Consider the following 124,428-nt stretch of genomic DNA (forward strand, 5'->3'; position numbering starts at 1 on the left):
TGTTGCAATTTCATTTAAAATTATACATTAATTAAAAAAAGAATTCCGGATTGATACAAGCAATGTGAGATCGTTATGGCAACTTTGTGTTTTCTACTTTTCGTGTATGTTTTATTCCTCTCAGTAACGAAAGGTTTTTATCTGCTTCGTAAATTTCGAAAAAAAATTGAGTTTGAATTATTAATACTAATGAATATGGCAGCTGTCTAATTAGCAGATTACGTTTCTTAACTAGATTAAATACTTGATATTCGCCAAAATTCCACTATATGTTGCTATTAAACTGTAACGGATAAAGTTTTCCGATACCCACTTTTGAACGAGAGACAAGAGAGTAGATAAATAAAAGCTATATGATTTCATTTTAAACATAGGTCGTTATAAAAGAATCACAAAAGTTGAAATGGTTTTTGTGTCTGATTTCATTTCATTCTGTTTGTCTATTCATTTGTACACTTTTGTTTAATATTTAGCCGTGTTAAATTCCCTCCGGATATATTACAGTTACCCAAATTATATTTACGCCTACATTCCCTGCATCTCTTTTTAAAATCAGTATTCCCTACAAAAAAAGGAATTCATAGATTCTCTTGTGCCTGAATCGTCGAAATGCGTGACTTGACATGCATTCTCGTAGAACTTAAAATACCCACACCAGTTTGACAAGGAATACATAATAAGTACCCTGTTGTTGAGGGGGAACCGCATCAGACCGCATAACCATTTAAAGTAAGCGATTCTTATTGTCTTCTCCTTGTGTTTAGTGTATCTACGTTGCTATATCAATTGACATATGCAAATATTGGTCGCGGTAGGTGTTCGCTTAAAATGGAAAGGTTAGCCAAAGACCACGAGACGTCAATGGCAATGACGATCCGAAAATGGGCCGGAACATGAGTTTTCAGTCATCCTTTTGTAACTAAATATCCTAACGGACATGGTTGCCCATTCCTAAGGCTACTTTTGCAAACGGTACTGCGAGTTAGAGTGAAGGTCATTTTTTTAACCTTTTCAAAAGATCACACTTATGTTTTGCTGATTTCCATCGATGCAAGATAACGTGATAATAAAGACAATATTTGAGTATAAAAACGCAAATAGAAGATTTATATTTTTTCCCTCGAAAATATTTCACATATTTTCTCCATTGAAAATATTTCGGTATATAAGTGAAGATCATATTAGTGAAAAATATACCAGTGAAACTTTTCTTCTCCTCACCGAGATGTTGCAACCAATAAACATAGCTGATTGCGTTTGTCGCATTCATTTCTACCACTAATTTTATTGGTGTGATACCTTTCAAATTCGTTGAGTAAAACGAAGAGTTTAATGTGATTACAAAAATGGTGGTCGCCCCAGTATATTTACATAAGCACGGCAGATAGAAAATTCGAAAACCCATTAGATTCCGAAGAAATGTGAACTTTGTTAATTTGAAAATTGATTTGGAATCAAAGCAAGACAAAACAAAATTTGAAAACAAAAACATCCGTAATTCAGGGATGGCGGAACGATGTGAAAGGCATGCAAAGGGAGAAGATTTTCCGATGAAAGGACAGTGGGGCATTTCTGTATTATACAGTAATTAGGATATTCTTGAAGCTCATTTGCGGTATTTCCAACGTTGTGCTAGCGCACTTTGTCATTAAATTGAAAAGGCATCTTTTACCCCTTGCCCCTCCTGGTTAAAGGCGAGAGCGGGTCTGAGCGGCAGCTGCCCCAGCTCCGCTTAGCTCGGGCGTTCCTGTATAATATCTGTAGTATCTGCAGAATTGAATTCGCTGTAAGAACCTGAATCTTTTTATACCATACACTCTGTGAAACAAAAAAGGATTAAAGGATTTCTGCAATTTTTGGATAGAAAATCGGAAAACACCTCTCTTGGACTCCTCTTAATGTACATCGTTCACACTTTGTTCAGTTAAGCTCAGAGTAAGCTCTGGCTCTATCAAACGAGCCTTGTTGTCTATTCTACACTTGTTCCAAAATCTCCTTATGGACTTTGCGCATTGCCTAATGTACTGTAATATTATAAAACCATTAAAACGTATTCGAGCAACAACTGACTCCAAAAAAATGTATGAACAGTTGGACACCTCGGAGTTCGGACCGTCACATATCGATTAGATTATTGATTAGTTATAGATATCTTAGATTAGTTATGGATATTCGGTGATTGGTTAAATTTCTTCCTCCACTCTTCGAAAATATTTCATTATTTTTCCTCTGCAAGATTGCAACAACATGGCGGCTGAAAGGAGTGAGTTGGAAATAGACGGCAGTTTATTAGAAGGAGTAAGTATTTTTGTTTGGAAAAATATTTTTTTGTTAGTTGTTTGTGGCATTGTGTTATTCATTATCGCAGGGTGGACAAATCCTACGAAATGCTGTGACATTTGCGTGTCTTTTAAACCGCTCAATACGTGTTTGTAAAATCCGAGCTGGTAGGAGCAATCCCGGATTAAGACCCCAACATACTACAGGTATAAAGTATAGATATCTTCTGCTAGAACTTGCAGTGTAAAGTATTAATGATTTCTCAATTTTATAAGGAATTTGTCCCTAGCTTGGTTGTAACCTAGCTTACACAGGTTTTTGATTGATGACTTGTGGCCTCAAGGCTCAAGCAGTGATTTTTTTTCAGGAGGCAAATTTTTGGAAGGTTTTTGAAAGGAAATCAGAATTTTTACTCTCAAATTAACTTTTTAAAATTAATTATAATGTCAATAATTCCTAATAATATTAATAAACCCTCCTTAATAATATTGAATTTGGACAGATCTCCTTCTCCCCCATTGTTGACACCACTGCTTATACAAGAAAAGGAAAGCAAAAGTAATATTTTGTAATATAACTCTTTAACTACATTTCGCATAGTTAAATCCTAGTTGACTCAGAAATACACAACTCTGATTGGCCAATTCTGTTCTTAACTACAGTTAAAAGTGGTCCTTTATACAAATAGCTGACCAACTTCAGTGATTATAGCCACTACTGTTATTAAATTGCTGGTGGATGCTGACTATTGTACAACAATGTTTTATGTTTTGATAGGTCTGCATCTTGTTCGTGATATTTGCAAAGGGAATTTAGAAGGAGCATCAGTTGGTTCAAATTCTATAAAATTTCATCCTGGCAATGTGCTTGCTGGGCATTATGTCGCTGACACTCATACAGCAGGAAGTATCAGTCTGCTTCTCCAAATTGCTTTACCATGCCTGATTTTTGCACCAGCTGAGTGCAATGTGGTACTTAAAGGTGGTACTAACTGTGAGATGGCACCACAAATTGATTTTATGACCCAGGTATAAAAGGCATATCATATTGCAACCCTCCATATCAAAACAATTACCAAGCAATCCAAGTGCATTATTTTACTTTACCAGTGCTTCTTTGCCATTTCAAACTATCCTTAGGCTTGAAAAATTAAATGTGTATTATAACATGTTGTGTAATTACTATTGTTTACCAAATGGGTCAAAAAGTTGAGAAATGTTTTTGTCTATTTTAGGCAGTCATTGTGCCACATTTAATGCAACTTTAAACAATACTTGACAAACAATGAATACCTTAGAGTGAAACAGCATTTATATTTTGGACACTTACAGGTATTCCAACCATTAGCAGAAAAATTTGGTCTCAATTTTCAGATCGACATTCCAATGAGGTGACAGTTTTTACAAAGTGTTTTTGCGAGTAGTTCCTGACAGGCAAATGTGTAAGGAAATATTTTGTATTATCAGAGGTTACTATCCCAAAGGTGGTGGTGAGGTTCAAGTCAAAATACAACCAGCATCACAACTAAAATCTGTCGTTATGGTGGACCCAGGGTCAATCAACCGAATATGGGGGCAAGCGTTCGTGGCTGGTGTTTTACCAATCCAGGTATAAATTGATTCACCGCACTAAGACGTATATACAAGCGAATTGCTTTTTCGAATAAAGAGGACGTAGTCTGTAGTGTACATTGTTCTAGTCTTTTAAATAAAACGGAATTTTGAACGATTTTATCTGTCTAAATCATTACAGGTGGCTCATCGTATGGCACAAGAGGCAACAAGGTTGTTAGGAAAATATTATCCTGATACACCTTTAAATATTGAGCCAATCAAAGAAAGTGAACATAAGGCTTTTGGTACTGGAACCGGAATTTGGTAATTCAACCTTTTTTATAACGAGTTTTACCGGCGCAGTGATTAGACCCTGATAAAAGTTTTAAAATGCGAGTTGACCGCGATATTTTCGAATTTTCAACACGTGTTTTTTATGAGTTGAGCTTCGTCACCTTTCCTAGCTACGCAGTTCGGAGTAAACATACGTCTATTGACACACAGACATTATCAGCAGATTAGAGCTGGTCATCTCAGCTGGATATTATCAAGCATGCCTGTCAAACGAGGAAAAAGCCTGATTCAATCATACATAAGAGCTGTCGAAAGATGCACGACGTTTCGATCATGTATTTCTGCACGACTTTTGGAAAATGCAGGTTTTACTGATTAAAACTATAGGGAAATTTGCGTTAACCCAGAGTTAGGCTAACGTGTTTCAACCGGCCTCAGGGTCTTGCATGGACCTTTCACATTTTTCATTATTGGTTTACCATTTAGTTTTCTTTCCCATTTTTTATAGAAATTTGCGTTAACCCAGAGTTAGGCTAACGTGTTTCAACCGGCGTCAGGGTCTTGCATGGACCTTTCACATTTTTCATTATTGGTTTACCATTTAGTTTTCTTTCCCATTTTTTATAGGATTGTGGCCGAGACTTCAACGGGATGTAGGTTGGCTGGATCATCTGTTGGAAGGAAAGGTAGTCCTAAATTATTCAGTTTACAAATCTTTCAGTTGCTCGAGTTATACTGAATTTAAAATTCTAAAAAGTTTTTCAAGACCGTTTAGAATTTATTAAAGTTTGTCGCATAAACTAGTAGACTAATGATGACAGGAGTCAGGAGTTGAAAGAAGATTGAAATCCCGATTAATCTTCATCAACAACTGATTATTTACCGAAAGCTTTCTGTAACGGCAAAAGTTTTTGTGGAAATTTCTTACCGTACTATTTCTCACCTCTGACCTCTACACGGTATAAATTAGGTGTTTCTGCCGAACAAGTCGCGACCAATGCAGTTGAAGAGTTAAAAGATGGCTTGGAAAACAACAGTTGTGTTGACCAACACCTTCAGGATCAGGTATAAGATTAATGTTTCCTAGTTTGGTTTGGAATTAAGAATTTCTCTTACGAATGAACTATGAAAGGAACAGACCAGTATAGTGTCTGAGTTTTGTGAGTTCGCAAAAGATTGCTAGAAATTAAGGAATTGTTGGAATTGTAGCTACTTTTTTTTCTATATGTTTGTCACTTCAGGTCATCATATTGATGGCATTAGCACAAGGAAAATCTTCATTTAAAACCGGACCTGTTACTCTTCACACGCGAACCGCCATCCATATTGCAGAGAAATTGACTAATGTACGTAAGGATACATTTTTCCATTGATGCAGTTACATTTACTACGTCATAAGGTATAAACTCAATATAGGGAACTTTTTTTATTAGGTGAAATTCAACATCAAGCCATTTCCTGAAGAGAAGTCGTCTAAAGAGACGTTCATTGTTGAGTGTGATGGAATTGGTTTCAAGAATAAGTACTTATAGCAAAGTCTTTTTCACGATTAATTTATTGACATTGACATTGTTGTGTATGTCGCAATCAGCTTTGCCGCAGAAAGCGTCGTCTTGGTGGATTTGAGAATGCAGCAACGTCTTGCAGATGTGTGTGATTTCCGGTTATTATCTAAACTGAAATTGTAAAAATGAAACAAAGGCTAATTTGTTTCAGTTCAAACATTTGATAACAAATTAGTCAACTCTCTTTGTCCAAGAGGGAAATAGAGAGAGTGACCAATAACTGTATTATCAGACCTTATCAAAGAACATGATCCTTCAGTCGTTTCTTAGAGTTAAATAGACAAGTTAGAGGGACCTGTTTTAACTACACTCCTTTGCTAGATAGTTTCAGACAATCCCACATCAACCTGCACTCTCAGTTAGTGAATTACGACAGTCTTAAACGGCCCTGGTCTACCGCAATTACTGGTGTTTGTAATTTCACGCAATAATTAATGATAATTTAATAATAAACTTAATAAATACCGCGAGATACAATCAGACCTAGTTTTTTCTACAGGGCTTTTACCTTTTCTGTTGTCTGTGTTATTGTGCATTACGGATTACGAATTTAGTTGACATTGCGAAAACTTTGTTGTTTTTTGCTTGTTGCTAGGACGCCATAATAGCGTCTTCTTCCCGAAGTGGAAGTCGAGCCTGTAGGGAGAATTTAAAAAGAATCAAAAACATAGGGATTTGTTACATCATTGTAATACCTAAACGGTATGTTTTTTTGTTGACGTCGTTTGATTTTGTATCGACTCGAGCAATTGCTGTGATTCTAAGATGAAAATCTGATATAATGTGCCAAAATATTGTTATTATACTTCGCCTTCATATATATATGACTAAATTCTCTTTACGTGTTCAGTTCTTAATCTAGTTGGTGTCCGAGATACGCATTCTTTTAATATGAAAATTGCTAATTAACAACGAATTTTCAAAGTGTGCTGTCCTGTATCGGAATTTGAGGGATTTTGAAGCAAAGAAGATCTATTTCAACTGAATGAACACCAATATGGTTTGAAAAGCTTCGTGGAGTAGAGATACGTCGTTTTTAATCCTCTCAGACATGAATTCCTGTGTTGTGTACATTTTTACAGTGATTTTTACTTCAGGCTTAATACTTCGCAGCGCAAATTCAAATGTTTGTACACCGGAATCATGCTCTCCATCGACAATAGATCTTACAGCGGTTCGCGATGCTGTAATTAGGGCGAATTCAACCTGTGGTGTAAACAAAACTGAGGATTTTTGTGTAAACCAAAATTGTGATTACAAATGCGACAATACAGACCCTTCAAACTATCACGGTGTAAACCTAACAATAGATAATGTGAACGATGATACCTACTGGAAATCTGAAAATTTAAAGGAAAATGTTGTTCTGGACTTAGATCTAGGACACCCTTATTTCTTTGTTGAGATTACGGCTACATTTGCGTTCAGTTATCCAGCGGCCATGTATTTTTCAACATCTGACGACCATGGGGCAAGCTGGCGAACTTTGGTATACTTTTCTTCTGATTGTGCGAAATATTTTAATATGACTGCTGTAGAAGATAATGATCGAGATGGGTTTATTGTGCAGTGTTTTAGACTTGATTCTGCCAACACTAAAGTGACTGAACTGAAGGTTTGTATAGATATTGTTAGTACTGACCCCCCTCTCCCCATTTCTCTCCCATTCATTTGCCACACGTTTTTATCCTTCATTATTTGCTAAAACTTTTTGGGCAGTGCTTTTCAGGAAGTTGTATCCTTTCCTTTTTTACCATTGCTAATGTTCCTCCTCCCTTTTTTCATGCTAGTTATAATTAGGCCTCAGGCACATGAGATAAGGTTCCCAATACTCCCAAAGATGGAATTTGAGTAGATTAGACCATTTTTGCTAGAATTATTTGGCCCTCCACCGAAGGTCTCTTGATTAGGCTGCAATAGTTTTATATTACAACCATTTTCATGTATATGTTACTGATTGGGCACACCCTATATGTATAGCTTGTACCTTATTTTTTCAGGCATCTTACCAGCCATGGAGAGATCAACAGTTTGCAGCAAACATACACCAAAATTACACGCTACAACAAGAATTTTTAGCTACCAACTTCAGAATGGTTTTAGTGAAATTTGAAGTCCCTCCAGGATTTGACCCTACTAAAGCAGATGAAAGAATATTCTATTTTGCTGTTCAGGATTGGTATATTCGGGGAAGATGTTACTGTCATGGGCAGTCTGGTGAATGTAATGCAGAGGTCAGTTGTATAATATGCTACCACTAATAAATAAGATTATTTAATAATCATTTGGCTGCATGTTCTAGCTAGTGCATACATGGCCTAATAGTAATTATGACAGTTATGGAAAAATGTATTGGTGGTGCCATCTTGTATTTAATTCATATCAAACTATTGATTTTAATAGGAAAGCTGGAAATGTAATTGCTTAAAAAATACAACTGGTGATCAGTGTGAAAAGTGTTCTCCATTGTTCAACAATCAAAAGTATGAATCAGGAAAAGCGTGTACTGGTAGGTCTTCCAAAATCAGTTATACATAGTACACACATCAAATTAGTTTCCTTGATTACCAGTGAAGTCCTAATTTCTATTGTGAATATACACACAGATCATATTCGGATATTTGATCATCAATCACTCTCATAATGCCTAATATGATTCACAACTATACCAATTAATATCCTATCTCTAATCAAGATCGAGTCATTTATATATTGTTGTAACTTATATATGCCACTACAGTATATTGTTTGACTTTTATGTCAATAGCATATCTCATTCTGTAATCATATTGACTTAATAGGATGTCAATGTAACAACCATTCATTAAGTTGCGAATATGACCCAGTCAAAGATCATGGTGTTTGCCAAAACTGTACTGGTTTCACCACTGGTGACACATGCAACCAATGTTTACCATATTATTATGAAGCACTGTTACCTGCTGAACATCCCGATCGATGTCAAGGTTAGTTATTGTAGTAGTTGCTTGCTGTACTTGTCCTTCTTTTGTTTACAATGTGATAGGAAGTGTAATGACTTATGATATAACAAGCAATAACTTAATTTGCAGCTTGTCAATGCAATGATGCTGGTATAACTGGAGAACCAGGAAGTGACCTGTGCGATGAAACGACAGGACTTTGTGAATGCAAGAGCAATGTTACTGGTAGAACTTGTGGAGAGTGCAAAAATGGTTACTGGAACTTGAGAAAAGATAACCCCTATGGATGTCAAAGTGAGTAATTTAGCCAATTTGAACGGATATAACTAGTTTCTGTAGGTGTGTTATATAGTTATTGACTATTATTATTCATTGACAAACTTTATTGGAATTGATGATATTGTTAATTATAATGGTCCTATCTTTGTGTTACACTGCACCTGTAGTTTGTTGATTTTTTAAAACTTTTTTCCTGCTTTATCTACTAGGGTGTATATGTGAGCCTGCTGGTACACTCAACGGTTCCACTGTTTGTGACAAAGAGACAGGACAGTGCAAATGTCGCGACCATTTGGTTGGCTTAGAATGTACGAGATGTGAGGTAATAACATGATAAATATATTACGTATTATACCTAATTAAAAGACTAGGAAATCACTTTCAACACTCCGGCGATATGAAGTAGTCCTGGTCGCTGTCTCGTAATGGACTATAATACGACTTTGCACCCTGCAGGTGGCTAGAGTGCGGGTCAATAAAGACTTTGGTAATGTCATACGCATTAAACCAGGGCCGTAGCTAGACCGCTTAATTGGGGGGGTGTATATTCATATATTCATGTTTATATACCATAGGAACAATAGCATACAAAAGAAATCATTCGGGAATATGACGAATATATGAATATGCACCCCCCCAATAAAGCTTCTAGCTACGGCCCTGCATTAAACGCGCATACGTTTGTGAAACTGTCGTTTCAAGCTTGGAAGGCAAATTTAGTGATCATAAAGGAGTCGAAAGGCGTTGAAAATTGTGAGACGAAAGCGCATATAATTATGAAAAATTGAATCGAATAATATGAGGCGTCACGAGAAACCTAGTTATCATGATTCATGTGCAATTTTTCTCTGATCAGATAGACAAAGTATAATACGAAATACAATCCAAAGATTAAAAAACATTGTTAAAGGACCTAAATCGAGAATTTTATTTTCGGCGTGTCGATTTAGTCTATGTGTTAGATGACGTCAAACAGTTTGGATTGTATTTCAACTACTATACTCTTTTCAAATTGTCGGCTGGTTAGGCCATCAGGTACAGTAAGTAAAAGTGATGGTCGTGGTAAAATCTGATTTACCAAGCTCCACGAGCATTTCCTGGTACATCGGTTTTTCGCCATAAGGCTAAAAGACCTTAAAAATTACTGAAAGCAATAAGCCGATGTAAGAAGTAAACATCCACTACTAGACATTGCAAGTCTAAAAATGCGAGTCTAACTGAACTACGTTTAGCTGCGTGGCTTCATGGTAAATTTTTTATGCAAATGTTTTGGCGTAAATCGTTACCGATGATCAGTGCAAGAAAGTTGCATAAGAATATTAAATATATTCACAGACATGCAATATAATCAGAACTCTGACGTGATGTGTGAATGTTTTGACAATTTCTCTGTTGTTAATAGGATCTCAACTATGACTATGTAGACCAGGATAAGTTTTGATTAATCAGATGGACATTATAATTATTGTATAATTTTCTTTCTCGTCTTATAGGATGGTTATTTTGGCTTGACGTACAAAAATCCCAGCCCCTGCGAAGATTGTTCATGTTCTCGTGTTGGGTCTGTCAATATCACTTGTGAACAAACCACTGGAAGCTGTTTTTGCCGGGAAAAGTTTACCGATAACAATTGTTCGACTTTGGAAACTGGATATTATGTTCCTGGAGTGCCAGAGATGACGTATGAAGCAGAGCAGGTAAAGTATACTGCAGTACATTGGCTTACATGAATTCGCTTCAATGCTGTATGATCCTGAAACCTTGATGAGTGGCTTTGTTTCGTGATTTATTGCCTCTGCTACAAAACGTATATCTCTCTGTTTGTTGTAAAGACTAAAGTCGGTGAACAACCGGTGGTAACAACGTAAATTAGGCAGTCCTGTAATCGGTGAACTGCAGAACTCTTGACTTGTTCAAAAACAATGAAATTGTTTTGTGTGATAAGCGCTCTCTTAACACTACCTGACTGTACTGCATTCTTATTACATAATTGTTTTTATTTTAGGCTGACCCTAGTGCTGAATATCATGATCTGGCATCCAACATTACAGGTGTACTGATTGATGGCACATCCGCTTCTCGTTCTGTTGTATTTAACGTGAACATCCCGAAAACGACAGTTTATGCGCTGGTTGTCAGATATCAGGTTGGTATATTTGCCCCTTTTGAGTGATAATGGTACATGTTCTCTCGCGCTAATGAACCAACTCTCTTCAAACTTTGAAAGACAGTGAAACCAAATATTAGGATTCTCGTGACATGGGCTGAGGAAAATTCCCCCTTCCCTTTGAATTTCACGAGAACAATGTTTGAACAAAAAGTGCCTTCGCTAGAAACGAAAAAATCTTCTGGTATATTTTTGAATGTATGGCCGAGATTCATAGGAAGTTCAATATACTCAAGGTAGCCTCATGTTTATATCAGAGGGTAAATCAATTACGATTGTGTGGCACTTCGCTCGATGTAGATTATTAAATTAAGGGTCTTAAAATTGAGTGGAATCATACACAACTCAATTCAAGCCAGGAACAGTGGAGAAAAATTAGTCGGCTATCGGTCCTCCAGCAGGAATCGAACCTACGCTTATGCGATGCTGGTGTAGTGCTCTTGCCAGTGAGCTACAACTGTTTCTGGCTTGAATTGAGTTGTGTCTGATTCCACTCGAATTTAAGACCCTTTAAAAACCTTTAAAATTTTCCTACATCGTGTAAAGTGCCACAAAATTATAATTGATTGACCCTAACCTATTCTCGGCATTGCCACCTTGAAATACATACTAACCACGCTTGCTCTTGTCAGCTACCTTTGGCAGTGGCAAGTGCACCGGGATCTCAAAAGCGTTTCACAGGTCCGATTCCTGGGGGAGGAGCGATAGTTGACTAATTTTTCTCAACTCAACTGTTCCTGGCTTGAATTGAGTTGCGTATAATTCCACTCCTGTTTATATTAGTCTACAATCTACATTGTTATGCGCCAGGTTTTCTCTCATAGATAACAATTGTTAACACACCTTTTGGTTGATTAAATTTTTTAAAATTATGTTCGCTTACAAAATCTTTCAGACTTTAGTTGAATGGAAAGATGTTTCTCTAAAAGTGGAATCGTTGTTAAATCCATTTTCACCGTTTTCCTGCAATGAAAATGCTCCAGTAACAAATCGATCTTTCGTTCTGACTGCGAATGTTCCGTCTTCCTCTACCGCAATCAACTTTGGAGATAGTTGCCTCGTCGAAGGACCTTACAGAATAACTCTGGATTTCCCGGCGCTGGCAACGAGTCGAAGCGGAGCGCCGAAATCCACTGAAGCACTTGTAGATTCTGTGAGTTCTTTAAGATATAAATTCATGAAAGTTTTAGCTGCAACGTAATGTATATATTCAAATCTAACTTCTTTTCTTTTCATTCAGTTGGTCATTTTACCAAGCGTGAAGAACATTAGCAACCCTAAAGCAGACAACGAAACTTTAACTTTTTACATGAAAGCGTTCTCCTTCGACAGTTGGTCACGAAATAAAGAAAACGTCCAAAAAGCTTTGGGGCCTTACTATTCTTATCTATACGATGGCGGAAAATCATGTTCTTGCAATGAAACTGGATCAGTTAATCGCAGTTCTTGCGATAGTGATGGTGGCCAATGTCACTGTAAACCAAACGTTCATGGACTCAACTGCGACCGTTGTAAACCGGGATTCTATAGCTTTTCCGACACTGGCTGCAAAGGTACGTTTGTTGGGAACGCAATGTAATTTCCACATCATGTAATATTTATAACCATACACGGAGCATAGTCGCAGCGTCTTGTAACAACTCCTCATCAAATATGGTATAACAACTGGCTATAAATGACAAAAACACTTCTGACGAAAACGACAAAAATGACCAAAGGTTCTTACAACCTCGTTCCCAGAGCAATTTCTCTATGTTATAGTAGGGGCTAGTGGAGTGCATGGAGGTAAAACGACACTGGGTACGAGGTTGAAGCTCTTACATCGAATCGTCGAAAAGCGTTTTTTCAATCTGCATAGTTGTTTTGATACGCATATTGCAATAGTGGGAATATTTAATGTTTTTCTTATATGGAAACACGCACATTACGAGAATATATGAACAGTGTCACGACGTATGAAACATTTATGCTTTGCTTTTTAATTTGGTACTGCACTCTACAATAATAAATATTTAATCGGTAATCAATGCTTAGTCTTTTCCATGTAGAAGTTTCCTTGTTCATTTTAGGCAGTCGATGAAACAACCAGGCTAATAAATTGTTCTTTGTCGTGAAATTGACCACAGAACACGTTCATTATGAATTAAGATTTGTTTATTTCATTAATTTGATTTCTCAATTCCAGAGTGTAACTGTGACCTCGTAGGATCGAAGGGGACACTATGTGATCAGCTGACAGGCAAGTGTCAGTGCAAGGAAGGTGTGATCGGACAACAATGCACTCAGTGTAGGGCAAATTATTATGGTTTCAACAATGGTACTGGCTGCTCACCTTGCCTTTGTGACCAACAATATTCGAGAAATCTTCAATGTGATGGAAATAGTGGGGTTTGTGATTGTTTGCCTGGGGTGAAATTACCAAAGTGTCACGTATGCAATGAAACTTCGTTTAATCTCACTTTACAAGGTAATTTATAAATAGTGTAAGGTTTTTTAAAAGAACTACTTAATACAACTATCTCTGTACGTGAAGACGTTTTTTAAAAACTCTGAATGCAAAATGTTGCTTTCAAACAGGATACAACATGTACTAAATGTATAATAGCATAAAGTTTTCCCTTATCTTAACGTCTTTACCACCAAGCCTGACTTAAATATCCTTTTTACAACAAAGTTTAGCTTGGTTATCAGGGGTCGGTTGTATGAAATCCTGATAGCGCTATCCACCGGATAGTGATTTTTTCAACCGTTGTAAAAATGCTTGAAAAGCAATAAAATTTCAGCTTTGAAACCAAAAATTATTGAAGAGGACTTTTTTAAAGCGATTGAAACAAAACACTATCTGGTCGATAGCGCGGTATCCGGCTTGCATACAACCAGCCCCAGGAGGACAGGATAATAGCATACAGGAAAACGTGCATACGTGATCTATTATTAACTATACCTTGATAAAAAATGTAGCTACCTTCACAAAAGTATAGCACCGACATTTCACTAATTGCTAGTTTTAATACTAATCAAATCAATTATTGTCATCTCCTCCTTAGGTTGTGACGATTGTAATTGTGACGAGGATGGTAGTGCATCGTTGAATTGCAACAAACAAACTGGGGAATGTCTTTGCAAAACTCTGGCTGTTGGAACAAAATGCAATTCGTGTCTGAAGGGATTTTACTACGGCCTTGATAAATCTCATCCCACCGGCTGTTTGAAGTGTCAATGTTCTGGTAAAACTGTCAACTGCAGTAGTAAGCCCAACATGTATGAATCCAGTGTTGCCACTGAACTCGATCCAGTGACGATTGACATCACTAAATTTAACTGGACGTCAACTATAGGAAATCTAACATCTGGCATTGGTGTCGTTAACGGTAGTTTCCTGTAAGTTTATAAGTCTATTAATATTGTACCATAATCTGCACTCGTAGAAACGCGCACAAGTTGTAGAAAATTTGGAGCAGACTTTAATGCTGGATGAAACCTTTGTTATCAGGATGCGCACTTAATGCCCTCTCCTTTGCTTTTTTCTAAAACACTTTTGTTCTAAAAGGTTATAGGTTTTGTTTTTGGCTATAGCAAAGCTGTGATAATTTGTGTCACGTTTTAAACAAACGGTTGGATATCCGTATAACTTTAAGATAAATTTCTCATCAGTCCTTAAAATGCGATATGATTGGATAGGAGTGCGGGAAATTTTGAAATTGTTTCATGAATATACAAACTTACGCCAGCTGATAATCTGGAAATATCTTTACTTTTTAGCGGTTTCATTGAATATACTTCAAATACAAATGAGGTGGCGTACTTCAAAGCTCCAGCAAAATACTTGGGAGACAAACGCACGGCATACCAACACAATTTCACATTCTTTCTAAGACAAGATCATGCAGATAATCCATTTGACACTATTAAAGGTGATGTTATCTTGAAAGGAAAGTGGTTCCCACAAAACCTGGTTTATAAATTTGACAAAAGTCCTGGTGATGATTTCTCCGAGTTTTCGGTAAGTGTATTAAGCTTTGCATTAATATATATGTATTTATACATATTAAGCTTTGTATTAACTCGCCAAATCAGCGGAGGTAACTAGCCAGCATTAGGACCAAGACGTGTAATGTTGGGAGGGGGGGGGCATATTCCTAGATTCGACTTCAAACTAATCTCTTTTATAATTTTCTATGTGAATGTATTAATATGCACCCCTCCCCCCCTCCACTGTGCTTAGAACTTCTTTTTTCGAAACTGTCAACTATAAGCCAGTTTTCCACTAGGTGGATTTTTTCGACCGACCGAAATTTTTCGCCCGATACTCTTCTCAATTGTGAGAATTCGACCGTAGAAGACCTCCTTCACCGGTCACAATTGAAAAGAAAATCGTGCTAAAAATTCTGCCTAGTGGAAAACCGGCTATAGCAAGGATGATTCCTTCAACACCCAAATCAAAAAATTATTTTATAGGTTTTCTTCGGTGAAGAATATTGGAAGGTTGGTAATACAACTGGTCGGAATGCAACTTCTTATGAAATGGTAATGGTACTCAGTGAACTGGAAGGACTTTGGATCAGAGCTAAATGGTCAAACGTAAGTGCAAGCAATTCTCTGTCATTTCTGAACTTTTCTACCTAAGCTGAAGGCAAAGAGAGGGGGACATTCGTGTTCCGTGAATACTCGTTAATAATATGCTTTAAGGTGGCTCGATACAGTTTCTCGAATTTTTTTTGGGCTCATTTTAAACAGGGATATTAAGCACCTAAATATTTCACTATAAGGCTAAAAGTTAATATACTTTGCAGGAAACATATATAGAGCGGGAATATTCTCAGAACTTTTGCCTGGCACCCGTTACCATGGAAACAGAGACGTTTCAAAATGGCCGCCAAACAAGGTTTTATCGTGTTTATATCACAAACGAGTTCGGTGACCCCCACTTTTTTTTGCATTAAACGTTTACGCTATAGATTATTTATCTATAAAAAAGTTTTAAAAAAATTCTAACATGGGGGAATTTTTTAATAAGCAAAAATAACGTTTTTGTAAATAGAAAAAATTCCCCATGTTAGAATTTTTTTAAAACTTTTTTGTAGATAAAGCATTTATGGCGTAAACGTTTAATGAAAAAAAAATTGGGGGTCACCGAACTCGTTTGCGATATAAACACGATTAAACCCTGTTTGGCGGCCATTTTGAAACGTCTCTGTTGCCATGGTAACGGGTGCCAGGCAAAAATTCTGAGAATATTTCCGCTCTAGATATGTCTCCTGCAAAGTATATTAACTTTTAGCCTTATAGTGAAATATTTAGGTGCTTAATATCCCTGTTTAAAATGTGCATCTAAAAATTTCGAAAAATTGTATCGAGCCACCTTAAGTGATTGAAATAACTTATGTATTTTCAGACAACGCCAGCAGATTCAGCGATCGCCAGAATCGCAATGGCGTTTAGTAAAGAATACAACAGTTCCGCAGTCTCATCTGATCTGCGAATGACGAAATCTGTCGAGTTATGTGAATGTCCACGAGAATTTACTGGAGATTCATGTGAACGATGTGCCGAGGGCTTCACTCGTATGGTGCCAAACTCCGGTCCCTATACGACATGTGTGCCCTGCAGTTGTAATGGTAACAGCGATCGATGTGACCCGGATATCGGCGTTTGTATAGGATGCAAACACAACACTACAGGTTAGAGTTGATATTTTCTGAGTTCCATTCTCCATTGGAAATGCCAACAGCCTAGTCCCTGGACCTCTTATTTACATCACGTAAATATAAAATACGCGCAAAGAGGCTTAGGAGCTGAGCTCGTGTCACGGACCCCAATCTAAAGTGGACACAAATGGTTCTGGCTTACCTAGGATTTATCTCTAGTTTAGGAGTCTGAAAATATTAATGGGGGTTATACTGTAGAAGAATTGATGCTTTGTTATTACCATACTTCATGAAATATATTCTTTTCTAGGTGACCATTGCGAAAGATGTTCAACCGGTTACTATGGCAATGCTACGCTAGGCTCTCAACATCCATGTAAAGCGTGCTTATGTTATGGTGGTCATAACTCATGTCACTTGACCAGTGATGGTTCGTTTAAATGTGAATGTAGTACTGGTTATGAGGGTGACCAGTGCGAGAACTGTACTGATGGTCACTATGGAATACCAACTGAGGTATATAGCGCAATCGTAGAGCATCATGGGGTGTAGGGAGGGGTGATGCAGTAGACCATGACTGGTGTACAGGGGAGATTTGTCTGATGATATTTTAATTTATTATAATATCATTCTTTTTGCCCTTGTAATATTAAAAAGGGGGGTTTCTGTTGATCTAAATTTTCTATATCGGCGGAACTATATTATCAAAATGACCTTAGTTCAGATTTCTCCCAACATCTGTAGACCGATAGAGCAATATCTCTCTTAATCTGCATTATAAATTAATATGCATGACAGTCAATTAGAACTGATAGAGCAATCTAGTATTTATGTAATTATGAATAAATAACATTACATGTAGTCTATCAAGTCAAGATATTTATTCTCTATTCTTGAACCGTTAATCTGTCTCTTGCATAGCCTAACGGGATCTGTCGTTCTTGTCATTGTCACTCAAATGCCCCAACATGCAATCGAACCACAGGAGATTGTTCGCCATATTGTGAAAAAAATACCGCTGGTTTCAACTGCCAGTTTTGCAAAGCTAAGTTCTTTGGCGATGCTACCAGTGACGTATTATGTCAAGGTAAATTATGTGTGACGTCTTGAATGCTAATACTTCCTGAGTCAAAAAATTCAACAATACACAACTGTTACTTTTATTCAAGATTTTATACTAATTCATAAAAGGAGTTGACATAATTCACTCAAAAACAGTCAGTTGATCAGTCAACTATAAATTTTGTAGGAATCAATTTTATTCTAAATAATTTGATCTCGTTATTTATCTTTTCAGCTTGTAACTGCTCATCTCAAGGAAGCGTGAACAATACTTGTGATCGACTTACCGGAGACTGCCATTGTTTCCAGAACGTTATAGGACGCACATGTTCTAAATGCAAACCAGAGGCCTGGGGCTACTACGATAATGAAACTGGTTGCAAAGATTGTGGCTGTTCTTCAGATGGTACACTCAAAGATGACTCTGGTAAACTTCAGTGCAACGCTGTAAGTCACAAAGTATTTGTTATAAAGCTAATCGTCGATGGCCTTAAAAAGAAATGCAAACTGTGATTACTAGGAGGCTTTTCTTGCCATACGGCCCATACCCCAAAACCTGATTGTTTAATTTGTTTTTTGGCATGGCAAAAAAAGCCTTCTAGAACCTTATAGTGTATATTTTCACTTTTACCGAGGTCGATGCCATAGAAAACGTTTTGCCAAATGAAATCATGCATCGCATGTTATGGCAGCTGTCATTTGTAACTCTCAATGTTCTTTTCCGACAAAAAGATTATAAAATGTATTCCATTATATAACAAATGTTGTTTCTGAAAAATTACAGACGACAGGAATTTGCCCATGTAAAGTGAACGTGACGGGTTCGCAGTGTGATAGATGTATTGATGGACTCTTTGGTGTCAGTCTTGGCTGTGTTGGTAGGTTTAGTTAAATATATTTACCATCCTCCATGGTTTTCATATTTTAGTTCTTGTTAGAATCCAAAATTAACAGCACATCCTCTACTCATACTGGGCGAATACTAGTCCCCTCAGTTGTCAAGGATCGATGCCTTTCAAAGATCGACGCTGTTGCGAAGTCAACTATCATGCCGCTGCTAATATGTAGAAGTTGTTGGATGATTGATTGATTGATTGAGTTTTTAGAGAAATTCAAAGTTATGTTCGGCACATAATGCATCATAGCCAGTTCCTGAAATGCCGCTCTAAGCAGGTTTCGAACCTAATCAATTGTGTCAACTTAATACAACTCTTAGGTTCGGCGTTTGACCCGGGTCTTCAGACCTTCTTAATTTATTTACACTGGGGTTGTGCAGGGGCGCAAACTCATGGAGAGGCGACCATCCATGAAGAGGGAGTTAAGGGGAGAAACTGGTGGTCAAGTCCATTGTTAGATTTGGTTGAGGCAAACAAAGTAAAATATAGTTACGTTTAGAGTTTCGAATCCTTTCTCAGTCAGCTTAAAATTTTCCTAGAATTCTTTGTACAAACTGCCCCAGCTGTGGATTCTATGACACACCCATGCTTAATAAGTATTTTCAACGAGGAATCTCACATCATAAATTGTGCGTGACTGACCACTGCACTACACAAAATAATAAATTCATAATTTTATCTTTCTCTACAGATTGCAACTGTAATATGACCTACTCGAATCATACCATATGTGATCCCCGGAACGGTCAGTGTCAGTGCAAACAAAGTTCTGCTGGAGGGTTCTATGGAGGGAGGCAGTGTACTGATTGTCGCTGGGATGCCGTAGGTGAGATTAAAAGACGAGGAAAAATGAAATGCATGTTTTCCAAGCGATGGAATAAAGCAAAACGGAATTTTGCTACTGCTAATTCCAGGCTTTTACGGTAAGATCAGTTAAGGAATGATATCCTTGTTATTTTCACCCCACAGGTTCATTCCCAACATGTGCTCAATGCAATGAAACGTGTTACGAGAATTGGTATCATCTCATCGCAGAGGAAAGGAACAAAGTTAACGAGCTGTCTCAAAACGTTACGAATGTTTTACAAATATTCGACGGTAATTCTGTCGAAGATATAAATAAAAAATTATCAGAACTGAACAAAAAGTTGGCTGACTCGGAAAAAATATTCAAAGGGTCGGAACTCAATTTAACATACAAAGACGCCGAGTATAATAAGGTGAGACTGGATGGGCTAATTTTTCTATATCATATGGCTTTATGTGAAGTCACTGGTAACAAAAGATGCTCACAATGCTCGACAACTCCGTTAAACTACAAAAAGTTATGAATGTTGTAAAGTTTTAAGTGCCTTAGTTTTATAAGTGTTCTGAATGGCAGTATACATTATTTCATGCTTCATATGTCCGATAAAGTGGTAATAATGGTAGTGTCCATTAGTAATCATTGTCTAGAATGCAAATCGTGGAATATAGGTGCATGCTTATTTTTTGCAGTAGTGTACAATAGATAGTATTATCCAGTAACTAACCACTATCTACCATCTATCACGTCTTTAAATTCAGACTCCCCTACCTCATAATGCCTCGCTACCTAAGAAAATCTATTTTTAAGAAAACCAACAAAAGAGATTGGATTCATTTTACAGCCAAATTAATACTCTGAATTGTATTTTTTAGACGAGGGAAAAATTGACCACCTTAACAAGTGACTTAGACAAGGCCAACGAGACCTTAACAGAAATTATGTCGTATCTAGACAGCGTAATTTCACCTTTTGATGGAACAGTTACTGTCAACTCAACAGTTCCACCTGTTCAAGCGAATTACACCACTATTCGAAACTGGGCTGAACAAATATTGCAAGAAGTTGAAAGAAATAACAGAACTGCCCACCAGAATTATGAAAATATCATGTCCCTCTATGATCAAGTAAGCCTACCTAAGTTTATAATAAAGTATCATGATTTGTCGCGTTGATGAGGATACCGTTTGGATTCGACAGGATACCGTGGTAACAATAGCGATAAAGGGGATAATGATAGTGCTCAGTGGTAATTGTGCTCATCTGCATGGTGATCGATGGATATGTCACATGTTTTGGTAGTGGTGAAGATTTAGTTAATTGTTCTAATTATAAAAAAGATTTAGTTAATTGTTCTAATTATAAGAATGTCTTATTCTTAGATCAAGCAACACAATTCAAGCGGTGCCGAGGCTGCTGAAGAAGTAAAGCAATCTGTGAAACGTCTGGACGATATCACGAACAAAATAAACGAAACAAAATCAATATTAAACCAAGACTTCTATGATAACGTCCGGGAAAATAACCGGAAACTTGAGAAGCTTAGTCAGGTAAGTTATTTAACTTTTTCATAGACTTCGTCATGACTGAATTTGAAGTTGGTGAAAACGTAATCAAAGCCTATATTAAAGGATTATCTAGCCGTTATGATTAGGAATTAATCTAAAGCCCTTTATTTATCATAACGAAATATAATATTTATCCAGGATTCCAAGGAGGTCAGTCGCCTGGTCAATGAGTCTTCGTTAATTTCTCACGCGGCCTCAGAAATGTTAGATCATGCTCAAGGAAATATCTCTGAAGCACAAGATAAAGCCAAGAACAACTTGAAAGAAAGTTATTCTGCCTACAACGATAGCGTAGAAGTTCAGAAGAGGTCGTACGAAGCAATGAACACCTCTCATGAGTTTAAGGTTGGTCTTGAAATCGGATGGGTTGAAATTTCTTCCATTTTCAGTGTGCGTATAGATATCGCTGATTTAAAGGCCCGTTTATACGATCCAACTTGTAGTTTGTTATTGGTAAAGCAGTACTGCATAGGCTTTAGTTGATTTGCTGCCCATATACTTGGCATGTCAACAGACTATAAAACATCCATCAAAAGTGAATTGGATCGTGTGAACAGACCTTAATAATGCACTGACCAGAATTATTGTTCAAAACATGCATGCTTTATTTTGACCGCATGGTAAACGTGGAAATGAGCTTTAAGACGAAAGCGAGGCTCCAATTTTGGTATTCGATGGGTTTTTTGTTCATAATATGCATGTGAAAAAGAAGCGCAATATATATTATAGTATTTATATCGGGTTTTCAATCGTTGTTTTTTCTCGCCAGACAAACTCCAGATTTCTCCCGCCCCGCATTACACGCCTGAAACCACCATGCCTGAATGGGGATAGGATAGGTTTGCCCCATGCAAACTAGATTGCTAGGTGGGACACTTCGTAACTAGCGGATCTCTCCAATATCAACCGTGACCTTTTTCCCTCTTTTTCATTTTGCAGGCAAACTCCAGCAAACTCTTGACTCAAGTCGAGACCGCTTTAACTGAAGTTAAGACTAGTATTGACGACATGTCGCGTGCTCGGAGCAATCTCGGCAACGCTACGGAGATTGCCGATGAAGTGCTCGCAATGACCATTCCTGTCAAAGAGCAAACGATCAATGACTTATCGCAACAGATCTTGAGCATAGAAATAGACCGGGCTTTGGTAAATGAGACCTTGAAGAACGCCACGAAAAGACTGGAGATTGCGAAAGAAGCTCAACAATTGGCTGAGAGAGCTGTGTAAGTGAAGTCACTGATCTGAAAATATACTGGATTTGCAATCATATTGTGTTAAACACTTGTTGGCGCCGTTAATATGAGATACTTGTTAATATCCTATTTTTTTAAAGAAAGGGGAAAATTAAATTTGATATAAAGATCTACTGTAGCTCCTCCCCCCATGTGAAATTTTTCCCGTTCAAATTATTGTCCCACTAAATAGGAAAATTCCAAGGACACCTTGATGTGCTATTGAAATACATAGCATTTTAAATCTATTTGTAATTTATAGTATTGCGCAATATTATTAATATTGTCTTTGTATTCGGCGTGGTATATTTTAGGAATATTTCAAACACAACACTTGAACAAGTAAGAGAAATTGAAATTAAGATTGTGGAAGCTCATCAGCGCCGCCAAGAGGCAAGGAAATTGCAAAACTCCACCGATCAGATGGTTACCGAAATTAATAGAATTACAGAACAGGTAATTATTGCTTTCACTTTGCTGGGGAACACAGGTGTAGTAACCACCATTGTATATGAGCGAGCGTACCTCCGCCCAGGGGCACCGAAGCAGTTTAGCCTGGGAGGGGTGAGGTAGACAGAGCCTTAGAAAAGGACATATATATTTTACCTGGCAACCAGATAACGAAAAAGGTTGAGGCTATAAGTACACACAGACTTATAGGTCCACAGGATAACGTATTTCTAATAACATTATCAGTTAGTTTTAATGCGATGAAAACGCTTCATAATTATATAACATTACCTTACATTGGAAATTAAAATTCTTTCTCCCTTTCGGTAAAACAGCCTATTGCGGACAAAATTATACACACTGGTATAGGGTCCAATCACTCAGGAATTCGACCAACAGGGAGTGACCCTTACTTGATCTTTATTAGAATTTTGGAGCAGTTAATAAAAAAGATGGCGCCATCTTCTTTGTTACGGCAAATTGTATTGGGTGGTTATTGATTTGTAACAGAAAGTAGTGAAACAACTGACAGTGACCTCTACAACTTCTACAAAGAACTTTCATGCATATGAGAATAATATAAATCTTTTCTCTAGGTTGAAGACGAATATTCAGAGGCGAAGACAGCTGGAGAAGCGACATTGATATTACTGAACAGAACCATTGAGGAGATTGACAAGAGTTTGGACTGTTTCAACGAGTCAAAACAACTTGTAATGGATGCGAGCAGAATGGCTAACCTTGCTTATAATCAAATCATTATTGCGTCAAACGTAAGAGAGTTATTAGTTTAATCGTTGATCTGAATGAAGCAAGGAAGTAACCGTAATTCAATCTTACTTTTTCTTAGATTCACAACGAAAGTGAAACAACGCTTCGCGATATAGAGACAAAATTAAACACCTCTTATACTATAGCCATGACATCGTATCGTAATATTACTGCCACTTACCAAGATGCCAGCAAACTTTATGACGAGGTCAAGGAAGCTGAAGGTATATGAATTGATTGCCATTAAATGCTATTAAACCGTCGTTTTGCGCTGTCACCTAATAGCGACACGATGTTGTAGACTCGAAGTCAATGAGTTTATAATATGTGTATTGTATTATGACAGTGTGTTAGGCTTTTTTTGTCTCTCACATGTGGGAAAAGGTTTTCATTTTCACTTTTTGAGACACATTATTTTAGGTTTAATAAGCTCTTCCATACTTAGGTTACGAAAGTGTGCCCGATATATAAAGTTATATCGGCTGTTTTTATTATGCTTTTATTTCAGTCCATTTTTCACTTTCTTTTAATTGAGGATACCGAGTACATAGCGGATGATATATCCGGTAAGAATTATAAATTAAATCCTGGCCCTTGTCCTTTTCTGTAGACCTTCTGAAACACTATATCGCACAGAGGGATGAAATGGACTCTCTTACAACTGAGGTAGACCAGTTAGAGACACAACTAGAAACATTGAATGATGACTTGGATAAAAAATTGCAAGAATACGAGTCGTGTAATGGTGATGGTTAACCAATGGTATCGCATCAGGCTTTTTTATTATGAAAATGAAAATATAGGAAAATGCATATAATACAGGAAGAATATTACGTTAGAAAAGGCCAAGGGCGTCAATCCATGGCAAAAAAAGGGGAGAGGGTGAACAAAGTTTAAATTATTTGGGGAGGTTCGAGATGACGAAAATGCTTAATTATAGTCCTTTTATCATTTTTCGCATACTATTTTGCCTGAAATGTATTGTTTTTTTTGCTTATATATCGCTTTTTGAATCGCAATGTAAAATGATTTATCAAACAAGGTAATACTTGGGGGGAAATTTTGATATTCGTCCCCGCCTGGGGTAGTCCGGTGGATTGACGTACTTGATGAAGGTATTAAGACAGAATGCAACCCTTCGGCTTCGTACACGCATTGCCTGATGAACGAGATTTAATCATGTTTTTTATTATTTATTTATCCATTTTTAGTGTAAATTTGAGCTGTATGATATTAAATATACTATTTTTGCAAACAACTCAGTACAAACTGTAACTGTAATTAAACAATTGATTCAAAACAATGAAAACATTACGCTTTACATTGCGTAAATTTCATAGAACTTAAGTAATTTATAATTTGTATAATAGATAAATTGTTGAGTTATAACTTTGCAATTACACAGAATTATAAGAATAATTGGTGGGTGTACATTTTTACCTAACTAAATGATAATGTATTTTACATTTCCTGGCACAGTTATCCTAATCCAATTTTTATTATCGAACCTCAATTCCACAGTTCAGGCACCGCTCTGGGTGATGAGCAGATCTATTGCTGGCAGGGTATAATATGACAATAGGATTTCCACGCCCCTGTCCGGAAGTCGATTATGCAAAAAAATGGTTCCGATTGGAAGTGATGTTCTGCTTGTTCTTCTATGCTACAGGTGATTCTGAGCGATGTTATTTATTTAGAGATATCGCCCGGTCGCCCCAGCTCTCTTCACTTCCGCTCTTCTCTCGATGGTTCTTTATGTAAAAAGTACTCAAGTCTGTCAACTTATAAACCTTTGATTTTTGTTGTTTTTTGTACAAACCTAGGCGAAATAATTCCTCTTTTCTACCTCTCAAAAGTTTTGAAACGTATATTTGTATTTTTCATAAGATTCTAGCCGTTTGGCGCGGTTTTACGACGCGAAATTTGAGGCGAGTTTATTTACATTTGGTGGAAAGGAGTACAAATATGAAGTCATAATGAAAAATTTGCAGTGTGTTTGTCGATTGTTTTGTGTTTAGCCGTCTCCTTTGGCACGATGGACCCCGATGGGGTCCTTTTGGTAAGTGTCGGCATTTTGACTAGATGCCGTTGAATTAAAATAATATAATTATTATCAATACTTGATCAAAGTTATTAATGCATTTTGGTATTTTTATACACCGTGCAGAATGACTATCAACGTAGAGGTAGTCAAAGTGCTCGATCGATTCCAAGAGATCCCTCCGATTCTAACATGAAATTCAACGATGTCGATGATTTAAAAACAGAAATACGACGGCAGCTTAAGATCAAAGAAGGAGCTGAAAATTTTAAGAAAGCGACAACAGATAAAAAGTCGTTGACACAATGCAATTCTATTTTGAAAGAGGCGAATACCAAATTACAGGAGCTACACTACCAACTACAAGATATGAATGCAGGAATTGTAGATAATCCTTTAGGTATGTAAGCACAGTTTTAGGTACATATATAAAAGCTTGAAAACCCCGTTCAGACGCACATTTTCGTGTTGAAATATGCTTACGGATGTCTGGAAGTTTCTCATCAAAATACTTGTTAATTTCATTACATTCATGAACACTAAATGGCCTCTAGATTTATCACGCCCGTGTTACATAAAGGGCCCGTATTTACACGTTGTTTTGGCATTTACAGATAAGCTATAAATGCAGACTCTATTTTATCCGTGTATAATTAATTTAGATCTTGATATTAGCCCGTGTTTGTTGTTTGAAGCTTCAAACTTTACTGTTTTAAAATATGCATTAAATATGTTTTGCTAGGGTTAAATTGATGTTGAAAATTTTGGGATATATAATAATTGTTTAGTTGATATCTATCTTGTATTAAGTAATGAATCCTTAAATTCCAAAAAAGGTTCAGAAAGGTTATTTTGGGGAGTGTAATATAGGCAATCGTACCTATATTATAGAACTTTTTGTTTTTGTTTTGATCGATATTACACTCTAACTAGTGATAATTCAATCGCGGCTTCGCTTAGTATGAAAGTTATTCCGAAAACTTCAATGCTTCCAGTGGTAGATGTGCGCTAAATTTGGCATATATTCTTCAAATTTTAAAATGTTTTACCGTAAACTTAATCATAATTTGTGATTTGTCCGTTTTGGAATTTGTGTCATTCAGATTTGTGTACAAACTTTGAATTCTTTAATCACTTAGGACAAATGATTAAGACATGCATATGAAGTTTTTGTGACCCCAGATTAGTGCGTATGTTACTAGATAATCTACTTTGTGTGTCATACAGCTAAAAAAAATAATGACTCATGTATGTACATGGTACAGATTTTCACTCTGACCACCCAACTCAATGCTGAGTGGGAGATATGCTATCAACCTGTTATGGCTTAGTCACTGTTATGTTAAGGAGTCTTGATACACACAAATTTATACACAAACCTGCAGTTGTGAATTAATTTTCAGGCTGGGCAATTGCTCTGCAAGTTAGTATATTTGTTACAAAATTATTCACAAACACACTAAGAGCACAGGAGTGAGTGGGAGGCATAATATTTGGTTGTCATGTAAAACAGAATTAAGCATTTGCCATTTGGGATTAATAACTACAACTAATTATGCCTGCTTTATTTAATTGTGTTTGCTTTTAAAAGATCATAGCTATGTTTTTTCGAGGAATTAAACTAAACAAAACTCTTATTTTTTGTGAATGTTTTACTCAGTATTTTGTTGGTTTATGCATTAGATATGCAAGCAGACCTCCTATGGGCCCTGTTGTTGTTTGAACAATTAACTAAATTATTCCATGGCTCCCTAGAGACTGTGAATAGTTGTTTTGTAATTACATGAGCTGATCAATTAATATAAAATTAATTTCTCAGCAGAACTTAGTTGGCAATGATATTAATATACAATATATGATCAAGATTAAATAAACTATACACCAGTAGGAGACCTTATCTAAGATTTTTAAAACTCAAAATAGATGTTGAAAAATGTAATGCTAAGTGTATATTATATAATACACAGTCTAGTATTTCTTAAGAAACTTGATATCATGTTTGAATATTACCTTACTTACGAGTGGCAATATCTAGAGACATAATGATGCAATGCTTTAATAATGAATGTAATGTCTGTTTCTAGTAATATCAATTCATGAAAATGAGACAAGACTCCTTGAAAGTGAGATATCAGGAATATTACCTAATACTCAAAAAATATCAATAAATGAGACAATGAGGCTATGTAAAATGTCATGCCTCATGGTCAATTGTCTATACAAATGTTGACATGTCATTTAATGCTTATGTTAACTTTCTATAGACCAAGATGAGCCCTTTTCACCTGTGAAAGTCCACCATGATCATGAGCAAGTAAACAAACATTTAAAAACACTAGAAAAACAGATGGCTATTGAGACAAAAGTCTATAAGGGTGCAGAGAATATGATTCACATGTATAGTGCCTCAAAGGATAAAAAAATGCTTGCTGAAGCACAGCAAATGTTGGATGATTCCAAAGTGAAAATAGACTTTTTGAAAATGGCAATACTACGAGAACACCAGCAGCACAATGCAATGGAATGTGATGATAATCATTCCAGCAAACCTCTTCCCCCTAAACTGTCCAGGCTTGAACAGAGAATTGAGGAAATACGACACCACATTGAAATTGAGTCACGAGTAACAGATGGTCTGAATAACATGAGGAAACTTCTGCAGGAGAAACAAGATAAGAAACAAATGCAGGAGGTAAATATGTTATCATTGCTATAATTGAATGCACTGGAGGCCTCAGAACCACAGTGGCACTCTTTCCCTTCCAGAGGCAAACAAGAGCAGCCTTTTGCCACCAGCTCACTATTTTCACCTGATTATTTTTTGACACATAGTATGCATTGATGCATGCTCTTAAAACGTACTAATTTTGCTGGATCTGGTGTTTCATTTCTTTGGGCCCTTGTATTTTTAGACTGAAAAGAAGATCTATGAATCAAGACAAAAACTAGACCTGCTACAATGTTCACTTGAGAAACGTATGGGTCAGATGTCGCCAAAGCAAGCTGCTGTTGGTATATATCAAGAAAGTTATGGTCACAAAGGCTCTACTGGTTCTTTTGGTGGTGACAGTACATATGGATCATTACCAAAACCTGCTCAACTTACTGGGAAACTAATTGTAAGCTGCTATTTCAGTGCGATTTTCCTATTTTGATAAATGTAAATGTGTGGCTATTTTTGAATGATCCTTTGTATAAATACTCGTGTTTGAGATTTACCTAAACCACTTGTTGGTATCTATCAAAAGAGGAAAATCCCATCTAAAATAGCATATGTAAATAAGGCTTTAAATGTAACTGTTAGGGTGAGTGTATTATGTTGTGTAGACCTCCTACGTATGTGTGCCATGATCAGGTCAAAACTATGCTGATAGTTACACTCATTGCTCTGTTGTTACACAATTTGACCATACCTATATACAGGTGTCACAATAAATTTTTATCTTTAGGTCAATTTGCAAGGTGCTGATAATTTACTAGAGCAGGTCCCAAACAGAGATCCAAGAAGAGGCTCAGCATATTCTGTTTTTAGTCCAGATAAATTTAGAATGAGTAAGAAGGCTGGTCCTACAGTTGTGGATAACCAATCAAGTATGTTGAGATATGTGTGTCGTAGTGACAGTGTTTTATTGTTGGGATTGTGATGGTAATGAATGATTGATGGTTGCACTGATACTGGTATTAATAGTGTTGGTAAATAATGGATGGTTTGATGGTCAATGATGGTAGTAATATCAGGAATGGCGATGAATGAAGGTTGCACTGATACTGGTATCAATGATGTTGGTAAATGATGGATGGTTTGATGGTCAATGATGGTAGTAATATCAGGAATGGTGATGATTGATGGTTGCACTGATACTGGTATTAATGGTGTTGGTAAATAATGGATGATTTGATGGTCAATGATAGTAGTAATATCAGAAATGGTGATGATTGATGGTTGCAGTGATATTGGTATTAATGGTGTTGGTATATAATGGATGATTTGATGGTCAATGATGGTAGTTTTATCAGAAATGATGATGGTAGTGATAATGACAGTGATTTCAGAAACTGATGATAGTTTTCTAATATTTTCTTTTTTAGATGAAATTTGTGCCGTATTAAAATTAGATAGTACTTATATGAATCAGACAAATTGGAAGCCATTCGCTAGAGATGCTTGGGAGCAGGAATTTAGAATAGAATTAGAAAGGGTAAGTTCACGCAACACGGCTCAAAATAACAGCTGATACATTTTAATTTCGGCCAAAGGTAATAGCACTTCGGTCAAATTCTGTTACTGAAATTCTCAAACGATCATACACGGTCCTGTTAATGAACGCCCGGAAATGCCCGGGAGTCGAGAAAGAATGCCCGGGAGTCGAGAAAGAATGCCTGGAGTAAAATTATGTACAAAATCACTGTATAATGTAAAGTTCCAATTCTATATTCGACCAAAAAATGCCCTTCTCACAATCATTTGCCACTCACATCATTTGAAAAACATGTTATTTACATGAATGCCCGGGGGTAGGGAAAAAATGCCCGGGGGAAAATTATGCTCATGCTTCATACCAATTTATACTCCGTCTCCGTGCAAAAGATATAAAAGTTTGGGTATAAAAAGTTCATTATTTGGAGTCCGAGACGCCAGGATTAAAATCTGCTCTTCTTATTTGTCGAATCATAAAAACAAAAGATAAAAATGAATTTTGTCCTACCCAACTGGTTAACAGTTGACTTAGTGTGTTTTGCGCATGAGAAAAGCAACGTTTGATCTTCTCAAACTGTAAGATTGCCCAAAAGCTCCTGTTAACAAGCCAGCATTCCACTTTCTTTTTTTAGTCACGAGAGCTTGAGATTGCCGTGTACTGGAGAGATTATCGAGCTATGTGTGGCGTCCTCTTCCTAAGATTGGAGGAATTCCTTGATAACAAAACTCGCAATATTGCTGTTCCTTTGGAACCTCAGGGAGAAATTGTCGGAACAGTAAGTAAAAATACTCCTTATAACTAACTAACATAAGTAAATTGATCTTCGCCTATGGCTTGTCTTCCTCGTAAGTATTGCTCGTGACACAAAAGGGACTGCATCGGAAGAAGACTAGCCAAAAAGGGTGAACATAGAAACCATACATCAAGGGTCTCACAGCTTCCGCGTGTTAACAAATAAACCCCTTAATTGGACAAACCACCAGGAACTTGTCAGGCATTGTTTGTTCCTGGTGCCATTGACATGCAGAATATATATGTTGGGTCTTGAAAACTACATTATTGCGTCATGACCATCAACAAAACTCTCTGTTCTTACGATGTCAATCAAAATGAAAAATGTCTTTACATAAATGTCAATGTCAATATATCCTTGTTCGATTAATCTGCCAGAAAGGTACCACAGGAAATTGTCGTTTACCACAGGAAAGGCGTTTAGCTTAAACGGTAGATAAGTTCAAATGGAAAACAAAGTTATCAGTATTTATTGAGCAACTGTGCTGAAATATTTGGATGTAAATAGTTTGATTTTCAATGGAAGAACATATTTAATGAATATATAAGATGTAGGTTCAGTCATTCACAAGATGTATGAGAGTGTTTTTACACTTTGACTTATCCACCGTTTAAGCTATAGATATATAATTTCTTTCACTATATCCTACCTGCAGACACTGCATGTGTGATTCGGCGTGTTCAGGATAATCTTAATCCCTTAAATCAAACGTACTCGCAGAAGTAAACAAAGCCGTTTATATGAGTGATAATAGTCTTGGGCGAATGGCAATCAAACTGCGTTTTAATTTATCACTTTGTCATGCAAATTGCTCTAACTCTAGAATCTTGATAACACGTTTGCTTAAAATAACTAAATAAATTAAGTTGTAAGCGTCACATTTAATCGCCGCGACAATAGCTATCTTAACAACTGTCAATTTAATTTTTGAAAAAATTTGTGCCGTGGCCTTGAACCTTAGTAGTTAAATATATGACACTATATGCAAATAGCTTCGGTCTTTACCTCGCTTGGGAGCTTCAGGAAGTCAGAGTCTTTATTAAATTTATATTATCGATTAAATCATCAATTCAACTTTATAGATACGATCTTGGTATCCTTATTATATTCCCTTATAGCAAACGTTATACGGTATTATTTAAGTATATACATCACTTTGACGTCGCACCTGCGCATTCAACATCGAATTATGCTTCGACATTGAAATTCGCGGCTTTTAAAAATCAATATATTATTTACACTTTCAAAGGGCTCTATATTAGTAACAATGAAATAAATCGCTGTAAACTCTGCTTGTGAAAGTACTACAAACTGTAGTCTTTGCGACCTACTAGAGATGATCATCATCAGTTCAACGCTAGCTCAATTTTCTTCCTCCTAGACATAGTTTTTCCCAAAACACGCGCCTACAGGTGGTACGATTATAAGATCATAAGACGCGACAGTTAATATGAATAATTTACACGAGTCTTCCTTTGAGTTTTTGTTTAGCGGCCTGCAAATCTGTTATATGTTTTGGCCTATCAAAATATCGCTACAAGCAAAGCTTTCGAGTACAGAAATCAGTGGACGTTATCAAGTTTATTACGAAAGAATTGTGTGGGCCTTCACCTTAGTTTATGAAGAAGTGAAATGAGTGTATGAGCGCGGTTTCTGTTGATTTGTATACAAACTGTTAGGATATTATGTTTGCAAATTCTACGAGTTGTGCTGTGTTGACTTCGTGTTATTCGTGTGAAAATTTTGATCATATTTCATTTGCTATGCTTGGGTTAGTTCGGCAATGTTAGAACGAATTTATGGTGAAAATTTATCGTCTTTTATCGTGTTGTTGGAATGGAAAAACGTGCGAAAAAAAGCTTGAGATCTTTGGATAATTTTTTGGTGAATGCCAAAACAAGTGAGGAAACTGACAGCGGGAAGGCGAACCAGGCCATTAGTTCTGGGGAAAATGCTAAAGAAAATGGAAAACAGACAAATCAGAAGCAGACACGAGATGATCTGACTGTTCAAAACAAACACAGTCGGTCAGGGAAAGAGATGCTTTCTACTGATAAATCAAGGACGATTAGAGGAAGGACTAAACCACCCCCGTTTCGAGCAGGGCGATATATCCCCTCAGATGGATATTTATACAGCTCATCGAGCATTACTGATGATACCTGTGATGGAAAGAGTAGGAATTTCGATCCGAAGGCGGAAAAGCATAAAGCTAAAAAAGAGTCCAAAGACACTCGAATTCAATCAGCCAGTTTTCATGGTCTTGAAAGTAAACGAACTCGTCCGAAGTTGAGGAACCGATGTCGCAGCACTGACTGCAGTAAAGCAACTGAATCAATCAGAATTGGCTCCGAGGTGTATAACAAAACTATTGATAGGACGGGCATTGACAACGGGAAGAAATCACGAATGAAGTGCCGCAGCGCTGACCTTAGTAAATTCTCTCATAAAGATGGCTGTGATTTGAGTTATATTCAAACTGCAATTCCAAGACATAAAGATATGGATATATCGGATATTCTGGAACGCCATTGCTCAAATGGAGGTAATTTAGCAAAAACAGACCCATGCGATTACTTTATTCTCAATAATAAACTTGCGTTAAACCAAACAATAACAAGGGATAATAAAGAGGACTTATCAATTTCCGGTAGTAATTATTCTTCCAGGTCCAGTTCTGAGGGCTCGGTTACTCTGGAACACAGTATTCCTATAAAAAGTAGAGCTTTAGATTACGAAACGCTGGATTCTGGTGGTAGCGTGTCTGCTAATACAGACACGGAAATTTTACAAGCTAGAAGGAAGAAAGTTATAGACAGTAAAAAAGAAAATACGGCAAGGTGTGCAAGTAATTCCACAATCAGGAAGAAACCCGATTTCAAAATTGAGATTCCATCAGGAAGAGATAAATTGGATAGATTGTCGTTACCTCAGAGAACTGTAAAAGAAAAAGAGGAGTTGTGTGCTGTTTCTGAAATAAGTCATTTGGAGAGAGATGGAGAAGTGGACAAAGTTAATCCAAGTGTGGATAGTCCTCCTGTGGAAGGAAACGATGCAGTAGAAAGCTCGCCAAAGAGAAATGTAAAATGTATTAAGGAATCTGGGCCTGATTCACTTCGGAGAACAAAACAAGGGGGGGAAATTGATGGAACGAATTCTTGTTTTAAAAAATCCATCGTCAATAATACCTCGAAAAGCTCGGGACAAGATAAATCTAATTCTGAAACTGCTCAGCGAAATGTTGAAAAGACTGCGACTGTTAGTCAGTTGAGTAACAGAATTAATGAAGGTTTTCAAAACATGTCCAGCAAACACCCTACTGGTAGTAAAAAACCACCTTCTTTACAAACAGTGGTGGAAAACAACATAGTGTGCAATGAAACATGTCAGGAAAAGGTGGGCTCTGGACCTGCAAGAGTATTCGACTCTACCCAAATTCCGGACACTGTAGTGAAACCATATAAAGATGAGAAAACTCGGGGCTGTGTAACTCAAGGCGAAGGGACTTCGAATGGGGATAAAGAAGAGAGTAACGGTAGGAAAAGTGAAGTGAAAGAGATACAATGTAGGGACATTGATAGGGATGCAAACACGAAAAGTACAGACAATGATGCAACTCCTATTACTCCTGCACTTGATGTCGTATCTAAAACCTGTGTTACTCCAAGCAATGGTAAGGATGAAAAGCGTGGAAATGTGAAGTTACAAAGAAACAACAAAACTAAAATGATAAAGAGATCAAACTACGGAAACAAGAATGAAGAAAAAAAGCAACGGTTATATAACGTAGATACAACAAACACCACCGGTCGATACAACATCGGAAAGAATTCCATGGAGAAGGACCAACGCACTAGCACGAATACAAACGCAGATGGGAAAAACGTTTCCCCAGCTCGACGACTGAGTGGAGGTATTACGAAATATCAACACGAGAAGAAACCTTTAGATTTTAAGATGAATGGACAAGAGAAATCAAGCAGAAAGCTAGCTTTCGACAGACGAGAGAGCTATTCCAAGCAACTACGGGAAAAGAACATGAGAAATGCTGAATTGAAAAAGAAAGTTGGTATTGTCAACAAGAGGAACGGTATGAGACTGCATGAAGACTCCGCTATTGTGGCAAAAATAAAACATGTGAAATCAAGGCGGTTACTCAAGAGGAATGTTGCGTACGTGAAGCGTGAACAAAAAGTTCATTTCTCCAAAGAACATGATCATGAGTTGTGGGTGTTATTTACAGTCACTTTGGGTTCTTCGATTGTTGATGGTATGCCTCAGGTAGATTTGGACATGCCTGATGGTAGAACTTCACCTGACTATTGCAAGTCTAGGAGAACTTTACTTAGTTGTGTGTTACCTGAAGCACAGAGGGAAAATACCATCCCCAAAGTAAAGAGTGTTTTAGTCAGAAGTTCAAGGTCCAATCTTAAGAGGCTTAAATTCCTACCTGTGAAGAATTTGCGCTGGTCGCTTTTCGATGGCATGGTAATGTAATTAGCAACCATTCTAAAGTTGAAGTGGGGGGTGGGGTGTTAACTAGCAACCATTCTAAAGTTGAAGGGGGGGGGTTGGTAAGGGCGAGACCGACAGTGCAATATGGGGCTGTTTCTAGGGCAATAAACCTTTTTCATAATGACGTCAAACACGGAAAGTCTAATGTTACACGAAGTTTGATTGGCTCGATAGTTTTGTGGAGCCAATTAAATTTCGTGTAACATCAGACTTTCCGCGTTTGACGTCATTATAAGAAAGGTTTATTGTCACTATTGTCAACCTCGCTGTCGTCAGTACTCCACTGCAACTCGGATATAACCATTTATTGATGTGAGTTTACAAGTCCTGTGAAGGCAATTACAAGTTCACGAGGCATCACATGCGCCCAGCGTATGTGTCCCTGTAGTGAGCTGTTGCCTTATATCTATATATAGTCGATAGGTGTCGGAATTCAGTTTATAAATATTTGATTTTTCGAATACCGAAAGCATCAAAAAATACCAAGAAAATATCGAAATACCGAAAAAAAATATCGAAAATCAAACTATATTCCCGATAGCTGGAAAACACGCTTGGGCAAGGGTTTATTACATAAGATGACAACAATAAGACCCATCTGAAAGCTAAGCACTTTTTGTGCACGCGAGATTGAACGGCAGCAAGAAAAAAATCTCTTAAAAAAGCGACCAAACGGCGAAATCGTCAAATAACGACCGAGCATCGTCGAAGTAAAAGAGAAAAGAGCGCCTCTTAATTCTGCCAAGTCTAAAGTTGTTATTACTCTTTTTAAATTATTCTATTTAACGTAGTTGTTTACCCCGGATTTCAGCGCCTATAAACCTTTTGAAATTCGTTTAGTTTTCCACAACTTCGTTTTTTTCTGCTGTTTGTAAGTGCGGTATATTGACTGAGGTACATTTTCGTAATTTCGCTAATTTGCCTATTTTCTCTTTTCGATTTGCCTATTTTCGAAATTTTCCAAACCGCAACAGCCTACGGCCTTGTAGTATAGCCGCTGCATGAAGCATTATTAATGATGTTGCATTGTCTTTAAATGTTGTTCAAATAAACTTATACCGAGAATAACATTGTCACGCAATCTCATAGAGTATTGCTTGTGTCTGAAAATAAAAAAATGGATTAAGTGCATATATGACAGGTACATGTGGTCTTATGAAATATTAATGCGAAAACAAGACGCGTTGTTCATTTTCTTCCATATATATATTTATATTGATGATATATTCATGAAGAACTTATATACTATAGATATTAGAAATATTTTTAATTCTATACATGCCAGGACTGTGTAAGGATGCCAGCGTCATCATGTTCTTGTTTCCTTTCCATTGCTTGGAACAGGTTGGATATGAATGTACAAAGAGTTTCTAAAGTATATGTGGCATATCAATAGAGTGACTATATTTCTTTGAGATTGTGTGCAACGTTGTTGTCCTCTAACTATGCTGAGATCAATTTCATCTTTATGTTGTTTTTCTACGTTCCAAGACTACTATATATAAAGTTAAATAGTGCAAACCTTAGGCAACAGTGGCGGTGTGAATTTGACAGATTGTTGTTGATGATAGACGTTTGAATTATAGAAGAGAGTTGCGCTCTTTTGAGAGACGTCATTCGTCAGGAGAGATGAGTAGGACATTCTGTTGGAAATATATTATAATTAGTTGAAGCCGTCGGAGCTGCTCGTCTTGGAGAGAATGAGAGGACATCATGAAGTATCTTGTCAAATTATTTTCTTCATTTCATTAGGTCACATTCGTCAACCCGATGGTCAGTAGAAAGCCAAAATTACAGCGACAGAGAAAGATCTTTAAAATCAATAGAGGTAAGTTAATGTTATGTGTGCTCGTTACATCATTATTGCAATAATTGCATTCACAGATGTAGAACAGATGTTATCTTGCATTTTGTTTACAAAATACTTGCGGAGTATATAGCATGTTTCAAATTACTCGTCAGTTTCATAATACCATATATACAACCTCTCCTTATACCCGTCTTTTCTGCAATGTTTAACTTCTCCCCCCCCCCCCTTTTCCCCCCTCCCTTTCCTTCTCGCCTCTGGGACTATTCTCTATCACCTATTATTGTCTATCGATAATTCTCCATTTTTTAATCTTTGCTTTCTCGACTTCCTTCCTATGTTTACCATCCGCTATCATTCACTTCATTCCCTACGGCATAATTGCCTTATCCGTATGCTATATCTTTATTTTCTAAATATTTATAAACAATATTGTCTATTTTTCTCCCAGGTAAAAACTTCCTGCGGGCAGGACAGATGAACACAAATGTCGCGACTTGGGCGAGATTATTAAAGAGAGCAACGCCACAGAACTGCCAGACCAACACAACGACCCTTAGTCCAGGCACAACAGGAACATATTCTGTCATATCCAAGTAAGTTGTATATAAAACCTTGAATTTCAAAAGAATCCCTGGGTGTTTGATGGACTAAGATATTGTGTTTGATTTCATTTTTGTTTTGTCTCCATCTTCTATTAACCGTGATCAGTTTAAAACATTATTTTAACATCATCCTATATAATAGGTTTTAATTCTCCGTAAATCCTTTTACTAAGGGATCGGGTTTAGGATAAAGATTATCGAATATTTTTGTCCTCAACATCGGCCTATATAACCCAACCTATAACCTATTCTCTCATTTCAGTGCACATCCAACAGGGATGACATCACCGCCTTATCCAAAATCTACAGACGATATATTGAACGAACGCCGTAAGTCGCCTTCACCCACGGATGAGTTCAAGGAAAGATCAAAAACTATGCCTCATAAAAAACATCCTATCCAAGCTCCCAAGATGAAAACAGCTGAACAGGTACGTGGCACAGAAAACAATCTCCCCTCTTAACTCCTGTCTCTGTGCTATATCTCAAAACGCGAAACAATCATGTTTTATATTAGCCTTAGTCTCTATTATATAGCCTTACTAATGCCTATAGACGTATAAATTACTTTTAATGGCTATTAATTGCGTTTATCAAGCTAATAGGATGTGCATGAATAAATTATGTTCCTTAGACATCCTTTTTGAAGGTCGAATATAAGACGCCATTTGCCATCTGAAGTCACTTTTCGATTAACTTTAGCGAGTATTTTTCAGTCAAAATGCAAGAACCTTTCCACTATTGGCTTTCTTTAACATGTTTGAGCTACTGCACGTAGTTTGTTAATTTTTCTTTATTTTGTTTTGATTTCTTTTCTTTTTATAATTTTGCAGCAAACATACGTTAGTGTTTAAAATTAGCGCAACTGCAATGTTTTCCTAAGGTTTTTGCATTTTAACAGGAAAATATTTGGTTCAGATCGATTCTTAATGCCGAAAATGATTTTTATCTTCCATCAGTTTCAAAAACTCAATTTTGAATTACACAGGACGCTCTCTCAGCGTTTGGTTTCCTGGATAACCAGTATCGGGGTACCCCAGAATCGCCATCATTAGTACCACGAAGGCCTGAAAGGTAGGTTAATTATCTTTGGGAAGAACTCGTTTCCCCCTGTAGGCTGTACCTTAGCTAACCTCGCAAGCCAGGCTTTTGTATCTCAGCCGGATCAAATTATTTGCATAATATGCGTCATTTCGATTTGTGATGCAACTAGTCTAGCTGTTGTTTCCGCAAATCTTTCAAAGATCTTTAAACATAGAAATGGGCGGAAATGCTAATTTGTCAAGTAGCGAACGTTCAGATGTCCGGCTGATTTTAATAAAGGACTCGCGTTTTTATGGACAGACAATAAATTCGCTGATTTAGGGTGGGGCAAGCCGCTCCCCATGCATTTGCGCTTCTGAGGGCAGGGCAATATATTGAACTGAGGGATTTTTCTAGAAATATGGTTTTGGTCAAGCGAGGTAAAATATATAGGGAAATACCATAGAGCATTAGAAATCGTTTGTATTTTTAGTGCGCAATTGAAGTCACTGAAATAAGCGCGGCAATATGAAATGACTGTTGTTTTACTAACCACGCAACTAACATACTGTAACTGTCCATAATTTGCAGTAATATTGGCAACGATAAGCCTGTCTCTTCAGAAATAATCACTAATGTCAATCCTCGAGTATTTCCTTCTGTCCCTGAAGAACGAAGGTAATCACAATTCCAGCCACAAGATAACTGTATAGCTAACTAACCTATAAGCTGAACTACATCTGTCCCGACTTTGAAAACAATTGTAGTAATTCTAAATATATATACTATAATCATATCACAAACGTCACACTAACGGACTTTTCTAACAGCGCCAATACAAATAATGAAGAAGTTTACAAAAGGTCGTTTTCATCGCCAGCTTCTAATAAGATAATCAGGTAGAATAACTTAATCTTTTAACTAATATTCTCATAACAATAATCTCCTAATTAATGTTTTCAAAACTGCTTCAAACGTGTGATATAATTATTACTCCGCAATAAGTTGTCAAGAGATTTGTATGAACCAGGTAGTATAATACAATAAGCTGCACGGCTTGATTTGTGTTTCCTTATATTCAGCTTATAATGCATGAGATTTTGGACGTGGTTGTGAGTGTATGTGAACATTAAAGGTGTTATTTTCAACTACAGTGACCTGTTCAGTTGACTGTACTTTCCTCTCACGCATCAAGTGAAAAAAACAAACTCATCTCATCAATAAAGTGAGAGTGGAAACTCTCATATGAACTTTCAACAGCTTCGATTCTTATTAGACAAAATTTTCATTCCTTAGACCTGTGAGAACAACATCTCCAGTATCATCCACCATGAACATGAAGAATTTCAGAACTATCAGCGTGCTTGGACGGGGACATTTTGGAAAGGTATATAAGCTACAATGATTTTTGATTTGCTTATAATTAAGATGGAATTGGGTTAATTTCTCACACAAGTATTTTTATTTTTTTTATTTTTTGCCGGGTAACTACAAAAAGAAAGTATAGTTATGATCAACAAGACACTGAACTATGTCGTATTTGATTGTCGTCTTTTTTTTTATCCAGGTCATCTTGGCAGAGTATAAAAACACTCGGGAATTATTCGCCATAAAAGCTTTGAAAAAGTCTGATATTATCTCAAGAGATGAAGTTGAGAGGTGGATTATAATATCTCCATTCGTCTTCGTTCTAAATTCAAACAATTAAAACCAAGCATACATGTAGTAACTCGTGTTATTTGCGTGTCTCGTAGTTTACAATCTGAGAAAAGAATATTTCTGGCCGCAAACAAAACGAGACATCCCTTCCTGGTCAACCTGTTTGCTTGTTTTCAAACTAAGGTACGGTGTTTATCGAACTTTATTATAATGAATGGATTAACTCCGAACAGTCAAGGCCTATGGGCTTTGTCACATTTCCCGCTATGACCTGCCTACCAGTGTTGTAAAGTAAACCAAATAGATTGAACCAGGTTAAACTGATACTTCTCATTTTCTAAAAAAATCGTCTTTCTTTAATTGCTTAGTTAAACCTGGCATACATCGATGCATGCAACTGTGGTGCTTAGAAATTAATGTGATTTTTATTATATTTAGGGCCATGTTTGTTTTGTAATGGAGTATGCTTCTGGCGGTGATCTCATGATGCATATACATAATGAAGTATTCTCTGAGCCCCGAGCAGTGTAAGATATTCAGTAATATAACCAGGGAGCAGCGTCTTCAAACAACTAAGCATCTAATGTGGTATAGCAACTGTCTAAATAGACCGACGTTTCGACCTTCGCTAGGAGAAGGGCTTTCCTCAGGAGAGTTAGTTTTAACCTTTTGTCGACAGGTCGAGACGTTTGTTTGTCTATTCAGGCAGTTGTGATAACAAATTTGACTCAAAAGGCCCGTTTACACTTGCAATTTTTGCTGCGATTTAATGTGCGATTTTCTTCGAATTAGTTACTGATGTTCAAATAAAAACTTTTATACATCAGAGCATTCGTAACTAATTACTCGTTCACATCTATGAAAAGAAGAAAATGGATCGCAGCATCGCAAGTGTAAACGTGCCTTAAGATATCAAGTTTCTTTTTGATGGCATCGTAATTAGATATCATCACTTACAAGATAATCGTTATGACGGTGATGATATCATCATTTGTTATCACTTAAATGATAATCATCATTACCAAAATTACAATCATCACTTGATATCATAATTTGAATGATAATCATTACTTTAGGTAATCATAACAATTTTTACATTCTTCTGTAGGTTTTACACATCTTGTGTTGTTCTTGGATTGCAGTATTTGCATGATCATGAAATTGTCTACAGGTTTGTTTGCGTTTTTTGCTTTGCGATTTTTAACTGAGAAAAACCACCGTTCGATAGGCCAAAACAGACAAAATTTAGCTCGCATTAAATCTTTAATGTGTGGTATGTTCTACCCTACAGAGATCTGAAATTGGATAATTTATTGCTGGATGCAGAGGGTTATGTAAAGATAGCAGACTTTGGGCTGTGTAAGGAAGGAATGGGTTATGGAGAGAGGACAGGCACTTTCTGTGGTACACCTGAGTTCTTAGCACCGGAGGTATGTCCTAGTCCACGTGCATTAGCGTGGTTTAGGCAAGATTAAAACTTTAAAAAGTTCCTGAAAACCTTTAAATCTTTTTGACAGGGTTTGAAGTCCTAGTAAAACCATCTTAGTATTATGGTCTGACAACTGAGTATATATAATGGTTTTGGATGGCTAGCCGATCACGTTGAGGCATTTTAGTATACAAAATATAGTTTAAAAAATTGATATAGAAGTCACGGTTGCCCTCATAAGAATGTGTGGTAGACTTTTACAGTAATATCCCCCCAATGACTCACCAATTTAGAAGTAATATCCTGCCGTCAAGCAACGGTCTTTACACTTGGCATGGGTCGTTTTATGCCGTAATGTATTTCTTTGTTTGACACAAAAGGAGGTCCACTGACGAGGTCTTGTACAACTGCCCTGTTATAATCAGACATTCTAACCCTTGTTCTCTTGTTAGGTTCTGACTGAAACATCCTACACCCGGTCTGTGGATTGGTGGGGATTGGGAGTCCTGATATTTGAAATGCTGGTGGGGGAGGTTAGTTTTTGACTCGTAATTGCCATTACTTTTATGATATACACGGCTCTGGTAAGCAAGAGCTTAATATTGATTCTTCATTACATTTTACTAGTCACCATTCCCCGGAGACGACGAGGAAGAGGTATTTGATTCCATTGTGAATGACGAAGTTCGTTATCCGAAGTTTTTATCAACAGAAGCTGTAACAATAATGAGGCGGGTAAGTGATCACACAAGGAAGATTGTAGCGAGGCAATTGTACTGTGTCCTCTCAGTTATTTAAAACTAACCTGGGATCAAATCCGGCACACGTTACTACAAGTGCAGTTGCGCTTATGCTCTTTAACAACTGGACGATGATTTTTCACCAGCAACTTCATGACTGACATATTTTGTCTGCGCTGACATATTTTTAGCCCCGTTTACACTACACTCGATTTATTGGCACGGCACGGCTAAAATGGGTACCCGTGCCCATTTCATCTGCGCCCGGCCTTTGTTTCGGTAGCCTGAACACTAGTGAAATATGGCACGGGTACCCATTTTAGCCGTGCCGTGCCGATAAATTGACTGTAGTGTAAACGGGGCTTTTATTGAGTGGTGTAAAATGATCATTCTGTATACACTTGGGACGCTGTGAAAATACTTTCTAAAGTCTGTCATATACTTTCAGTTGTTACGACGAAATCCCGATAGGAGACTGGGTGCGGGTGAGAATGACGCCGAAGACGTGAAGAAACATCCGTTCTTTAGGGTATGTTTAGTGCTAGTTTAGTTAATATTACATATTATTATATCCGTCTCAGTGAAGTTGGGTGTATAAGGGGCTTGATTATGCTGGAAAAACTGGAATATCTGCTGCATACGCGCAAGTGACTTTATATATTTATTTCAGTGAAGTCATACTTTTATTTATGTCAGCGGTAATGTCATTAAGATTTATGAAGTAATTTCAGTTTACTCAAAATCATTTAATTTACTACAAAACAGGAATAATACAGTTAAGATTAAGTGATTTTTAATCGGGCGTCGTAATTCTTTTGTTCAATCTTAGGATGTGAGGTGGAAAGATTTGTTATCTCGCAAAGTAAAACCGCCATTTGTACCAACTTTAGTAAGTACGCAGTATGCTAAAGTTATTTATATAAACATTTTTCGCATTCAATTTATGCATGTTGCTGTAATGATGTCATTTTATTGACATGGTGTTTAATTTTTCCTTTTTCCAGAAACATGCAGAAGATGTCAGTAATTTTGACGAAGAGTTCACGTCTGAAGATCCAGTTCTAACTCCACCTAAAGAACCCAGACCTCTAAATGTTGAGGACCAGGTACGAACATACACAGCTAAGGTTTTGTGAATATCACCAAAAATTTAGGAAAGAACCGCTAAAGGGCAGCTGAAAGAAAAGGAAGGACGTTACAAATGGAACAAGCTAGCGATGAATTGCATGAAAATGTTCCATGAAAATGTTCCATAAAAATCCTTTTATTTAATCCGTAATTTTTTCTCAAGAGCCTCAACCTGGATGTTGTTTCATTTTTTTAGGCAATGTTTGTAGACTTCGACTACATTGCAGATTGGTGTTGACACCTTCATATACTAGAAGACTCGTATGGAACCTCGTACGAGACCAATGAGACACAATGGACAAATTATCTGCCGCTCCTACGTTGACATATAGCACATCATCGTCTGACCTGTAAAAAATTGATTTGTACAGATGGTTTTCACTAATTATTATTGTGCAACAGATGATGGCCACTAAAAACTATACGAATGTAAATTTTTTTCATTATTGGGTTTCTACTCGGTGAAGTTTCATTGCCTTTAATGCAAGTCGTCCATGGCCCCCACCTGCTGCCCAGTAATGTTTACTGAGACTATCAATAATCTAGCGAATTATTAGAAATGAACATCTAGAGAGAGAGAGAGGCATATACCTCTAAATTAAACGCGCTTAGGCGTTCAATAATTGCGTGGTTTCGTCTGGCTGTTAGCCGTCGGAACCATGTCTTTGATATGTAGCAAATTAGATCAATACGTTGCTTTGCTTTGCCTTATGCAAATCAGTCGTTGATCTGTACAAATGCTAATACATCTACATCTTCCAGCCTGACATAGACACACATTAGATACGATCAGAGATTGAACCAAGCAAGTTTCGAAATCCTGAGCGATATTTCGCAAAGCAAGCGCCTGCAAACGAGGCTGGGTATACAAAATTTCGCTAATTACGTCAAAGATTAACTCATTATGAGAGCAAATGCCTATTTGGCAGTTCCAAGTCAAAAATGTATTCGTAGACAAGTTTATGGTTTCATTTGAAACCTGTTTGTTAACTTGCTTGTAATCGAGATACTTGGAAATTAAAAAAAGATATTTTGATCTTTTGTAAAAGTGAACTTGTCTTTTCTCTGCTAAGTGGGATCATGTAAAAGGCCCCTAAGCCGCGTTTAGATCTAAACACGCTCGTGACCAACCTGACAAGCCAAAGTCAAAAATCTGAAGGGGGCTTAGGGCTTTATATCAAACGAAAAATAAATAAGCCAGCATTCATTCTCGTGTATGAATACTCCCCGTTCACACTTTAACAAAAATCAAAGACCACTGATCACTTCACGGACCGGCATTTTATTATAGGGACTTTAAGGGCCTTTAAGGGACTTACATGGACCGAGTTATCCCGGCTAGGCGAGGTGAAAACTGCATATAATGGAGATGACAACTAATTTGATGTGGTGCGCTTTTTACCTCGCCCAGCCGGGATAACTCGCTCCATGTAAACAGACCCTAACAATGCAGGATTGGAACACGACGACGGCATTTATCAATACAATGAGTCATTGAAAATAAATTAATAATTAAAGATCTATGGGAGTTTTAGACGTCGTCCATGTTCTCTTTACAACGGCAAATCTCCAATTTCCAAGCCTTGCGCACAACATCTGCGTTTCAAAAGTGCTGCGCGAGCGCTACTTCGAATTACGCTACTCCCAACAATATGGTGGCAAAATCCTTGTAAACAAAATTTTTTAAATATGGATTTTGTGGACACCACTTTCCAACAATAGATAATTCCAACAATAGATTATTCCAACAATAGATAATGAAATGGCAATGAAGCTTAATGAGGTTTATCAGCTCATTATCTATTGTTTGAAATGCATTCGCTGCGACGAAAATGCGACGTTTAACCTAGGCCTAACTGTTAAGTGTCATGATGCATAAAGTGCATTGTCCGTTGGAATGTTTTTAAGGTAATAAAAGGTGGTTGAATTTGAGAAATAACTGAAAATTTGATACTCTCGAAGAACAGAGGCTCTCTCGAAGAAGTTCAGGAAAAGTTGGAAGAATCTTGCTCAGGTACATGCATGGCCATGGTTGGTTTTTAAGGAATCTGTGGGCTTGATCTTTGGTTTTGCAAATTAATTCATTGCCATGTAGATTTAAATATAACCAGAAGACATTAGCGAGTGGTGGCTTATTCCTGCCGACTTTTACTGCTATATCTTGTATATTTCAATTGAAAATGTGAAATGCAAGTGATCTGTTAACTTTATTTGGATTTTCCTTCCTTATTTCATTTTAGAACGAACTATATTGCGCCGAAAGGTAGAGAAGGCGAAACACAAACGCTTGCTCGCAGCGAATAATAGGTATTGTTCTCTTAATATTTGCATTTGTGACTTGAAATAACACGTTTGTACACGGTGGGCGAAACTAGAATATAGTTTAATCGAATCTTTTTTGGACTTCATCCTGAATTTTCCCAACAAATCGTTGAAACCCTCCTGGCAGGCGCAATTTTCGGAAACGGTTGTGTCGTAAATACTCGTCCGTCATGCATGCTTTGCACAGGGAAGACCGGCAATTCGGTATTATTGGTATATGTGCGTACTTTATGCTAGACTTGACATGATCAGCTATTTCAGCCTGTCTATTGTAGTTTTCTACTTCCAAAGTATCTTATCGTGCCGTAGTGGATTCCTTTGCTTTCCCTGGTCAATTAGTTTTACCACAAAAAAAAAAACTCGGAAAGCAAGTCACTTTTTCTGGGCTTCATATGACTGTGAATTGTTTTATTTTACCAAGATTTTCTTTTTTTAGAATGAAAGAATCGTCAGAGTTTAATAGGAGATGTCGGAGCTGCCTTGGGACATTTATGCACGCGAATATAAAACTCAATTTGATTTCAGTGAAAATATGCATGAGTAAAATTGCATGGATTTGGCTTTTGGTTGAGATATGCTGAGCACTCTTCTGTTTACCTCCTTGATTTTTGAAATTTTCGGCTTACGGCTTTTGCATGCATGTAGTTATGTAACCTGGTCGTGTCAAGCGCATGCGGAGGAGATACAAGTGATTCTGGGGCCCCATCGCTTGTATTTTTTCCAGTCTTGAACGACAACAGTCCGGCCAAAAAATATCGCTCACAGAGAGCCTAAAACATAAAAATGCATGAGAAATTGTATTTCTAGAAGGAGATAAAAGTCGAGTGCTCTCGTTTTCTCGGGACCATTAAAAAACGATGAATATTTCCTACAAAACGTGCATGACATTTTGTATTCGCGTGCGCAATGCGAAGGCCTTGGAGGAGTGGCGTAGGAGATGTTGAAGGTCTACAACCGGATTTTGAGTGATCATTTTATCTTGAGTGCTTTGTACATTTCTTGGAAATTAGTGTTATCAATTTTTGTATCTACGTTAAAGGATCAGATGTTGAAAGATCGCCGCAGGATCATGCAGATGTTGAAAGATCGTCGCAAGATCAGATGTTGAAAGATCGTCGCAGGATCAGATGTTGAAAGATCGCCGCAGGATCAGATGTTGAAAGATCGTCGCAGGATCAGATGTTGAAAGATCGCCGCAGGATCAGATGTTTGAAAGATCGTCGCAGGATCAGATGTTGAAGGATCGTCGAAGGATCAAATGATGCACGACGAAACGGGTGTTCAAGCGGAAGCTAGTTGAGGTACATACTATAGGTATACTGATTAGAGTAATGCATGGGGTAATGTAGTGCATGGTTTACTCTTGGATCGATTCGTTATGGTGGTCTAACCTAGTATATTCACACATCAAGTGACATTTCACCCTTTTCGACAATGCATGATAACAGGAAATTTCTCACAGCTCTTATGAGTGCGTTTTCGAAGTTTCTCGATGAAACATATTCCTAGTTGTCACTTGCGTGTGAATTCTAACGACTTGCGGTGGTCTTATACTGAGTTATACAAAAAGCTTTTTTCGTTTATTTTGAAAAATCTCCTGATGCTATAGTACTAGCGACGATTATCGTACTCGAGTCTTTTATGATTTTTCGTTTGCTGAAAAACGATATAGAATTTTTCCATATATTCATAACATTACAATAAAACATTCCTTGGGGTAAAACGGTAATAAACTATAGCAATTTGGTGAATTTTTTAAAGTAAAACTATAAAGCTCGATTGAAAAGTATTTCAGGAACGCTTTTCGCAAATTGTCGAAAAGTTACTGGATCTTTATATTTTTGTATAAGACCACCTTGGCTTAACAGCTGCGGCACAGCGGAAGATGGCTTTAAAACGTTAAAATGAAAGTAGCAAAATGCATATAGCATGGTGGACGCGCACGCAACGAAAAAAAATATTCTAGAATTCGTATTGGCCTAATTTTAGATCAATACGAAGGTAATCCAGTGTACTTATATAATTATATAAGTTCTCTGTTCAGCTTGCGACCGAAGGACCGTCTGTCAGTGGCATGCATGAAAAATTATACTTTGGTCTGCAGACATTTAAATTCGAATTATTGAAGTTTAAAATGACAAAAAAATACTATCTGATGTTTAGACACTATCACTCCTCTGTTTCCGTTGTTTGTATTAATTTTTCGGATTGCTGTTTAAGCTCTGAAAATCCGGTTAATCTTAAACACGAAGGAAATAAACGTAATCTAATCATTTTGGCCAACTCAGTGATGAAGTTGGCAGAGACGAAAAATATATATACCTTCTATATTACATGATAATACATTTCATGATAACTGGACTTGTATAATGGGGTTATCTGGGGGTATAGTCAGGAACTGTAGGTTTGTAGGTTAATGTTGTATAGTACCCCCTCTAAGCAAAAAGCTAACCCTTTAAAGAAAACTCTTTGCATTTGACACACTCACTATGTTTTTCAATTTCTTCCACTCCCCACCGTCGAGATGTTGTTGAAGAAGAACCCAAATGTTTGGAATGGAGCATGATGCAAGTAAAATTAAAGTGGTACACTGTTTACCAAAGGTAATTATACGGTGCCAAAGGTAAGGGACATTGATTATCCATATTGTGTATTGAGTTAGTTGCATGTTGAGCCCGATTACGTTTATTTCCTCCATTATCGGTCAACCGTAATCCAGAGAATAAAAAGGATATAAAAACGACATCAGGCGCATGTCTTCAGAAGCCGGGATAGTAGAAGAGTGTTGGTTGTCTATTTCTGTTTGAGATAAAAAACAACATGCAAGTTGTGAAGCATTTGGTTATAATAAAATGAACATTTGAATATTTGAAATGATTTTTGTTGCCATTGTCAGACAAAGCGCTGTTCAAATGTTTTGCAACCAGGGCGCTTATATAAGCGGACGATACGCGCGCTCGCACGTTAGACCACCAGCAGGATCGAATTGACCACATTGACGAAGCTCAAGAATTGCACGGCAATTCCTGGGACTCGGTGTGGATGAGCGGAACTGAAATGGTGAATTATAGATAAAAACGGACGGAAATGTCATTGCGGACGATTTCTAATAAAAAATACCAAATTCGAAACGACGGTCAGGTAACCTGAAATTCAGGTTACCTTGGAGGGTTTTTCTCCGGGCACTCCGGTTTCCCTCCTTTTCGTTTGGCTTTAAAAAACAGTGTCCGTGTCTGGGGCCAAACCAAAACGTGTTCGTTGGTAGTGATAAAAACGCGCGTGTGGCTTCTGGGTTCGATTCCCAGAACACTGTCGTAAAATAATTTTAACTGGTTGTGGAATCATTCATTAATCATTACGTAGCATTTCCGTTTCGGCAAATTCTTGCACGACGTAACGTACAATGGTGTAGCCAGCCTGACAATTTTGCCCCGCTATGGCTTATTGTTTTCACAGTCATTGAACACCAAAATATTAGCATAGCGGGACAAATCGTCATGCTGGGTACGCTACTGGTAATGTATCAAAACCTTTTTCAATTTTACGTAAAAAAACCCCAGGAGAGTTATTATAGCGGACTCAGAAATGTGCCTTATAGCAAATATAACATCTGGTCTCAGCAAACGCCAAAACGTCATGTGCGGGTAAATTTGAGTGGTAACTGGTAAACGAATGGTACACACTGATGGTACGAAATTAGCATGAAAAGAGCGCGCTGCGGGAACGGGGAGGGCCTCGGTCGAGTACAACAAAAGCACATTTTGATCCCGTCTTTTAACTATGTTTTGGAAAAGCGTGTAAAAATGTGTGGTCGTACAGCTTGGTGAGTGTTTTTTAATAAGATCTAGGGGCTGCCGTTTCATTGTTTACAAAAAGTAACGTTTTGTAACAGTGCAGTTTCTCTCAGTGCATTGAACATTTCAACTGATTTGTTCTTTTTCAAAGTACCCTAGACCCAGATGGTCTAACCAAGGCATGTCAGTACAAGGATAAGAATGGGAATAAAAGGCAACCAAAGTGGAAAAGCAACGATTCCCAGAAATATTATCCCTCGTATAATATAAGTCCACAATCCTACACGTAAGTCTGCAGTAAGCAAATCTGTGATGGTTAATACCAGCAGAAATGCTATCTCCTTTGCATCCTTTGCAGGCATTCGCCAGTTGCCAGCGGAGATTTGCAGTTTGCCAATCAGTTTCAAGCTTACCATCATCATGCAAGTCAGCTTTGCCATCATCGTGTGTTTTGAGGAGCTGAGCATGAAATTTAATAGGAAATTGACTGTGCATGGTTTGGGTGTGGTTAACCAAAAACTATTACAGTTTCTTACAAGAGTCACTAGAGGAACAATTTTAGTTGACAAAAAGATTTGGGAGGGATTGGGCTTCCCCTGAACTCCCAATCTCCACACCCCATTAATTATTATTTGTTATTTATCAAAATGTGGTTGATTTAGACCTGTTCTAGTATCCTGTAAAACTGGATCTCGAAGCATGAAGCAAGAATTCCCTGATGAGGAGAGAGAGCTTCAAGCTATGAAATGGGGTCTTGTTCCCTCGTGGCATAGAGGTGATCCCGCCTCATTTGGATACAAAATGAACAACGCTAGAATTGAGTCCATCACTGAGAAAAAATCTTTTAAAGGGGCTTTAGAAAAGGGAAGAAGATGTGTGGTGCTTGCTGAAGGGTTAGTAAAGATATCCCAAGATATGTTTTTGGCAGGAACTTTGAGGAACCTTCCCATCAAATGTACAAACTACAAAAAGTCTGACATTTCAACCTGAGGACATTTATTAGAAGAATTCTAGGATTAGGTTCTCCTACTTTTTATTTGTAGTTAAGTTTGATTCAACATTAGGTTGCCTCACCTCAGAATCAATTTTTGTTGCCTAGTTTCTATGAATGGCAGGAGGTAAAAAGTGGTGGTCCAAAGCAGCCATATTTCATTTACTTCAAAGATAATATGAAAAGTAAAGGGAGTGATGAAGCTAATAATGATGGGATAAAACCAGCAAGACCATTGTTGACTATGGCGGGAATATTTGATGTTTGGCAATCATCCTTGGTACATCAATCATTTTGTATATAAAATTCTGTATATTTAAGACCTGTCTACTTAACAATGTTTTACATACAGGGGTGATAAATCATTAAAGAATGAATGCATATTGTTTTAGTGTCAAAATCAGATACATTTTTGAAGAAGTACATTTTTTGTATCTATGCTCTAGGGAGAAGAGCCATTGTATAGTTATTCTGTGATAACTCTTGAAGCGAAGCCTCCGTTTAGAAGTATCCATCATAGAGTGCCAGTAAGTGCACAAGTTACTATATATGCATTTAAATAGTTTTTCAGATGCTTTGTTTTAGTGGTTAATATTCATAAAGTTTCAAACTTTGATTGAGGGATATTCTAATCTTTTCAGGCAATTTTGAAGGATGAAGATGCTGTTAGGCAGTGGCTGGATTGTAGTGAAATAAAGTATGAACAGGTTTGCACTATGTCCAAATAGTTTTTTTTTTAAATTATTGCCAGCTATTACTCCTTTAGTGAATTCTGTTGATAATATCCATGTGGGTGGTTTAGAGGTATGCCCACCTTAGTGTGTGTTCTGGCTATGAAATATGCTTTATCTTTTCTATGAATAAACCTTTACCTGGCTATTGGCTAAACCCACATAAAATTCACTTTTCAATGGCATATGCAGATAGACCTGAAAATTGGGGGGGGGGGTTATTTTAAGCACAAATTTTAAGAGCAAATGCTCAATCTTGGGGGTTGCAGCCTCTCCCTCCCCATAAGGCCCATACCAAGTACATATCATATCCCTGTTGTTGTAGGTTATTGAATAGGTATTAGAATCGTATCTTGGGATCCTAAATTCAGGTAGTGCATATTAATTGAGCCGTAATGACTAATATACATGTCAGCCAATTTGTGTACTCAACTACCTGTTTTTCCATATCGTAGTGAAACGTAGCGTAGATCACTATTTTCTGGAAACTCGGATTAAATTACTTTGAATCAGAGAAGAATGTTTTGCTAAATTAAGGGTTAAAGTGAAAACAAGCCTTATTAAAATATATCTGCACTTTCTTCTTCTCGGCAGAGTGTCCTGCAATTCCCTCGGATAAAAAATCCAAGCCCGTACACTTGAGCTAACAGTTGCCCCTTTTAGGCCCTGAAACTTCTTTCCACCGATGATTGTCTGGCCTGGCATCCTGTTTCGAAAGCTGTCAGCAACTCAAGATATAAAGAGGCAGACTGTATTAAAGAAATTGACTTGTAAGTTAATAAAATCATCAATTACGAGTTCGCACACACACAGACAGAATATCTGTCGGAATCATTTTAGAACACTCGAAGAGAAAAAGGCGCAAAAAAGTAAAATAACAAATTGGTTTAAAACATCACCAAAAAAGAGAGAATCCTCAGGCAGCATAGAAGAACCAGCATCAAAAAAGGAAAAGTTGGATAATTGATAAGATAGGTGAAAATGTATAGACTGTAGTTGAGTTTGCTTTGGACCCGTTTATTAATTATAAGCATCAAGACCATTTTCCACGGCAAGTTTTCGCCCGTAAGCGATAAGCGGTTACAGGAAAGAAACCGACCTCACTCATCAGGTTGTCCAAAGGCAAAACTCTGCGAAACTGACTGGTAATGTGGAAATTTCGATTTACAACGATAACCAAGGACCTGTTTACTAAGGCATTATTTCAAAATTCGAGACGGCGAAATTTCTAAAGGATGATACTCCTAACTATTGCATTGGACTAATAGACGAGAACTCTTCCTTGAGCGCTTAGGCGGCTTAGAGTTTAATTCTAGGACAACCTTATTTGAGCCACTTGGCAAAGAAAAATGCAATTGAAAAAGGCTTTGTAATAGACCAACATTCAAAATTTTGCCATTGACATTAAGGCCTGACGAGCCTGTCAGTGATCTCACGTAGTGAAAATGCGCGAGTAGAACCGAGTGAGTGCTATGAAGAAAAAACAATAGAACCCGAGCTTTGGAAAGGGTGATTGACGTAATAACTACAGCTGTGAAACTCGCAATCTGCTTGAGTCGACAGCCGTGTCAATGGGACACTTTCTTATGTAGAGAATTCCATGTCTGATGCCCTCACGTTTTTAACAAAGGTTTTAAACAATGTCTCACTGTAGTGATTCTATAAAACAATTATAACCAATGGTCCTTCTGCACCGTGGATGTTGCAAAATTGCTGAGAAACTATTTACTAAAAATACTATTGTATTTAGAGGAATTGGAGCATAGTTTAATAAAAGTCAAAAGTTCCGTTTATTTCTGTACTACAACATACAGCTTATAAAAATATTTACACACACACCCTATATAATATACTGTTTGTTCTAACTGCTTTGCCCTTCAATTTTTTCCATATTTTGTATTTCTACATATAAACATGAAGTTTTCTGTTCTGTTTTATATAAATTGTCTATGTAGGTCTGTCATATTATGTTTTAGCTGTTTCATAAACACCATGACCAAAGACTCCTTTCCTTGATGTGCTGTCAGATTTGTGATGTTTAAATGCTTGCGCTTTTGCTTCTGAAGTTCGGAAAGTTTCAAGTTTTGGTGAAATCTAAATAAGTCACAAAGACATATGTTATAATAGGAATTAAAATGATCAAGACAACACATTTTTTAGTACTGATCAACATCAAAATATACAACTTGACTGGCAGTTAATTTTGAACATATTTAAAATTGTATGAGATTACCTTTTCAAATTTCTTCATGTGCCATAATGGTGCACTATCAACTTGTGGTTGATGTTTTCTTAAGAGAGATGCTCTGGTTTCATATATGTCCCGTCCAACACGCTTCTGAAATAATTGAGAAGAAATTAAGAATACTGTAAAATAGCTGGTATGGCAGTTATCATAATGGAAAAATCTACAGGGTATTTTACCTTTTGGTCTTGTTTAGCTCTCAAAGCTTCTTCAGCTTTTTCTCTTTCCTCTAGCCATTTGTCCTGATATTTGTGTGCTAGGAGGTCAAAGACTGGTGTGGAAGGTCTGCAAGAAAAAATGAAGACTTTGTTAGAAAGTTCTTGTAGCTTGGAGACTCAGCACTAGTACAGGGGCCTTGTTACATATGTAGATAGAGGTCAGGTGATAGTAATTTGGGTGTGGTCAATGACCACTGAATGTGATAAATTCTTATTACAAAATGTATAATCACTTTACTGCCTACCTTGTGGGTACACCAAAGACCATAGAAGGTGGTATCTTCTTCAATTTATTCAATGATCTATCTTTTGATGCAGATGATACTTTCACATCATGAGTTGCTCTGAACTGATACTGTTCTGGTGCTGATGTTAACCCAGCTTGCACAGCCATCTTGTTCAATCTGACAAAATCACGTTCCTCTGGTTGAGTGGCAACTACCTTAGGTTTCACCACATTCCATGAACAAAGAGCTAGAAGGAATAATAAAACCATTTACTATATTGAGTAATTCTTTAATGAATACTTTGAAATTCACTCTATAAGAATGCCCATTTATGTGCATTAATTTTCTTGACATGCATACCATCTATTTACATAAAATAAATGTAAGATATCACCATGGATTGCAGTTCAGTGAATTAATAATACTTGATAAATACCTTCAGCAGCTCCATTCCCAGTGTAGAGATTAGGTCTCCCATATGTAAAACCATCAGGTGGTAGTGTAAAACAACGTTTTAAAGGTCTTCCTAATTCACTCTGAATAAAGAAAATTTATTTTAGAACCTTGAGCAATTAATAGCATATACTTTCTACAAGCCAATGAAATTTTCACATCACAACTAACAAATATGTAAATACCTTTTGAAGAAGTGGATTGTTTAGAAGAGATTCCCGTTGGATACCAAGGGTTGTCATGTTCTGTTTAATGTTCAAATTTGATATCTAAACAGTAAACACAAAGACAAAAGAGTGAAAAGACGCTTAATACTGTAACATGTTTCTTTTCAATTCGTATCTCAATATATTTACGCGATAATATTAAATCTAAAATATAGAGGCGTAAATTTCGAAAGCTTACACACTTTTTCTAGTAATACTAACTAAAAGTTATACCTTGAAGAAATGTAGCCAAAAATTCGATCGATGTCCCAAAGTATCAAATTACGAAATTCAAAGAATTTAAACGCAGTTTCTTCATAATCTTATTTGTAATTCTTTACGAACACACATTTTTTAAAACTCACCTTATATATGCTTTGCTCTGCCTTCCTCGAGTCAGGTTTACAGTGAAATAATCGAGGTTTTCAACAACAGCAGTATTTCACCGGCGCATAAACCTTGCTTTTCTGTTTATTTGGGCTCAATGTTGGCATGGCAACACCGAACGCTGCTGCAAATTGAAAACCGCAAAAAGCTGGGAACAAATCGTCATGAAATATCGTCATGGCCTAAGAAATATAAAATATATCTTCTATGTACTGTTTTTTTTTATAAATAATAATATAAAATAGTACATCAAACTGATCAAGTTGGTAAAAATTTGCGTATAGGTATATTGCAAAAGTGGGCTTCTACAAAATATATTTGAAAAAGCGGGAAAGGCAGAAAGCCCGCCAATCGTCGCCATTACTGTTGCCATGACAACAGACGCAGTGCCATCCTGAATGCAGGCTCGATGTAATGTTTGGTTGCTAACTTTGAAAATTTGTGGGAAGTTTACATTTTTGTTGGCAATGGATGAAACGAGGAAACCCCTGCTTATTCCACCGGAGTTTTCAAACTACGCAGAGAAAAATGAAGTATTTCAAACAATCGAGGTATGGTATAGGTTTTTATGTTTTGATTTTGTGAGTGCAAAGATGACTTGCTATTTGTCAACAAATAGTCAAATATATGTTATTCTCGTGTTTCAGATGTTTTACTGTTAGGTATAAGGGTAAAAATCTAGAATTCAGAATTATATTGATCGTTGACGAAATGACAGCCTAGACATGCTAGTATTACAAGTTGAATTCGATATATTTGGTTTGACAGATCTGTTTTGTTTACTTTTAGCATCTTATGAAGCAACTTGTTATCCATCAACCAGATGATCCTCTAGCATTTCTAGTTAATATTCTAGAACATGATGAAAAAGGTTAATACCTGTAGTGTGATGTAGTAAGTTAAAACTGGGAATGTGTCAAGTATGAAACTCAGGTACCTCAAAGCGAAAATTTATGAACATACTTCATGCATGCCTTTGAAATTCTGGTTTGTGAAAAAGTGTGATTCAACTTCTATCATTGGACCTGAGTTTCAATTTTTTGGGATGTTCCTGGTTGCTCCTATCTTCTTGTGAACTGCTATCGTCATTTAACTTAATGTGGTGTTTAATATTCCATATTCAATTCAGTTCCAGAGATAGTTGTTCAAGGACCTCCTGCATCTGGAAAAAGAACAATGGTGATTATTGAAAATAAAAGTCCTTCCCTAAAAGATGTGACATAAAACACTACATGCTAACCAGTCATTTTCTTTGGTAATTTCAGTCCAAGACAATAGCAAAGACACTTGGATGTGTTCATATAAATCTGGCAAATTTATTCATGGATCTAGACTCACCTGATGTGAAACAGGTTGAAATTTTTGTGAACAATAGCTATACACAGAAATACAAGAATGAATATAGTTCTTATTGTTCTGGTTCCATGCAGGCAGATATGGTTAAATTAGATTGAAATACAAAATTGGGCAGTCCTAGCTGACATTTGCATCAATTGCATGTTGACTAATAGTTTAATTGAACAATATATAATTATTTTAAACTACTTACTTTAAACTAGCTGCCACTGCAATGTATTAAATGAGTTATCACTGCAATCAGAAGTTGACATAGATTTTGCTAATGGCTTTAAAATCACTCTTGTTAGGCACAGATGTATTTCGAATCTAAAAAGGTACAAGTTCTTCATTTACAATTGATTAATATATACTAACTTTCCTGAATTCCAAATTTATATAAAATATATTACTATAATCTCTCCTTTAGGAAGTACCAACAGATTTGTGGATATCAATGATTCATGAAAGACTTAAGAAAACTGACTGTATTGCAAAAGTAAGTAATATTGCCTTGGCGTTTAGTGATGACGCTACTTATTGTTATTCACTGGTGCAGATCATTTATGTCGACATAAATGATGAACAATATGAATATAGCGATGGCATGACCATCACCACTATCCAACTGTGTTATGTTTTAAATAATATTTATTTTAATTATAGGGTTGGGTTCTCGAAGGATTTCCATCTAGCAGGTCACAGGTAGGAATTAATTAACTGTTTTTTTTAGGGGGAGATTATTTGGGAGATATTCAAAAAGAATTGAGCCTCGGAAAAGGAGTTGGCTCGTGCAACTTGAACCCTCAGCTGTCAGACAGTTGCATTTTTATGTCATAAAACAAGATTGGATGCTTTAGTTTAAATAGTATTTCTTGAGTGGGCCAAAAGAACACTTTTGTTAGTTTTGCCTTATGCTTTGTGGCTTGTGCCTCTGTCCATATGTCTCATGTCCAACGAGCACAAGGGGCTTAATATCATGTATACGTTATTCTTAGGCTTTGGCATTGCAAGTTGCTGGGATAATTCCAAAACATTTTGGTAGGTTTGCTGTAATTGTTATTTTAATTAAAATCCAAGGATTTCAGTAGAACATTTTTTCTTAAATTTTTCAGTTTTGCTGGATGCTCAAGACACAGTGCTGATAGAAAGAGCGGTTGGGAAACGAATTGACCCGCAAACTGGAGGTACTTAGTCTCACAGTGCAAAAACTGCCAAAATTAAGTTAATTTAAATTGCTCCATTTGCTGAAGAGAGGAAACGTTCGTCTTATCGTCTTCGTGGACACGAATCGGTTTTCAAAAAAAATAGCGCTTCATATTAAATATTTTGTTGATAAAAACACGTTTCTCCTGTTTACGGAAAATTACTAGATTTACAAAGGTAAGCTGGATAAATGTTGTCGAACGGTTTTCAAATGTTGCAAAAATGTTCGAAAAGTAATAAAACTGCAAAAATGGAGTCGATATTTTATAGAGAAGAGAAATTCTAATTAGGAATACTGCAAAATTAAATCTCAGTTAAACCAAATAACGTGTAATTTTAAAGCGATTAACAACGTAATCATTATCAGGTGGATAGCGCTAGTATACCTAGCTTCTGAACAACCACGAGACCTAGTCGACCAACTGTACAGCCCCGGTCCGCGAGGCAGTCTCTGTCTATTAGATCATATTAGATGTAGAAGATTTAATAGATGTCTGTTGTCATTGATCTGTTATCATCTCTTGTAATTTCAGATATTTATCATGCAACATTTGATCCAGCCACTGAGGTCGAAGTTGCAATGAGATTAGTACCAGATACAAACTCTGCTGAATCTATAATGATTCAAAGATTGAATCAATATCACAGGTGAGTCACACGGTATGCTCAATGGGTATATGCTATTGTGTCTTATGTTGAGTGCACAACAGGTAGCAATCTCAAAAGGGAGAAAGAAGAGTGAATTCAAAACTATAAGTTCTTGTCTTTTTGTGTTAACCCATTCTTCTTTATAGGAACATCGATGGTGTTTTATCTTGCTACAAGAAAATCATCAAGAAAATAAACGCAGATCAACCAAAAACAGACGTGTTCTCGCAAGGTAAGTTTAATTACTGCATGCGTTGAACTGCAGGTATATCTTTCTTGGGCACTTTGGCTTTAGCCCACAATATATGAGCCCACACCTGCCTATATACTGTACCTCCCTTAGTAAAGTACCTGCTTAAGAGGTAGTTCAATACAGAAAAATTAAAATAGTGCAGGCTATACAAGTATGCATCAAATGTGGTATAACAATTGCCTGAATAGACAAAACACTTCTCGACGTTTCGACCTGAGGGCCTTCGTCAGGAGTGTTAGTATGAGTATATCACACATTCTTACGACAATTTTAGTGAAGAAAAAAGTGGGAAAATTAACTCAAGTTCAGGATATCATAAACCAAGTCTCAAGATGCTTGGTTTCTATTTTTAGTTCATTCGTACTTGTGCAGTAATCAGTACACAGTAGCACCACACACTCCCAGGGTTCTGCTGTTGGGTGCCACTGGAAGTGGAAAAAGTGTCCAGGCCTCGCTTATTGCTCGGAAATACAATCTTGTCAGTGGTGAGTTTAAGTCAGTCATGTGATGAAACATCGCTTGTATCAATCCACAATAAACTGAATTTTTTTTTCAGTATACGTATTCAGCAATACTTATACATGTTATTATTTTTTGATTATTTCTAGTAAATTGCGATGTGCTTATCAAACAGTCTCTGGCTGAAGATTCCAAGCTTGGAGAAGCTATAAGATCTTACAAGGATAAAGGAATGGAAAGTAAGATATCGTTTATCTCTTTATCTTTCTAGTCGGAAAACAACAACAGTAACATTCTGTACCCTTCCTGGCCTTCCACTAAAACAGCATTATTCACTTTGATATTTTATGTATAGTACCAGATGATCTGATCTTACAACTGTTGCGAAACAGATTAAGTCAACTTGATTGTGTTACAAGGGGCTGGGTCTTACACGCCTTTCCAACGACACGAAGGCAGGCTGAGGCATTGTCCAGTCTGGGTTTTGAACCTAACAGGTACTATATATTATTTCCAACTACATAGATTGATGGTAATTATATTTGGTGCTTGATTGTAGTACAGGGGCCGGTTGTATCAAGCCCGTTTAGCTTAAACGGTGGATAAGTTCAAAATAGAAATCAAGTCTATCGTTTTATTCAACAAGCAAACTAAATGTCTTTAACCATAATGCAAAGATACTGTTTACAACTACATATTCAGTGCATAATATTCAAGGTGACTCATTCAAGAGAGATGTAAGAGTGTTATTTAATTTTGACTTATCCACCGTTTAAGCTAAACGGGCTTGATACAACCGGCCCCAGGCAGAAAGATTGAAATCAAACGATTTATTACAGGGGATTGAGGGAAACCTAAAGTACACTTAAACTTTAGTTTTAAACCTGACTGTGTTTGCTTCAAACCATCCCCTGGTTTGGTTTCTTCATTGTGATATCTAGATGTCCACCCCTTACTATTCTATCGTTATTCTATATTATACAGTTAATTAAATAACTTCAATAACAGGAATTCTTATACACCACGGACGTTTCCTCTTAGGGTTCTTCTTCTTGATGTTCCTAAAGATACTATTCTGGAGCGTTTAACATTGCGTAGTACAGATCCACAGACCGGTGAAAGGTAGGCCACACTTCGTATGAGAATCATTGGGATGCCGGATGTTTGTTACGTATGAGATACCTTAAGCGCCGCAAAGAAAATATCATCAAGTTTTATGTCTTACCTTCAAATTATGTCAATTTGCTTTTTTAACGAAATTCCGCTGCATGATTCCGCAACGAAAAGTCCCCCATCTTTCATAATTGTTGATTATTCGTGGAACATACATTATTAAATTACTGAATAAGGTTCATTGAAGATTCGACTGATGCACCTCTGATCAACTTTTGATTGTTTCCAGGTATCATCTTTTATACAATCCACCTCGTACCACCGAAGTCAAACAACGGTTACAAACGGTATGTTTGGATTTGAAAGTAAAACTGAATGATTTTAGGGGGGGAGAGATGAATACCAGTGCCATCGAGATGGCGAGATTCGAATTTGCCCTTCAGTTACAGGTTTTTTGTACTGTACACAGTTTGTAACAGAGGGTGAATTCAGCGTTGTTTGGTCCAGAGAGGGGGGGCGGGCTATCGCCTCAGAGTACGGTCCAGAGTGTTGATGAAATCAAATGCATAGTCAACAGGCAGTGGTCCGAAGCACGTGTGAAACGGGGGGGGGGGTGTTTGTGGTAAGAGTGATAGGATATTGCATTTGAAAAACGCATTTGGTAAAGAAATCCCGGGTAATCAGCTCATTTAGGAACGCACAGTTTGGAGTCTTGTACATATCAAATCAGTTAACATGATTGAAATTCTTCAACAAATTTAGCACCCCGAAGACCAGGAGGACCGTGTAACTGAACGTTTCTTGACGTATCAAGAACATATCGAAGATATCGCCGATTACTATGAACGGACCGTACAACATATTAATGCAGATCAAGATCCTCATACAGTATTTGAGTATATCGAGAGTATGATTGTTAATCCGCTACCAAGAAAAGAATGAAAGATGCGCAATGAACATTTTTATTTCATTTTTATTTTAACTATTTGAAGATATTTACTATGTTGTAATAGTTCTACTGCTGTAATTTTGTCATTTTATTTTAGGACATGTATAGGAAAGTGGTAGTACGTATATTCAAATTTATTCTAATACAAAATTTCTCAAAGGACTTCATGTACTTTGTAAATATAAAAAAATCATGCCAATATATTTTATGGGACTGGAGCCAGGAGGGATTGAAATTTGCGACTTGAGGTATGGCGGCATAAGCCAATATTTCCCCCCTTTAATTTCCGGCCCCCTAATTCAGTCTGCGAGCAGGCTAATACGAACGAAGAACTTTTTAAAATCAGATTCTTATCTATTTGACTTCCCTGTGCGCCCAGAAAAGATGATCCATTCTATTTATTAATCCACCGGGGCTTGCTGTCTTTTAACCACCGTTTTAACGAAATTGGGATTTGTTACAGAGAATGGACTATTTTAAGACTAGGGGTTTAATTTCTTTTACGTACCATTGAAACCAAAAGCCTGACGTTCGAGGTTGGGCTAATTTAAGAAGGTTTTTGCAAGGACCGAGCGCAATTTAAGTCTAGAACCCCATGCCTGCAGCGAGGATTGCAAATTCGGGGTTACTAAATTGAAGCAACTGACGAAATTGAGTCAGTGGTTTTGAGGCTATATTTGTGTATAAGGGGGTGAAAAGGAGGTATTAGAGAAAGGAAGATTCTAGAGAGAAGAACTCAAATAATTTGACAGAGGGATCATAGAATAGAGATTACGGCATTTTAACTTTTATTTCTATACCATTAGCAACGTGAAACATAAAACTCATCATGGAGCATCTTTCTTTTTCAATATATACTTTTGTTGCAAACATCTTGGAACTTTGGTTGTTCCAGAGTTTTATCCGCGTGTAAAGGGTCTGGTTCTAGTTTGTTTTTAAAAAGAACATGGCGTCTTTTGGTGATATTTCTTTGCCCTTCCAACATGACCCTCGTGTTTTAATGAAATACATAACAGCCCTCGTGAATCTTGGCTATGAAACCGTTGCTGTAAACAGAACTATTTCACCAGGAATTAAACAAAAGGGCGGACAAGATAAGATACCAGGGCCTCCAAACTTAACCAATTTGCAAGGCTTGAACGAATTAAAGAAAATTTTTCCAAAATTAAAACTACTTTCAAGAATAACAGTCGTTATTCAAGATCAACAACAAGTACGTTTTATTCCAGGGGAGACTGTACAAAGTTATGACATTGTTAGTGTACAACCAACAAATGAAAAACTATTTCAACAAATATGCCAAACTGTAGATTGTGACGTCATCAGCTTCGATATGACATCACGAATGCCCTTCTACATCAAACATCCTCAAATTAACGTAGCTATTGAACGTGGAATCAGTTTTGAGATACTCTATGCACCAGCCATTAGAGATGAAGGTCTACGCAAACATGTTATTACAAATGCATTGGAGTTAACCAGGGTTTGCAAAGGTCGAAATGTTGTTATATCCAGCGGCGCCGAACGAACAATTGAGTTAAGAGGTCCTTATGATCTTATAAATCTTGGGGTATTATTTGGATTAAAGCCTGACCAAAGCAAGGCAGCAGTTTCCAAAAATATTCGAAGCATCATTTATCATGCAGAAGCTCGAAATAAGACAGTGAAAGGTGTTGTTAGTTTGGAAAAGATGCCAATCTCATGTGGAGTAAAGAGAGCTTCTGAAAGCACTGAGTATAGTAAAGAGACTGATGTTACAGCAAAGAAATTGAAGGTATAAGATTATAAGGTCTCTTTTGTGTTATGGGTAATTGTGTATAAAATACAGTATTTTTTACAATATCTCAATCTGGGATTTGATGTTTTATGAACAGAAATATTTTCATTAATTACTGGTTGTTCTAAGTTCTAACCATAGTGCCATCAGCACGGTAGATCTATACCGGCCTCTGTAGATTTATATCTTTATTAATGCCACCATAAACTGACAAGTGATGTATATAATAGTGAGGATTTGGACCAACCAGAAATGCTACAAAATTGGTCTAACAAGTACTGTTACCTTTTGTGGCAGTTATTGTTTATTAACAGAGAGAGTTTGTTTGCTCATTTAGATACTTATTGTGTTATATATCTTTTACAGAATTACCTGCCAGGTGTAGGTACAAAATTCTAATAACTCAAAATGCATTTTAAGGACCAAGCCAGTAATTTTGATGTTGTGTATTGTAATATTTTTATCCTATGTCCTCTTAACAAACCATTTTCAAAGCACATAAAATTCGCTAGTTTAGGTTGAATGATGTTTTCAACCTGAAAAAAAACTAAACTTTTCACAAGATTTCTGACTGTGAAGCAAGGAAATAATCATTTTAATTCCATGTATAACTAATCAGTTTGTTCAAAAGACCCATCTTGTCATATCTCATAAACCTGATTTCTTTACTCTAATCATTACATTTACATTGTTATTGATCTTGAAATGCAGACATTAATTGCTAGGACCATTAAAAGTCCTATACTCGTGCCTTAGTGGATATGTTAATAAACAAATTCCAATGCACGTTATATATCCAGGGCGAATGTCACCAATGATCACAATTGCAGCCTTGTAATTTAAAACTGTGATCACAAAATATGTTTACCTCAAGCACTTATCAGAATGTTTGCTCAACCGTAGCAAAATTGACCACGGAAAACACGTTACTAAATATAGCTCATGATGCAGGGATTGCGACATCACACCTATTGTATGGGTGATCGGTTTTTGTGTCTGATAAATGTTGTTATTGTCAATGATCAGTTATGACACTTTGCGTCGTGTATGACTCATTCTGAATGGTATAACTGGATCGTGAATGTAATAAAGCGTGCTATTCAGAAAGAATAATTTGTAAATACCAAGGTCTTCCAAGGTGCGCTCTCTGAACGAACTCGGTCGTAAACAATTACCATGTTACCGACTCTACCAGGAATTCGAGAATTGTTAAAAGTTATGAGAAGCGATGTCTTTTTTTATAACATGCATTCAGATATTTTGACACAAAGCGGGATCCAGTATGACCATGAAAATGATTTGGTTAACCCTGGCACGTGTGAAACTGCTATCTCTACGTCGGACGGCTGCCGTGATTCACCTCAAGATTCACCACCAAAGCCTACCTATACCATGTTAACCTCAAAAACCAAGTTGGATTCAACGAAACTAGTTCCTCGCCAAGTTCCTAACACCGACACACACCGTGGTTCAAGTTTATCCACTATACCCGAGGTTCCAAAGACCATACCAAGACCTGCCAACAACGTATTACAGAATACTAATACCGTCGCACCTGCGATACCTAACATTCATCAAACTCTGAACACCGAGCCGAACGTGTTCCCCAAGTTGACCATAAACCCAAAATCGTGTAATCTTGACGCTGGTGCTAAATTTCAGAATATATTACCCAAGCCAGTGTACACAGTTATAATTTCAAATACAGCAAGACCTGAATCAAACACCGCATTTCCCACGTTATATCAGCTCTTGAAACCAAACATTTCAGTCGCGTGCAGTTCTATGACGTCGGTAAACCAAACACCGAAATCTCTCTACGTAGTTCCAGTGTTGAACCAGAATGTTAGTCCAGCGACAACCAAACTACAACCCACCAGTTATATTCAGTTATATCCAGTCTTGAATTCGAACAATGCTTCAGCTGCAACGAAAATATCATCGTCTCTCCCAGTCTTCGCAGTTTCAACACCAAGCACTAAAGTTTCGAAGAGAAATTGTGTGATCGAAGGGCAAGACTGCCCATCTCAACCAGAACTGAAATCTACTCATCCAATCTCGACATTGAAAAGTTCCTCAGGTGATACTATAATCCAACCGAGCTCATCTCAAAGTGTTTCTAGCCCGAAATCCGCAGGAATCAGTTCCTCTTCCAAGCCAGAGAAGACTCGCATCACTCGTAAGCCAAGGTCAAAACAAGTGAATATCTCCATTCCTCAAACGGGGCAGTGTGATGGCAATTTGAGCGATGTGAAAGTGGAATTGAGCAGAGAAGAACTATGGAAATTGTTTCATGAAGAAGGAAATGAAATGATCGTTTCAAAACAAGGAAGGTAAGCTTCACCAAATAGCGTTATTTTAGCAATTATTTTATTAGGTGTGTATGCCTATACATGGTGTGAACTTTGTTAAAATAGTTTGTATGTGTTATTTGCAATAGTGTATTGAATTTTATTTTAGTAAATGCATTTCTGAACTAAAGTTGATTTCAACCGATGTCAAACTTCAGTTAAAACATGCCAGGCTGATTATAGATCATTACAGTGGATCGTCTCAAATTAGTTTACTAATTTACGTATTGCTTGTATTTTATAGACCATTGTTTCCAACGCTGGACATGAAAGTTTCAGGCTTCTGTCCAGACAAGATGTACAGTGTTGCAGTGAAGTTCGTGTGTGTTGACAAGTATCGCTACTATTTCGACACGTCACGCGAGAGCTGGGATCAAACTAGGCAGATACAAACCGCAGATCATTCGAAGTGTTTTGAACACTCAGAGTCACCTGCGAGCGGAAAGGTTTGGAATAAAAAACAGTTGGAATTCGGTGAACTTCGACTCATTAATCGTTCAACCAACGTTAAAAATATGGTACGTATTATTGAACTAAATAACCTTACATAAAATTTGGTGTTACAGCTTCCATTAACTAGACAAAAAACATGTTAGGAGAGTTGATTTAATAACTTTATTTATGCTGGACAGAGTTTGTATCTTGGTTCTTTAAGAGAGTTTGTATATCAATGTTTCAACTCTATATGTAATTACTTAAAACACCTAATCTGAGCTGTGGTTTTATTCAACAGGAAAAATTAATTTCTTGTAAGATAAACCTCTTGCACTGTTAAAATATTTGATTTTGCAGTAACTCGTTAGGCTACGTCAGCGATGTTAAATACCATTGTCTTCTCTTTGTAGGTGTTTGCGCCAACCATGAGAAAGCATTGTGCCCAGGTGGTAGTTACCATGCTCCAGTGTTCGCGCTGCCATGCAAAACATACACGTCATATCAACATTCCTCTGACCGAGTTTATCGCTGTTTCAAGTTACTACAGTTTAAAAATCTCTCAACTAAAGATAGCCCACAATCCAATGGCTAAGATGAGGGCAGTGACTTATCCACGCAAGAGAAAGAATCGTCAGCGAAAGAGGTTTGAGACTTTTCGTATCTGCATAAAAAATAGCTAAAGCTGCTGTAGTGAGCATGTGACATAGTTGTTTCTGTTTTTCTTGAACCAATTGTAGTCCTGATTTTGAAAAAGTGAGTTGGTTAATCTGATCAGCCAACATTTGTTACATCTTTGTTAAATCATTAGGAATATGATGGATTTGACTCTTCGCTATGTGTTAACATTATTTGTATTTTTATCAAGTGCTGAGAATATCCCGACAAACCAAACAAAAAAGCAAAAGATTGATGCAGATCCTGCGAGTTCATTCGACAAAATTACACAGATCACTTTATCAGAATCAATCCGACTGACCATTCCTAACAACAAAACCTCATCTACCACCCCAAGTACCCAAGTATCCACTGTTTCCGATTTAGCCACGTCAAGTGTCCTACCGAGTGCATCGAGTTCCCAGCCTTCCGCTATATTAACACCCTATGTGTTCCATTCTACAACCCCGAGTACCTCAACTTCCCAGTTGCCCATCATGTCGGGTCTAGCCAATGTATGTACGCCGACCATCAAGCGAACAACAGTGATATCTTCAACGATTAAACTTCCAGAAAACCAAGATAGCCTTTCTCAAACGATGGCTCGCTCGGAATATTCTAATGTTTTGACATGTCCGACCACGAAACCAAAAGCACATATTCAAAGTGACGAGGACATTCTTGGATATATAGAGACCTATCTCTCGCCATTCCAGACATCGGAGAAAGACGAAGCATTCGATTCGTCCATTTTTGATGAACTAACCAAAATCAACTGTATTTCAGACAAACTAAATAGTTTTGATGACCTCGACTTTGTGCTGACAAATGTTGCTGAATGTTAAAGTATATGCGCGTGATAGCTCGTTATTCGCGTGGTTTATGATTAAAAGAGACAATTGTAATATTTTTTCTTTCATTATAGAAGTATTAAATTTTGTTATACCAATTATCAATCACTCAAAGTGACTTGTATTCTTTTTGTTGTTAGAGATTATGGTATCATTTTGGATTTGGTTAAAACATTTTATCGCGTTTTCCATTACAAAAAATGAATGCAGAATTCTGCGTCTTGTGAGTTTTGTGCCTTCTAGCTCAAACTGTCTCAAATCTTAAGTTTGCAAGATGATGTTACTTCAGTGTCTGGTAGGGCATTGTTTGCTAGTTTGCCCATATTCCATAATCCATATGTTTTCAGCATAAGATTATATTTGGACCAAGAATAATTACACAAAGTGCCTGTGGTCTTTTCCTAATGTTTGTTTAAATAAAACATAGCGAAAGAATTACATTAGAAACTAATTTTAATATGGTAAATTTTTGAATATGTTTAGGTTTATCGGGTGATATCATTTTAGACTGATATATAAGACCCGTTTACACTTGCGGTTTTTGTTCCGATTTTACGTGCGATTTTCATCTTTTGATAGATGTGAACAAGTGAATTAGTTACGGATGATCAAGTATGAGCACTTCTACAACAGAGCATTCCTAACTAGTCACTCGTTCACATCTACCAAAAGAAGAAAATCGCATCTAAAATTGCAAGTGTAAACGGGTTAATGGGCCTATAGATTGATATTATTTATCTATGATGTTTGACATTATAGACTTACGTCTTTATGATATGGTTTTTAGTGTAATTGACTGTAGGGCTTTACAGAAAAACATCTTTTGGTGCATGAAGTAATTAAACCATTCATTCAAAAGTTTTTCTGAAAAAGAAGGCTATACAAGCAAGACTTATATATATATATATAGATGCCGTTTAAAAATACATCGTATTGTATATAGTGAAAGTGTCACTATGTTAGTATATATTATTTGTGATTACGTGCCAGAGCATGCGGCAAATATGTTTTGTTGTATCCAATTGCTGGTTAGTTTCAACACAGGGCTTAATGTTGTTTACGAGTTCTGCCATTTGGCATTGTTACAACAATCATTGCATTTTTCCCGCATACCTTAATCTATTATGCGTTGCTCCGATGCATTGTTACGAATGTTTACGTATATTGTTTACCAGTATCATCTCGTTCCAGCAATTTAATTAGGCAACTGATCACGATAACAACATATTGTAATATTGTAATCCGTTTTCCGAAAGGCGACAAAATAATCTCTTAGGGGTGTACAAGTCAGAAAAAATGATGAAATATACATATAGTATTATAGGCATGGACGGCCCTGGGTTTTATAACATATATAGTCATAGATAGATAGATAACTGATAACACTATATGTTTGAGATATATAGCTATTAGTAGACCTTTTATAGTGCGGATAACTGATTGATTGAGCGAGCCTTCGTGTATAAACACCACGAAAATCTTTACCCTAACGAAATCTTTAAAAACGGGTTGTTTTTTTGGATATTGATAAAGTAATTGTTTGTCAAGTGATTGTTTTTACAGTTTTTACAGTTTCGTATTACATATGAATGATATCACAAGTCTGAGTATCACAGGCATGTACTACATTTAAACCTATAGTTTGGTTAAAAAGCTGGTAGCATATATCATGGAGTGGGATGTTTAATTTTTTAGACGTTTTTCATATCGGATAGTTCAGCCATAACTCAAGACTACCACCCTGCCAAATATGGTATGCGCTGCTAAAAATAGCTCATTACGTATGGCGGTACGCGTTCTCTATGCAAATCGCAATCTTTTTTTAGGACTAAGTTTTTGTCTTATTTTGATCAATTTGTTTTGACAAAAAAGCTTTCAAGTCAGGTATTACATTCACAGTCTCATTGTAATCGAAGTAAAAGCAGCTGCTGGAATATCAAGGTTAAACTTTGAAGAACCATCGTCAAAAAATGTCTGAAGGTTTTGTTTACGATACCATCACGTCACAATCGGTCAGGCCAACAAACAACAAACAAAGCATACTCTCAGCAAAAGATATCGCTCAGAAATCAACCCAAATGGCTTCAATCAAAGATGTATTTTTACCAAATAAGAATTCCTTGCCCTGCAAGATGAAGCATTTGGCTGATCTAAAGGCGGAACTCGGAAATGAAGCACTGTGGGAGATTTTTCACGCTGAGGGACACGAAATGAAAATCACCAACACGGGACGGTACGTGTATAGCGCTATTTTTTGTCAATCGCTCCAACATTGTCCGTTGTTCAGTATAACTTGATTAAACCTTAGTATTCTTAAATTATGGTTTCCCTTTTCATTATTGTTGGCTCCATATTTATACTTGCTGTTTTTTTAATCGTATTTACCGCGGTTAAAATAATCACTATCTGCATGCATGTTTGTTAGCGCTATTCAGCCTTCGTACAGCCGGCCACAGCCCACATGTGACATAATTATTGCTGCGACTCAAATTTCTGATCTTCGATCGGACACCGAGTCAAGTAGAAAGTGTTTTCCCACAAAAAGCGTGAGAATATATGATTTTCCTTTTATTTTTCTTCCTTCATTAAAATATACTCGGTGAAATGAAGTGTTTCAAGTGTGATAGTTATACAACTAAATATCGATAGTTGGCTCAGAGCCCTCAACCTGTTCCGTTATTGCCATTTATAAATGATAAAGACTTGAGGCAAATTTGTTGTGAGTTACATGATATGCATCTGTGGAATCCTCAATGATACTTAGAGCGCTTTCCATTAAGCGGCCAAAATGGTCAGACCGGTCATATTTTAAATTGAAATCGAATATTTCGTTAAGAATATAGCGGTGAAACTGCATTTCCCGTGCTCGTCAGATGTAAATAACGATATACCTGAATGCAGAGTTCTTGAAACACTCTAAAATACCAGTAATCTGTTTGTACCGAAATGCAACAGGACCGGTCTGGCCGTTTTTTCCGTATCAAGGAAAGCGCCCTAAATTAATTTCACTTTGTGTTATATGCAATTATTTAACAAAATTTTATGAGAGGCGTATAATCCTGGAGGGATATTTAGCTTCCTGCATGTTGTTAGTGTGACTGTGTGTCTTTGTCACTGCCTTTTTATAACTCATTTGTAGAAAGCATTGAGTTCAGTGATTATGAATCATGATTTAATGATTTTCTCAAGCCTGGGCAGTCATGCGCCTAAATCCCACTGAAAGTTGCACTGTGTCTGCTGTGAAATGAGAATCATAGGTGATTGATGCTCGGTTAAATCGTGAAATTTCTCTTTATTTCTAGGTCATTATTTCCAGTCTTAATGGTGAAACTTGCAGGGCTATCGCTTACCGAGAAATACAGCGTGTCGGTTAACTTTTCGAATGTTGACACGGCTAGGTATCGCTATCTTCCGACCAAGAACGAATGGCATCAATTTTTTCTGGCAGAGCGCGAGGTAACTACGAAAGGTGGCCGAAGATTATACGAGCACCCGAACTCCCCTGCATTCGGCGCGTTCTGGACGGCACAAGTGCTCACGTTTGATAAACTGCGTTTGATAAACAACTTAAATAAAACTGACAAACATATGGTAAGAACTGTTTTTATTAATAGCATGATAGCGTTCTTTTCGCTGACAATCCAGTGATGCATGCACTCCAATATATGAGTTTTTTTTGTCTGGTCTCACCGCTGATCACCGTAGTGTGTGGGAATACCGCAATGATTTATAACTACTTCAGTCACTGGACTGACCTATACTTCAGTTACTGGACTGACCTGGGCATATGAGAATGGTTTAAAATGTCTTAGTTTAAGTGATTGTGAGATGACTTGTAGTGTTAAGGTCGAGTTCTCTATTCATTTTAGATCCACGTGTCAAGTCTGCGTAAATACCGTATTCAAGTTATCGTAACCAAACTTACTTGTTCACACTGTCATCAACCTCACGTGCGCATGATCGAACTACCTCTGACCGAGTTCATTGCTGTGACTGGCTACCGAAATAGCAAAATCACACGATTGAAAATTGAGATGAATCCTTTGTCTGCTGCATTCCGGGAAAGCTACAAGACTCGTAGAGCTGCTCGTAAGAGGTAATTATTTATTGCAGTACTGAACTGGTTCAAATACAGTAAATGGATGTCTCTAACATAATCATTGGCAAAATCTCATTTCTCATCAAATGTTATATAACGAGCCTTCGTCAGGAGAGTGTGGCCACGTCGTACCCAGGGTCTTTGGATGCTCATAACCGCCATCGTTACTCTCATGATATAGGTCTCACTTGTGCTTTTTTCGTTTTTTAGAAATCTAGAAGCACTTCATGATCAGTGTGCTAACAAAAAGCTAAAACAAGATGACGACGTAACAAATGCTGATATGAACCGCAGTTGCTCATTGAAAGAAAGGGAAGAAAGGCCAAGGAGATCATGTTGCAAAACATCTCCGGACACCTTAACATCGCAGGATGCGCCATTCATCGATCTTACTGATCACGTGAAAACCTTTCTGCAGCACGACGCCGTACCTCCTCCCCCTCCAAATGACATCACAATTTACCCTCATTTCCATCAGCTTCTTAACCCTATCAATGGTTCAGAACAATTAATGATCGATAATATTCCACAGCTGTGTACACCGGAGATTGATTCTCAGTATCCGAGAATAGTACCACCAGGTTTCGAGTCACTGGAGCAATATGCCTATGATTGTGATTTTCAATCATACTGTCAAAAGTACGATGACTTTACGAGCCCATTTCAATACACTGAATGGGACACTCTGTATTACTGAGGAATTGATATCGGGATTGTTGGGAAACAGACGGTTTTCACCAGGAATGAACTAGTACAGTGCGGTTGGTCGTCAGGTTCTACGGTCACGGCGAGCCACGTTAGCCTTAGAATAAAACAACTTCTCGCCATTGGCTGTTATGACAATATGAGCTGATGGATTCTTTGTAATTGCCGATAGATTTTTACTTTTATATTATAGTGTATTTAATTAAACTCGTATTTATTTATTTAAAATTACAAAGTTTATGTCTATTCGGTGTGAAATAGCTTTATTCCTATACATTAACAATAAAATCTTAGTTGGCGACTTGGTGTAGACGTGTTTACTTTTAGTTTCAATATTCGAAGAGTTAATATTGATAGTTTGCCTGATTTGGCAGAAATTTGTAAACGCAGAAATTTTGGACACTAAAAACCCAGCAATGTACATTAAAGCAGCTATTAGCAACTTGGCCCAGGATTTGCTCTTCGTGCGGAATCTGCTTTTAATTTTATTTCATTCCCTTTTCCTTGTAACCTTGTTCTAACGTTTTTAAACTACTATATGGATTAATCTTGCATGCATGGTGTTTAAGACATTTCAACCCGAAAATCTACTGATAATCGCTGGTTCACAATTGTGCATTTCTGTACCGCTATCAAAGAGAAACCTTTTAAAAAAGTTCAATTTTTCTTCTGAATACGCATTCTGCAATCTTTTGACAGCTCATCATACACATCTGACAGCTGTGAAATGACCATTTTAAGGCTTAAAGTATACACAAGGTTATTAATTCAGACGATTCGTTTTTACCGTGTGCAAGCTTCAAATCTTTTGTGCAAGACATATTTTCTTGAATATAAATATATCTTTTTTCTCACCAAGTTGGAAGTCTAAGTATTGAGAATTTCGGCTAAGTCTATACCAATTTCCGCGGTGTCCATTGAATCAGTCTGAAGCCGCCACCGCGGAGCTGAACGAACTTAAAACCCTCGAAATTCCGCAAAAAAAAACACTCGAAAAAAGGCCAAAATCTTAACCTATTCGGTGACAACAGGCGAAAATGGACGCATTTCAGCCGGTCCCAAATTCGTTCGGCCCCGCGTAAACCGGTAGTCCGTAGTCGTATGTTAGTAACTTACATATTGTTGGCCTTTCTATTTGACACTTGGAAGAAACAAACTTCACTAGTATAGCACTATATAAAGCCTACGTTTACGAAATTCCAGGCAGCCCCACGTTGGAGATGTTACCACCAGGTATAGTATAGCCAGACAACATTTCGATTTTAAATGCGCATTTGACCTAATCTGGATTTAAAAATTGACCCCATGCAGAGTAGCTATATTCTATAATATTATGGACAATATTGCGCGCCAGCCATACATACATACTCTTTAGTTATATAAGCCTATATACCACATTCCTGATGCATTCCGTGACGTTTTTAGTTTGCAGAAGCAATTTGCACGAAATGTTTGCCATGGTGTTTTATATACATATATAATAATGTTGAAAAATAATTGCGAAATCTACAAAAATATATATAAACTTATAGTGTTTCTTTGCGCTGAGAAAGAACCGCGATTTATACAAACGCAATTTTGCGATTAGGTTTCTGTGTTTCAGACTTTAACCTGCATACTCTGCGCAATGTCACATACATTTATTGTCCATAATTTGACTTGTTTGGGCCTGAACGTGTGTTGAAAAGTGCATGTAATATGATACCAGTTTAGGTCGTCATCATATTAAAAGCGTCATAGGCTCATCATAGCTCGCTACCACAAGACTGCAATATACCAATGCCATATTCGTCATGTAAAACAAAATATTGATCAAAATTCTGCGCTTGAAGAAGATTTGGGGAATGTGTGAGTCAGAAACTATTATTATGTTTTGATGAGAGACAAATTGGCTGTGTATAAGAGGTTTGTACGAATACATTGATTTGAAATATGTTAATAAATGATGCGTTGTTGTCAAGGGTGGCTTATAGCCATTTATTTCAGCGCCGAAATGTGAAATATCTTGACGTTGCCTGTCTGTAAGCATGGAACAGCGAGATCGTATGTATATGCTTTAAGGGTTAGGGAGTTGGGATTTTATAAAGTGAAGACTGTATCACGTCGATTACGAGGTCACGGCATTAAGTTTGTGTAGACATGAAGGTTGTTTCTCCCCACTTTAGTCTTCGGAAAAATCAAAGACGGTTCCGTGGTGATTAGCATTATTGTACAGTATAGCATGCCGTCTGATGCGCTAATACTGGGTACAATTTAAATTTCGAAGATACGTGTGGTTATACCCTCAGCAACTCCGGCTGTAAAATATAAATGTGTGTTATATAGTTATCAAAATGATACCAGAGGCCGAGGCGATAAACACAACAATGACTCTGCATGCATGGTCATTCATGAATTTAGAATTTCTCACGACACGGCGCACAAGTTTGAGATTGAGGGTCCACAAGTACTTTTGAGTAGCATGCAACTCCTGATTTTTATCGATAATGAAGTGTTGTGTGTGTACTTAAGCTGGTTTATCAGAATGCGAACATTTCACAAGCGTATCAAAATTCAATCGCGTAGTGTTACGAAATATGTGTATTATCGCATTTACAGCTGTGACGCGGATAAACTATGTTTATAAGGCTCTTAAATGACCACGCAAGTTTGACCTATGTCAGCTATCGCGATATCGAAAAACCCTCGAAACACATGCGCGGGATTGCGCGATCATCAAACATCAGTGGAGAAACATCACATCATCATCAGTGCATCACCAGAAACATCAGTGCAGGAGGCAACACAGTCTACACAGACATGCAGATAAACTTGCCCCTGTGATATTGAACATTCGTACTTTGGCTCTTTGCACAGTAACTTCTGCTTTATATCCAAACAGATTGAGAATTTTTTTTGCTGAACATATACCTAAAAATGTATAGTCCCGCAGAAACGATTTTGCCGTTTTAAGGTTGAAGGGTTATCCGAATTTTAGTGGGATACATGCAGTCATGTACATGAAGGAAATCGTCATACTACTCCTCCCTGGTTCCACAACTGAGCCCACGTCTGTCGCCGTTTTCGTGTCGTGTCCATAACAACTGATCAAAAAAGAGCGCGAGAAAGTTCTTTGCGGCATAAAATTCGTGTGACTACTCACGTTTTCGCTGTATGCACACATGTTCCGCCTACGAGCGGTCTAAGCAAGAGTAAACAAACGTTAAAAGTGCATGATATATTTATGTTGTCATCATACGGTTTCACACGAGTGCTTCACATGTTTCCTTAAGTGCAGTTTACTACTCGTTATCAAGATCATCATCTTAGCCCCACAGTCTGTTGGTCAACCTTACGAATTTTAATTCAGTACACACTCGGTGTGCAGACATGATAAACTAGCCACGAATCTTTTTGTAACGGTACATAGTTTTCTGTGATGACTATGGCATCCTAGAACTTATAACTCAGTACATGTTTAAAAGAATATACGAGCACATCACTATCGCATACTCTTATCAAAGAATTTTCGAGTCTTCGACGTATCGACGTGGAGGACATCAGTCACATCACAACTTGCATCACGACACGAAGTCAAAACTACAAATTATTCAAAGAGTTTTTATGTAGTTTCTCTTCTTTCTATTTACATTTGTTTATTGATGATATATACCCACAGTCCTGATAAACAATTCTAGACAGATAAAACTAAAATTTCAGGTATGTTTTTGCCTATTTTGGTGCTTATCCATACTATCTAAACTGAAGTATAGTAAGTTACCTCCGGGGACGTTTTTGAGTTTCGAACGAGGCCGTGACGTGATATGCCTAAAAAACGTCGACATTTTGATAAATAATGCTTTCTGCATGTATATCTATTCCCATTCCACTCATCCAGGATTCACGCCAGAGCTGTGATGGGGTTTATCGACACGCTCGAACCGACTGCTATAAAAGCATTATGCGATTATACACCATTTAGCAGTTTATTCGCGACCATTGTCTCTGCTGATCAAGCATATTGATGAAATTTACGTCACACTACAATGAATGGTGGTTTCCATGGAGAAATCAATAACCGAAATCATGTACACCCTCAAAAATGTAATGAATACTGGCGATACGCAACTACGATTTATTTAATTGAGAGAGGTGAGAAATTTTGTCATGATGCCAAACTGTGTGCTCTTCCTTCAGCACTTCCGGAATACGCGGGATAGTTTGTGCCGAGGTTTGAGCGCGCTTTTCCATGAGCCGGAATTCCTCCATTCGATGATTTTTTGCGCTTGTTTTTTCTTTTCAAATGCGGTCAAGTTGACCCACTTTGCTTTCGATTAACTCCACACAAGCGAAGGTCGGTTTGAGAGGAGCGGAGGAGGAATGGTTAGGAGGGAACTAAAATTAATCTCCCAGGAAGTGTTTCGCTTCAAACTCCAATCTCGTAACAAGAGCTTGCGATCCCTCAAACTCCAACCTCTCACAACTGCTTACAGGATGTCTCTTATTCGTTTAAGAGACCTCATCGTAGTCAATTATCGAGTAATGCATAAGAGTCATCTCACATATTTTTTCTTTCCATTTTACACATATGCATGATATAAGGAAGAGTGTAGTTTCGCCAATAATCGTTTAATGTGTCAATAATAAAATGTCACGTTACTTAGTCTTAAAAGAGCTATAGTTCAACGGTGCTTGTAGCGCGTATATACCCTGGCACGTGTGACTTTTAAACTTCCTGGTTGGGGAACGCGGAAATTATTGAACATTTCTAGTTTCATAATTTACCTTCTTCAGTTGTTTTGGTTTGACCTGCTGATTTGCATCTCGAGTACCTGTTTCAATAGTATGACTGGAATATGGCACAACACTGTCTGTCGATATAACGGGTGTCTGCATGGGATTAATGCTACGGGATTATATGCATGAGACATGAATGTATTATGTAACACATGAATCAAGAAACGACGTTGCTCCAACTATTTGCATTTCACATGAAATTTATAAAGCACTGCCACTGGTTTTTCTGAGCGAACAGTTTATACACTGAAACAAGGGATATACATGATGAACTGTGTGTAACCAACAGAGTGAACGGAGGTTAAGAGATATAAGCTAAAATTTGTACTTTTGGAAGAAATTGAAGGACATCTTACAATGATTTATTATTTTCTGTAAGATTCATCACGTACGCTTCTTTCGGTTCATTATAAAACTAATCAAGGTGGCACAATTCGTGTAAGAGACAGCGTCAGAGTATATAAATATTTTGAAGGGAAAATATTGAACATATTGAAAAAAAATTTTATTATATTTATCGACGGCAGTTTCGTACACGATGTTATTTTGTTAATGTAAGGCTCGTACAAATATATAAAAAATATTTTCCCCCAAAACTTTTTGATTCGATTTGTTCCCAGTTTTTCATCAGTTGCTTGGTATACTAGGGATCCAACCTGCGACGCGGACGTTATTTTGGTGAAGATGCTAGTCGGTCGAGAATTCGATGAACTTTACATTGAGATTGTTTCAGATAGCCTAGCCCTAAGACAAGGCTCGAACTTTTGTTAACAACTACGGACGTCAGTATAGATTTCATGAATTTTAAGCTCGCTACTAGCGTGTCAAACTAACTAGAGAGGAGCCCTTAAAGTATAAAAGAATCTTTGGAGTAACCCAACCCGCAGTCTGACCACTCCAAAGCGTTTACCCGGAAATATTATATTCGTCTCTTGAATAAATATTCAATTTCATCCTTTTGGCTTTGGCAATACTCGTATATGATAATGCCTTCGTGTTTTTTCTGATGACCTACGAACCAATTTTGGATAACCCGTTTTTGTGTAACTTTAGTGTGATGCTTTAGCCTTCTCATTATCTCGCTATTATTATTTAATTTTATACTGAGAATGGGATTTTTTCTGCTAATGCATATCATTAATGATGCAAAACGGATATCCCTCACATTTCTCTCTGTGTTTCAATTTTGGTTTTCTTCGTAATATCATGTTCATGCCGGTAAGGTTTACATAGCCATATTTCAAAAGCACTTCTAATTGTTTTATGGTATTAAGACGTCAAACTATAATAGGTTTTCGGTATTTTGCTAAGTATTTTAATCGGTACGTCACTTATATCTATGACTATGTCATTTGTTGATCTCGTATGCATATGGCTAAAAGTTCCGGAAGATATATTGGTCTAATCTAATGGCACATCTGAAGAGTATCGTGCGACTATGTGCCTTATATTTTCGCTATTGAAATAAAAGTTTAACATTTGTTACTTGGGTTATCGTTGACATTCACAAACGCGAAGAATTTGATGTTATATTGGTTTTGCGCTTACTATAGAATTCCTGGTCGACAATATAAACCCTTGTCAAACTCGATGAAAGAATTATGGCCGTGTTAGACGCCGAAGAGATACAAGAATGAAAATGCCGTTTAACCGTTTCATCGGTAATCGCCATTCACTGAATTTGGAACAGTTGCGACGACAACAATGGCAAGAAAGTACCGAAAATATCACGGTAATTGAATTTGAATCCATAATATTTACTTCTATAAACACTTGTTACCCATACCAACCCTTCATTATCAACCATAATATGCACAATGGTATATTCTTGGGCAATAATTTATAAAATTATACAAGCCAAGGTTATGTTTAAAAGGTATGAGTTATTTGTATGGGAAAACCAAAATGCGGTTGGTCAAGGCAAATTACCTAAACCAGTGGCAGTGTTTGAATTTTGCTACTAGATAAATTGATTTTTGTAGGCACCTCTATATGGATGTTGTAGCCAAAACAGTCTCAATTTTGATCTACGGTCTACAGCTCTATTTTGAATGCTTGCTTTACTGAAATGAATAAGATATAAAAAATTCTCCCTACTTGCGATATAAATTTTAACTCCTATGCTATGGCTATGTCACAAACGGTCGTAGGTTTCACTGTTATATCGGGATCAATCATTTTTAGAAATTATTCATGATCGTATTTACGATGATTTTATACGGTTTATTTTAACTTATTACCCTTATGTAATCACTAGTGAAGAAAAAAGTTCAGGAAACACGTAAAAATTTTACTATCGCAGTTCCCTATAAATAAAATATACGTGACAAAATGACTAGATGTTGCATTGGAATATTAACATTCCGTAACATCGCGAAGTCATCACGAGCCGAGTTATCGACAGACATGCAAAAGAATACCCTGGGTTAAGCATTGTGGTTACTGTGATCGAGGGTATTATAGCCTTAGAACCCTGTCGTTTTTGCATCATTGTAAAACTCGAAAACAAGATAAGAACAACAACACATGTAGCGTTCGTTTAACGCTACGATATTTGATGTAATTTGGTAAAAATCAGACGTGATATTCTTATCTCTAGTTGAGTCAAATTGCACGGCCCTTGATCAATGGGGAAGCAGCCATGCTGACCACTCCAAGTCCAGAACAACAGGTAAATATTCTTAATGGATAATTATTGTGACAGATCTCCACGATTTCTCGTACATTTTGAAAGCGAAATCTTGTCAACGGTGTTAGGCCATAACATATTGGTTGCGAAATGCGAAGCATTGTTAGGTCTTGACTGATTTCACTAATTATGTCTAGCAGCACTGATTTAATTCTAGAAAAGTATTTGAGAATTTTTTTAGGCAAGCCGTTTGTTAAGGATTTGGGTATTAATAATACTATATCTTCGAAGTATTGCGAAAATCGCTTCCTCAGAAGGGGAAGGAAATTCGATGCCATTATATTTGATCCCACATTGTTTATGCAACGAAATTCTATAAGCATATATATTGAAGTGTTGTATTCCATGTGTTTACCATGTGTTCTGTACAAAAATGAAATCAAAGTTGATGTGAATTGAACTACATTTTGCAAAAAATCATGCCAAATTGCCTTCTCTCAAAATTCCAGCCAAATCTTTCAAGCGGAAAGTAGAGGATATAAATTTAGAATTTAGAGAATAATTGAACAGAAATTTGTATAACCTATTCCAGAGCAGTTGCATTTTATATAACAATAACATACTTGGCCACATTGCTCTCTTAAAAACTAAGCTGAAGATAAATATAACAGATGTACTATATGGACAAGATGACACCATTATACATTGCAAATAATCTATTTTCTCAATCTCTTTTTCACCTGTCTAACCCAAAACACAGAGATGCTGAGAGGAAAGTGTCTAGGCAAACATGGGTTAGCTTTCTAGAAATTACCACTGGTAAAGTCTCAATGCATGTTTGGGTATTTATATAACAATCTCTCATCATGTTCTTTTGAACAAGATGTGATGTGATGATGAGAAATAAAATATTAAGACAGGGGCTGATGGTTTCACACACATTGCAGGTTCTTAGTTTTAATTCATCATAATTTAGGATCTGTTCGACTGTAGCAATTCTCCCACAATTAGAATAACCTAGGAAAACATTATCCATTTGAAACAATATTAGTGTTGCCATCAATTTCTAGTTATCAGTACAAGTTTTGTGATAAGCACAAGAGGTTTGACCTGAAGGTCAAACACCTGGGAATTCTTTTGCCTGAAACATTTCAACCCCCCAGAAGTGTAGAAAGTAAAAAAGATGGTGAAAATACTATTATACTAATCTAGAGTAATGGCCAAAGTTTTTTTTTCCAAAGTTGTTAGAGCCAGCTGTTTTTCTACTATGCCAAAATCTAAGTTGAAGTAATCATGTGAGAACCTGATATACTTACTAATATCAAGTTTGCTAATCATGCACGATCTAAGCAGACACATCCTCGAAATTTTATATTCTTCTCATAAATGTGAATTGGGACTTGAACCCAATGACACCAAATGTCCCTCTCCAAAGGTCACATGAAAAATAGTGGCCTAAAACCTCGAAAGGTCCTCCTCAGGCCTGTTTGGTCGAAACAACCTAAATACTTTTTGCCAAAGACAGGAATTTTGCTCAAAATCTTGACAATTTGGTGTAGACTAGTCAAGCCTAGTCTGAGTCAGCCAATTCTGAAATGGATATCTGGTGTATATAAAGTGCTCATATAGTTGAACAAACTTCTCCTGGTTTACTATATTTTACAAATTGCCTAAATTGGTATAAAAGATTGTCCATCTTCGAGTAATTTACGCTTATATTACACTTATTTTCCTTGTGAGGGAACACAGTTCACTAGTTATTACAAGTATGAATTACTATATATACTGACAAAATTCAATCCACACCGAAATTCAAACCACACTGACGGGAAAAATACATAAGACATAGCTGTGAGCCTTTGCAATCGTAAAGCCGGATAAACAAAGTCTTCAGAGGTTTTTTTATCCCTGTCACTGATACCAATTTCAAAGCAAAGTTGGCCTCAACAGTTTTTTTCCGGGCGCGAATCGTCGTATTTCGGATCGAAATTGGAGTGTTAGACTTTCAAACTATCCCAGTGCTTTTTCGTTGTAGCTACTGACACAAACGACAGGAAAAACAAATTCCGAAATATCAAAATATATCATTTCACGATCAATTTCACTGTGAATATATCTCTTCCTTAGTGACTGCAATGCCTACAATAACCTAGAAGGTTTAGGTTTACTGTTTAGGTTTAATTTCAAGTTTAAGTTTAAGATTTATCGCTGATCCTAACCTGTTTTTTGCGCATCTTAAGTTGAACGTTTATACTGCAAACATTTCAGCCAAACAGGACGAAATTCACAGTGAAGATCAATGACCGAAAATATACCGTTATCATGCTTTTTTTCAAGTCACACAAACCTTTGGTTTAGGTATGGTGGACTTCTGCTTGGCGTTGAGCACTGGGATTGTTACGAGTCTTACACAAAAGCACAATTCATCAATTGTGAAATATAGAAGGCTGTGAATTATATATACTTTTCACAGTAACATGCATGTAGCTTGTTCATCATCAATTGCCGCGAAACGGGAGTAAACAAATGTCTATATATTTTACCGTCAGTTAGGTTCACCGTTATAGTCCAAAACCTCGAGAGTTCTTTCGTCATGTTAGAATGGAAATACATTCCGTAAAAACCACGATTCGCACAGCACGAGAAGTCTTCGAGGAACCGCCGTTTACAAACAACACGCTCACACATTCTGCATCGGAAGAAATTCGCCATATTGATACTATAAAAGAAATGAATATTTATACTACAACACATCACTACTGCTTCATATAGTGCAAAGTTCATAAAACCGCAAGGGGGCCCCAGTGAGACAAAAATACGTAGATTCAACTATATATTTACCGTTTGATAATGTGTTTTAAACGGCTTTCCAATGAAGACTTCACATCAGCTTCTTGAATAACGGAATACGTATCCAATGCGAATAGGTCATTCTTTCTCAACCATCTCTTCACGACAATCTCTTTCCTCAGGTCTAGACTAGGCTTTTATCTGCTGAAAGATTCTTCTGCTCCGAGTCTTGCTGTAGCTCTTATTTGCATCGCAGACGTCAATCTGAAAAAGATGTTAGTAACCTTACCTTGAGGCTAATCATCACCCCTGAAACGAGACAATAGTAATATGACATAGGGAGTTAGTAACCTAAAATAGAACGGTTAGTAAGACTATTAATTACTCTAGAAAAGAGACAAAAATAATATGAAATATGTTAGTACCCTAAATAAGAGAACGGGGCTGTTAGTATTCGCCTAAAAAATGGTGTTAGTATTCTAAAGAAGAAAATGGTGTTATTATTCTAAAGAAGAAAATGGTGTTAGTATTCTAAAAAAGAGAAAATGTTGTTAGTATTCTAAATAAGAGGAAATGGTGTTATTATTCTAAAAAAGGAAAGTTTGGTTAGTATTCTAAAAGTTTCAAGTCAACTATATATTTACCGTTTGATAATGTGTTTCAAACGCCTTTCCAATGAAGACTTCACATCAGCTTCTTGAATAATGGAATACGAATCCAATACGAATAGGTCATTCTTTCCCAACCATCTCTTCACGACAATCTCTTTCCTCAGGTCTAGACTAGGCTTTTATCTGTTGAAAGATTCTTCTGCTCCGAATCTTGCCGTGGCTCTTATTTGCATCACAGACGTCAATCTGAAAAAGATGTTAGTAACCTTACCTTGAGGCTAATCATCACCCCTGAAACGAGACAATAGTAATATGACATAGGGAGTTAGTAACCTAAAATAGAATGGTGGTTAGTAAGACTATTAATTACTCTAGAAAAGAGACAAAAATAGTATGAAATATGTTAGTACCCTAAATAAGAGAACGGGGCTGTTAGTATTCGCCTAAAAAATGGTGTTAGTGATTTCTAAAAAAGAGAAAATGGAGTTAGTATTCTAAATAAGAGGAAATGGTGTTAGTATTCTAAAAAAGGAAAATTTGGTTAGTATTCTAAAAGAGAAAATGGTGTTAGTATTCTAGAAAAGAGAAAATGTTGTTAGTATTCTAAAAAAAAATAGGGGTTAGTGTTCTAAAAAAAAATAGGGGTTAGTGTTCTAAAAAAGAAAATTGTGTTAGTGTTCTGAAAAGCGAGTGTTAGTTGAAGTTAGCCACGATCGACGTTTGTGCCATCCATCTTCATAGCTTCAGCATCCTTAAACTACGCTTGTTTTACTTTATATTGACAAGGTTTATGCATATGTCCAGTTGTCTGGATCGTTTGTCTAAATTTTGACTACCCTGAAAAAAAGGTGCATAACTAACCACCCTAAAATGGAAAGTCCTAGTTATTTCTAATTACATTTTTGTTTTAAGAAGCCATATTCTATAAAATTATAGATTATGCTTTCTTTTGTAACTACAGTATTTCTATTAACAGCAATTGTTCATTTACAAAGAGCTTTATCACTTACTTGCAACAAGTTCATTTAAGAACTCTGCTTTACTTACCATATAGCGTATTTTGCTATATTCATAAAAAAAATTTGGATTTTTTTTTGTTTTTAACATTTTTTTACTTTTTTTTCCTCCTTTGTCATAAAAGCTTTTGTATCCATCCTTTTCTCTTTTAAAAACGACGATCCCGTTACAAAAAAGCTAAATCAAGCTTGTATAGTTACTTTATATTTACAAGGTTCATGCAGCTTGCAATATTTTATAATTGTGCTTGTATTTACTTTATATTTACAAGATTCATGAAGCTAGCAATATTTTATAATTGTGCTTGTATTTACTTTATATTTACAAGGTTGATGAAGCTAGCAATATTATATAATTGTGCTTGTATTTACTTTATATTTACAATGCCCTTTATGCCTATATCATATAACCGCTTGTTGTACGTTTTGACCGAACTAATTCCGCGCGTTATGAAAATGCTCGCCAACACAGCAATACTGCAAGTTATATAGTAGGTATAAACAGTCCGGATAGTGCAAAGTATGTTAAAAACTCCTAAGGGGCCCCCAAATACAAATAAAACACAAACTTTGAAAGCCAGGTCATCTACTTCGTAGTCGCACTGTAATCGTCGGTTCTTTGCATCACGTCGTCGTGCGGTCGTTGTTCGGTAACCCTTTTTCGTCGGCAATATTTTAATCCTCATTCTTTGCATGGCGTAGCTGTTGGTCGTCGTCCTGCGGTCGTCGTTCGGTTATCGTTTTTCGTGGGTAAATATATTTAATCCGCATTCTTGGCATGACGTTGCTGTTGGTCGTCGTCATTCGGTGATCGTTTTTCATAGGAAAGTATTTAATCGTCATTCTTTGCATGGCGTTGCTGTTCGGTCGTCGTTTTGATATAGGATCCATCGTTACTTTGAATTGGACGTCGTCTCTTTTGCTCAGACGACGCTCTCAGTATACGAGTCGCTTCGGATCTCGTGTTTTAAAACTGTTCGCTTATCAAGTCAGTTCAATATCCTGCATCAAATTCGATTGTTACCCCAATTATTCTGAAGACAAATCGGTATCTTCTGTGCGTAATTGCATCCATATTGTTGAAATTGGTCTGGTTTAGCTAAGATGAATTCACTTCTAGAAGTTCACGTTTGTTGTGCAAACCTGCGAAAGAATAGTACATATATTTAGTACTCAATTTTAATTTTTCTTTCTAAATGATATACGACGTAAAAAGTCTCCACAGGCTAATCATTCTATTCCGTAGTATTCGCCTCAGACACTTGGTCTGCAAAGTCCCCCTAAAACTAACCATGCATTTTTAATCCTATTTTATTTCGGTACATTTTACAATCCATTTCAATCCGGTCTAAATTTTAAAGGTCTTCTAGTCCTTTCTTGTATATCGTATTTAGGTATTGCGAGTCTATGCTTTTAACGTTTTACGTCCTTATGCATGGCCTTATAGACGTGTAAAAACGCAACTACTTTAGGGAGTCAATTTCACAAGTAAGGGTCTTGCCGGCAAAATTGCCATACGTAGTCCTATTTCATGTTCCAATGGGTTTTGACTCGTGCTTGTTTCATTAATGCCTGAAAAAACTGACCTGAATCAGGTTCAAAGGGGAACATTAGGGAACGACATGTCTCAATTACACAGGCTCCTCAAGTTCGATAAAAATCATGCAACAACTTAAAGCATATACTTACTTTATTAAAATAGCGGAGAAGTCCTTTGTTGAGATTCCTGAAGGCGATCTCGAATCGGTGTTCAATTTTGAAGTACATCCTTATATATTCTGAAAGTTATCTTGACAAGCAGCTTAACTCTCTGATTTGAAACGAGCAATTGTCTGTTAAAAAAAGAAACGTAAATTGATATTAGGAGCAAATTCAATCGAAAAATAGGGTTGAATCAGGATCTAACTGCTATTCCTTAAGAGAACTAACGATGATAAAAATACTCACCAGTTTATTTGAAAAGGTTTTCCTGCATGGAGAAGATGAGATAGCTTTTCTCGAACGCTTCACAGCTCACACATCTTGTTCTTGCAACGTACTCTTTTCAAGTGGTTGACTTTGGGAATAAGATTTCAGAGTTTGCATGGGTCTGTAAATGCGTGCAATTCATTGGCTAAGCAGTATCGTCGGGTCAAATGAACGCAGGTGATTGGTTGGATATTTTAAATTGACCAATCGACGGAGTAAAGTCAACTCGAGGCTATCAATATTAGATATTCTTAAAATGAGTAAACAACAACTAAGAGATGCGCATATAAAACAATAGGTAATGAGAGATCTAAAATGATTATTTATTGTTCTTAATGCATTCGTCTCATAATTGAAGCACAACGCTAAAGAAGCCTTACTCATGCCAATTGCATACAATTTAAATAGTTCTTGAATATAATAACCATTGTAATATACAATTCCCAAATTACCAGCTGCCATTATTATGAGCTTGTTATCTTTCGTTAAACTTTAACACAACAGACAGCTTGTTGGTGCAGTACCATTATACAATGCGCCGTTTAGTTCATGAGAATATTTGCTGTGTATTTGTCAAAAGGCTGTATCTGTAAGCATTTAATTATGGGTTATCGTGCTAAGAAGTAAGGTGTAAAAGTTTGAAAATATTGGTTGTTTATTTAGCGTTATATATACTTCATGAAACGTGTGAAAGGAATTTTACAAGCTAGGAAGCAAGAGTAGGCTATGCGGGGCGAGGTTCTTGAACTAATTTTAATATGTATACTGAACTATCTTTTCAGCGAACGTTCGGCTTACTTTATAACGTTAGTAAAATCCGACAACACAGTCTAGTCTGCACTTATGCCAAACATTTGATGTATTTTCTATGCAACTATTTTCACAGTAAGCACTTTGCTATATCTTGATTTTATTTCAATTTACAAGACCAGAGATTGGGGTGATGAAAGAGAGGACGGCGCAATATATCGTGTCGTTTTAAAGAAAGTTCGTTACCACACAACAAACAAACTACCATTTAATGACGAGTTTGTCTCGCACTTGGAATGGGAGACGCAGAAGCGACGAACAATTAAAGCTGGGACTCTCGTGAAGTTGATTGAACATTTAGCTCCAGCCAATGATCATATTGATGATATTGATACCGGTTTCTTGACCGTTTTTCTTACTATGCATCCAACGTTTTCAACATCCGAGGAAGTTGTTGCACTCTTAATCGAAAGGTAATCAATAATTGTGTCAATAGAAGAATCATTTCGATAAAAAAATTCCCGATATTTCCGCTCACAATAATTCAACCACTTTACCAATATTGATTATAAATTTATTTAGATTCAAAAAAGTGAAGAAGAAAAATTTATCGCGTGATTTTGAGAACTTTATAAGGTACGGCCCAAAGTCAAAGGATATAGCTCAAAAAGAACTTTTATGAGTTTTATCTAAATCAGCCATTACCTGCTTGTTGTTTAGGGTAACCGTTAATGTTCTGTTGGTCTGGTTGGAGAACTTCCCTGGAGATTTCACAAAAGATTCGAACTGTAAATTACTGAAACAACTCCAGATGTTCGCGAAAAATGAACTGAAGGAAAAACGCAGTCAGGAAGTCTTACGGAAGACACAACAATTGCTGGAAAATACTTCACCTTCTCTTAAACATGGTATGATTGCATATTCAAGTTCAAATACATATATGTTATTTACCGACTGCGAGGTCCGGATAGAAAGATATTTCCCCAGGTATCAAAAACGACTGTCACACTTTATATATACAGTCATGTCTGCTCCTCTTGGGGACTTTTTAGTGCCGACTTTGAGCTTTGGAAAAGCTATACAAGAATGTGAGTATATAGCACCATATAGGAAAGGTTTGTTGGCGTGTATATGTAACAGTAAATCAAAGGCTAGTGGCTAAAATATTTTTTTTCCTTTCAGAAGTATCACGATGTTCACCAAATGTCGACAAAAGTGACGGTGGTGAAAGTGCGGAGAGTGTCTCTTTTTCGGAAAACAGGGAATTGGTGGAATTCGCCCCCACTGAAGTTGCTGAACAATTGACATTGATAGACGCTGTATGTGTTTCATATTTTTACAGACACTCTTTTATCAGATTTTTAGCCAAATAGAAAATAGTGAAATTCCAAAATGTAAGTTATGTCCGAAAAATATGGGCGTAGAAAACGAAATAGATCAATCTCTGCTTGAAATAGAACTTGCTTCACAAATTAAAAAAAATACCTCAGGAAATATTTTCCATTCCACTTCAGTCGGCGACTTGTGAGTTCATTTTTTGATTACCTTTAGGAACTCTTCAAAGCTGTGATACCAAGGGAATGCGTGGGATGTGTGTGGTCAGGACGGGATAAAAAAGAAAACAAACAAAAGGCGTTAAGTGTTAAAGCTACGGTTAATCAATTCAACGCCGTCTCTAGACGAGTCACGACAACTATTCTTTTCGGAGACTTACGGGGAAGCCCGAGTATAGCACGAAGATCAAAACGACTTGAAGCCTGGATTGAAATAGCACAGGTAGCATTTTAAGATACTTTAAGTGTGAATTCACCGATTCACGTCATCCCGAGATGTTAGCGATTCAGTGGTTACTGCATGCCTGCACCCCTTTATGTGAGGTGCGTACCCTATGTGTGTCACTACCAGAAACCGAAGTTTCTTCTGAAAATTTCTGTTTTCATCGGTGCAAACACTGGTCAACTAGTCGGGAAAACAGTTCACTAAGACACTGGACAATAAGAGAATTAATGTCGAGGAACTCTTTATGTAAAAATTCTAACTTATAGACACATCAAGTATATACTATATAGACGATTCATTCACTTTGCATTTAGGGATGCCGAGATCTTAAGAACTTCTCGTCGTTAAAAGCGATCATGTCAGCGTTACAATCAGCTCCTATACATCGTCTTAAGAAAACCTGGTGCGCTATATCAAGGTAACTTAGGGTATTTATCATTTGACTGATTAAATCGACATATGAATTTTCGTTATCATAGTTATAATATGATTTTATTTAAACTTGATAGGAATCATCATTCGTCATTCGAGGAGCTGTCAGCACTTGTGTCCGAGGAGAGCAACCAAAACGTTGTGAGAGAATTGTTGAAGAAGGTTTGTGACATTTCTTAAAAGAGGATAGCAAAATTAACATTCAACATTGACTTATAGAAATAATCTTTGTCCTTGCAGGAAGGTACGGCTAAAACTGTTGAATTGAAGAAGAAGTCCTCACTAACGAGAAAAGGAACTCATCACCAGCGAACACCAAATACTAATGTATGTAGTTATTTCGTTAAACGAGGCTACGAGGATGCATGGAGGATTGATATTTGATAAGAAATTTCAATGGACGATTTTTATGGCAGTTTGCCTTGGTCAAATCATACGTCATATTATTGATATTGTGAATTCTTTTAAGTTTGATTCAAGTTTTTACAGCGCAAGTTTGATTTAACAGTTTCAACTCTCTACTTCTCGTTCACCAAGTTGAGACTTTGTTAAGCTCGGTTGGTAATTTTTATTTAATCTGTATGATATATGTTCTTTATAGGGTAATATTAGTGGAACAGTTCCGTACCTAGGAACGTTTCTTACTGATTTGATGATGTTGGATACAGCTTACCCCGACATGATTGACGTAAGTTTATAACAGTGAACTGGTTTATCTCTAGGGCCATTGCATTTCCTATTTTTTAAATTATGTGCAGATTACGATTAGGACTGCCTGTTAAGGCTTAGTATACAGGATTATTAGGATTGCTAGAGGTATTGGGATTAAGTTCCTTTAAACATCCATTGGCCGGTTGTATAAACTTTTGTGAGTAATAATCTGTAGAGTATTAATCTGTGGTAACTCTGTTTGATTGGTTGATATTCATATTGAACTATGGTGTTAACAACCCTATTGAAGATTTTGTGTTGGTGATTTATTCTAATCGGAATACATTTTCAGAACATTTTTGTATTTATACTTGCAGGGAAATCTAATCAATTATGAGAAGAGGCAAAAGGTTAGTTTTCTCTTTTCACTGGCTGTATTTTTCGTTTCTATTTGTTTCAAATTTTTTCATCATGTCTCTAATAGGAATTCGAAGTCATTGCCCAAATCAGATTATTCCAAGAAGCAGCGAAGAACTATTACATTTTACCCAATAATGAGTTTCGAAATTGGTTCGATTCACTAGAAACGCTGACAGAAAACGAATAGTGAGTATATTTAATATAAATTAAAATCTTTACCAGCAGACAATTTGTTGAAATACGAGAAAAAACGCTAAGCTCAAATACCAGGACTTGATTGTCATAATTTTTTTTTCAGCTTCACTCTGTCATGTAGCTTGGAATCTGGTTCTTTACCAAAGAGACAAGCCTCACTTTTCAGATCCAGGCAAGTTTTAGATAGATTTTGTTATCGGTACTTTTTCTGTAACCATGTAATCAATTATGTTTTCATTATGTATACATAATCCTGCATCCGACATTGCTTAAACAACTGCATTTACGAGAATTTTGCTAACTGTTACTCAGTTTAGTTGGGTAGAACGCTGCAAGAACATTTAGACCCGCACTATCGAGTCCTGTTTTCAGGGGCTGGTTGTATAAAATTCTGAACTACAAGTCGTAGTTAACTTTAAGAAAACGATTCTGAGTTTTGTCGATTAATTGTAGTGAAAAGTTAACGTAACTATACCCCAATCGGCATGGGTACGAAAAAATGGTAAAAGTACTATTCATACACCCGGCACCAGAAGGTCATTTTTCGCAAGTCTTTCTGCTAATTATAGCATCCATAGATTTGACTTCCCATGCTTGCCACTGTGCATGATTCCCAGGCTATAACTCGATGTACCAGAAATTGTTTTTAACAGTTCTCAACCAGGGCATTCTTTTTTTCCCGCTCACTGAGACATGGTTGCGCTGGATTGGTTACAATTCAGTTATAGAACTAACATTAATGTATCTCTGCAGGAAATTAAAAAGTGAAAACGATCTGGTCAAAGCAAGTTCATTCAGAGAAGACCTGACGGATGGCTGTGGTTCAATTAATCACAAACGACAAAACTCCGGATCGTCAATACGCTCTGAGGGATGCCCAATGATGTTTGGCAGTGATGGACACATTATTCGTGTCTCGCTACAGAGCGATGATAGTTGTAATCTGTACAAGAGTATACGGGTATGTTTTACAATAACGTGATTGTATGCAAACTATTTGACTGGTATGCTTTACCTATTGGCTGGAAAACACTACTTCAGCATTATCTTCACTTGCAGGAACTGAATGACCTCAAGTGACCTTCTAAAATTTCTAATTAACTTTGTCTTGTATGTAATGTTTACCACTCATAGGTCAACGAAGGTGATCGAACACCAGCGGTAATAAAAAAGTCTCTAACGAAGCATCATATTGACGGGGAACAGCCAAATAATTGGACATTAGTACAAATACTACCGAATGGAAGTAAGTAAATAAATATAAACCACTAAATTTAGTGCATCGCCAAAACTCTATGATAATAGCCTTCCAATGGATCCTGCCAAATAGGAGTCGAAAACGCCTGGGGCCGGTTGTTCGAAAGGCGTTTAGCTTAAACGGTGGATAAGTTCAAAATGGAAAACAAAATTATCGATTTATTGAACAACCGAGCTGAAATATTTTGATGTAAGAAGTTTAATTTTCAATGGAAGTACAAATTAAACGCATAAGATGCAAGTTCAGTCATTCACAAGATCCATGAGAGTATTTTTAAACTTTGGCTTATCCACCGTTTAAGCTAAACGCCATTCGAACAACCAGCCACTGGAAAAAAAGCCAAGTTCTAACGATGGGGAATATCATCCACTTAAAAAGGATTAAATTCTCACGTATTTTTTTTCAGATGAAGTTGTCATTCCTAAAAATGCGAATGTCTACTATGCGATGGCCACAAATAACAAAGAAAAGGGTTTATACTTTCTTCTACGGGAAAATCCAGCATAAACTATTTCACACAGGTAAATACAGCCTTCAATACCGCGAATGTCAAATATGAACAGATAACGTCAGTGTCTTGTTTTAGTATTTTCTACAGCGTACTGCATTATTGACTAGTTTCTTTTGATTGGTTCTAGATAGATTTTACAACCGTACAAGCTAAATTCACCTGGTTCTTTTCACCCCGAACAGCTCCGGAAAAGTCGTATCTTAAAATATTAAGAAAGCTAATGTAGTACATTTATCCTGGCTCAATTCACGTGATCTGCGAAATCATGTTGCCTATACTTTAATCTGACGTTGATTTTATTTTGATCCTACAATTAATCATTGTAAATACCGTTCTTTGACAACGCACCTATATGCGAGTATTTTATACAGATTGTGTTTTCTTATGTATATATTACATGTACAGATATGGGTTTAATTTAACCAAACATATATGGGTGGGCATGCTTTAACGAGACCAACGAGGGAACTATTGAAATATTGGACACCTTATTGAAGGTGTATATTATTTTAAAGCTGCTGGTGAACTTCTTACTTCTCAACTATGGTGGTGTTTGGTTTGTGGGGGTAATCATGGGGAAACATACAAAGGTTTATCTACCTTTAAGAACTTTACTTCCTCCTTTACATCTCCTTGCACCACCTGTGTTTGTGATTTTGTCAGATGATGTTGTGTTGATTAAAAAGTATTCTTTTATCAACATTTCGCTGTTTTTTTGTGTGCTGGTTATTATTACTATCCACTTATTATTAATCTGCCAAAAGTTTTGGGGGGGGACTAACTTTCAAATGAATGTTATATTAGCTAGATTAATACCATATGCATTATATTCAGCCATAAGAAAGCAAATGTAAATACCTTTGTGCCCAATGATCATAATATTTTACTATTAAACATGTAAATATGGCCACTAATTGATAAATTATATATAGCATTATCAGAGTAGAATAAGGAGAAATTTGGGCTGTTTCTAGCTTATTTTACCAAAACATCCTCAGCATAAACTGTAGAAACTTGTCAAATTGCTATGCAGCTACCTAAAGACTAAGAACTGTTATGTAAATGAATGAACCAAAAACTAAACATAGCAGAAACTGTGCAGAAGGTGTACAACACAAATACCAATTATGATTATTATTTATAACCCTGGATCATTACATGTACAACACAAATTAGACAAAGTGTACTAGGACTATGATACTAAATTATGCATCACATTGTTAGTGTTTTATATTTTAAGTAATGCATTTTATCTATTTGGTTATTTGTTCCCATCTTAATTCAGCTTATTTTGGATGTTCAGTCATCCTGATATAGCCTTTCCCAGAAGGTACTTTGACTTCTTCTACACGTGCTTTAAACAGCACGCTTAAATCTTCATTTTTAACTGAAGGAACAACCATTACTTTTTCACCATCCTAAAAAATGTAAATGTAAACATATTGACATATATTCTTGCCAATAGGAGATTAAACTTCCACACAGCTAACAAACCTTCCAGTCTGCAGGTGTGGCAACCTTGAACTTTGCTGTCAGTTGGAGTGAATCAATGACACGTAGTATCTCGCTAAAATGTTTCGGAAAAGGGGAGAGCATGTACCTCTAAGGAAGATCTGATACATTCTGTAAACATTCAATTCTTTATTTCACAGCTCATAACTTACTCAAAATTTCGCCCAGTTGTGGCAGGATAAAGAAGAGACAACTTCAATTTCTTGTCTGGTCCAATAATAAATACCTTTGTAAAAATGCAAACAAGCCATGTTTAAGAGAAGAGAAGCCAGTAATAGAAACTTCCCAAATTGCTTGAGTGCACACAAAACAATAGCTTGGAAACGAGGCAGGCAATGTAATCTATTGTTAGTGGGGTGGTTTTTATAACCCGAGAACAAATTCGGGAAGTGTCTATATAAACAAAAAATGCAATTTATGCGGAAGATTATATAGGCTGCAAATATAGTGATAAATAACAATATATTCCATTTCTTATTATAAAACATATGTACTCACAGCTCTGCAGGTTAAAACCAATCCTTGTGCATTGACCTCATCAGGATCCAACATGCCAAATTTCACAGCAAGTTCCCGTTTATCATCAGCAATGATTGGGAATGGGAAATTTTCACCAAGAGAACAATAACTCTGGATATCTTTGATCCAACCATTGTGAGATTCAGGGGAATCAATAGACAGTGCAATCAATTTAACATTTCGTTTTGCAAACTCTGGTGCAAGCTGTGCCACACGACCCAGCTCAGTGGTACATACAGGTGTGTAATCTGCAGGATGGGAGAATAAAATTCCCCAGCTAGAATGGTGAAAGTTCAATGTGTTTTGAACAACATATAAAAACGTGATTTTTTGAACTAATGAGTAGTCTATCTGGGAGTGCCTCTGAATTTCCATTTTAGAAAATTGCCACGTGGCACAATCGAGACGCCCTCGCAGTATGTATCTGCACAAATTTGAGACATTTGCAAACAAACTTAACCCTAACGGCTAACCCTAACCCTAATCATACTCTGTCATGTCCTACATAGTGATATAAAGGCCTTGTTTTGTGATAAAATGGTTCGGTTTAGGTTACATATTATATTTCACAGAAGCGTTTACTTTAAATATTTGAACTCTTTGTACAAACCTGTCCCCCAAGAAGTCGTGAAATTCGATAGGTCCACAGTTAGTTTGAGCTTGGAAATCAGGAAATACGTCTCCTAAGTTGACCATGGTGCGAAAAAGACTTTTTCTGGACTGTATATACAACAAAAAAAGATTGCAGCTTCGCTAAGTCAGAAATGGTACAGACGTACAGTGCTGAAACGAACGGTGTATTAGCAGAGGTGTATTATATCATAGATGATTATATCCTTCTGATGATTACGTCACAAATACGTATTCAAGAGTTTCCAATTTCAATGGTAGCACTCAGTCAGTAGCACTTGAGCTTTGACCTCCTATTTGAAGTTCGATTTGTTTTGCTTTCTTTTACGACGCATTTGGAGTCTAAATTTAAACTTTGTAACAAAGTGAAATTACCATCCATTTTGTGAATGTTTTCAGGCAAATGACTGGAATCCGACTTCTCCACTAGCGATATTTTTCGCGCGAAGCGACTTTATTCCTTTGTATTTGAGCAATTTGTTCCAGATGGTTGCAGTTGAGAGCTCTGGACCAAAAGTAGAATGTCGATTCGCACGAGAAATATCGCTAGTGGAAAACCGGCTTTAGGTTGGGGTGATTTATGGCTACCAATCATCTATGCCAAGCTTACTTGAAATAAATTTAAAAAATAAAGAAGAATTTTCATAAACAACCTGTAACGCAAGGCTCTGTTAGACAACTTAGACTGTGTAGTTATTGGGATCAGATGGACTTTGGTCTCTTATTTCAATGGATCACATTGTTCTGGGGCTGCCTTATTTGTGAGGTGTTGTTCCGCACAAACCGGACGCAATTTGGCAACGCGTCTAAACGCGGCGCGATTTCTCAAAGTTTTCGATTTCCCAAAAGCAAATAAGTTTTAAACTATCATAATATTCTTGTAGTTTACTTAACGATAATACGTTTTAACTGCTCTGGCGCCCATAGATTCGATCCGACCTTAAAGGTGGACGCCAGAGCAGTCAAAATGCATTACCAATAAGCAATCCACAAGAATATTTCTATGATAGGATAAAATTTATTTACTTTTGGAAAATAAAAAACGTTGAAAAATCGCGCCGCGTTGCCAAATCGCGTCCTGAGCGAGAGTTTGCACGAGAGTTTTCGTCAGTTGAGAAGCGAGAGTTGACCAGATGTTACAGCGCGCGTAGCAGGGACTATATTTTATACTATTTTGTATTAATGTTGTATTTTTTTGCTAAGCCTGCTACTACAAAATGCAAAAACCGCTAGCTGTTTTGCAACTCTCATCACTCTCATGACCGATCAAACGCGCCCAAACTCTCATCAACTCTCATCAAAATTTGAACCAGTTCAAAGTCGATGAGAGTTTATGAGAGTGCATGAGAGTTCGCGGTCAAACACGTTGGCGAGAGTTGCAACTCTCATAAACTCTCAAACTCTTATTCTAGTTTGACCAGGGCTTTACTCCCCTTTTTGGTGTATTGCGCATGGCATTATCATGATAGCGCGCAGAGCCCCATCGCGTTGAAGTGATAAAAACTTTCCAGCAGTGCACCATACGTAATTTCACAGCAGGACTTCACCTGGCATCTGCCACTCGTGACTTCGTGTGGGAAATAGCACAGTTCCAGAAGTATTAATATTAATGAAAACTCCACGAATGTTTAGCGGCGAAATCTTCGAATATTTCGCCAAAAAAATGTGCAAAAGTATGTCTGTGGGAGTGTGGGTCCGGTCACTGAGCCTTATATTATGTTGCATGTTAAAATAATTTATTATCTAGGCCAAAAACGGAACCACAGCAAAAACGATCATACTTGAATTGCATTACGTAAATTTGCATTAAGGGCAAAATATTGTAAAATACGCAAAATATGGCCTGCAAATTTCGCATAATAATGTACATACTTTTTAGTACGTACGGAAATTGTTATCATTTTCGGTCCAAAAGTGGTGTAACAAGTTCCGGCTGTCCGAATTTCAAAAAGTACGTAAAATTGGCAAGGTAATATTTTCCATTTTTTTCCCCATTTTACAATATTTCGCCATTTCCGCATTTTTTCAACTTGTCACAATTTCAAAATATACGTATTCTTTTCATCTCCCATGATCGCCCGGCAAATATAGTTTAGGCTTCTACAGAATGTGATTGACAACTTTTTGCGTTTGGAGGGTTAGCGGCATAGCGCTAACCCTGGGTCAATTTTAATCAACTGTTTTGGTTTAAATGCATGTGTTAACTTTTTAAACAAGCGTTTAAAAAAATTTATTTAGGAGATTTGCTCTAAACCAGGATCACAAACCGGCTTTTGAACAACCGGTCTCTGGACATTTTTGGCAGCATATAAACTGCGCAGTGCGCATCGGGTGATTCTCCCGGAAGTTGAACCAAAAGTTGAACTAACTTTCGAAACACAGCGCAGGAGGAAAGGCTGAAAGGGGCTGAAGTTTCGTTTATGAATTCTACTATAGCAGTATTTTTCTGCACAGAATGTATTTAACAACCTAGTGTAATAATGTTTTTCAATCCTGATGATGACGATGATTTCTCTCCATCGTTTGGCGGTGGTTCAGGCGGGTAAGATTGCTTTACTATTTTCGTTTTAACATGCTATAGCATGTCGTCTAGTTTCCGGACGGTAAATAAGTTACCATATACCAATATACCATTTAATATATGGGTCAATTACCATTATAAGTGTGCCACTGAGTGAATGTGCTAGGGGTTGAAACGAAGCATTAAACTTCGAATGATTGACCTCCAGTAGTAGAAATTTTATGTGTTTTGGCATTTAATTACCATACATTCTGTATTATATGTTTCAATCACATGGCCAATTTTAATGAGAAAACAGACCAATTACTAGATTTATTTTCTATTCCTAGTAAATCAAGTTTATCGTCGCTTTTTGGTGCCGATCAGGCTGCATTCAATTCATCAAAAAATGAATCATTGACCTACACTGCACCAAAACAGCCCAAGAAACAAGTTGGTATGTATATAAAGAGGAGACACACCGCAGCAGAATATATTAATATGCTATGATATATGTTGGGTAAATTCAACATATTTTAAAGCATATGCATATTGAGCTGCATGTAATATTTCATATGTTGAAATGGCACCACTAGGTACACTTCTAAATCTTGCCTTCCCTTCCCACTGACATTTGTATGGTTGCATAATTCATTAATGTTATACCATCAGATGATTGCTTCTTTATGCAAGCTTGATCATATTTAACATGTAAAAAGGTGCAATATAAGTAATAGATAAATGAAAGATCTATTGGTTCTATAATGCAAAAGTTCCATTTTCAATAAGGCCTGTTTATGCTTGCAAATGTATCTGCAATTTTATTTGTCATAAGTGTGAATAAATGTGATTGTTATATAGTTGCTGTGTATTTAAATGTGATTGTTGCATTTGTAGTCACATGACTTTCAATGTATGCAATCTTTCCCGCCAGGGAAACAAGTGAAAAATTGTTACCCCGCATATTTTTGTAACAAAGTGTTTTTTGAAATGAATTTGTTGTGTAACATGTATGTTTTGTTCCTATATAATGTACACTACCTTGGGAAATAGTGAGTTTTGTTTTCCCTTGAGTATTAATGTTGCCCCTATACTGTACATCAGCAAATGTTATTTACTTTTTTGCATCTATCAAAAGATGAAAATTGTAAAGAAAATTGCCATTTGTTAGGAGGCTAATGGGCATGAATCTGACAGAGACTATGATCATGTTTAGAGCAAAACATTTGAGCATACAAATTAAGGATTATAGTCTCATTGTAATATCAAACTATTTGGTTGTCAAGATGTTTTATTCGCTTCAGCATCAAGTGGTCAAGAAACGCCTCCAGCTGTCATACATGCTATTGCAGCCCAAGCTTTTAAGTTGTAAGTCATTTATAGAAATACTTTGAATTATCTCCTCCATGTAGCTGCATGTATATAATGATCCCATTTGATTGCGATATGATTTGCAGTGTAAATGGGCAGTATGCTAGTCAAGGAAAACTGGGAGTTGCTGTTTTAGGAAGTCACACTAAGAAAGAGGTAATTTAAATTATAGATGACAGTATGTGATAGTTACTAGTGGGATTATCTAAATTGTTAAAAATGTCAGTCACAAGCAATTGTTGTTGTTTAATTTTAGTATCGTTTATTGGTGTATGCTAGCAAGAAGCAACAAGTTACAGCTGCAAAAATAACCAGTAGCTTTTCATTTGTGGTAAGCTTCCATCCAAATGAGTGGGCATAAACTATGTATTGTATGTTTACATTGGTCAGTAACCTATATTAACATATTTATTATAGGTTCAAGCAAATAACTACTCATCATTTTATGATGATGCTAGACAATCATGGTCACTTAGGTTTGACTCTTCACAAGCCATGGTTGATTTTGCGAAACAGGTACAGTATGTGACATTATACATGTTTCTTTATACAACAAAATATTAGGCAGTAAGTTTGAAAAACATACTGATTACATTGTACCCTATAGTAAAGCAACACAAAATGTACTTGGAAACCTGTGCACACAACCTGATTTTTTTTATTCTCAGCCAGCAACACGCCAGCAAGTAACACTTTGTCAAGCTCAATCAAGTTTTTCTTTATAGATTGGCCTAGCAAAATATAACTCTGCTCCTGGAGGTTTGGTAAAGCAAGATTTACAACCTGGTGATGGTCAAGTAATGAGACATTAATTTTTATTCTGATTACATTCTCATTTTTGTTTTCAAAAAATTATTTACCAGACTCAATATTTTATTCTGCAGGCAATTGAAATTGGAGATGCAATTGAGGTGAAGTACACTGGCTCTTTGTGGACAAATAATTCTTTTGGAAAGGTAAGTGTGTTATTTCTTTGGTCTTTCCGTAAATGATGCTTACTAGAAAATTAACTGTTTTTGTTATACTGATTCCTGCTGGAGCACCGTTAGTTGACTAATTTTTCCTTCAACTGTTTCTGGCTTGACTATGAAATGTGTACAATTCCACTTGAAATCAAGACCTTTTGAACCTCTAGAATTTACCTGCATTGAGTGAAGTGCCAAAAATCATAATTGTTTTTATTACTGGACACTGGTATAGGTTTTTGATTCAAATGCTTCAACAGATAAGACATTGAAATTCCGGCCAGGAAAAGGAAAAGTGATCAAGGTATGATTGAGAAGCAATTTTAATCATGCATTTATTTTCAAACATATTAGATAAAGTTGTCTTACAGGGCTGGGAAGATGGAGTTCTTGGTATGAAAAAAGGTGGAAAACGTTTGTTAGCCATTCCTCCTGATTTGGCATATGGAGATAAGGTATATTGTACACATGTATGTGTATTGTGTGTTGGTAATTGTAAATTTACTTTTATATTCTGTACCTTTATACCATTGTAATTCGTACTTTAAATTACACCATTACCTAAATTATACCAAATTTTCAGGATAAATTGAATAAAAAAAAATACATAATTAGAAATGAACACTTAGAATTCAGAGTAGAAATGAAATAGTGTGTAGCCAACTTCATACCACTCTATAAATCTGAACTCAGAACTCTTCTGTTAGAAGGCACAGTTCCATGTCATGCCATTGATGTGTCATGCATTGCGCTAAAAAAATGGTGCCCATGTCTCTCTCCAGTTCCTGAGCCTCGCTTTATTGGAAATTACACCAGTTCAAACGTCAGATGTAAAAATTTCTAATATAACAATCATCAAACTTATTTTTCCCAACAGGGAGTGCCATCACGGGTGCCTGCAAAGTCCGCACTTCTTTTTGAAGTAGAAATATTGCGTGTTAAATTTACAAAGGAAAAGACGGAGAATGTCCCCAGTGATACATCAACCCCGCCACCCGCAAGCGATCAGAGCCATAAAGATGACGTTAACCCAAGTTCTGAGAACCCCAAGTACGTGAAATCCAAAGATGAGGACATGGTGGGGGGAGTAGGGGGGGGGTGTTTAATGCTTAGTACAGTAGTTTCCTTAGAACTGCGGTTCAAAGTTCGCATTCCCAAATTTTTCGCCATTCCAAGTCTCCGATATCGTCTGAGTATTACCCACTAACAGCTTTGGTTTTTCAGCTGTGTTGAAGCTCCGCTGTCTGTCAATGAAATACTTCAAACATCGTAGTAAACAATGTTTTTAGATGTTTTGAGAGAAGCCTTTTAATTCGTATTCCCCTGGCACAAGGAACTACAGCAGTTTACCTGTTTGAAATATGTGCCTTATTTTCTGTTGTAGAGGAGACGAAGATTTGCGTGAAAGAACTGCTTCTCTGAACAAAGAAATAACAACGGTAAATAACAGTAAATAACTATTTTTATGCCATCAGGGATTCCATACAGATTTCTGTTCTCATCTCCTAAGGCTAGCCTTTTGTAACGGCTTATGAAAGTTTCTAAAAGATCAGTACTAACTATAGTTTTATCCTCGAAATGAATGTTTTATTTCTCTTTTATTTCATTAGTCACCAGAGAAAGGGTCAGAGAAGGCCAAGCTTTTGGCAAGAATGTCTAAAATGGGAAAAAATGTCCTCAAACTCCCTGGAGCTGTGTCTGCTGAACCAGAAGAAGATGACCACGAGGTTCACGCAGAGGTATATTACTCTTAACCAAACAAATCTGCTGCAGGTCGCTTGCTAGTTATTTTTTTCGGAGATACTAAATTTAATCTTTGTTGTACTTTTGTAGAATGTTGCTGGTAGTCATACTAGTGCCAGGACTCCGACCCAAGCAGAGCCTATTGCCGAGCGGCCTCGTTCCCAATCTAATGAATACCACGATTCTAGCGGAAACCCCCATCCCCATTCCCCGGGAAAGCCGAAGATAGCCCCACGTTCTGCACACGTGAACAGGATGGCTCATGCATCCCCAAGTCATGCCCCCAGTCATGTGACTCCACAACACTATCCCACAGAATTTCAAAATCCACAACCTGCGCATACACAAGCCCCACCTCAACAACAACCACTTGCCTTATACCAGGTGAAATGTTTGATTTAAATGAAAATTGCATGTGCGTTGAATTGCAACAGTCACTAAACCTAACTGTGTTTTGCTATCGAGTAACACCCCCAATTTTATAAGTGACTTTATTTATTACGGTAATCATTCCTTGTGTAGCCGCCACTTCACCAGAACCCTCCGCTCTACCAACAAGCGTCACAATTTCCCATTCCTCAACCTCAAACGCATTTTCAACCCGTTTATCAACAACCTGTACAGCCCGTCTTCCAGCCTGCGCCCCCGGTACAACCCCCGCCGTCAACCAGCGGTGGTACTAGTGACGTCATGATGCCCATGTTGATGACAGAAAGCCGGCAACATCAAACTGAAGTGAGACAATCAATAACTAAAGTTTCGGAGAAAATTGATGCATTAGAACACAAGGTTTGTATCAATCGGATATGAACAGTAGCACATCAGTGATTAACCACACATCACATCGTCCTAAACTTATTGAACGAGAGTTATTTCACCGAAATAGGCATTTTCAGTAGTTAAATGGTTCTTAAAAGTAAACCACCTTTTGTACAACGGGTCTCATCACTGTGCTCTGTACAACACGGATGACTTTCGGTAGGTTTTATCAAAGGTACGACTACAATGAGGTGAAGAGTTGCATTAGAGTAGACTGGATACTCCAATGAGTTTTGATCGTCTGTTGCCAACTGTAATAAATTTGACGAATGTATATTTCTCCTCAGATTGATCTTCTGAAGCAATCGAATGAGGAAAGCAATGGCGCTATAAAACCGGTGATGCCTGGTGTCTCGGATGAAAATGTTATGGAAGCTTCCGTTTTGATGAACAGTATCGTGAAGCTTGTCCAGGTAATCAATCACCTTACATCCCCTGTCTATCTTTATTGTGTGAAATATGAATCCTGAGCTGTCATTCACGATTAAGGAAAACGAAAGAATGAAGCGAGAGAATGTTGAAAAGTCAGCTAAGATCGAGGGTTTGAATGAAAAGATTTCTGAACTGTTACACCGGAGCCAAAGGTGGGAATGACTGTTATCTTCTTTGCTGTTTGTTTCCAGGTTGTTTTGTCTTGATCTTTTATCTTTCGTTCAGGTATGTAGAGCAAAGCAATATTTTCTTGGAACAACGAAATGAAAGTTTGCAACAATCATCGTCCTATTCCCAATCAAAACTGGTTGAATTGGAGCGAGATAAGGTAACTTATCGTTTTACCTATCACCTATATTTCTTTAGATACTATACATAGTGAATTATAGGCAGTCGTGGTTTGTCAACATTTGTATATACCTTTATGTCCTCAGCAGAAATCCAGAATCGTTCTGTTTCGCAATTTGTTTTATTCAACATAGTTTTGAATGTCCACAACTTGGGTATTCTTACCATTAGGGGAACCTCACGCCGCGGACTTAACAGCTTCCCTCGCAGAACGATTTAGTTTCGCTCAAAAGTTGTATTCATTTTTGGCCTAAAACGGCGTTTTCGGACAAACGTATCAGCCCTCTTGCAACTGAGTTATATTGCCACTCTTGATTACTCATGTCTCGTCAATTATACACAGACGACATTGGCAACTGAGCTTGCAACATACAAACAAAATGCGGCGACAATGGAAACCGAGTTAGAAATCTTAAGAAAACAAGATGCAGAGAATCGAGAACTGTTGAAAAAAACTTCGTCGCAGTTGCAGAAAAATAAATCTGAATTAGGAACAGCAAAAGATGCTTTAGCAGGTGATTATGAAGTTTAATATTTCCATCCCGAGAAAGTACAGTGGGTGGTGCATGTTTCTTTTGTGTTGTGCCATGAATGTAATCTTCGCCAAAGTAATTTTGTGTTATGCAGTTGAACGTACTAGTATTAGGTTTAGCATGAGTGGATCATGAGATTGTGCATGCTCTTGAATGTGATCTGTCTTTTAGCGCAGCTAACTCTTCAGTTACAGTACTGCTCAAAAGTAACTTAACACTGCGTTCGCGTTCCAATCGCGTTCCGAGCGCAACCGAACGCCTTCCAAAATGCGTTCCTTTGCTTTCCAAACGCGTAGGGTGTCCCACAGTTTAGGTAGATCCTTGAAACTACTCATGTGATTGAAACAGCAATAAAATTATAGATCCGGAATACCAAGGTTTAACCAAGGTTATATACCGAACAATGAAACGTTTGAGAGAACCACTATCCAGTTGCATGGATGGCTCTATCCAGCTTTCGTACAACCCACCCCACGTGTGGGTATAATGCCGTGCTATATGAAAGAGCTAGTTTATCAATCAATCAATTTGAACAATCCGCCAATGTTGTTTTGAATATTTTTTAGAGCGAGAAGAGGAGGTTGAAAGGTTATCATCCTCTGTAAAGAATCTGAAACAAGAACGTAAAAAGTTAGAAGGCAATCTTACTGCACTTGAAGAATCTGTCAGTGATTTAAAACAAGAGAAAGAGTCTGTAGAAAAGGTTAGTGTGCTAGCCCGTACTATCGTTGCCTTACAAAGTAGTAATTCCTTCTATAAAAACGACTCGAGTAATGATTGTGTTTGGTTTGTGCTGTGATTTCTCTTTGGTGTGCAAGGGACTTTTCTGTGCATGCATATTTATGTTTTCCACCTTCATAGGAAAGAAAAAACTAGGTCATTCAGAACTGTGCATAATATTTTTGTAATTTCAAAAATGTTGTTCACAGAGTTTGTTAGATCGTAAAAAGAAACATGCAGAGGTTAAAAAAAGAATGGATGAAGAGATTGAAGACCTTAAATCTAGCCAAGAGGTAAAAAACCTTTCATGTTGTCCAAATTTCGAGAAATGTCGTTTTTATTTGTCACTCGTGCAGTAATAACAATGTTTATATATTTTTAGGAAGAACTAAACAGCCTAAAGGAAAGACATCGTCGGGAGTTGACTTCAAGTAGTTCATCCTTGTCAAATCAGGTATAATTTTGATGATTTTGTCAATGTCTTGCTATATGCGCGAGTAGAAAAATAAGGTATATAGGCTTTTTATTGTTTGGATAACGCATTTTCTACTAATTGTGATGAGATCCAAGGTGGCTGGAATCAACGAGTTTTCATTAAAGAGTGTATTCACAACATGATGTGGTCCGAGTTCTTACAATATTTTGAACTTACTACATTACGTCTGTAATAGAGAGAGAGAGATGAGATAGCTAGAATCTTTAATTAATTAATAATTACAGTCGTATAACTGAATTGATTTAATTCTAATTGCTTTTTTAATAAAATTGATTTTACAAGAATAGTCAAAAGAGATTACAAAATTTCTTATCACTAAGACTATCAAGGATTTGTTCAATAACTAATACAGTTTTCTTTGATAATTTAAAAATTAATTACTCTTTATCTACAATTTAAAATTATTAGAGTTCAATTAGATTATATCTACAAAGTTGCCTTACGGGCATAACAGGGAGTAAAAGAGTTTTTAAATCTATTCGTATACATGCATAGTGTCACAATTCTATAATCTGTTGTCTTTAAGATTTCTGAACTGGAAACAGAAATGGAGACAAAGTGGCAAGAGAAATCAAAACAAATGGTGAATCAATGTGAAAAAAAGTGGAAGAGAAAATATGACGACATTACAGAGGAAAATGAGTCGTTAAAGAAAAAGTTATCTGAAAGTGATGAGAAGGTGTGTCGAAAATACTCTTTTCTAGATGATGTTTTGTTCGTTATTTCATGTTGAAAATTTTCTTATAGTATTCCATTATGAAGACATCCCAGGCTCAGCATTTGCAGGAGATCGAAGACCTTCAAGAAAAGCTGAAAGACTTGGAAGAAACGCAAAATAAAGTATGGCATACTACACTTTATAAACGTTTTTTGTGCTAATACGATATGATAATAAATTATTTTATACCCTAGTACACGAGTATGAAGAACTCGCAGAGTCAACAGCAACAGGAAATGAATGAACTTCGGGAAAAAGTTAAAGACATTGAAAACACTCAGAAAAAAGTAGGTATTTTTCTTCGCGCGTCCCCCGAAAGCGCAGAATTGAGAGGTTAGGTATTTATTTATTTTCTTCACCGTCAACATTATTGTTTGCTTATTTTGAACAGTATCAAGATCTAAGGATGAAAAGTATTGAAATGAAAGAAAAATACGAAAATAGAATACATGAGCTGATTGAGGTACATACATATAATAACTGATTATTGACCGAGCGTGAGGTCTGTACTGTGAAATATCAGACCGAGCTACGAAGAAGCAAGGTCCATGCAAAAAACATCGGTCTGATATTTCACAGTACTAACCGAACAAGCGAGGTCAATAATCTATTTATTTTATGGCTGAACTGCATGAGACAACCGGGATACTGATCCGGATACCGAATATACATATCACAGCCCGGATATGGGTTCTTACGGACCGCTCGTCAACCAATCAGCCATGTAATAATATAAAATACTACCATAAGTCCTAGATTGTATGAATAGTCACTCGGAGGTGCACTCGTGTCTCAAACGTATACATGGCATGACAACCCGTATGGTCTTAAATGGAATACTTAAACTGAACCTTTATGCCAACGAATTCATTGCTTCATAACTATCTTCATCTTTAACTCTACCAATAAAATACTACAGGGGCTGAATTTCTTCAATAAATCAGTTTTGAAATTTTTCAATAGTGCCCCAAAGTTTCGGCTTTACTGTCATCGAGTGCCTTTTTTAATAATTTAGGAAAAGGAGTCAGCCGTAAAGGAAGTCGAACAGAGGTCTTCCGAAGAAAAACAACAAGTCGCGTTACAACAATCAGCTGCAGAACCATCCAGAGATGTAATTATTAAAGAGGTCAAGCAAATTATGAACAAAGTATTCTTCAAAATTCGGGAAGAATTTGTCGCTGACGATAGCTACAAAGGCTCGTCAATTATTTCTGTTGTCTTGAACGTTATCAAAGTAAGAGTACAGTAGTTTTTTTGTGAACGAAATTAACTGGTTTTGTCTTCAATTCACGCTTTGTTCGCGTTTTGAATTTTTAATCCTTTTTTCTTTGCAGGCCATGACGTTAAAAATGACCAGTGGCGAAGGTGAGAGTGGAGAAGAAAGCGGAGAAGAGGACGAGGATGAAAGTGGAGATGAAGAGAGTGAAGAAGAAGAGGGTGAAACTAGTGGAGAAGAAGAAGGAGAAGTGAAGGAGGAAGAAAGTGAAGACGAAGGTGAAAATGATGAGGAAAAGGGAGGCGTGGAGGCTCAAAGTGAAAAAGGGGAAATCGGTAATATCGAAATTGAAAGGACGGAAGATAAGATCATCGAGAAAATAGAGGATGAGGAAATTGACAAAGATGGAAGTAAAGAGAGTGATAAAGAAGAAAGTATCGAAAATTCAAGTGAAGACGATGGTGAAATAGTGAATAAAGGTCAGGATGAAATGAAAGAGGAGGAAATAAAAAATGAGGAAGAAATACCGAAAGTTGAAACCAATGAAAGTGAAGCAGTCAATGAACAGAGTGAAAACGCGGAGGAAGCGCTGCGGAAAAGCGATGAAGGAGAAATAAATGAAACCGAAGAACATGGCGGCGAATCTGAGGATATATCTCCACTAAACCCAGCAGAGGATAGTGATAGTCAAAGTGATGAAGAGGATTTAGGAATAAAAGAAGTTCCTCCTTTGATGGAACCCAATATCAGTGATGATGACACAGAAATTACACAAGAGGACAGTGGTGATCATTCGGGGATATTGCAACAGCAAGGTGCTGGTCATTCAGAGAATGTAGGAGATGGCGCTAGTTCAGACGAGGATCTTGAAACCGTCTCAAACCGTCCGGTTCATGGCTCTGAGCAAGAGGCTGATATCTCGTCCGATGATGAGACCGACAGGAATATAGTGGATAGAAATGGACAAGATAATGGTAATCAAGAACCTCTGGTGTCTAATTTGCCAAATATTGACGAATTATCTGAAAAAAATGAAGATAGCAAAAGTGGTGATGTTGTTGATTCGAAGGGATCGGATGTTGAAGTAGGAAGCAGAAATGATGAAATGGATAAAAACGGTGACGAGGGCGGCGAGAAGGAAGGTGAAGTTGAAACTGTGGCTGAAGAAAAAGGCAAAGAGAAAAAAGTCCAGAGTTTATCAGAGTAAGAATAATTTTTAAAGAATATTGTTTTAAAATGCAGAACGGATTGAACTAACAAGAGAGGGTCACACTGCATGGACCTCAGAGAAACGATTAAATATGGAGTGAAATGAAGCTGTAGGTTAGATTCTCTTTCACTCTTAGTGAAAACCCGATGATTTTAGGATGAGCTTCAAGAAAACAATTTGGAATTTATGGAGTTATACGGCAAAAATTTCTAAAAAAAAATCCTGAAGTAGCAGCAAGTGATGATTTTTTCTTACTTAATCTTTTAGTTTCTTAAGTGACGACGAAGATGATGTTCAAGGCTTGTTCGACACCCCTGAACCGAAGTCGAACTTAAAACCTGCGAAAAAGGAAACTGAGGTAGGCAAGGGATTGTAGTGAGGAGTCGTTGCGCTAATTGGGGGCAGGGGGGTGCTAACCTGCAATCGAAGTCTATTTTTAAATCGTTAGGGTGCTACCCCCTGGGTATCCCCCATGTTCTAATCCAGTTACACATGATTTCCTAGAAGAGGGTGACATACAATTTTTGCTTTTTTTTTTCAGAGTCCAGCCCTGAAAACAATCCCCCCACCTCTCTTTGATGACGATGACGATGATGATTTGGATTGGTTCTCGTGATGATTGCAGATTGCTTGAAATTTTAGTGAAATTTTAAATTGTGAAGACAATTTTTTTGCTTTTAGTAATAATATTAACATGATTTATTTTCTACCTGTGCGATTGAAGACAATTACCAAAAACCTGATTAACGATAAAGAGAAAAGATTGAAGTCCTTTGTCTTGTATTGCTGACTATTGTAAACATCTCAGGATAAGATACACAATAACGAGCGTTTGTTTCGAAAGTATGTACCGTACCCGGACCGAGAACTCGCCCATCCTTTGAAGCGAAAAAAATTATACGTGTGGTTGTTTGACATACATGCAGTCTTTTGATCCTATTTTAAAGTGAATTAGAATCAAAGAACAACAATTGAAATGGGAAGTGAATTTGAACATAACCCTAAATTTTATTATAGCTTTTGAGAAACTAGATTCGTATTCTCCTCATGATATTATAACACTACAATTCTAGAATTACTTGAATACCGTTACTTTGCATTTTCTCACGAGTTATATTTTCAACTTATTATTAAGATATCATGGATTCACAACTTTAGATCGAAGTTTCGTTTGTTCCTATAGATCCGAGTTGATTTTTCTGGTGTCCTGCTATGGGTGGGGTTTTGGGTGGATTTCTGGGCTTTACAAACAAAATTAAACACACTACGTGGAAAATCATTAATCTTGTGTGATTTTACAGTTGTAGTTTCTGGGATTGCCATCGAAAATAACGACTGCTTTCAGGTTAGCTGCAAAGCACAATTGCGATTGACAATTAAACCATGCATTTTGAAATTTATACAATATTTTTTAATTGTACAACATAAATCAACATAAATCATCTTTTTTGTGTTTCATAAACAGTTTAACTGCTGTCATTCAGGTTTGTCTAGTAATCACGGTTTACTGACTGTATTCCAGTTTTAACTTTTAACTCAACATAACTTAAACATTTGGCATATAATCCAACAAGTAGCTATATATGATTGTACAAGACGTTTCTCGTTCTTTATATAAATATCAATGTTCACCTTATACAGATAGACCAGGCATATTGTGTGATATCATCATAGGTAGTAATCACTGATCTATACTAGAGCTATACTAGTATAATTTAGTGGTATAATTTTAATACATCCGAAATAGAGTGACGCTTTAAAACTATTAATAAACCCTTTTACAGTTTTTTCCTTTTTCTCTTTGTATTCGAAATTTTTCGGCGTCCATTATCTTTAGTACGATGTTAAAAGAAATATATTGGAAAACCAAAGAAAAACGGAAGATCGAAAAATACTAAAAAAGGAATTAATAGTTCCGGCAGCGTGTTCTTAAATATCAATACAGTTTCTTTTTTCTGAACACAATGTGAACACTCTTACTGTATATGTGCTAAATATAAAGAGGCTGCCAAGTCCTTCTGCGAAGATCTTTATGTTTTAGAAACGATAGAGTTCAGAGTTTGTTTTTTCAGAGAAACTGCATTGTTTGAAAGCAGAGCACGCACTCCACACATAAATACAAACTTTCCATCCAGACTATCCCACATCGGTAAAGATCACTTTTTCAGTTTCAATTATGTGCAGAGGGACTTGACTTCCACATTACAAATAGACAACGAAAATGAACGTTTTTTAAATCTAAAAATTAACTTAACTCCTGTAGTAAAAGTAAGACAGAAACAGACGTCTTACTTTGTCATAAGTGTTGTGGCTATTACAGCCATAGCTAAGATGAATTCTGCAACTAAAAGCAACATACTAGATGGTTCAGTAACTGGTCTACAATTATTGACCATCGGCACCGATGATTTTCTCGGGCTCAACTCGCTTGCTACCACTTTCCAACTATTACTTTGGCACTCGATATCGTTGCAAACAGTTGTTGCTGTTATTCGATACTTGTGCTCTCCGTCAAAAACTTGAAAACACAATTCATTTTTGCGAACCGCTTCGGTCAACGCTTTCACTGTATCATTAAGATTAACCAAGGTGTCCGCGCCAAACTTTTGCCTCATTCTATGCTCATATTCGTCGGCAATATAAAACACCAGTTCGATTGTACTGTTTTCAGACTTCTGAGTAATATTAGAATAGGCAAACCACGAAATGCCTTTTCTATCCAAACACAAATGTTTTGCAATTTTTATGCTTAATTCTTTCGCTATAAGCGTTCGCTTCTTTAATGTCCCAAGGTTTACCTGGAATAAGAATTTCCTCACTTTTCCAAGATTTAAGTTCACTTTCCGGAATTCATCACAACGTTCGATAGTTTTTAGTATCTCCATAAGACTATTCTGGACATTTTGGTCGGTTAGTGTTTGTCGTAGATGCCAGAAAATTCGCCACAAATCGACAAGAGGTAATTTGCAGATTGTTGTAATTGTTGCAGGATATGGCGAAAAAAAACAATGTCTGTACAAGGATATTGCGCGTCTTGTTAGTGCTTTACATGAGTTTTGCCGTCTTGTTCCTTGCCATATTCTCAATAAAGGTACCAAGTTGACTTGTAGGCATTTCCGTACACCATTTAACCACATATGAGCGTTTCTAGACAAGTGTGAATAAGGATTTAGATACGACTTACAAAGGACTTCTCCAAATTTTATAACTTCGTTCTTGAATTTTCCAGCACATGGAAATCGTTGAGCTAAACACGTCTTGAACCAGCCACAATTTGCTCCGGTTGGACTAGAACACCATGCAGGAATACTCGGCTTGAAGGTGACGGAAAGAAACCCATCGTCAGTCTTCAATATTTCGCCCGTAGAACATGTACATGGTTTCGACACTGCTCCAGAATTTGTGCTGTAAACTTCTAACATGCACTGATAAATGCAAATTTGTTGACCTTTTAGGCAGCCGTGGCGACCCTTGGATTTTTGTCGTATATACAAGTCTGTAACACAAGTCGACCACTGCTCGCCGCTGTAGCGAGAAATACGAATACAGGATGAACTTCCCAGTGTTGAATTATTACATGATTCTACTTTCTTCGTTGACGACAAAATATATAAAACTGTGATCTGAAAGTGAACAATTAGAGGCACTAAACTCAGCCCTTTGGCTTTGGAACTGCTATAGCACGCCATATTCACAATACTCAATGGCAATGCAGGTTGCTGTTAAGTCTTATCGTCTGAATATATCGCTACTTCGTGGCTCAATACACAGGTATGAATGTATTTATTTGGTTAACTCCAGTTATATAAACGGCGCTTGTTCTTCGAAGTAATGCACTAAGACGAAAACTGCTTCAATGGAAATATTGATTTTAATAGATACCAGGAACTCCGTTACGAGTTACGACATTTATATCTATTGTCATTTCTAGGAATGTGACTACCATATAAGGCATGCTGGAAGTGGACATTATGAATTCGAGATTTGATATAGTCCGGCTATATAAGGCACGTAATCCTAAATCCTTACAAAATGTGATATTGTTGTATATTATATTGACTGCCTGTTTTAAAAGCGGTCAGTTAGTCATATGACTGCATATATAAAGTACTTATATTTTCTGTTCGTAAACTTTTCCGTTTTACTTTCATTTGGTGATGACTGCATGCGCGCAGCTGTCGCAAACTTTTACACATGTCAACGTGCAGTCATGTGGTGGTCACTTGGAAAATGCATTATACATACATGATACATTGCCTTCTGGATGTCAAGTCCTCGGCAGAAATACAAACAGACTGACCGATCTCTTTGACAAGAACTTTCCAGACGAAAACCTTTGCATGCCTCTGCCTTTTTTGAGTTAATTCAGTGATAGTTTGGTGACTTAGGTCTGAGAGGTAGTTTGCATTATTATCATGCACTTCAAACTGATTTGAATTTTTCCCACTTATTGGATTCCGAAGACTAACAACAAAACCAACCAAAACTATGCATAAGGAAATTTTTCACTTGAACCGTGCCACGTGTATACAAATGTTTATTAGTTAAAAATGTTATTGTTGGGTATACAATTTCATATGAAAATTTCATAATCAGAGGACTTTCCTGGATTTCATCATATTAGAAATAGTAACCTGACCCCTCTTCCTCGCGATAATACATTGTCAATTATGGTCTTAGTGCGAAATTCGTGCGAGTTAAATGGTATAAAGTGCGAGTTAAATGGTATACACAGAACTGAAGTGAAGAGAATATGCTGCTTGCATTTGAAATAGGCGGAAATTTTCTGCATGATTAGCTTAATCATCTCTAAGTCCGGTTTCATTTAGACGAATATAATCATTCCAAACAGTCTTAGTAAATAGGGCCGTATAATAGGGCAGTTTGCCTTGCGTACAGAAGCGCCTTCGCTGCACATGGAAACCTGGACTTAAAACTACTCTGTAACCGTAACGACAACCCGGCACAATATCGCAAGCTGATAAAAACCTGTTGTGTTAAGTGCTTCATCGAGTTGGCTTCTTAAAAAAACCTACACTTCTCTTCCTTCTTCCTCAAACCGGGAACATTCCCTGTTAAACTAGGAAGCGTATGTTTTCAGACAGTTAAACTGCCTAAGAATGAGAGTGTCTTCACAATTTTCCTCATTAATCAGGCGACTTGCCCTGCTTGTCTGCGTGGCGTATCTAATTGCCTGAAACGAATTAAGTGCCCTGTGCTAATGTCCACATATCAAACAATTTATTCCAAAGTCTTAATTCCAGCCAAACTCTATTGGTCGACGAAAATCACACTAACAATATAAAGCGACGTAATTTGCAACAGCGTAAAATATAACACTTATACAAATATTAATTACACTTTTATTGTTCCAAATCCCAACAGATCTAATCTCCAGGGAAACTCTACAAAACATTTTGCCATTAGTATACATGGTAAACGCCATGCCATTGTACAAATTTTGGCGTATACATGTGATGAAAAGTATTTTGTCTGGCTGCTATTAAAAAATAGCTGCTCGAATCATGGGCTGTGCATGTGTGAAAGCAAAAATAGGCAAGGGTAAGTGTGTGTATAAGTTGTTGAATCGTACACCATATTTGCTTAGCTATTTTAATATGTTATTGGTGTGAGGTAGCTAGCCAGCTAGGTCAGATTTAGGCACAATCTAGTATGCGATCGAACACCGCGAAGCTCGCGAATAAGGTTTCAAATGTTGGTGACAATTTTGCTTTGATTTACTGGTAACCAAGTTCAAATATCAGCAGTATTCCTCGAGTTGAAGTAAGTTACAATGAAATGCAGTGAGATGCTGTTGTAATTCAGCATTAGCTTAATTCCTCAGAACCGAGTTTTCCGGTATAGGCCTCTCACTTCCTAGTCCTTGAAGTTTTACTACGTGGTGCTTATAGTTATGCTTAGTATCAATTAAGATGTCAGATACATCGGCATGTGACTTACTGGTGAGTATCACAGAAAAAAAAATTGACAACCCACAGCATTTTCCATAGAAATGAGACTATGTATGTATAATTGTGCGCGGTAGAAAGACTTTCTCTATCGGATATAGAGAATATTAGTTTAATGACACTTCGATCGACAAAATATTTTTCTCTCTTAACGTAGTAAAGCCTCTGCCAATTCGAATGGATGTTGGAGGAAGAAGCGAGGCCGCAAGAAGAAGGCAATCAATTGCTTTAGAAAAACAGCGAACCTTCAGCACGGTCGAAAATCACATCAACCAAGTGAAACACGCCAAAGATAATGGAAAAGAGAGCTTGAAATGCGAGCTGCATGGAGAGGAAGGCGTCATTTCAGAAGAAAAGGCAGAAGAAGGAGTTAATAAAGGAGGGCAACAAGGAGTAGATATGGACATTAAGGATAACTTTTAAAATGACTCGTATTGTTCTGAATGTTCTGAAGAAGTTGGAAGCGGAAATATGAGCCCATGTCTTGTCGAATACACGCGTTTCCCAGAGGCGGATGGTCGTCTGGCAATAATATTTTTGAGCTGTCATGCGGCTTCCCTTCAAAGAATTCCTATCATACATCGTTCACGTGAATTGTTCGAGCAGTATTTTTAATTGGCTCTTTCAACCGTAACAAAGGCTTTTAATCCTGCAACTTCGTACCTCGGGTTAGTCGGGTACGAGGCTGCTAATCTTGTTGAATTATGCGCAAAATCAAAATTGTTGACTCATGATCAGCACCTCTTATGAAAAGGACAACTTCGTGGAAGTTTAATAGTAAAATATATTTGTAATAATTTTAATTTACCGGTTCGTGCTTGTGTTAGTGTACGTTCTCGGCAGTTAGTAAACTTGCAAAAGTGCAAATTTGCTAACTGCTGAGAACCTACACAAACACCAACACAAACACCAACACAAACCGACTACACATCTTATTTTTTGGTTTTCGGCCAAATTGTAGGAGACTTTGTTATATCATTATTCAAGACATTTTGACCAAGACAAACAGCTGGAACTTCGCTTTTCTTAAATTATTTGTTATAACATTTATGCATGCTGTTTATGCTTACAAGCTGTCTTTCTTTAAGTTTAACTAATATACAAAACCGCTGGTTGCGACAAAACATCCGAAAAGGCCCTAAAACGTGTCATCAACACAACAGATTTGTTGACTACAACTCATACGTCCCTATAACCTGTCGGCTGATGCAAGTCATGCAACAACGTCGAAGTTTTGTAAGACTAAACTCTTGCAAAAAGTCCTCGTCATTTTTAGTATACTGAAATTATTATAAAATATACAGAAAAGGGCATAGTGGCGTTCATTGCAATTTCATAACATATTGTAGCATATATCATATATGCATGTGTAGTATAAAATATTTCAACCTGACGGTTCGCGCAAGAAAGTTTTCATTGCCATCGCCCAAACATACTCTCAGGGTAAACACCACATATACCAGAGGCACGGACCTACGTCATCGAGATTTCTTCTCGTGATCATCTCAAAAGTCAAAACGATGAAAACACATTATATAGCTACATTATAGAGTAAATCCTCGATGTACGCGTCATCTCCCCATCTGTCGGGACGGAATTCTAAAAGAAATATATAGATGAATAAGTTCAATTATAGGAAACAGGTTAGACTTCTTCTTATATATGTTCTCATGGACATGCATGAGAAAACGCCCGACATGCAAATACTGTGCTTCGAAATTCGTCCTGTTTCAAACAAAAGGGTATCTGGAACGAAGCTATAACATTCAAATTTCATTTCAAAAGCAGGCAAGCTGTGTACATAATACATTTTTTTTATATCAACTAACCTCTTAATGTTGGTACTATACAACCAACAGTATTAGTCAAAAGTTAAGTGCAATAGTCAACAACTGCCAATTAATTATATTTGTTGTCTTAGTTTTTCACGACGTGTATTGTATATCTACACGTCTGGAACGACAGGACAGCCTAAAGCCTCCATCATAAAACACAGTAGGGAGGATTTGAAAACGATGACGTAAAACGATGCCAATCAAAACTTTAATAATTTTATGCGTTTATGTGATGTTGCTACTCTGAGTCACCAACCGGACAAGCTGAAAAATTAGCTTGACCATTACGTAGCAACATCACATATACATTTAATATACACACCCGAGTCTTTGCATTATCACTATTTTATGCGTTATTGCTTTTATTCAATCAAATATCACAATTCTAAATTATCATGCTGCTGAATATGATGGTATAGTACGCATGGTATGCACAATCGACCTATAAATATAATAGAAAATGGTAATTAATGCCAAATCTCATGTAAATAACTTTGCTCACTTTAGTTTGGTTGGACTAGACCTGAAATAAAGTCTTTTACTAGCCTTCTCTATATCACTTTATCTATATAACGGTTCTAGGTTTACCGACCGGTAAGAGCTAAAAGATAAACGGTGTCAACTACTTCTATCTATTTACCGTCAACCACCATATAGGACAAAACTCACGTGGCTGGTTAGAAAATAATATCCTGAACACTAATCCGGATTCAACATTTTAACTCTATATAATATTAATGTTTTAAAAATCAATTATACAATTCATCAATCACGCTGTTCAGTTGGGAGATTTAGGTTACGCAACTTGGCTATAAGTACGTATGTCAGGGACCGCGGAGGGGGGTGTCTCGCTGGGCTTTCAGTAGCCCCACCAATAATTTTTTCGTTCTTTAATTTCGAATATTTATAGTTCGCTCAAATTTACAAGCACTATTTTTAGCAATTTGCATTTTTTGCTTACAAGCATATGCAGTGTATCTTATCTTTAATATTATCGTAACTTTTACTCACTTCACTGACGTATATTTTAATAATCTTTGTGGTTGTTCAGAACTGAGAACTACACGAGAGCTATTAAAATCTAGCTATTGTAATTTAGATTTGGTGGTCACTCTTTTGTTCGTGCAATTCTAACGCATATCAGAGAGTATTTGCCTTTGCAGTTTGCAAACATCGGCAGTTGATGATTGATCATGAACCTGGGCCTGTGGTTGAAACTTAAACGTCATCATCGGGATATTTCGGGGGCTTCTCGGAATTTAAACAAAAATACCGGAAATTGGCAACGTTGGCTGCACGCTGGGGGAACACTCAACACGTAATTCTAATTACAATTTGGATTTTAGCACCTACGAAAGCCTTCGATTTCTGTTCGATTTTTGCGCTATTTTCGTTAAATAAAATGGCCTATCGACTTGCTGTCGGCCTAGCATTACTAGCAGTACAAGTTGCATGGCTAAAATTTACTTGGTTGCTGGCGTGTAGTATTACGTTTTGTCTCTACCTTGTTTCTGGTGGCTGGAGATTTGTGCGTTTGCTATGGTTAACGTTTCCTCGTGATCGCAGGTTTGTTTGGGGTTGATTTGAATAACTACGTGACGTTTGTAGTAAAGTTATATAGACATTTAATCATTAGTTTATTGATACTGGTAGAAGCCCCCCCCCGAATAGACTTTTTCATAAATCAATATACCACTTGTCAAAGTTTGGTGTTCGTAGCGTTTCATTGGTCGAGAGCGAATCACGCGAGAGTGACGAAATTTTGATGTCGCCAGCGCGACCCCCTGCAGAGTGAGATAACGTGTTATCTCATGAGCAAATTTTGTCTTTTATGAATAGATATTCCGTTGTTTGCCTTGTAGATTGGTTTTTCTAATTTTCTTTAAAAAGTGGTATATAATAAAAAAACTTATTTACTGAGAACTCAGGAAACATTAAACAATTATTGAATGAGGTTGAGCAGGATATGAGGAATTATTAAGGCCGAGGTTTGTGTTATCTGCCGAAGCCGAAGGCTGAGGCGGATAACACAAACCGAGGCCTTGATAATTCCTCATATCCTGCGAGAACCGAATTCAATAATTGTTTTATTATTTATTTGCAAAAATTTACCTTTCCTTTGATTTAGCCATTCGTATTTTCCCGCTTTTAGGTTTTGGCACAAGCCGCATAAATTAGCGTGACGTCATACCGTGCAATAATTTTTTTCATATCTGACGAAGTGACGTCAAACGTGCAATAATTTTTTTCATATCCGACGAAGTGACGTCACTGTCCAAATTTGGGCAGCTGCCGAGCGGATATGACGATTTCGCCAACAGCTGCTGGCCAATCAAAACTCTTGACTCATTTTCAATAAATAATAATATGTTTTGTCGACCCTCGACCATCGATATTATATCGACAGGTCTCGCAGTAAATAAGGGTTAAATGTCGTCAAACGCGGAAAGTCTGATGTTACACGAAGTTTGATTGGCTCGATAGTTTTGTGGGGCCAATTAAATTTCGTGTAACATCAGAGTGATCAGACTTTCTGCGTTTGACGTCATTATATAAGAATGGTCTATTATGAGAATAAAGGCTTAATATATGATGAATTGTTATCAGGGGGTTGATAGTTTTAGAGTCGCGCGTTGCGTAATATACAGGATGTCAGGATTTTAGTTAGCATGAATAAATGATACATGTTTCAGTTTAATTAAAATACGGATAGCTTTGTTCTAATTCTCAATGTTTTAGTGCACTTTTATTTCAAATAAAACCATTCGCCATTGGGCTGCCTATGATTTAAGTTAAATTGCAAAGTTACATACTTTTTTATTGCATGCTACTATTTTCAGACCAAACAAGACAAACATTGAATATAAAGAATAAACTATGGCATCATTGGCATGCATGTAGATTGAATATTTTTTCTGACTAATTTTTAGGGATTCTATTTCTCATTTGAAAATTGCATCAAAGCTTATGCAATATTCACGTAACAACAACACAGTATGTGATATTTTTCAAATGACAGCAGAAAAGCACAGAGATAAAGTTGCATTTGTGTTTGAGGACAAGTATTGGACATTTCAAGAAGTTGAATATTTCTCCAACAAAGTTGGAAATTATTTTCAAAGTATTGGATATAAGAAGGGAGATGTTGTTGCACTCTTTATGGAGAATCGACCAGAGTTGGTTTTCTTTTGGCTTGGCTTGGCAAAAATTGGTGTTATTTCAGCTCTTGTTAATTATAACCTAAGAAAGGAGTCACTTAGTCATTCTATATCGATTGTAAATGCTAAAGGGTTAATTTACTCAAATGACCCTATTATAGTTGGTAAGAATTGTTAATTTTACTTTTTGTTCAAATAATGTATAAATAAATGAAATAGATATCATATATCATATCATTTTTTTGTAACCAAACTTTGCACTACTTAATTTACTTTGTTAGATGCTGTAACAGATATTTCACCAAATGTGGAATTATATGAATTTGATGTTGGTGGCATTTCAAGCAGCCTCAAATCAGAAAATATCTTGGAAAAGTTCAAAGAATGTTCAGAAAATCCACCAGCATTACTTGACAAGAAAAAAATTGATGGTAGGGAACAAAGAAATGCATAATGAATTAAATATTAGACAAGAAAATTTATTGAGGTACCTAAAATTCACTTATTCTGAGGAATTCTTTTTGGAACATATATCCTTGGCCAGGATATGTTAGTTTATATACTATATAGTACTCTACAACCAACAGTACAAGTCAAAAGTTAAGTGCAATTAGTCAACAACTGCCAATTGGTTATATTTGTTGTCTTTTTCAAGATGTGATTTTGTATATCTACACGTCTGGAACAACAGGACTGCCTAAAGCCTCCATCATAAAACACAGTAGGTACGACAATTTGAAAAGGATGACGTAAATCCGTGAATGGTAGAATTACAGTGAATACGCCAATCAACACCTTAAAAATTTGATGCGTTTTTAACGTTGAACTGTAAAACTGGGTGTGTCGGTATGCCAGGGACCATTAGCATTTAGTTCAACTTTCAATCAACTACTTCAGGCTTGCACCATCGTCGTAATAGGAATCAGCCCCACACCGGATCAAGACATCAAGTTTCGGAATGTAAATTTCTGTATATAGAACAGCTTTTGTATACTCTCTCGCTCTGCTTTTGCATACTCTCTCACTTGCTCTCTCACTCTATAGAAAAGCTTTTGTATATTCTCTCTTTTGTATACTCTGTTAGCACTGTTCAAGCGCACATTCAGCGCGGCGTCACCTTTACCTTTTACTTAAGGTGGCTGCCTACAGTTCTATGTCTGTATCGCGGTAATTTTGATAAGTAATAAGAAATGTGAGTTCAATTGTGAAACGGTCAATAAATGAAGTGTTATCCTTGTTTATTTGAGCAAATATATTACTCAAACAGCGATTCCAAGTTCCAACCGAAATATTTTGCGCCAAAACATTGTGATAAACACGGGAGGGCCTTCGTTAAACTTCACACTCTTTCCTGTAATCTCGAAGCGCGTAAAATGTACATGTTCAGAAAATCGTTCGAGCCGAATATTTTTTAAAAAATTATTTATTTCTACAGGGCTTTTTGAGGATAAAAAAAACGCTTGTACATGGCAACGAGGATATTTAACGACATTTTTTATTTTTTATAAGCGCGATGTTGCAGCAATTATGTGGCCGAGTTTCGTGATCATACCTTGGAAGATGACAAAATAATCGTCTTTTGAATACAATTGTACGCTGCATAATCAAAACTGTAGGGAGCCACCTTAAGCTTATATATGAATTTCTTGTAGCTGCGTTCTAGCGCTGCTAGAATTAGTCCAAATTACGTCATCCACTATGTCACATAACTTACGAGATTATGCAAATGTTATTTTTTCAAATCTACGCTACACGTTATTGCTTTTATCATAGACAATACAAAAGACAAAAAAACCACGACAAAACGTCATTTGTATATCACAATTCTAAATTATCATGCTGACTCTGATGGTAGTACGCATGGTATGCACAATCCACCTATAATACAATTATGCCAAATTTCTTGTAAATAACTTTGCTCGCTTTAATTGGACTAAAAAATAAAGTTTTTTACCAGGCTTCACTATATAACCTTATCTATATGAGGTTCTAGGTTTACCGACCGGTAAGAGCTAAAAGATACGGTGTCAACTAGTGTCAAAGCTAGGTTAGCGTTAACCCTGGGTTAAAGTTTTAAATCTGCGGCCGATTGTTCAAAAGCCGATAAGCTTAACCCTGGGTTAAAGCAAATCTTTACGTTAATATTTTTAATCGCTTGTTTACAAAGTTGAATATCTTTTTTCATAAATATTTTCTGGACCGATAGAAGTAATATTTTGTAAAGTTTTAAAACAAACAGTGGTTCAAAAGCACATAAACTAAAACGCTTGATTAAAATTTAACCCAGGGTTAGCGATAACCTAGCTTTGAGCAACGGGCCCCAGAGTTTTAGTTTATGTGCTTCTGAACCACTGTTCATTTTAAAACTTACGAAAACATTACTTCCATCGGTCCAGAGAGTATTTACGAAAAAAGATATTTAACTTTGTAAACAAGTGTTTAAAATAATTAATGTAAAGATTTGCTTTAACCCAAGGTTTAGCTTTTGAGAGTCTTTTGAACAACCGGCCCCATGCATGGTATGGTAATATTTCTTTTTACATGGGCAAGACAACCTTCTATACAAAGTAAAACGAGGTCTATTTCGCTAACCACTAAATGAAATTATGATTTTTTAAAGGTTTTTGCGTGTAGCTACCGCTATGAGCACATTTCTTGAGATAATTTCTAATGATGTCATATATTGTGTTCTACCGCTGTACCACACATCTGCTGGCATTATTGGCGTCGGTGCTGTGATCTCGAATGGTGCTACGCTGGTGGTACGACGAAAGTTCTCAGCAAGTCGTTTCTGGGATGAATGTATTGAGTACAAAGCGACGGTAGGTGAAAAATACGTACGAACTACGAATCGACGTTTTTCTTTCCAAAAGAAATTCTATATCATGCGATTATATCTTGTATAATAAATATTTATGACAGCAAAAATTCCAATTTCACTTTCAACAAAAATACACTATGCCAGTAAATCATTGGATGCAGTAAATCGACAAGGGTGTTGAAAGAATCATGGCTCCTAAGTGACCATTTTTTTAACTTTGAGCATCATCAACAAAGATTGCCTTACTTTACTAACTATTAAAAGAGCATTTTACATGCACTTGCAATTTTTTTTTCGTCTTTTTAACGAACAGCTAGTTTAGAGCTGGCTAGTGTAAAAAAGTTAGTTTGTAGCCGCTACGAATTGTGTAGAGCGACTGCCTTGCCCTTGGCCTTGCTGTATAAATAGGGTAAAAATTGGTTGTATTCATTTTTTGCGGTGTTAGATTGCGATATACATTGGTGAGCTTTGTCGATACATACTGGCTCAACCACCAAAGGAAAGCGACAAAAAACACAAGCTACGTCTCATGACTGGAAACGGTCTTCGTCCACAAATTTGGAACCAATTTAAAACAAGATTCAATATTCCTTTAATTTCTGAATTTTACGGCGCAACTGAAAGTAATGTTAATTTTGCAAATCTGGATGGCTATCCTGGTGCCATTGGATCTTTGCCCGTAATTGCGTCGCCATTGTCGCCTACGGCTAAGAGGTTGTTTAAGATCGATCCGTTGTCTGGTGAACTGGCTCGAAACTCGGACGGCTTGGCTATTCCTTGTAATCCTGGAGAAGTTGGGCAAGTTGCTGGTCTAATCAATAACCGTGAGTTAAGGCTCGAAAGCTTTTCTTTTGTCATATTACATTGGTGCTTGTACAAGGTTTAGACTCTAACCATGGAAATATTCAATAGGTTGTCATTTATTAGTCTTTCTTTGTAACTTTTCCTCTTTAAGTTCATCTTGAAAGGCATTCTAGCAATAACCTAGCGTGTTCAGTATTTAAGAGTTCTTATTTTTAATAATTGTTTGTTAAATTTAAGGTAATTCTTACGATGGTTACGTGAACAAGCAAGCTACTCAGAATAAAATCGCCCACGATTTATTGAAAAAAGGAGACGAATGGTTTCTCAGCGGTGACGTACTGTACTGGGACGAGCTCGGTTATCTCTTCTTTCATGATCGCCTTGGCGACACTTTCCGATGGCGTGGCGAAAATGTCTCAACCTCTGAGGTCGAGGGAGTAATGGCAAATGCCTTAGGTTTGAATTCTGTGGTGGTGTACGGCGTCCAGATTCCCGGATGTGAAGGCCGCGCAGGAATGGCCGCGATCGAAGATCCTGATGGCGTCATAGACGTGAAGTATATCTCTAGTAAGCTACCGGAGGTGTTGCCCTCTTATGCTCGACCAGTATTCCTTAGAGTTACAAATGTGGTGGATATCACAGGAACATTTAAGTTCTAGAAAACAAGATTCCGGGAAGAAGGATTTGATTTTTCTATTGTTAGGGATAAGTTGTTCTTTCTTGACTCGAAGTTAGGTGAGTATTGTGTTTTGACTGCGGAAATTCATAGAAGAATTGTCGATGGTGATATGAGATTTTAAATGATCAAAACCATGACATAAACAGTTACCAACTAAAATGCTCACACGCCACACAAAAGTATATTGCTGCAATGATACGAAATACTTACAAAGCAGTTTTCAAGGAAACTAAAACATATATCAGACTCAATAAATCTTATTATAGAAACCTTATGTTATATACTGCATTAAATAAACTGAAAACCTTGATAAACGTTGCGTCGTATTCAGACTACAACCATATCAACCTTTCCTTCTGAAATAAACTTGTGTAAGAGTATACAATTACCTAATGGTTTCCATCCAAACACGGAAAAGCGGCCAAAATCGGGTTTGATAACCTTCGCCAACATCAAGTAATGCACTGGCATCTCTCTTCGCTATCGACTACATGCAACAGCTCATTAGGTAGAAGATATGGGAGGACTTTTAGCTTTTCTGCCAAAGTCAGTGTAGAACTACGTTTGTTCGTTTCGTCAGCTGCGTCATATATTGATCCAACCATAGATCCTTTTGATGATTCACCAGCAGGAGAGATGACGTCGTTACTGGTTCCCACATGAGCTGAACTGGTAGTGACAAAGCATGACCGTAGCAAAGCTATGTGTATACGCATTGATTTGCGTTTGACTTGCTTGCCTTTTGGCTTTGCCGCAAATCCTCGACAGTCTTTACCTGTACAAATGTAATCGTTCTGTTCTTTTGTACCTTCGCGGACATGGCAATATCCGAGGGGATTACTTGCCAAAGTTCTGCCAGCATACAAAAAAAATTCTACCCGATACCTGGATGACAAAATCCTGCATAGATGCAGCTGAATTTAGTACAGATTGTAAGGAACTTTGAAGGTTTTCATTACCTACATGACGGCAACCAAAATTGGCCAAGCGTGATGACTGGTATGAAACTGATCTTACAATCTTGCGGGCCTCCATACTACAAAACCACATATAGTACCTGTAACTCCCAAATTCCTCTAAGAGCTACGCTGCTTTGGTGTGCCGTTAACGCCATAAATTGAACTCCACTAAATTCGACCACACTAGACCACGATGGTAGAATAACACGTGCGCGGATAATAACGTAGATGTAAATATCCAATTGTAGAATAGAGTGACCTTACACTAGTTGACAATGATACACAATGAAACACTAAACTGGGTGGCGGGTGCAGCTGCACGTGCAGTCGCAGGAAGTAATAGAACGGAAATAAACGTCATGCAATAACCGTAATAACCATAAAATTAGGGTTTTAAACCTACAGTACCATCGGTGGTAATGCAAAACAGCGTTTATCTTTTGTGCTGGATTTGACGCTAAGCGATTGAAGTATTAGGGCAGAAACCACGGCGTGGCCAAGTTTGCCCATTGCTTTGACTTTGAGTATAATTTTGTCTTTGAACAACTGTTAATAATTCTGGACTTGACTAGTTTGAATACCTGCATGAGTGTATAATTCCTAAAGGTATACTTTCCTAGCTCTTTTGACAAAAAATAGGTTTTTTCGTGCAAGATTTAATCTTTGCCCTGACAGGCTGACAGTCGTCAGTGACATGAACAAGAAGTATAACCTAGCTTGACATTGCGATCAAAACGCCACATGCAACAACACTGTTCTTGTAGCTAATTGGTTCTTGGTCATGTTGGTAAACTTGTGATGAAAATTTTCAACATGATACTATGC

At 36.9% G+C, this 124,428-nt stretch overlaps 14 protein-coding genes across 20 annotated transcripts; 11 read left to right on the forward strand and 3 right to left on the reverse strand.

Annotated features, from left to right (window-relative positions):
• The first annotated feature begins 2,226 nt into the window (after positions 1-2,226).
• LOC114530258 (RNA 3'-terminal phosphate cyclase-like) lies at positions 2,227-6,164 on the forward strand. The gene is made up of 10 exons (XM_028551854.1): positions 2,227-2,298; positions 2,369-2,486; positions 3,058-3,308; positions 3,612-3,670; positions 3,747-3,888; positions 4,033-4,157; positions 4,755-4,813; positions 5,098-5,192; positions 5,369-5,473; positions 5,561-6,164. The coding sequence occupies exons 1-10, from the start codon at positions 2,248-2,250 to the stop codon at positions 5,657-5,659; spliced, it is 1,104 nt and encodes a 367-aa protein (XP_028407655.1). The 5' UTR covers positions 2,227-2,247; the 3' UTR covers positions 5,660-6,164.
• A 384-nt stretch (positions 6,165-6,548) lies between these two features.
• Positions 6,549-24,915, forward strand: LOC114530253 (laminin subunit alpha-like). Its single transcript, XM_028551846.1, has 29 exons — positions 6,549-7,307; positions 7,693-7,926; positions 8,096-8,201; positions 8,494-8,658; positions 8,764-8,928; positions 9,123-9,235; positions 10,407-10,610; positions 10,919-11,059; positions 11,976-12,233; positions 12,321-12,633; positions 13,266-13,547; positions 14,128-14,461; positions 14,843-15,083; positions 15,539-15,661; positions 16,476-16,761; positions 17,039-17,244; positions 17,650-17,815; positions 18,026-18,237; positions 18,575-18,668; positions 19,378-19,512; positions 19,656-19,906; positions 20,367-20,618; positions 20,874-21,041; positions 21,198-21,404; positions 21,999-22,282; positions 22,606-22,747; positions 23,338-23,514; positions 23,592-23,736; positions 24,123-24,915. The coding sequence occupies exons 1-29, from the start codon at positions 6,744-6,746 to the stop codon at positions 24,266-24,268; spliced, it is 6,114 nt and encodes a 2,037-aa protein (XP_028407647.1). The 5' UTR covers positions 6,549-6,743; the 3' UTR covers positions 24,269-24,915.
• Positions 24,916-25,257: 342 nt separating this feature from the next.
• On the forward strand, positions 25,258-44,473 carry LOC114530254 (serine/threonine-protein kinase N2-like). 4 transcript variants are annotated; one of them, XM_028551850.1, is made up of 25 exons: positions 25,258-25,571; positions 25,680-25,953; positions 27,818-28,245; positions 28,466-28,672; positions 29,003-29,144; positions 29,643-29,752; positions 30,384-30,527; positions 36,813-36,888; positions 37,319-37,463; positions 37,735-37,903; positions 38,461-38,546; positions 39,087-39,173; positions 39,326-39,394; positions 39,792-39,882; positions 40,063-40,154; positions 40,250-40,337; positions 40,593-40,681; positions 41,263-41,325; positions 41,446-41,584; positions 42,036-42,116; positions 42,211-42,318; positions 42,772-42,852; positions 43,153-43,212; positions 43,328-43,429; positions 43,648-44,473. In XM_028551850.1, the coding sequence occupies exons 1-25, from the start codon at positions 25,548-25,550 to the stop codon at positions 43,687-43,689; spliced, it is 2,997 nt and encodes a 998-aa protein (XP_028407651.1). In that variant the 5' UTR covers positions 25,258-25,547; the 3' UTR covers positions 43,690-44,473. The 4 variants fall into 4 exon arrangements, with proteins under 4 accessions (XP_028407651.1, XP_028407649.1, XP_028407650.1 ...); XM_028551847.1 differs by lacking the exons at positions 25,258-25,571; positions 25,680-25,953; positions 27,818-28,245; ... (2 more) ...; positions 29,643-29,752; positions 30,384-30,527 and adding an exon at positions 31,154-35,033; XM_028551848.1 differs by lacking the exons at positions 25,258-25,571; positions 25,680-25,953; positions 27,818-28,245; ... (3 more) ...; positions 30,384-30,527; positions 39,087-39,173 and adding an exon at positions 31,153-35,033.
• Positions 44,474-49,534: 5,061 nt separating this feature from the next.
• LOC114530348 (embryonic stem cell-specific 5-hydroxymethylcytosine-binding protein-like) lies at positions 49,535-53,047 on the forward strand. Of its 2 annotated transcripts, XM_028551961.1 has the most exons (8): positions 49,535-49,596; positions 49,719-49,853; positions 50,230-50,460; positions 50,667-50,838; positions 51,005-51,085; positions 51,200-51,265; positions 51,953-52,059; positions 52,130-53,047. In XM_028551961.1, exons 1-8 carry the CDS (start codon positions 49,577-49,579, stop codon positions 52,254-52,256), a joined length of 939 nt encoding a protein of 312 aa, XP_028407762.1. In that variant the 5' UTR covers positions 49,535-49,576; the 3' UTR covers positions 52,257-53,047. The 2 variants fall into 2 exon arrangements, with proteins under 2 accessions (XP_028407762.1, XP_028407763.1); XM_028551962.1 differs by lacking the exon at positions 52,130-53,047 and having other exon boundaries at positions 51,953-52,063.
• Positions 53,048-53,080: 33 nt separating this feature from the next.
• LOC114530349 (cilia- and flagella-associated protein 77-like) lies at positions 53,081-55,112 on the reverse strand. The gene is made up of 7 exons (XM_028551963.1): positions 55,004-55,112; positions 54,618-54,701; positions 54,416-54,515; positions 53,998-54,226; positions 53,714-53,819; positions 53,523-53,627; positions 53,081-53,383 (listed from the first exon to the last, which is right to left on the reverse strand). The coding sequence occupies exons 2-7, from the start codon at positions 54,672-54,674 to the stop codon at positions 53,255-53,257; spliced, it is 726 nt and encodes a 241-aa protein (XP_028407764.1). The 5' UTR covers positions 54,675-54,701; positions 55,004-55,112; the 3' UTR covers positions 53,081-53,254.
• A 312-nt stretch (positions 55,113-55,424) lies between these two features.
• Positions 55,425-61,174, forward strand: LOC114530290 (adenylate kinase 8-like). The gene is made up of 17 exons (XM_028551898.1): positions 55,425-55,576; positions 55,815-55,896; positions 56,155-56,204; positions 56,291-56,377; positions 56,672-56,698; positions 56,791-56,859; positions 57,027-57,065; positions 57,359-57,401; positions 57,476-57,547; positions 58,100-58,214; positions 58,361-58,446; positions 58,821-58,952; positions 59,076-59,165; positions 59,282-59,423; positions 59,968-60,048; positions 60,329-60,386; positions 60,802-61,174. Exons 1-17 carry the CDS (start codon positions 55,493-55,495, stop codon positions 60,979-60,981), a joined length of 1,437 nt encoding a protein of 478 aa, XP_028407699.1. The 5' UTR covers positions 55,425-55,492; the 3' UTR covers positions 60,982-61,174.
• A 758-nt stretch (positions 61,175-61,932) lies between these two features.
• Positions 61,933-63,220, forward strand: LOC114530266 (ribonuclease P protein subunit p30-like). Its single transcript, XM_028551866.1, has 2 exons — positions 61,933-62,762; positions 63,132-63,220. The coding sequence occupies exons 1-2, from the start codon at positions 61,935-61,937 to the stop codon at positions 63,162-63,164; spliced, it is 861 nt and encodes a 286-aa protein (XP_028407667.1). The 5' UTR covers positions 61,933-61,934; the 3' UTR covers positions 63,165-63,220.
• Positions 63,221-63,933: 713 nt separating this feature from the next.
• On the forward strand, positions 63,934-67,282 carry LOC114530264. The gene is made up of 4 exons (XM_028551864.1): positions 63,934-65,098; positions 65,361-65,634; positions 65,962-66,194; positions 66,417-67,282. Exons 1-4 carry the CDS (start codon positions 63,942-63,944, stop codon positions 67,048-67,050), a joined length of 2,298 nt encoding a protein of 765 aa, XP_028407665.1. The 5' UTR covers positions 63,934-63,941; the 3' UTR covers positions 67,051-67,282.
• A 1,083-nt stretch (positions 67,283-68,365) lies between these two features.
• Positions 68,366-71,862, forward strand: LOC114530265 (T-box protein 2-like). Its single transcript, XM_028551865.1, has 4 exons — positions 68,366-69,289; positions 70,359-70,647; positions 70,926-71,152; positions 71,366-71,862. Exons 1-4 carry the CDS (start codon positions 69,027-69,029, stop codon positions 71,850-71,852), a joined length of 1,266 nt encoding a protein of 421 aa, XP_028407666.1. The 5' UTR covers positions 68,366-69,026; the 3' UTR covers positions 71,853-71,862.
• A 1,752-nt stretch (positions 71,863-73,614) lies between these two features.
• LOC114530244 (ral guanine nucleotide dissociation stimulator-like) lies at positions 73,615-92,346 on the forward strand. Of its 3 annotated transcripts, none has more exons than XM_028551835.1 (19): positions 73,615-73,765; positions 78,190-78,368; positions 79,236-79,307; positions 86,578-86,873; positions 86,983-87,036; positions 87,121-87,308; positions 87,583-87,719; positions 87,952-88,176; positions 88,494-88,597; positions 88,689-88,773; positions 88,852-88,938; positions 89,213-89,299; positions 89,640-89,672; positions 89,747-89,868; positions 89,981-90,049; positions 90,631-90,838; positions 91,012-91,123; positions 91,542-91,656; positions 91,774-92,346. In XM_028551835.1, exons 2-18 carry the CDS (start codon positions 78,270-78,272, stop codon positions 91,640-91,642), a joined length of 2,079 nt encoding a protein of 692 aa, XP_028407636.1. In that variant the 5' UTR covers positions 73,615-73,765; positions 78,190-78,269; the 3' UTR covers positions 91,643-91,656; positions 91,774-92,346. The 3 variants fall into 3 exon arrangements, with proteins under 3 accessions (XP_028407636.1, XP_028407635.1, XP_028407637.1); XM_028551834.1 differs by lacking the exon at positions 73,615-73,765 and adding an exon at positions 77,784-77,854; XM_028551836.1 differs by lacking the exon at positions 73,615-73,765 and adding an exon at positions 77,784-77,854 and having other exon boundaries at positions 91,778-92,346.
• Positions 92,347-92,552: 206 nt separating this feature from the next.
• Positions 92,553-94,637, reverse strand: LOC114530246 (peroxiredoxin-6-like). The gene is made up of 5 exons (XM_028551837.1): positions 94,288-94,637; positions 93,657-93,954; positions 93,311-93,384; positions 93,141-93,213; positions 92,553-93,064 (listed from the first exon to the last, which is right to left on the reverse strand). Exons 1-5 carry the CDS (start codon positions 94,371-94,373, stop codon positions 92,933-92,935), a joined length of 663 nt encoding a protein of 220 aa, XP_028407638.1. The 5' UTR covers positions 94,374-94,637; the 3' UTR covers positions 92,553-92,932.
• A 2,040-nt stretch (positions 94,638-96,677) lies between these two features.
• On the forward strand, positions 96,678-108,087 carry LOC114530262 (FK506-binding protein 15-like). Its single transcript, XM_028551862.1, has 30 exons — positions 96,678-96,849; positions 97,158-97,264; positions 98,112-98,175; positions 98,265-98,334; positions 98,435-98,509; positions 98,596-98,694; positions 98,904-98,975; positions 99,063-99,134; positions 99,379-99,447; positions 99,515-99,598; positions 100,021-100,193; positions 100,528-100,582; positions 100,754-100,882; positions 100,977-101,270; positions 101,409-101,675; positions 101,993-102,118; positions 102,195-102,289; positions 102,363-102,465; positions 102,829-103,000; positions 103,585-103,721; positions 103,948-104,031; positions 104,121-104,192; positions 104,761-104,913; positions 104,982-105,074; positions 105,147-105,239; positions 105,344-105,415; positions 105,968-106,186; positions 106,287-107,371; positions 107,646-107,736; positions 107,920-108,087. The coding sequence occupies exons 1-30, from the start codon at positions 96,788-96,790 to the stop codon at positions 107,992-107,994; spliced, it is 4,362 nt and encodes a 1,453-aa protein (XP_028407663.1). The 5' UTR covers positions 96,678-96,787; the 3' UTR covers positions 107,995-108,087.
• Positions 108,088-108,300: 213 nt separating this feature from the next.
• LOC114530263 lies at positions 108,301-111,173 on the reverse strand. The gene has a single exon (XM_028551863.1). The coding sequence runs from the start codon at positions 111,065-111,067 to the stop codon at positions 109,667-109,669; it is 1,401 nt and encodes a 466-aa protein (XP_028407664.1). The 5' UTR covers positions 111,068-111,173; the 3' UTR covers positions 108,301-109,666.
• Positions 111,174-116,485: 5,312 nt separating this feature from the next.
• LOC114530199 (long-chain fatty acid transport protein 4-like) lies at positions 116,486-122,941 on the forward strand. The gene is made up of 7 exons (XM_028551777.1): positions 116,486-116,748; positions 118,113-118,504; positions 118,622-118,771; positions 118,996-119,065; positions 120,961-121,162; positions 121,607-121,985; positions 122,203-122,941. Exons 1-7 carry the CDS (start codon positions 116,585-116,587, stop codon positions 122,622-122,624), a joined length of 1,779 nt encoding a protein of 592 aa, XP_028407578.1. The 5' UTR covers positions 116,486-116,584; the 3' UTR covers positions 122,625-122,941.
• The last annotated feature ends 1,487 nt before the right edge of the window (positions 122,942-124,428 follow it).

The sequence above is a fragment of the Dendronephthya gigantea genome, unplaced genomic scaffold, assembly GCF_004324835.1.
Source record: "Dendronephthya gigantea isolate DGI-Jeju-01 unplaced genomic scaffold, DenGig_1.0 000061F, whole genome shotgun sequence".
In the NCBI taxonomy this organism is placed as follows: domain Eukaryota; kingdom Metazoa; phylum Cnidaria; class Anthozoa; order Malacalcyonacea; family Nephtheidae; genus Dendronephthya; species Dendronephthya gigantea.

Excerpts from the sequence above, each read along its gene's own strand:
- LOC114530258 (XM_028551854.1), top strand. The coding sequence starts at position 2,248 with ATGGCGGCTGAAAGGAGTGAGTTGGAAATAGACGGCAGTTTATTAGAA. Across the intron at positions 2,487-3,057 it reads AAGACCCCAACATACTACAG|GTCTGCATCTTGTTCGTGAT; the intron begins GTATAAAGTATA and ends ATGTTTTGATAG. Across the intron at positions 3,309-3,611 it reads AAATTGATTTTATGACCCAG|GTATTCCAACCATTAGCAGA; the intron begins GTATAAAAGGCA and ends GGACACTTACAG.
- LOC114530264 (XM_028551864.1), top strand. The coding sequence starts at position 63,942 with ATGTTACCGACTCTACCAGGAATTCGAGAATTGTTAAAAGTTATGAGA. Across the intron at positions 65,099-65,360 it reads ATCGTTTCAAAACAAGGAAG|ACCATTGTTTCCAACGCTGG; the intron begins GTAAGCTTCACC and ends TGTATTTTATAG. Across the intron at positions 66,195-66,416 it reads AAGAATCGTCAGCGAAAGAG|TGCTGAGAATATCCCGACAA; the intron begins GTTTGAGACTTT and ends ATTTTTATCAAG.
- LOC114530348 (XM_028551961.1), top strand. The coding sequence starts at position 49,577 with ATGTGTGGTCGTACAGCTTG. Across the intron at positions 51,086-51,199 it reads GTATCCATCATAGAGTGCCA|GCAATTTTGAAGGATGAAGA; the intron begins GTAAGTGCACAA and ends TAATCTTTTCAG. Across the intron at positions 51,266-51,952 it reads GTGAAATAAAGTATGAACAG|GCCCTGAAACTTCTTTCCAC; the intron begins GTTTGCACTATG and ends TGCCCCTTTTAG.
- LOC114530265 (XM_028551865.1), top strand. The coding sequence starts at position 69,027 with ATGTCTGAAGGTTTTGTTTACGATACCATCACGTCACAATCGGTCAGG. Across the intron at positions 69,290-70,358 it reads AAAATCACCAACACGGGACG|GTCATTATTTCCAGTCTTAA; the intron begins GTACGTGTATAG and ends CTTTATTTCTAG. Across the intron at positions 70,648-70,925 it reads ATAAAACTGACAAACATATG|ATCCACGTGTCAAGTCTGCG; the intron begins GTAAGAACTGTT and ends TATTCATTTTAG.
- LOC114530290 (XM_028551898.1), top strand. The coding sequence starts at position 55,493 with ATGGATGAAACGAGGAAACCCCTGCTTATTCCACCGGAGTTTTCAAAC. Across the intron at positions 55,897-56,154 it reads TCTAGAACATGATGAAAAAG|TTCCAGAGATAGTTGTTCAA; the intron begins GTTAATACCTGT and ends TATTCAATTCAG. Across the intron at positions 57,548-58,099 it reads AATTGACCCGCAAACTGGAG|ATATTTATCATGCAACATTT; the intron begins GTACTTAGTCTC and ends TTGTAATTTCAG.
- LOC114530262 (XM_028551862.1), top strand. The coding sequence starts at position 96,788 with ATGTTTTTCAATCCTGATGATGACGATGATTTCTCTCCATCGTTTGGC. Across the intron at positions 102,290-102,362 it reads CTGTTACACCGGAGCCAAAG|GTATGTAGAGCAAAGCAATA; the intron begins GTGGGAATGACT and ends TCTTTCGTTCAG. Across the intron at positions 106,187-106,286 it reads TTGTCTTGAACGTTATCAAA|GCCATGACGTTAAAAATGAC; the intron begins GTAAGAGTACAG and ends TTTTCTTTGCAG.
- LOC114530199 (XM_028551777.1), top strand. The coding sequence starts at position 116,585 with ATGGCCTATCGACTTGCTGTCGGCCTAGCATTACTAGCAGTACAAGTT. Across the intron at positions 116,749-118,112 it reads ACGTTTCCTCGTGATCGCAG|GGATTCTATTTCTCATTTGA; the intron begins GTTTGTTTGGGG and ends ACTAATTTTTAG. Across the intron at positions 121,986-122,202 it reads TGCTGGTCTAATCAATAACC|GTAATTCTTACGATGGTTAC; the intron begins GTGAGTTAAGGC and ends GTTAAATTTAAG.
- LOC114530244 (XM_028551835.1), top strand. The coding sequence starts at position 78,270 with ATGAAAATGCCGTTTAACCGTTTCATCGGTAATCGCCATTCACTGAAT. Across the intron at positions 89,300-89,639 it reads CTTACCCCGACATGATTGAC|GGAAATCTAATCAATTATGA; the intron begins GTAAGTTTATAA and ends TTATACTTGCAG. Across the intron at positions 91,124-91,541 it reads ACAAATACTACCGAATGGAA|ATGAAGTTGTCATTCCTAAA; the intron begins GTAAGTAAATAA and ends ATTTTTTTTCAG.
- LOC114530253 (XM_028551846.1), top strand. The coding sequence starts at position 6,744 with ATGAATTCCTGTGTTGTGTACATTTTTACAGTGATTTTTACTTCAGGC. Across the intron at positions 8,659-8,763 it reads ACATCCCGATCGATGTCAAG|CTTGTCAATGCAATGATGCT; the intron begins GTTAGTTATTGT and ends CTTAATTTGCAG. Across the intron at positions 19,513-19,655 it reads TTGTCGCTGGGATGCCGTAG|GTTCATTCCCAACATGTGCT; the intron begins GTGAGATTAAAA and ends TTCACCCCACAG.
- LOC114530263 (XM_028551863.1), bottom strand. The coding sequence starts at position 111,067 with ATGGCGTGCTATAGCAGTTCCAAAGCCAAAGGGCTGAGTTTAGTGCCT.
- LOC114530254 (XM_028551847.1), top strand. The coding sequence starts at position 32,382 with ATGGAAAAACGTGCGAAAAAAAGCTTGAGATCTTTGGATAATTTTTTG. Across the intron at positions 39,174-39,325 it reads TCTGTCCCTGAAGAACGAAG|CGCCAATACAAATAATGAAG; the intron begins GTAATCACAATT and ends CTTTTCTAACAG. Across the intron at positions 42,319-42,771 it reads CTGTAACAATAATGAGGCGG|TTGTTACGACGAAATCCCGA; the intron begins GTAAGTGATCAC and ends ATATACTTTCAG.
- LOC114530246 (XM_028551837.1), bottom strand. The coding sequence starts at position 94,373 with ATGGTCAACTTAGGAGACGTATTTCCTGATTTCCAAGCTCAAACTAAC. Across the intron at positions 93,955-94,287 it reads CACGACTTCTTGGGGGACAG|CTGGGGAATTTTATTCTCCC; the intron begins GTTTGTACAAAG and ends TCACCATTCTAG. Across the intron at positions 93,385-93,656 it reads TGGTTTTAACCTGCAGAGCT|GTATTTATTATTGGACCAGA; the intron begins GTGAGTACATAT and ends ATTTTTACAAAG.
- LOC114530266 (XM_028551866.1), top strand. The coding sequence starts at position 61,935 with ATGGCGTCTTTTGGTGATATTTCTTTGCCCTTCCAACATGACCCTCGT. Across the intron at positions 62,763-63,131 it reads TTACAGCAAAGAAATTGAAG|AATTACCTGCCAGGTGTAGG; the intron begins GTATAAGATTAT and ends TATCTTTTACAG.
- LOC114530349 (XM_028551963.1), bottom strand. The coding sequence starts at position 54,674 with ATGACAACCCTTGGTATCCAACGGGAATCTCTTCTAAACAATCCACTT. Across the intron at positions 53,820-53,997 it reads GTCTTTGGTGTACCCACAAG|ACCTTCCACACCAGTCTTTG; the intron begins GTAGGCAGTAAA and ends TTTTTCTTGCAG. Across the intron at positions 53,384-53,522 it reads ACATGAAGAAATTTGAAAAG|ATTTCACCAAAACTTGAAAC; the intron begins GTAATCTCATAC and ends TGACTTATTTAG.